This window comes from Typopeltis vanoorti, chromosome 16 (genome assembly GCF_054136105.1).
Source record: "Typopeltis vanoorti isolate ZY-2024b chromosome 16, IOZ_Tvanoo_1.0, whole genome shotgun sequence".
Taxonomy (NCBI): domain Eukaryota; kingdom Metazoa; phylum Arthropoda; class Arachnida; order Uropygi; family Thelyphonidae; genus Typopeltis; species Typopeltis vanoorti.
This window is the reverse complement of record NC_143564.1, coordinates 34,296,250-34,406,699: the sequence shown is the minus strand read 5'-3', so window position 1 is coordinate 34,406,699 and position 110,450 is coordinate 34,296,250. Positions and strand designations below refer to the sequence as shown.

The 110,450-nt window shown below is 36.0% G+C and overlaps 1 protein-coding gene and 1 pseudogene across 1 annotated transcript; one reads left to right on the top strand and one right to left on the bottom strand.

The window, feature by feature from the left end:
• Positions 1-10,121: 10,121 nt before the first annotated feature.
• ND-B14.5B (NADH dehydrogenase (ubiquinone) B14.5 B subunit) lies at positions 10,122-66,268 on the bottom strand. Its single transcript, XM_090406127.1, has 3 exons — positions 66,025-66,268; positions 24,661-24,804; positions 10,122-12,242 (listed from the first exon to the last, which is right to left on the bottom strand). Exons 1-3 carry the CDS (start codon positions 66,173-66,175, stop codon positions 12,193-12,195), a joined length of 345 nt encoding a protein of 114 aa, XP_090262253.1. The 5' UTR covers positions 66,176-66,268; the 3' UTR covers positions 10,122-12,192.
• A 14,763-nt stretch (positions 66,269-81,031) lies between these two features.
• On the top strand, positions 81,032-81,941 carry LOC150097942 (tubulin polymerization-promoting protein homolog pseudogene; annotated as a pseudogene).
• The last annotated feature ends 28,509 nt before the right edge of the window (positions 81,942-110,450 follow it).

The window sequence follows — 110,450 nt, the reverse complement described above, 5'->3', positions numbered from 1 at the left end:
AAGTGATACTTGAAAAAAGTGTCGTGAGTTAACCCCACTATTTATATATTTTTCACAAACGTTTTTTAATAATGGAAAAGTGGCTTAGAACTAAGACTTTGAAAAGAAGAGCAAATGAAACAGGTGATGCTAACCCTAATTGTGATACACCTGTTGTAACGGCAAGTAAATCTGATACTGTTAAAGTAGAAGAAACAAGCAGCTCAAAGAAAAAATACAGTCGGAAATATAACAGTTCGTATTTGGAATTCTGGTTTACTTGGTGTGTTGAGGAAAGTAAACAGAAACCTCAGTGTGTTTTGTGTTATGAAGTGTTGTCGAACGAGTGCATGAAAACTGCAAAACTCCGACATTTAGAAACTAAACATTGTGATGTGAAAAATAAGCAAATCAAAAAAGAAAAAAAAAGCCAATTTCAGCGACGCTTGGCGACATTAAATCATGGGAAAGACATAGTTTCGGCCATGGCTTCGATTAATAGCAAGGCACTGGAAGCATCTCTCTCTCTCAAGTTTGCATATAGCGAAAACAGGGAAACCTCATTCTATCTGGGAAAATTTACTACTTCCAGCTATAAAAGATGTGATAAAAACCATGTTTAGCAACAAGCTACTAAATGATGTTCATTTGACTCCTCTTTCAATGACACTGTAGGTTGTAGAATTAATGATGTTGCTATGTAAGATCGGTACTATCAACGTAAGAAGCCTGAATGGCAAAGAAATGGAGCTAGCTGAGGAATTAGATAAGTACCAGATCGACATAATAGGGGTGACTGAAACAAAAAAGACCAAAACTGGTGAGATCTTTCTGAGCAATAAATACAAAATGTTATATTCAGGCAATGACAATCAAGGAAAAGAAGGAGTAGCCATAGTATTCAACACAAAATACGAGGCTAATCTTCTTGAATGGCAGTCAGTCTCAAGTAGAGTAATGTGGGCAAATATGAGAATGGGGAACTGGACAATGAGACTTATTTGTGCCTATGGTCCCACAGAAGGTTCTGCTAAGGTAGAAGTGGAGGAATTTTTTGAGACTTTAGAAAAAGCAACTGACACAATGAAAAATGAAATGTTGGTCCTTGTTGGAGATCTAAATAGCAGAGAAGGAAATGATTGTCAGACATACAAAAATATTTTGGGAAAATTTAGAGAAAAGAGCAAAGCTAATAATAATGGCAAATATCTATTGGATTTCTGCTCAGGACATGGACTGGTTATTACTAACACCATGTTCCAACATAAAAATGTGCACAAATTCACATGGAGAGAAGAGGCTAGGAATAAGAAAAGTCTCATTGACTATGTTATTGTTGATAGTGATGTTTTCTCCCTGGTGCAGGACACTAGAGTGTACAGAGGATTTGAAATTGGAAGTGATCACTATTTAGTCTTGAGCAGGATAAAATTGAATTTCATATTGAAAAGAATAACATGTAAGAAAGTTTTAAAGCGAATAAAAGTTGAGCAGCTCTCAGATGTGAACTGTAGACTAAAATACACAAAGATTATTGAAGAAAAAATGAAAGAGTTTGAGAACAGGAATCAAACCTTGGAGATTCGGTGGCAAACTCTGAAGAAAACATTGATTGATTCTGCCAGAGAGGCATGTGGTGAGGTTATCTGTAAGGATAAAAAAATCAGAACTCCCTGGTGGACACAGGAAGTTAAAGAGGCAGTGAAGGAAAAGAAGAAAGCATACCAAAAGTTCCTGTCAAATAAGTCAGCTTGTGCTCTTAGAGAATATAGAGACAAATGCAAGAATGCTAAACACTGGGTAAAACTAGCTAAACAAAAGTCATGGGAGGACTTTGGCAAGAATATAGAAAATAAATATCAAGAAGGTGGCAAAATATTCTGGAGGTTGTTGAAGAAGCTTAAGAATGGAGGAAAGAGTGCTGTAAAAGGAATTAAAGATGATAAAGGTGACATGAAAACGGAAGAAAAAGATATCCTTGAAGTATGGAGTAATTACTTTGAAAAACTGCTAAATGAAACAAGCAGTGATGACAGCACAGTGGTAAAAAACACTGACCAGGCATGCAGTCAGGAATACATATCCATACTAGAAGTAGAAAAAGCCATCAAAGTCTTGAAATGTGGAAAGGCAGCAGGAGTAGATGATATTCGACCAGAAATGCTGAAGTATGGTGGTATAAGAGTCTTACAGTGGCTGCACTGCATAGTTCAGAAAGCCTGGACAGAGGGACGAATTCCCGATGATTGGAGTAGAGCTCTCATAGTACCCATATATAAAAAGGGAAATGTGAGAATTACAGAGGTATTTCCCTACTGAGTGTTCCTGGCAAGATCTATGCAAGTATACTTGAGAAACGATTGAGAAGAATTGTGGAAGAAAAGCTTGGTGAAGAACAAGCTGGATTCAGGCCAAATAGAGGCTGTCAGGATCAGATCTTCACTGTACGACAAATAGTCGAGAAAGCATGGGAATATAACAAAGATCTGTATTTAAGTTTTGTCGATCTGGAAAAGGCATATGACAAGGTGCCAAGAAAGAAGCTATTCAATACGCTTCAGTTATATGGTGTCAATGGGGCATTATATCAAGCAATACTTAGTCTTTATTTGAGTTGTAAGTCAGCAGTTAGAATTGAAGGAAGTACAGGAAGATGGTTTAATGTTAAATCTGGTGTGAGACAAGGATGTACATTATCCCCTCTGTTATTCATTATCTATATGGATCACATTATGAAGGAAAGTGGTATTAAACCTGATATCAAAATTGGAGATGTTAATGTCAGCTCTTTGCTTTATGCGGATGATGTTATACTTCTAAATAAATCTGCTACAAGTCTGCAAGATTCTCTGACTAAATTGAATAGCTGTTGTAATAGATATGGTATGAAGGTCAGCAATAAAAAGACAAAGACAATGAAAATAGGCAGAATCATTGAAAATGTCAACTATGTTGTGAATGGAGAACCTGTGGAACAAGTAAAACATTTCAGCTATTTAGGCACGATTTTTACTGAAGATGGTAAATTAAATATAGAAATAGACAACAGAATCAGCAAAGCTGGTATGGTGTGAAGTCAATTGAATAAATTCATATGGAATAAGAGAGAAATCAGTCGGAACACTAAATTAGCTGTGTACAAGACAGTGTTCAAACCAGTTTTAACTTATGGATCTGAGAGCTGGGTCAGAAGTAAAACACTTGACCAAAGACTAGAGACCATGGATATGAGAGTCCTGAGAAAGATTATAGGCATGAACAGATGGCATCAATGGCAATATCATATTAAAAACGAGGATATTAGGAAAGAACTTGACATTGTCAGCATCCAGGAATGCGTTAGCAGAGCTAATCTCAGGTGGTATGGTCACTTAAACAGAATGGGCGAGGAAAGATTAGCAAAACAAGTGTTCTCTGCCAGGTTGGCAGCAAAACGACCCAGAGGAAGACCAAGATATAGGTGGATTGATACGGTACAAAATGCTTTAGACGATAGAAATATAAGATCTGATAATGTTGGAGTCTTGACAAGTAACAGACTGATTTGGAGGAAAATTGTAGATAGGAAATTAAAAATGATGTAATTTTTTTCATGTAGTACTATCATATCCTGTACACCCCTTGAGGGTACATGGCAGGAATTTGATGATGATGCTATGTAAGATATGTGCATGATTACAACATTCGAGACGATATTCTGCTTTGTAGAACTTTGTCATTCCGAACAACTGGAGAAGGAATATATTTCACACTCTCAATAATTACATAATACACAAAGCGATCCAGCGGGAAAAATGCATGGCTTCTGTTCGGATGGAGCTCCTGCCCTTAAAGGCAGGCATAGTTGAGGATTGTCTCTATGGTCAAGGAAGTGGCTCCAGATATGAATCAGGTATCTTGTTTCATACATTGGGAAAGGTTGGTCTCCAAAGGAATGCCACTAGAATTTAGAATTGCTAAAAACAACACTGTAAAGCTAGTTAATTTTATTAAGGCTCGACTGCTAAATAAGGTTATTTTCAGTATTCTGCGATGAAATGGACAGTGAATATATATACAGCTTTTGCTTCATTCTGAAATTCGCTGGATTTCCAGGGGCAAGTACTAACAAGCTTATTTCGATTAAGGCGCAAAGTTTTGTTTGTAAATGAACGTAATTCTAATTTTGCATCACTTATTGTTGACGAAGCATGGTTATCAGCACTATCTTATCATTCAGAAATTTATTTTGAAATTAAATGAACTAATTCTCTCCCTTCAGCGAAATTCTTTAACTGTTCTTGATGCCTACAACAAAATAAAGGTATTCAAGAAGGAAAAAAAAACTGGTGTTGTGCATTAGTTTATGTAAAAGACAGATAATTTACACCTTTTCCAACATTGGAATCGTGTTTAGTAGAAAATGATCTCTTTGTTGATTCCGAGTTTCTGGAAGGATGACTACCTCAAAACTCCGAAACAGAATTTTGAAACATATTTTCTGAATAACTTTTATAAGAAATTGCTGTGGGTTCAAGTTCTATTTCAGGTTTATAGTAATGAGAACGACCTTTCGTTATCGCAAAAAAAAACATTTAATTAAGCTTTTAAGTGACAGTGGGCTTAAAATGCAATTCCGTGATCTTGGTTTGGCTCGATCCAGAATCGAGCCTCCAGTGAGAAGTGAATTTCTCGAATTATCTGAAGCAGTACTGAAAATAGTCATGCATACATAGTGTACAAAAATTTTCTACAATCTGCCTTTGTGAGAGAGGATTTTCATCACTCCTTCAAATAAAAACAAAATACAGAAATTCGTCTTGGTGTCTGTGCCGATCTTCAACTGAAGTTGATCATTATTGAGCCAGATATCCAGCAACTCTGCACAGGCTGAGAAGCTGAACCATCTCATTATCATTTATTTGAACTACAGTTTCCAATTATTCTCGTTACTCGTTTTGGAATTAATCCATTACCAACATCGGAGATGAAACGAAAGTTACGCAAGGTGACGTCATGGTGAGGCTCAGCTCCGCTGGCCGGGAGGATAGCTGCCAGCGTCCCGTTTAGCGAAGTTCCATATCTCGTATGGTTGCTTGCGGGAATATGTGGCTGAGCACACCGAATCCATTACATGCAGATAACATCCATTAGGTCATGGATTGTACAGAAACACACATCACAATGTAACAAATAAAAGCAGCACACAGGACGGATATAAAGAAAACCATTACAAGATTAATGAATCTGCCAGATTTTCGATGACCAATGTTGTACCTCTGGATAAAACAGGACGGATATAATAAAAACCACCATCATAATACGATTAGTACAAATCACATGCGTACGGCATACAGTCGACGGGAAAATGCACCTGACTACGTGGATGGCACTATGCGATTAACATCGTGGGTTGGACTGTTTATAGATATCGGGAATGACCTTGCATAACAGGATGTCTTCAATTTTTTTGCTAGTCATGGAAAACTCCTCCAGACAATAAGGTGATTCGTATCTGCCAGAAGTGTGTGTGGATGGAGGGGGGAGGGCATTAATAGCTTTGGGATGTTCTGAGTGAAATTTTTGGGTATATGCAGGGGATGGTTTGGACAGGACAAGGGATGTCATCCATGATGGAATCCATGGATATCAAGTTTGTATTCAGTATTAATGAATGGAATAAGATAAGAACATTTTTCCCTCGTCTCACAACGCACTTAGCAAATGGAACAGTTCACGTCTCAGGTCAAATCAGAGAATGCGTGAAGATAAATATAATAGCAAAACGTTTCATGACTATGGGCAGATGAAGGGGAATGAAAGATGACGGTATCAGCAGGACGTTGCTGACCTTCCCCATTCATTTTCCCATGGTACTAACGGTGCTAAGAATGTTGTTGTGGGGTGAGCTTAACCAGTGTGGGCAGAATAATTGGGATACCAGCAGGACAGCGCTGTCATACTCATTCATTTGCCCACAGCAAATCGGAAACTGATACCTTTTGTTTAATAAAAATTAAAACTTTCTTCTGTGATGAAACACTTTTAAACGATTAAAAGTGTTTCTTCTGTGATGAAACACTTTTAATCGTTTACTTCCAACTTATGTTTCCATATGTATTTGTAAATATTTATGTATATATTGGTAATTCCCACATACATTTAAAAAAAATTACATAACTTAATAGTCCATAAAATTATTTTAGGCATTTTACTGGTCCTTGGTCTTAGAAAGGGTGAGAAACGCTGTTCTAGATGATATCATGTGGGGAAGAATTATTGGAAAGCTTGAAGGCTGCAGAATTACTGATATTGACAGAGTTTGGAATCTTACATAATGTTGTACCCAGGCTCTGTGCAGTTTCAAACCAATATAATGTGTTCCATATATTTGCTAAGAGGTTGCCCTAGGCCTGCCATGGAGCATGAAAACAGATTTTTGGATTATAATAGCAATTCTTAATCATCGTACCATAGAAGGGCAGTTTGCAAGTCGGCTCCATTCATGGATATCTCAACAAACTGGCAAGACATCTGCAACCAATAGGCCTATATGCCCGAAGGCCAATGGTCTGCATTACTTTATCGACATCTCATTGTAGAGTACATTTTCAGTGTAGTCGTATCCATAAAAATTGGACAAGACACCAATGGGATAATGTACTCTTTACAGATGAGTCATTTTAGTCTTTCCTTTGATTCTCAACGACGCTTGATCTGGCAAGAAAGTGGTACTCCTTACCATTGCGAGAATGTTCTTGAAAGGAATAGACATGGCAGTGCTGGGGTCATGGTGTGTGGGGAGGCATTATGCTTAATGGACGGACCAAGCTACAGTGCTGGAAAAAGGACTATGACTAGTGAACAATATTGCAATAAGTTTTTCAACGTCATTTTTGATCGTTCTGTGGTGCTTAGGCAAAGAATTCATTTTTGCGGGTGACAATGCCACACCATATCATACACGAGCAGTGGAGATACTTCTGGAGACCAAGGATGTTAATCAAATCGAGTGGACCAGTACACTCCCCAGATCTCATCTCCCACAGAACACATTTGGAATGCAATAGGGAGATGCATTGCTGCTCAAAATTCCCCTCCAGAAAACAAACAAGGCCTTATCCTTTCTCTGCTGGAGAAGTGAGACAGTTTACCTCCTGAATCACTTGGTGCTAAGCATAGTATGACGTTGTGAGAGCTACATCACAATTCAAGGTGGACATATTCCATACTGAAATATCTTTCCACATAGTTTTCTGTAAGCACTATACATTAATTCCTTAACTATGTCCTTAGGAAATTTGTAACTTTTGCCAAAAACATAATGCAATTTAATTAATTTATACAAAATTTATAACACATTTTTTTGTGTGATATAATTTATTAGCATGCTGGCAATAAATTTATGTCCACATTTGGCTGCAGTCATGAAAATTTTTTCATATACAGTTGACACTTAAACAATGCAGGGGTTAAGGTTGTTGACCTCCCACGTTGTTCGAAAATCCACAATTTTTGACCCCCAAAAACTTAATTTACTAATAGCCTACTGTTGACCGGATGCCTTACCAATAACATAGACATTCGATTAACACATATTTTGTAGAGTGTGTACATATGTATTATATACTATATTCTTACAATAAAGCTAGAGAAAAGAAAATGTTATTAAAGAAATTAACAAAGTGAAAATATATACAAAATACTGTACTGAATCTTATGTCTGTCAGTACCTACATCAATAATGTCTTATATTATACAAAATACTGTAGATGTTATATGTATTACTAACACTAGACATCAAAAATGAAAAGATAATGCAAAAAAAGAAATTCATGTTTATTTACAGTAAAATGATTTAGATGGTAGGATTCATTTTAGGCTTTATGGTAGCCTAGTGCAATTGATACTACTGAATCGTAAAATTTTTATTTGATGCTAATGAATTTAACTAATAAATAACAGTTTTATGTAGTTATGATTTAATACTGTATCTTTACATTTGTTTACATTTCTCTCGACTGCGAATGGTGCTATGTATGGTCTGTAAGTGTTGATAAATTTTAACTTTTTGTAATAGATCTATGTATATTTTATGGTAGTAAATTATGAAGTAGACAAGTATCTACATATATTTTATGCATTCATGACAAGGGTCAACTGTATAGGTAAAAATGTAGTTTGTGCTTGGCTTTCGGACGCCAGTGTATGATGTGTTGAATAAATTAAAATACTGACTTTTGTGGTATACAGCAGCTCAGAATTATGAAATACATTTGATAATGATCTAGCTTTTTTTGTTTAAAAGAAAAGTTCTATGTCAGATACAGGCTGAAAGTTAATGTGGCTTATATGCTTAGATGATGAACTATTCATTCATAGACAACTGCATTTTTTTTGTATACATTCTTCTGAAGATAAAAACAATTCGATGCATAGTTGCTTTTAATTTTTTTTTTGGTTAATTAAAGTTCAAAAATTAAAACCAGCTTCATATCCTAATCAGCAACTAACTTGCACTAATTTAAATGGATAAACACAGCACCTCTAGTCCACTTACTGAAAAATTTCCATATCTTTCCTTCTAGACATAGTTAATTCTCACTATAGCCAACACCAGGGATCGGCAACCTTTTCAGACTCACAAGCCACGTTCAACTTTTATTTTTAATAATCGGAACGCAAGCGTTTAATTATGCGAAAATAGTAAGTGAAAAAAATATTTGAGTTATCAATTTTTATTAAGAAAAATTATCACGTAAAAACAATGTAATATATATTATGCATCACAATGTGTGTCTCCCTGCTTTTTTTGGCAAGCATTGATAAAATTTTTTGGATATTTTCTAACGAAAATGCATTCTTTAATGTGCGCTAAAATCTCGGTTGTCATCAGATGAAGTCGCCTTTGTTATCCCCACTCATGATGACCCACAAGGTTGACTCGCACCAAGTTGCACGGCAATATCAAGAAGTATAGGTATAAAATTATTTTTAATTTATTATTCATATTATAAAATGTATTATTTAAATAATTCAACATACGGGACACATGCCATGTAAGTATGGTCAACCTTTTATGGGCTACCAAAAATGTACATTTGGGCAGCATGCGGCCCGCCAGTTGCAGACCCCTGGCCAACACCATTAAAACATGCACAAACAGAAAACCACAAAAAGTCTATAGACACAATGCTGCAGTACAGTTTCTTTTAAATCTTATTCTATGGAATTTTTCAGAATTTATGTTATAATAAATAAAATTTTATCTATTCTGTTCAATACCATTATAAGTGGTACTGAAAGTGATTTCAATACCACTTATGAAAAGCCAAAATCTAATTTGAGTTAAAACATGGGTATACTAGAGTTAAAGCAAGATGAAACACCTGCAGAGTAAAAAGTCAAAATGCTAGAAGGTCACTACATCTGACTGGATCAAAAAGTTCAAGTATGGCATAATACTCTCACAGACCAATTTATGGACAGCCAAAATGCATTTTATCCATACAAAATACATTTGTATGGATAAAATGTTCCATATGCACTAGCACCAGAACAAGCTTCTGTAGCAGTGTTGCTGAGAGTTGTCTCCTAAACTGTGAAATGAATCTTTTCAAATACTGTTAACTGCTTATGAAAGTAATTCACAAATTGGATCAACCAAAGTGAAGAAGCAATTCTGGTTTCAATAAAGGGTTCAATTTGAGAATGAGATCATTATACATATGGATGGTGTAGTCCACTTCAAACTATTTGAAGGAGGTTGGTGTTGATGTTATTCTGCAAGAGGCATCCTAGCCCTGTCCAACTGAAAACAAGCAATACAAATAAGACAGTGTTGGAAATTCTCCTTCACCTTACATTGTGTTCAACCCTGGCACCATCACACTTGTCCTGTGCAAATAGTGCTTTGTACAATACTATGAAGGATGGATTAAGAAAAAAAAAAAAAAAAGACCATAACGGTGTATATTTTGTTAATTTTTTAATGTAATTTCATCAATTTAAAATTCTGAAATTTTGTAACAATTCCTGTCTTTTAATTCTTATTTTAGTTCAACTTAGTTTCTCCAGATATGTAAAGTATTGAGGCAGGTGGCTGATTTAGTCACTGATTTTCAACAGTAATCTGCTGAAAAGTATGACATTTAAACCTCCTAAAAGGTTATTACAAAATTTTAATGTCAGAATATACAAGAAATAAGTAAATCTTTTCTACCCAAATATTTGGTAGCTTCTTCAGAGTTACATCAAGAAACTGGTACCTAAACTAAACACAAATGTAAAGACCATAAACTACAGAAAATTTAAATTATGATGCAAACATTGTTTTCCTATCAGATTTCTTGCATTGCCTTCTGGTAACTGAAGTGAAATCAGATCTAAGAAACAACTTTCATAAATTATGCAGAATAAAGGCTCAGGTGCTAATTTAGGGTTCCTTGCGAATAAATAACTTCAACTAGATTCCCTAAAATGAAATAAATATTTTACAAATATGGCATAGCATTCCAATACTTGTGATTTGTAAATGTGACATGCACGACTAAATATGATTCTTCTTTACATGCAACATCACCATGATATACAACTAATCTCAATTTATTCAGCTTGATTAATGCACGACTTTCCACAGGAACAGTAAATTTTATACATGCCTTATTATTTATAGAAATAAATACTATCTAGAAAATTTCAGAAAACTATTGTTTTTGTTATGCAACCCAATCATTTAAATCTTTTAGTCAAGAAACAATATGAATAGACATTTCACTTAAGCAATGAGAGATATAGAAACGATCTAAAATTGTGTTTTCGGTGTGGCAATTTTTCTATATAAAAGAAATTGACAAATTGGTTTCTTAAATTTTTCATTACAATGACCTGATGTAATGTATTCAATTCAGAATTGACCTAAATCACAAGAAAGAATATAAAGGTAAAAGTAGACCTTATATAATCAAATATTTGTTAATAAAGCAGTTTATAAACCATTAAATATAGAGAAATCATAAAATTCAAATACAGATGTTAAATATAGAATGCTCTCACTACATATTTTCAGTGGAATTTTTATTCATATTGTTTTTTTTACAAAAAGATTTAAATGTTAAGGCTGCTTATATGCCATTTAAAAAACTATGAAGCCTCCTGTGGTCTTCTAAAGATAGCAATCATTTAGAGGTGCTTGCTTGACTGTAAATTTCCTGTTCCTGAGAAAAGCTTTACATTGGCCAGACTAAAAGAAATTCTTTGATTACTGATCCCCCCCCCCATTTATTTTTACATAGTCCAAAAACACTACAGACCATACATGGAACTTTTACAGGCCTCCAATAAGTGAGGTGGGTGGTTTCTCACCAGGTGATGAAATTCATCTCCTACCTAAAGATAATCGCAAACATCTATGCCCACAGCAGGATTTGAACCCACAGCCTGTTGGATGGAGAGTAAATACACTAACCACTCAGTCAGATGGTGAACACCATAATGAGAAAAGAAAATCAGGTTTAATCTCACACACACACACTTCTTCTGCAGACTACATCCTGGATTGAAACGGCTACTATAGAAAATTTATCATGTTATTTCAAATTGCATGTTTACGTGGAAACTTGAACAGAAAATCAGGGCTTGATTTTGCATGATGATTCGAAGTTTGCTTATCAAATCATATATTCCATATCTCAGTTATTCAATTTACCAAAAGACAGTGAGAAAGCTGACAGCAAACGTTGTTTGTAATGACTTGAACTTTCTGTATTTTATGTTGTTAATGGCTCTTTTACTGCATCTCAATGGACATCAATTTTCTTAGCTTTTTTTTTTAAATGCATTTGAACTAGATATGTTCTATTGTGTTTCATTATTCTATCTCCAGAAACTCATTTAATACTAAAGATTGCTAAGGAATTTGCTGAAAACTCCTCAAGTAATATTTTTAATAGTTTTTTTTTAATTAAGTGGATTAAGTTTAATCCACTTAATATCTTGTTTACAATGCCTGTAAACTTAAATATCAACGTATTCCTAAGTCCTAAAGTAATATTTCTGATAATATAAAAAAGTTACACAACTAAAAGAAACACTCAAAAATTCTTTGAGTAATTCGATACTATTTTTCCATTTTTCTTTTTTTTTAATCACAAAACAGAACAAAAATACTTTACTATTTATAATATATTTTGATAATCCTATCTACAAAAGTCTAATAACAGAACTAATCTTCAGCTAGCGAATTGGCAGCCATGGTTCAAACATTTCAGCATATATCTTCTTTTCTGAAAGGAGAAGATTATGAACATTACTTAATGTGACAACACACACAAATTCAGCAATGCTGAAATGAATTTTTTAAATATTCACCTTTGAGTTTTGTATAATATAGGAACTTATAATTTTGATCATTTAATATCACTTTGCATAATTCAGATAAGTCATCCAATCTAAAAATCTTGATATGGCATAACAAATTTTGGTGAATCCATACTACAAAATTGCTTACTATAGCAGAAAACAAGATATACATCATTACAATGAAATAATAGGTTTATTCACGAGATAATTTAGAAATATACAAGATATCCAACAAGATAAGTTAGATTTAGATAAGCCCAAATCAAAACTTGCTTTTTCATAAATGCAAATTCTCACAGTCCAAATACTTCATATTTTTATTTTTATGGCTATTTTTCTTTAGGAGTACCCCATTTTTAATAATGTCATTGGCTTTTCTTATCCCCCCTGATCTTATCCCATCTTCTCCTTGCCCAAAAAATTTCTATCTTTCATCCCAAAGAATTCTCTGCCCACCATTATAAAAAAAAGGGTTTAAAATTCACACAACTCTTGCCTCACTGATAATTCTCCCACATCTCTCTCTCTATTCCCACATTTCCAACCCCACTTCCTTTCAGTCATACTTTAACATCAGATAAATGTATAATGCCAGATGCCACTGAATAAGAAGACAACAATCCTACAAAGGTATGTCCAAATTATTATTCCTATATGTTCTTCTTTAAAATATCAGTAATGCCTTAAAATTTGAGTAAAAAGCCAATGACATTATAAAAAAGGGGTACTCCTAAACAAAAAATAGGCTAAATAGCCATAAAAATAATATTTACTTAGAGGAATAACATTGAAATTTTTCCAGAAATAATACCTTCATATTTATTATACAGGGTGATTATAAAATTACATTAAGTGTTCGAAGCCCTCTAGCGAGTAATGTATTGGACGAAACACACCAATATTCGGTATATATATATGTACACAGTGGAACATGGGGATTCGATTTAACGAAAAAAAATTAGTACCAAAAGTCACCAACAGGGGAAATTTTCGCACTGTCTACCAAGTAAAATGCATTCATTTACATTATCGCGTTTCTTGTGAGCGATCATACAATAAAAGGAAAGCCTGTGAGATTTCTTATCATTCGTACACAAACTGCTTTTCAATGCCTCTTACCTTATGCAAGCGTGCTTTGTTAGTCAAACTCTATTATCAGAAGAACAATAATGCCAGTGCTTGTCTTCGTGATTTTCGGCATATGAAAAATTTACGAAAAAGACCGATTAGCATAACTAACTTACGAAAACTGATTTGCCGATTTGAAACTACTGGAACTCTAGCAGTGCAGGTAGGCAGGGGACGCAAACCAATCAATCACCAACAAGTTGAATAAGTTGCAACTGCTATTTTGAAACAGGAGATGACGGATGTGCAGTGTACCAGTAGTGCACGAGCAATATCCCGGCAAACGGATATCGCATACACAACGGTGTGAAAAATCCTAAATCAGATGTTGAAGTTTTACCCCTGTAAAATTAGTCATGTTCAAGAATTGTGCCCTGGTGATGCGACCACACGAATCGACTTATCTTTGAGATTCTTAGCATGCATGGAAGTGGACGATGCATGGCCATGGCAGATTTTATGGAGTGACAAAGTGCACTTTTATTTGAATGGCGATATTAACACACGCAACTGTCGCATTTGTGCTGCAACTAATCAGCACGTGTCTGCAGATGCCTATCCACTCGCCCAGTCACAGTGTGGTGCGGATTTACGGCATCTTTTACGAGGAAAATGGCCAAAATGGACCAGTCACCAATCAATGCTAAACAGGTATGCCAATATGCTACAGAACTTTGTGGTTCCACAGCTGCAGCAAAGAGGATGTCTCGATTCGACCATCTTCATGCAGGATGGTGCACCACCCCACAGGTACAGCGTGTTTTGCGACATTTCTCTGACAGAAGAATCATTAGTCGTGCATTACCAACGGCATGGCCACTGAGATCGCCTGATCTCAATCCTTGCGACTTTTGGCTGTGGGGATTTCTTAAAAGCATTGTGTATCAAGAACATGTACCCGATATTCCAACTTTGAAAGATCGAATAACGTTACACATGAGACAAATCAATTCCGATATGTTGCGAGCCACTGTGGAAAATGTCGTGCACCGTATGCAGTTCCTAGAACATCAGAATGGTGATCATATTGAACCTCATTTGTAATTAACATTTGTGTGCTGTCTCTCATTTGCCATTTAGTCATTCATTAGTCACACCTACTAAAATTAATTTGGCATAGCCAAAATTTCCCCTGTTGGCGACTTTTGGTACTTTTTTTCCCGTTAAATCGAATCCCCATGTTCCACTCTGTACATCTACCGAATATCGGTGTGTTTTGTCCAATACGTTACTCGCTAGAGGGCTCTGAACACTTCACGTTATTTTATAATCATCCTGTATATTTCACTACAGTTGCTGCCTAAAAACCTGAAAAGATAAGAGCCGAAGTTCTAAATGATGATGTTCCAAATGATTCATTAATGCTGAATCCTGTGAGGTGAACTACTAAACTTATCCACTATCTTATACTCATCACAAGTAATTAGAGATTCTTCATTATTGTAACTGCAATTGTGGAAGGGTGAGAGAGAACAGGTGGGGGGAAATGTTGTTACTACAGTAATACCCACCTTATGACAATCTACTTATACGTCAATTATGACCAATGTCCATTTATATGATGCTTTTCATTTGACAAATGCCCGTTATGACACTGTATTAGTTCATACACATACAAAGTTTTAGCAACATTATGCTCTCTTCAATCAACTGATACATAGTTTTCTTAAACTGTTTGTTTACAACAGTGCTTCCCAAACTTATGGATGTAAGGGCCACTTTGGAAAAATTTAAATATTTCACGGCCCCCATCAAAAAAAAAAAATCGTAATACAGACATGTATTATTATAATATATATTGCATTTATATTCAATACAAAACACAACGAATACTGCAAAAATCAAATATTACATTTTTAGCATCTTACACACATTTGACAGGCAGGCTGCAGCCCACAGTTTGGGAAGCACTGGTTTACAACATCGTTGCTCACTGCATCTCTGCATTTTGATGTTTCACTGCAAAATATTTTATTGTTAATAATGGCAGATAAAATTTAAAGAGAGCTGCTGCTTCCAGTGAAAACAAGAAAATGCATAAACCTGTTAGATTACACAGCAAGATTAAAATTATGAAATTTAGTGCCGATAGTGTATCGAACACTGAGATAGGCTGCAGGCTCAACTTACCTCTGACTGCTGTTACAGTTGTTAAAAGCAAAGACAAAATGAAAAGAGCTACACTAGTTAATACTAGTTATCCATAGATATGGCAATCTTATTGCTGAACTGGAAAAACTTTTAATGGTATAGATTGCTGACCAACCTGGTTTGCTAAAGAATAATTATGGATATAATAATCTAAAATGAAGTTACAATAAATTTTTTTGTGACATAGAAAAAATAACTTTTTTAATACTGTAAATTTCTGAAAAATCATGATGCTCCAAAACATTTAAAGCAGGAAAGAAAACCCTTAAGCCGAGATTTTCAGAATAACTTTTACATTTGCAAAAATTACTCTAAATTTTTAAATTTGCATAGCCGATGTAAATTCATGCTTTGTCATTTATGCATATATATGACTGCTTAAAAAAATGTTATTACACCATTATGTGCACCTACAAGTTTGGAGGGGATGGGGGGGGGAATCACTATACCTTTGATATCCTTAATATCAAAACACAAGTATTTTGAATTAAGAGGCTCAAATCCTACAGTTCTTTGCTCGACAGATAGGGATCAGTTGTATAGGAACACTTATATTTGTCTTTCTTACTATGAGGATCTATACTAAATCAAGATCTTGCCTGAACTTAATGGAGAGTGAATCACTAAATGGCACTCTTCTGGTAATTTCAAAGCAGGGGAGAAGGCAAAGGATCTGAAGCATAAGAGATCGAAGAGATGATTAGATTAAGATAGAAATGGCCACGATTGTTAACATAACCAATGGAGAGAACAATCTGAAGAAGTCAAGCACTTCTCTATATATTATCCCTGATACACCAGCAAAGATCCACAGGATTTGCATGGTTTACTTCAAAATAAAGCCAGCCACACAAGTGTCCCCTCCTTGTCTCTCTCCCCATCCCACAAACAATGTCATTGCAATCTACAAATAATGAAGGCTTCAAATGATCTGTGATAAATGAAGGACTACAGAGCAGCTCTTCACTTCAGTACAGAAACATTAAAAAAATTATACTAGGACCAAAACCTTGGTGATTCAAGATGAAAGGTTATTATTATGCAACACCTCCAGGGAGTCCAAGGACTCATCAAGGGAGGGCACTTACTCTACATCTCTCAGTCATCATCATCTACACCAGCAGCATCTACTGCCTACCACCACCACCACTAGTATTTTCACAGACAATCACAAGCATCCATGCCCATGGTGGGATGGATTTGAACTCGCAGTCTTTTGGCTGTAGAGCGGATACACTCGGCCAACCCAGGCTGGCAAAAAAAACTTCACATATACAACATAAATTTCTTGTTTCATTCACCACACTTTGCAACCTCCTATCATTCTCTGTACTCAAAAAATTTTGAGTATCATTGTTTCAAAACCTTGCTTCCACTAGATTTCAATCTCTAAACTAGATTTTTCCTAGTGAAATGAAATTATTTTACATGATTTCATTTAGGTGATCAACACCTCCTCAAAATACATTGGAATGTATTTTGAGGAGGTGTTGGAATTTTCCTTACTTGGAATTTTTTGGATTTAGATTTACATTTTGGACACTTCCAAATACATTGGAATGTATTTGGAGGTGTCCAATGTAAATCTAAATCCAAAAAATTCCAAGTAAGGCTTTTATTTTTGCTAATAAGTATTAATAATAATACTCCTGATCCTGATTTACACTCATAGATCCACACTTCACTATGCAGGCATCTGAAACAGAAAATCCCACGGTACAAGTCGATCAATCCTTATTCCAGGAGTGTCCTTTGTCTGTAGATGTGTGAATTCGCAGGGCTGGTTATAATAATATTACAGTAATAGTTACAGTAATAATACTCCTGATCCTGACTTACACTCACCCTTCATCATGCAGGCATATGAAACAGAAAATCCCAAGGAATTTTTGGTCAATCCTAATTCCAGGAGTGTTCTTTGTCTTTCTCTTCTGAGGTACAAAAAACCCAAGCTGGGTGGAAAAAACCCTCCACCTCTGTATGACACTGACTAACTCACTTTAGTCAAAACAGAACAGATAAAGGTTCCTCATGTCACTGATGGAATTGAACCCAAGTCTTTCTGACCAAAGGGCTTCAACAATGCCGACTGAGCTACGGAGGCTCTAGTAATAATACTATAATTTTAAATTATTCTTATTTTACTACTCTTTTATTCTTTCTTTCAATGTTACACGGTGGTCAGCATTCATTGTGTACAATTTATGGAGGCAAAAAACACACGTGTTACAGTAATTACTTATAAGAAAATAACATTTGATGTTTCGGCCTCTATATCAGGAAAACATATATGTGAACAAGACATAAGCTACATGACACTACACAAAAGTAAGCTAAATCTGCTTTGTTCATTTATGCCAGACTGACCTCTGGTGAAAAAAAAAAAAAAACATCTAATTCTCAATTTACATGGTAGACTGGTTATAGAAAAAACTGTGTAAAAAAGAATACAGTTATAGAAGAAGGGTTCTAGATGTGAAAACCTGATATGAACAAGTTATTTTCAAACAAAACATATGAAAATTATTGAATAAAACCATTGAATTTTAATGAAATATTTCTTATTTTAGATACTTATTCAAAGTATATACATATGTATCTTAATGAAAATAGTGTGTCACTAATAAAACAGAAATTCAAAAAGACCCAAATACACCTGCGCATATAGTTATTAGTTAAATTTTATTCGCCGTCACTTTCTAACAGTAGCTACATTCTTTTGTGTGAGACTGGAATTAAATCACTTCCATCACTTTGGTCTTCCTGTTCATACTGCAATGCCAAAACATTTTCTAGTAAAAGAAACTAAATTAGCACTAATTTCCAATAATTCTGAAGGTTGATCTTTTTTCACCACAAACTCTGTAATTAATCGTTGAGATCCTGTTTTGACTAGATTTCTGTATAATTCTTCATATCACACCATACATGACTTCAGTTCACGTTTAAACTGTAGAGTTCGTTCAATATTCAGGAATTGCCTGATTCCCATAGTGCAGTAATTCAGTACTGGCGCTCTAAAATCAGCTGTCACTCACATTCAACTCACGCTAACAATAGCACACAGTCACCAATTCAAATATGACTGTTGCTATTCTTTTTATTAAGCTGAAAAGTCCATGTTTTTTTACCTTGTTAGTTTTATAAGTTTTGTGTTATTTCTTACTCACCTGAAGAAGTCGGGACACCGATGAAACTAGTCATGATTCATTAAAGTTTTTTATGCTATACTTTCTCGGGTTCTAGTCAGTTTAAATATTATTTTTCTAAAATATATATATATGAACACTGGCATACAAAAGAAACAATTACATTACATGGCTATAAGCTATCCTGAGAAGTTTAGGGCATATGGAACATTGGGGTCAAGTAGACAAGCCACAAGGTCCCTGAGACAGGGCAAGATGCTAGATGTAATATAAAATGAAATAACCACTAAACCCGGCAACACTGAGAATTAAAGTGAAATTCACTTAAGAGTTCAAGCTAAATAACTGCGAAACCACCATATAGCCTATAAGAGAATGCAGAAAAGCAAGTGGAGTTTCTGACCCAATTCCACTCTTTGCCTTCCTGCCATGCACACTGTTAACAGATGAGATGGGGAAGTTGTTTTGAATTACAGCTAAAGCAACCAACTATGAGGCCTGTGAATTATGTCTGTTAATATGCGTTTCTTCTAGAAGTTGGTAGTCTGAGTTGAAAAACTCAAGTTACCAGGAGGGAATTAGCTGATCTCTGCTGCTTCCATATGAGATCAGCTAATTCACCACTGATTAAAAGGCTCTTATTAAAGTTATATAAGGTCTTATAAAGGTGAAACCCAGGTGTTTCAAACCAAAAGGCATTGTGGAACCATTGCCAGATATTCATAGGATGCACATTACCAATTTTATTCACTTGGATGCTGAGTGCCTAATATAGGTAATTTGAAACCTGACCAAAAGAGTAATCTATAGCAACAAGCTATAGATGTGTAGCAATGTTTCAACATAATTAGATATCAATCCGGTTGGGATGTTCCCCAGCTTCCCCATTTTTATCCACGAATCAAATATGAACAATGAAAAGTCAGTTACTAGAACAAACTCAGCAGAACTGAAGACATTATCAAAATAAATAAAAATAAATAAATAAATAAAGGGGCAAAACTGGCACACAGAAACTACAGAAATTGAGGAGAGGGAGATAATGGATTCTGCTAAAAAGTACAATAAGTATTTCTTCGTGAATTTTTGGCAAAGTGACAATTATTCAGCCAACACCCTAAAAATACACTTCACAAGAAAAAAGAATCTAATAAGTGGTCTTTCTAAACAATACATATCAAAAGAGATAATGAATCTATAAATGGTTCATTATCTCTTTCAATTTATAGAAAGCCCACATCCAGCCCAACAACAAGATATGTTCATAAAATCATTGAAATTTGAAGGAATATTTAATAATTCCTGCTTAATGGTAAGGTTGGCTGATAGACATTTCCCCAAAACACTATATCATGTATATCTTCTCACCTGTAACCTTCAGATTTGTAATGTGCAGATTACTTCTGTCTGGCACGAAAAAGAAAGACATTTAAGAGTTTCTGGCATTTTTTTTTTCTTCTGTAATGTCCTCTCTACATATATTTTTTTCAGAGGTTACACACGGTGTTCCCTCTTCTTGCTGCTTATTTGGGGGTATTTTTGTGCAAAGTTTTAACCAATGGCTAAAAACCCTCTAAAATACTACATGTCCCTATCCCTCTCCTAAACATATGGCAAAAATAAATATCACATCCACACCATGATTAAGCCATGCATCAAAGCAACCTTCATCCATTCCAAAGGAGAAACTCTATCTTTTATCATATCCAAGAAGGTATGAAGTGTCCCATTCCTGTAACTAGGCTTACTATGAACAAACAATAAACCATGTTAGCATCTGCCTCAGAGAACAAGAAAAAAAATTTCACAACTATTATTATGGCAAGCTAGGACTAACAAAGCTTGGAACATTCCCTTTTACACAAAAGAAAACTATGGTGCTATATAAAGATGCTACAAATTGGAGACTATTTGTCAGTTAGCAGCAGCAATGAGCTTCTAACATTAATAAGTACCACTGCATTAATTACCTAAATCTGGGGGACAGCCATTTTAAGACCAACTTCAACCCAACAATAGTAAACTTTTTAATCCAACATTAGAGGTTGCTGAGGTCTTATCTATTAGAATTTCAATTGTTTCTAACATTGTTATTGCCTGTGTATTGTTTCTTCCCTGGAGATACTAGTTTGAAATTCACCAAAATATTAGCTTCTTAATATCTTTTTGTTCTTAGGTTGTTCAACTTCATTGAACATAAGATGAACCTCTGCTTTCCAACCAACAAGCTATGTATAGTCAAAAACCTCTTTAGGCATGAATGTTTGTGATACTTTTATGTAGCAGAAATACAAACTGTAAAGCATATGAATAAAATCGTGTTAAGATTTGCTTGCAACTCAATTTTTGCTTACTGAAGCCTGAAAGTGATTTGAAAAAACTACTTGGTCTCTAGAGACAGGTTTTCAAATTATCCAATCAGAAGCACTTAAATGACTAACATATCATACATCTACAAGAGGATAACCATTCAAGAGTGGAATTCATGTAAAAAAAACTTTCAAAAATAAAGTGCTGGAATAGTGCCGATTGAAAATCATAACAGTAAGGTAATCTTCTTTGGAGATTTCAATGTACCCAATTCTAACTGACTCCTCATTTCTAACTTTACAGACTAAGCTGGCAGAGAAGCTGCATTGTTTGTTGTCAATAATTCAAGAGTAATGCAATCTGGAGTACATTTCAATACTCACCATCAATTTCCTGATATGTACCTTCAAGAGATAAGCACTATATGATTAAGAATACTACTGAGCAAAGAAGACAAGAGGAAACCACCTTGTTCTATAATAATTCCCTATTGAAGCAGCACTGTTATGCTACCAACCACCAGGTTGAGGGAAAAATACACAAGAGAAAGCTATATACCAAATTTGTTTCTAAATTCCCACAAAAAAAAAAAAAAAAAATCAACTCTTAAAATTTCAGACTGAAACACCATAAACTTTACATGACTATTATCACAACCATCAGACCTCTACGGAGTTAGATAACATTGTGGAAGATCCAAACTATCAAACACAACACTCAAATTTGTTTCTCCATATACACATAAATAATGGATCCACTCTTTTCAAGCAAAAAGAAAACTTGCTCACAGATGAATTTTTGTGCTCCTTAGACAACTTCTAAGGAAAGATGTTTTTTCTGTTTTTTTCCCTCCATCTATTACGATGAATCTCCTTCGCATATGAACTTCTTAACAACTTACATCTCAATAATATCATCCTCCCAACCAATACACACTGCAAATGGAATTCTCTTAATTTGTCCTTAAACTCAACATACACACACACACCTGAGTCCTGCTACCAAATTCTCTTCCTAAAAACCAGGCCAATAATGTTGAACAATAACAGACCACAGATCCTTGTAGCACACTACTAGTGGCATCCTTCTTCTGGAATATACGTCTCACCTTTAAACTCAGTAGCAGATATTTGAAACTTGGTTGTACATGAAAAATGAACCAAAAGCTTAAAATCAATTTTACACTAAAAAAATAAATACATCTTCAAGGCCCACCTTTCTGAGTTGGGTTGTGGGGACAACAGCTGCAAGAGGAGCTTCCAATGGTCACAATCCTCTGCCACCAAGCTCAGGTGTTCTGGTGGGATTCCCAAACGTGTCCACCTAAGGTTTTGGATGTAATCTATCCAGTGAGTCCTTGGCCTTCCACGTGGCCTCCCACCCTCTGGCTTGGCAAAGGGGGCCTGCTGAGGGAGCCTCTCTTGTGGCATTCTGACCAGGTGCCCGTACCAACGTAACTGTGATCTCTCAACACGGAGAAGCAGCGGTTGAGTATTGAGGGTTTCCTGAATTGCAGAACTTCTGACTCTGTCGAGTCTTGTCAGCCCTGCAACACCTTGAAGGAACCTCATTTCAGCCGCTTGGATTCGTGTCCGCATTCTTTCGGTCATTACCCAACTCTCGTGACCATAGGTGAGGAATGGGGACATAGACTGTATTGAAGACAGCCAGCTTTGCCTTCTGGCTTAATTCCTGCTTCAATACTACCAAACAGCCAAACTCCCGCAATATTGAGCTTGCTAAGCCAATTCGAGTATCTAGCTCTACGTCCCATTTTCCATCATTCGTGAATATGGACCCAAGGTATTTAAACTTCTCCACCTGCCTCATTGCGACTCCACTTACATGTTGAGTGCACTGGGATGGTTGTCTTGAGACCACAAATGTTTCAGTTTTGGCCACACTGATCTTCATTCTGGTGTCTGCACAAACAACTACAAACTTATCCAGGGTCTGCTGGAGGTCATCTGTGGAACAGCTAAGCAGAACTAGGTCATCTGCAAAAAAGCAAAACGTCCAATGCTACATCTTCCAATTCTGACACATTCACTGCCTCGGCTGTGCCTATCAATCCAGTCCATAAATATTATAAAAAGGAGGGGTGACAGAACACACCCTTGGTGGAGGCCAACGGAAACTATGAAAGGTTCAGACTTTGTGCTGTTTACCCTGACACAAAACTCTGGGCACTCATAGAGGGACTTGATGGCAGCTAATAGTTGGCCATCCACACCATACTCCTGTACTACTTGCTAAAGTGTATCCCGAGGAACCCAGTCATATGCCTTCTCCAAGTCCACAAAACGTGTAGACATTCTTGGCATATTCCCAAGATTTCTCAAAGACTTGCCTTAAAGTGAAGATTTGGTCAGTTGTGCTTCTACCAGGATGAAAGCCACATTGTTCTTCCTGGAACTTTGACTCAACTATGCTCCTGCACCGTCTTTCCAAGCACCTAGCATACACTTTCCCAGGCAGGCTGAGCAGAGAGATGCCACGATAGTTACTGCAATCCTTCTAGTCTCCCTTCTTGAAGACTGGTATTATTATGCCTGTCTGCCATTGCTTTGGTGCTCACCCAGATATCCAAACAGCCTGACACTCGAGTCAGCCAGAGAACACCGTCTCGATTTAAGGCTTTAGCATTTCGGGCCGAATTTTGTCATCGCCAGCAGCCTCGCCCAATTTTAGCAATTATTGCTAAATGGACCTCCCTCTTCTGCTGTGAGACTAGTCATTGCCCCGATCTGCACCTCTTGGATGTCCACAACGGGTTAAGAAGGCTCTCAACGTATTCCCTCCATCTGTGGAGGATATCCTTCTCGGTTGTTAAAAGTGCACCATCAGAGGCCTTAATTTCCCTTGCTGTGCACGATTTCCTTCCTTGAAGGTGGCGGATGATCTTCCAGAATACTTTGTTTGCATTTGCATACAATGAGTCTAATCTTTTTCCAAAGGATTCCCAAGCCGTCTGCTTTGCTGTCTTTACTGCCTCAGCAGCAGCTTTTCGTGCTCAGCATACCGCAAACGCATCTCAGGTGACCTGACCCTAATCCATGTTAGGTAGGACTCCTTTTTTGCCCGGACAGTTTTTTGAACTTCTTGGTTCCACCAAGGTGTCCTTTTCTCACTGCCCGTTGCCACACCGAGCCGCTTTCTGCCACAGCATGAGAGTGCAGAGGCAGTGACAGCTGTTCTGAACAGCTTCCACTCCTCAACATCTGCAGTATGCTTGGGAATCTCTTTGAACCTGGAGGAAATGTCATCTGCAAAATTCTTCCTCACAGCCTCATTTTCCAATGTCTCCCATTTCACGCGGTCTAGCTACTTAGGCTTACCAGCGTTGATGGTAGCATCTGGTTTCTGAAGCCGTAGAGTGCACACAACAAGGCGGTGGTCAGTTGACAGTTCTGCTCCTCTTCTCACACAAACATCCAACACTGAGGAAAATAGGTCTGCTGAGACTATAAAGAAGTCAATCAGAGACCTTTGTTCTAGTGTATCCCAATAAGAATAAAAACACCAACAGTAGCTCTTAACCTTGAAATTTTAAAAATCCATTAAACTTTAAATAGCATATAAAAACAGAGGCAAAGTAAGTAACCTTCAGGTGGAAAATCCTCTGGGTGAAGTTGTAGATAGCGTTTGATTATTGCATCCCTTTCAGCATACTGTCTTTGTTTATAGTGGTAGAGTAATTCACCACAAATTATTCCAATCGAAACTGCTACAGGAAACTTCTGAATACCTGGTTTTAAAAATATAAATAAATGAACAAAAATTAAACACAGAAATTGCATTTTACTCATCACTTCAAAACAATATACAGTCCCAAAAGCATAATCAAGGATAGGGCGAGTACATTTTTAAATGTAAAATAAAACTCAGTCAAAGTAAAACTTTCACATCCACTTCACAAATATATTTAAACACATACATTACATACACCACCATAATCAATAATCAAAGCTATTATCTCTTATTCCTAACCTCAGGTGGTAGCAATGACAGTCATCACTACCCATCTTAACAACTTCAACTACATGATATACAGAATTCATGTGATAGCCTAAATGCAAACCTATTTTTTCAAACATGGATAAAGGATGATAAAAAAAACAAAAGATTATAATTCATTATTAAGTATAAATAACATAAGTGTTGCTCTCCTTAATTCATTCACTAAAACAACACTCACTATTAACAAGGCAATTAATTTCCACACAACCACCACATATCATGCGAAAAACCGACATTTAGAGTTGCTGAACCATATTCTTACTCGCCTTCCTCTTATTCTTTTTCCACCTGCAGTGAATCTAAAAACTGTCCCCATATCTGTACCAAAAATTCTCCTTACTAACTTCTCATATACTGTCTCCCTTTATTTCCCCAACTCTGAAGAAAACATTTCCTCAATTTTTCCACACAGCAAACACTCCAGGCATATTATCTTAGTCACGAACTTCTAAACATTTTCAACTCCCTTCTCATTCCCACAGAACTCATGAGATCAGATGCGATTTTGACTCAGTTCAAAACACATCACCCTAGACTTGGCAATATTTAATTGACATTAGTTTACTCACAGCATTAGCCTATTTAAATCATCTTGCAGATAATATATCAGAAATGCACATTATCACATTTCCCAACTTAGCATCATCAGCAAACAACTGGAGATGCTAAGTTGGGAAACTTAGGTAACAGTTCTGCCGAACCGGTGTGAACCGGCTGAATCCCAGTGGTGGGATTCAGCCAGTTCACACCGGTTCGGCAGAACCATTACCTAATTTTTTGTTGAGTTCGGCAAACTGGTTGTTAAAATGGCACTTGTAATCGGAGTTCTCTTTAAGGTGGGTGCCTTGGCAGCCACCCATTGTGGAAATCACAAATTTACATTCCTCCCTTTTTTTTAACGTTCATCTTCGCAACAGCATATTACTAAGCGCTCTTAGTAATGTTTATTCCGTCTATAGGTGAAAAAAATTAGACGGAACTATGCTTGTAATATTTATTTATTCATTTCATAAAACTCTTGGTAACTTTGATGAAATACTACATTTTTATTTTTATAAACCATCGCCTCCATCTTGTTTTAGATGATTCTATAAAGGAAATAAAGCAAGCAAATCATTTTAAAATATTTATTGATAAGATATATACTATTTTTCATCAATCCAATAAGAACCAAATTGAACTTTTCAAAATATCCGAACAACTTGGAATTGAAATTATAAAGATTGGTAGAGTTTTGGGGCCAAGATGGGCTGCCTGTAGTTTAAGGTCAACCCTAGCTATGTGGCACACTTATCCAGTGCTACATCACTATTTTTATTCAAATAAAAAAGTCTTAGGTATGGCTGCCGGTCTTGAAAATATATATTTTATAACTGATTTGGCATTGATGATTGATATTTTAAACGAAATTTCTCTTCTTTCAAATGCACTACAAGGAAGAAATATAGACATAATAAAGGCTGAAAAACTCATGATAAGATCTATTAAAGCATTTCAAATGCTTGGAAAGGAAAAGGGCCCATACAAAAAAAAAAGTTGATGAATTAATTACTTCAGAAACCTTCAAAAATATAAAATTTGTAGAAAATCAGATTTCTCTGGCTTCCTCTGGAATGACTTTTAGAAAACATCATAATAAATTTGAAAAAAAAAATAATAATAAACAATGGATTGTGAACATTTAAAAGTAAGTTGTAGCCAATTTCAAGATAGGAATAAATTACAATTTCTCAAATTTTTGGAGCCAGATTACTGGAATATTGAACAAGTACTAGTTCCATGAAAAGCAGCTGAAGAACAATTGCTCGTATTTAGTGACATTTTTAATTACCAAATTGATATTAATGATTATCAAGATTTCGTTGAAAACGTTTTAAGAAATTCCCAGAATTATGCAATTCCTGAAAGTGTTCAAAGAGCTAAAAATATTGTCAGAACAATTGCTGTAAGTTCAGCAGAAGCAGAAAGGGGTTTTTCAAAGATGGACATAATATGTTCAGAGAAGAAAAGTCACCTAACTGTTTCTAATATACCAAACACAAAGACTATTAGGCTAATCGGCCTACCTCTAAAGGAATGGGATCCTACTCCTACAGTGAAAATATGGTTAATGATAAATCACACAGCCGATGATGCTCGGATAAAAGCGAAGAAAATTGCAAGCGAGGACGCCAATCAAGAAGCAATATGGAAATATCTTAAATAACAGTTTTGTTTTTTGTCAGGTATTATTTAATATTTTTTCATTAATATTTTACAACTTTTTCTTATAACATAATCTAATTTTGTGTACCTCTTTAACTGTTCTTATTTAAGTATTAACTGTATGAAATAATAAACTACCTTTCGGTATATCGCTTTTTTATACTTAAAACCATCGTTAGGGCAGCAAACTGGTTGTTAAATTATTTGAATCCCACCACTGGGTGTCACTAATTAAGAGATGAGGGACATCAACTGTTGAGGGAGAGGGGTTGAGATTTACTCAAAACATTTAAATATCTGAAAATTCACTATTCTGCTATTTTAACATAAATTAAAATTAAATTGTATTTTAAAAAAGCTAATTAAGAGGAAAACTGGTAAATAATAAACTTTTTTTAATAATAGGAATATGAAATGTATAATAAAATACATAACAAGCAGCTAAAATTTATCTGCATGCTGCACCTGCATCTCAGGTTCTTGGAATTTTGCTGCAGTAACTAATGCAGTTGGCATATTCTTTTCCCTCATACTTTTCAGAAGAATGTACTTTTTTTTTTCTTTTATATCACACTTCCTTTCAAATATTTTTATAATTATCACTGACTTTACAGTGTTAATATACAGTGGTGGATAACAAAGATGGTTTCAGGACTGTACATTATCAGTTACAAGGATCGACTGAGGGAATATGGTCTGTAGAGTTTGGTGGATAGAAGAAAGGGAGGTGATATGATCAAGACTTAAACTGTTGACAGGCAGTTACAGAGTAGACATTGGGGAGTTCTTTTGCTTGGTAGAACAGCAGGAAGAAGCAATGACAAGGGGGGGGCCATCCCTGGAAGTTATGAAAGGAAGCTGTGAGCAAGAGGGTGAGGAGTGGTTTCTTTGATTGGAGGGTAGTTGAAACGTGGAATGCACTGCCTGAAAGAGTGGTTAGAGCAAGAACGGTCATTGAGTTCAAGGAGTGGTATGATAGACAGTGTTTTCTTAAGAAGGAAATGATGAGTCTTTTGACTCCATGGAGGCCTGAATAATAATAATAATATGCAATCTATTTTTCTCCCTGTCCCATAATAAATTAATTAAAGATAAAACCTGGTTGGCCGAGTGGTTAGCGTATCCACTCTCCAGCCAAAAGGCTGCAAGTTTGAATCCTGTGTGGCATGGACGTTTGTGGTTAATAATAGGAATATGAAATGTATAATAAAATATATAACACGCACCTAAAATTTACAGTGAAAGTACAAAAGCGGTTCACTGTAGTTGGTGGAGACAGAGTTGTAGAAAAGGTGCCCTGCCTCGATTAGTCTTTGGACTCCTCAGAGGTGTCAAATAATAATAATAATAAAACTCTTTCTGCTGAAGCAGTAGAAACAGGTAGCTTCAAAATAAATTCAACAGTTTTCAAAGGAATATTTTCATAATGAAAGGGCTGAAAAACTTTTTATTTATCACTAACAGATCTGATTATCATTCCAAAGTGCAATTTTTCCTTCAGTATAACTTTTCAGGTAGGTAGTAGAAGTCATTAAATAATCTAGATCCATGACTTGTGTTAATGTGGATACTGAATTTGGAGTTAAGCTAGAGATTGTTTTCCACTCTACAGTTTTTATTTTGGGAATGAAATTAAATTGTTCAAAACGATGAGTAAATGTTTTTGTTAGAACTTTTCACTGCTTGTGTTTCTTTGTTTTGATATGTTGCAAAACATTGGAATGTCCTCCATGTCCAACAGAAAATTGTGCATTACATATGGTGCATGAAACCTATTCAGTGTTATTATGTTTGTCACTTTTTCTAAAAAAAAAAAAAAAAAAGAAGCATTCTTACTTCACTGATCCTTTAAAATTTGCATTTTAAAAGATTCACTTTTCAATAAGAATATGTCTGAGTTATCTTGGGAGTATAACACCTCTCATTGAGTAGATAAAAGAAAATCCAATTTATTTTTTTTGTTTTACAAGTGATAATTCCTTCATGACAAGTAAAAAAAAAAAAAGTAAAATAATTAAAAATAATTTTAGTGTGGTATTCTCTAATGGTATCACATACAACAGGGACAGAAATATCTTGATTCCTGCCTAAATTTTTCATCTTTTGCATGTTTTTATATATATGCATATAACATACATTCTCATTGAATTGTTTTCTTTTCAGTAAAGGAACATCACCTAGAAAACTGTTCTATTGGACTGGTTCCTAGACAACCATGAGTATTCATAAATGACGTATTTTCAAATAAAGTATGTTCCTTTCTAAAATTAACGGGTTTCTTTGATTGGCTTGATTTTCCATGGAGAATGTGTAAATTCCATATAGCTACCTTCCCTTTCTTTTTTTTTATTGGCTATGTTGGTAGACTGATCAATGTGATCAATTTTCCCATTATGTTATTATAATCAACTACAATTGGAGGATAACAGCTTTGTTCTTACATTGACATTACTTCATTTGAGTTTAACTATAAAAGTAGTCATATCACATTTATCTTTCTATTTCATTACAATGCTAGAATGCTATTCTGTCACCTCTTTTCAGTTTTTTCTTCTTTAATTCTGGGAGGATTTCTTTTCTTGTTTGCTTGACTGTACCGTGTGTCTGGTCGATGCTTTATCAATAATCTGCTAGCTAGGGAGATGTAAAAAAATTGTCAGCAGCCAAGCAATGACACTTTCCTAATAAACGTTTCATCAAAGTCATAATTTGTATAATCACAAATTATTGATACAGGAATGTCTTTTCCTATATAAATTTTAGTAGACCAAACATGACTTGACTTTGATTCATATGGTATATACAATTTTATTCTGAATCTAGATATACTGCACTCAACCAAGATGACCTTTATAATATATGAGACTCATCACTGGTCACATCACAATGTAGATTACATAGCGATTTGAATTTTGAATGGAGATAAACATCACAGTAGTCATTATTTGAAAAATGAAAATACCTCTTCAAGAGTCTAAACCTTTTTTAGTAATTTGCAGTTTCAAAAGAATGTGGGTGTCTATGAGGGGGCTTCATCATCCAGTAAAGCCAGTAATTAGGTTTGCAAACAAGTCTTTGTGTTATTGCAAAAATTAGGATTGCACTGCAGTTAGGATTCCAATATCTGATTGTCTTCTAAGTATGCCTAATAATTTGTTGTTTCAACTTTAGTTATCAAAAAAATTAAAAACGTTGAAGGGATTTGAACTACAGATGTTGAAAGAGTTGGGAGTTTGCTACAAGGAGAATTCTCGGATGGGGATAAACTCTAGCTCCGTTACTTCATGCCATAAGGAGAAGTAACTTATTTCTTCAGATTCACTTTCTCACAACTTTCTGATAAGATGGAATGAGACCATTCATACTCTAAAGTACTTAAATTATATTCTTCATCTTCAGATGAAGGTGTTCTTCAAAGTCCATTTTATGGGTTATAAACTTAAAAAATCACAAAGAAATAACTATAACCACAAACTCTCTAAACAACAAAAACAGTGATACCTACATTCTGCACATCGTACCACCCATTAAGAATCTAAAGTCTGTTGTAGGTGCCATGACTGAATGAGTTCAAAGCAAATTATGATAGATACTGTGCAAATATTGGATAGTTCTTACGTGATGTTTAGGACCTCCCTCAATGAGTAAAGACTCCTTGAAGTTGCCTGTAATAATAATAAATCCCATCTAATGCCATGCTCAAAACACAAATGAACAGGAACAGCCATAAACAGCATTTTCATTTAAATTTTTAAAATCAGGAAAAATACAAGAATATCCTAATATAAAGGATTTGGGTTTGAGGTCGTATTGCAAATTGTCAGTGTATTTAGTGCTAATGTAAAATTGGTGAATTTTAGCTGTTTTATTGCGAGTTTTTCCTCCTTAAAAAATTGGTCTTGCATGGTATATTAGAGTAGATTTGTTTTTATAACATTTTTTGAGATATTAAATAGCTGTGAAATGGCACCAAAAATCACAAAAAACAGAATGCTAACAAGAAAAACGAAGTTGAGATAAACAAGACTTGAACTGCTAAAGAGGATATTGAAAATCATTTCTTCTTCCTTGGCACTACAGACCCATATAGGGTCATGGCCTTCCATTTTTGGGTTTCATAACTCACTATGAGGTGGGGTCGTTACCTCCATGCTCAACCATGTGTAATCATCTGTGAAGCGTTGTGCTCTTAAGACCAGTTTGCTTGCTTGCTTGCTGGAGGAAAAACCCTGCAGCCCACGCCCAGCTAAATTGGCTATGTCTGAGAAAGATCCTTAGCTCCTCATGTAAGCGACGAGAAACGAATGCAGGACACTCCTTTCCCAGGCATATCATTGCAGAGCACGTAACCACTCAGCTAACTGCGCGAACTGAAAATCATTTAAATTCTAAAATGAAAGGACGAAAGGACTTGTATATACTGGACGGACTGCATTTGAATAGTTTTGGAGTTAGATGTTTAGAGAAACTGTTGTTTAGTGAGTGTGATAATGCAAAACTAGGGAAACTAGAGACATTAGGGAGGATGAAATCTAGCATCCCGCTACCCTTGTGATAAATGAGCATGGGTACAGTAATGATTATGCAATGCCGAATGGGATTTCACAGGTCTCCAGTTTAAATGGGTTGGTAATGACATTACACAAGGGTAACTAAGGGTATAAAGGGAAATTGAAATGCATGTAAACAAATGCAAGAGGTATCAGGAATAAGGGTGAGGAGTTTCTGGCATTGGTAAACTCAACTTGGCCAAAAATTATAGGCATCACTGAGACCTGATTGACTGAAAATGATACAGTTACAGGGATAGAATGTAAAGGCTATTCTATTTTTATGGAGGATAGAAGGAACAGCACAGGAGGTGGGGTATTGCTGATGATAGCTGCAGAATTACAACCAACAAAATTAGCAGTTAACGAAGATATTAGGTCTGAGGGAGATGGTTCATTTGAGGCTGTTTGGTATGAGATACAGGCAAATAGGACAAAATACGTTGTTGGGTGCTGCTATAGACCACAGGATGCCATGTATTGGCAAATCAGCACAATGAGTGTAGGCCAAATAATTATTATGGGAGACTTTAAAACTATGAGGCATCGATTGGAGGGAGGAAAGGGGAGATAACAAGCAAGTGGGATGTATGCAGTTGCTAATGCTTAATTACATGAAACATGTTACAGAGTGGAATAGGGTTTGAGGGTGTTGGATCTGATAATAGCATCAGTAGATGTATCCATAACCAAGGTAAACACTCTGCCTCCAATTAGGATGAGTGATCATGTGGTCTTGTTCTGGAAAGTTCAGAGAGCATATTACAAAAGTTGGTAAAATTGCTCAACGAATTAATTGCATGTTGAAAACACACTAACAAGTAAAGATAAGTTATTATCCCTCTTTATAAGGGGATGATTTGGCCACATTTTGACTACAGCATACAGATTTGGTCACCTGAGTTTCTTGGGACCAGAAGTTGGTCGAAAAGATTCAGAACGAGTGATGAAGATGGTGACAGACTTGTCGCCAAAGATGTGATGACACCTATGGAATACTCCCTACAAGGATAGGTTGAAGGTTTGTGAGTTACAAAGTTTAGTTGATAAGCAGAAAAGAAGGGACATGATAGAATCTTTTAAGATATTAAAGGAGTTTTATAAAATTGATGCAAGTGAAATTTTTCAATATATGACAAATATGTGGAGAGTAGAATGGATTGCCAGAGTTGGTTGTGAGCTTCCTGAAAGTGAATGGATTCAAAACAGGATTTGTGTGTATGATGGTTGATTTGGGTCTCCTGTGATGAGTCCTTGGACACTATGGAGATGCCGTCAATAAGAATAATAAAGCTTATTAGATAGACGATGTGGAAATTACAGAAAGTTGAGCAGTGTTTAAAAGGAACACAGGAAGGATAAGAAAGTTAAGCAGTAAAATGAGAAACAACAAAAGCACAAAATCAGGTATGTTAGCACATAATGAAAATCTGATAAGCAAAATTGATTGTAAAAACAATATATATTTGGTATGGAAGACTATCATAAAACATGCCATTAACCCCCCCCCCCCCAACTGGCCAAGACATTTTTAGACGTAGAGATAAATCTGGATATGAAGCTCTAAAACCCATTGAATAACATGGACAAGAAGTGCAAATCTGTGTCACTATTTCATCCACATTTGCCAGTAGGGAGATTAATGAGCAGGTTATAAATACAAGTTCTCCCAGAGCAAAAATTAAAACTAAAAAACAAGCAATTGAGAAACAGAAAAGCAAAGCAAGAGAGTTCTTAATTCTAGTAGGTACAAATGACTTAACTAACAATAAGTATGAGAGAGAATATGAAAAGGATTGTTGGAAGAAGAGAGTGAAGAGTGAGAAAGTGAAAATTCTATATATATTACCTAGATGTAATAGAAATTAATTATGAAGAAGGGTTTTGATGGCAAACAATTCGATGTGTAGGCTATGTAAAAGAAATGGATGCGAGGTTTTGAATGTGCGGCAAAAGTATGAGGGAAAAATGGATTTGTATAAGAGAGAGAGAGATGGCCTACATTTGAATGTGTTTGGTATCAAAAGTCTTGAGACATTATTAATCAGCATGAGACCTGACAAACAGTCAGAGAAATGAAATTATGATGGGAGACATTGTGAGAATCTGTGTGTAAGAGTGACATACAGACAATGTTATGGGTTTTATCATGGAAATGATTATGAGGAGGGAACGATTTTATGTTCGTCCAGTTCATGAAGCATGCCCAAGAATGTCATAAGTAAGGCACTAAATAAAGACAGAGATCTGCAAATCCCAATTGTGTCATGTAGACTAAAGAGTTCACAAAAAAAAAAAAAGCATACAGGTAACTTATGTCTGTACATGACCGCTAGGAGTATAAGAAACAAAGTTTTCCTGATCCTTTCTAGCACTCATCCATTTGTCTGCCTTTCAGTATATGATATCCTCAATAGCCTTCTGTAATGCCACATCTCAAAAGCAGCTATCCTTTTCCTATCAGACTTCTTTATGTTCTAAGTCTCACATCCACAAGTTGCTGTCAAAAAAACAACGGCATCCAAAATCCTCAACTTGGTTCCTATATGACAGACACTAATATGGGAACAGAGGTGGATGAATTTGAGGTTCTTTGGATATTGCAGAATCTCAATGTAAATACAGCTGAGGGATGAGATAGGATATCAGCTAGGGTTTTGCAACAATGCACAAGAAAGGATAGGAGGTAAGTGAGAGGATGGCTATTCATTTGAAGCAATCTGGTGTAAGATTAAGGCCAATAAGACAAAATAGACAGTTCGTTGTTGCTAAAGACCAGGGAGTTCCACAGATGATCTGGAAGACATCCATAGCTATATTAGTAGAATGAGTACAGGTCGAGTGATTATTATGGGGGACTTCAACTATGCAGATAGACCAGAAAGAAATAAAATTTATACACCTGCTGACAGATAATTACTTGAGGCAGTGTGATGAAGGATCATAGGATCAGAAGAGCTATTCGTTCATAACCGAGGTGACAACACTGCCTCCAACTGATGAAAGTGACCATGTAGTCTTGACTTGGGAGATTGTACAACATGAGGAATATTCTATCAAGGAGGAGTATTTGTGGTACTACAAGGCAGGTGATTATGACATGCATAGGAAGAAGCTTAAATCTGTACAATGGTATAAAAAGCACTGCAGGTTAAGGATGTTAGTAGTGCATGGGATATAGTTAAGGATCATCTAGAGGAAGCAGTATTAAATTGTAACCTAGGGTGCTAATCAGGTAGGAGTTGGATGAGTAATATCATTAAGCACAAACTGCAGAAGAAGAAAATGCTGTGGAGGATATATAAAGAGAAAGGTGACCAGCAAACTCATGAACAGTACAAGGCTCAGGCAAGAATGGTGACCAGCATGGCAAAGAAGACAAAATCAGATTATGAGAAGAATCTAGCCAAGCAGGCCAAATGAAATCAAAAAGAGTTCTTTCGTTATGTGGCAAGCAAGAGGAAGAATGACTATGGAAGATTAACCTTAATAAGTGACAATGGTCACGAGGAGACAGAAATGGATAAAATAGTTGAGTTACTGAATGACCACTTTGCAAGGGTATATCATCCCAGTGAGGTTATTGCTTTAACATGTGACAGACACTAATGTGGGAACAGAGGCGGATGAATTGGAGGTTCTTTGGATATTGCAGAATCTTAATGTAAATACAGCTGAGGGATGAGATGGGATATCAGCTAGGGTTCTGTGAGAATGCACAAGGGAACTGGCAATGCCTTTGACTAGACTAAGTCTCAGCTCTGGTAGCATTCCAAGGGAGTGGAAAGAGGACAAATTAATTCTTTTGCATAAGGGAGGTTCTAAGATTGCAGCAGTAAATTATAGACCAATCACTATCTCAGGCATGGTGGTTAATGTACTAAAAAAATTATTAAAAAACAGAATTCAAGAATGGGTAGATAAAAATAGGATACTGTATGAGGATCAACATGGCTTTGTGAAGGGTCGGTCATGTCTTAGTAATTTACTAAGATTTTATAATAGAGTAACAGCTGAGTTGGATAAAGGAAATGCCTACAAGATGATTCTGCTGTATTTGGCAAAGGCATTTGACAGAATACCACAATGAACTGTTATGCAAATTAGAACAAATGGAGATGGATATGACACTGGTTATGTGGATAAGAGGGCAGCTTCTAGACAGTTATCAAAAAGATAACTGTCTAGAAGAGTAGAATACAAGTGAAAGCATGCAACTAGTGGTATGCACCAAGGATGGACACTAATGTGGGAACAGAGGTGGATGAATTGGAGGTTCTTTGGATATTGCAGAATCTCAATATAAATACAGCTGAGGGATGAGATGGGATATCAGCTAGGGTTCTGCGAGAATGTGCATTCTCACAGAACCCGGGACCATTGCTGTTTAATTTGTACATAAATGATATAGGAAATAACCTGAAAGGAAATATTCAGTTATTTTCTGAAGATGCAAAATTAAGTAGAGTAATAGTTAATCAAGACAATGTGGAGAGTTTGCAGAACGATTTAAACAGGCTGTCAGTATGGGCAAAGGTTAATGGTGTCCGTTTAATGTGGAGAAACGTAAAGTTATACATTTTGGGATGAATAGATTACAAGCTGTGTATCACATTGATGGCACTATACTCCAGGAAATAGATGAAGCTAGATATTTAGGGGTGGTGGCAGACAGAGAGTTAAAGTTTAGAGAACAATATTACTAAGGTTTTAAGGTAGCCGATAAGATTACTCGGCTATTGAAAAACATTAACAAGTAGAGATAAGGGAGTGTTATTCCTCTTTATAGGGCCTTGATATGCCCACATCTAGATTACTGTGCTCAAGTCTGGTCCCTGAGTTTCTTGAAGATAAGGATTGGGTGGAGAGGATTCAGGGGCAAATGACCAAAGTGGTGTTGAGTGGCCTATGGCATGTTCCCTATGAAGATAGATTGAAGGTGTGTGTGCATTGCAGAAGTTGGTTGATAGGAGAAAAAGAAGGGGATATGGTAGAAACATTCAATCTCCTTAAAGGGTTGTATAAGATAGATGCAGGGGAAATTTTTCAGCAGTTGACTACAGGGACTAGAACAAGAGGTCATCCCTGGAAATTGAATAAATGTGTGGTTAATAGGGATGTGAGGAGTAGATTTTTTTCTTGGTGAGTTGTGAATGAGTGGAATGGGTTACCAGAGTCAGTTGTGAGTGTTCTGTCTGTTAATGAGTTCAAGGAGAGGTATGATAGATTGGGTCTCCCGTGATGAGTGTTCGGACTTCGTGGAGGTACCCATATAATAATAATATTACAAAGGTTGGTAAAAAAGCTCAATAAATTACTTGGATGTTGAAAAACATGCTGACAAGTAAAGATAAGAAAGTTATTATCCCGCTTTATAAGGCTATGATTCAGCCACATCTTGACTACTGCACACAGATTTGGTCATCTGGGTTTCTTGGGACCAGGAGATGGCCAAAAAAAGATTCAGAGACAAGTGACCAAGATGGTGACAGGTCTGTGGGTTATAAAGTTTAGTTGTTGGCAGAAAAGAGAGAACATGACAGAAACTTGTAAGCTATTAAAGGGGATTTATAGAATTGATGGAAGTGAAATTTTTCAATATATGAAAAATAGTCAGAGAACTAGGGGCCATCTGTGGAAGTTGTGTAAGAGAGTGATTAGTAGGGGTGTGCTGACCAGATTTTTTGCATGTAGAGTGAATAGAACAGATTGCCAGAATTGGCTGCGAGTTCCCTGACGGTGAATGGATTAGGACAGGTTTGATAGGATTTGTGTTTATGATGGTTAATTTGGGTTTCCCATGATGATTCTCTGGACTCCATGGAGATACCATAAATAATAATAATAAAAAGGCTGTGGGTTTGATCCTGCCGTGGGCATAGATGTTTGCGATTGTCTGAAATACTACTTTTGATGGTGGGGGCTATTGTCATTTGTCCAACCTGGACAAATGAGAGATTAAACTGGTGAGAAATGGAAGACGGTCATATTTTCAAATGAGAGCCATTTGAGAGTCTGAAAATACTAGTGGTAGTAGGCGGGCGGCGTTGGTGTCGATGCAGTTCGTTGTAGTTAGGGAATTAAGTGGTGGACACAAGAAAATGTGAGCAAAAAGGGAAAACTAGAGGGTGTGCTGACCAGATTTTTTGCACGTAGAGTGAACAGAACAAATTGCCAGAATTGGCTGCGAGTTCCCTGACGGTGAATGGATTAGGACAGGTTTAATAGTTTGTATTTATGATGGTTAATTTGGGTTTTCCATGATGATTCTCTGGACTCCATGGAGATACCATAAATAATAATAATAAAAAGGCTGTGAGTTCGATCCTGCCGTGGGCTTAGATATTTGCGATTGTCTGTTAAATACTACTGATGCTGGTGGGGCTATTGTCATTTGTCCAACCTAGACAAATGAGAGATTAAACTGCTGAGAAAAAGGAAGACGGTCATATTTTCAAATGAGAGCCATTTGAGAGTCTGAAAATACTAGTGGTAGTAGGCAGCATTGGTGTCGATACAGTTCGTTGTAGATAGGGAATTGAGTGGTGGACACAGGAAAATGTGAGCGAAAAAGGAAAAATACACTAACTCAAGATCACTTACTATTTAAGAAAAGCAAAATGAAGATTGTCTGCTGTAGAGTTAAATAGAGACTTGGCAGAGAGTGGAATTAATGTTTCTGACATGACAGTCCATTGAAGATTGTTGGAAGCAGGGAGGACTGCCCACATACCAAAAATGAAACAACTGTTGACAAAGACTATGCAGAAAAAGAGGCTCCAGGTGGACAAATGAGAGATTAAGACTGCTGAGAAAAATGGAAGACGGTCATATTCTCAAATCAGAGCCATTTCTTTGTCCAAGGAGAGCTAGTACCCTATTTTTGCAAATCAGTGGATTTGCAAAAATTGAGAACTTCTCCCAACCACTTCAACTAACTGCTAAACCCAGCTAAAAAGATGTTCTGGGAATGTTTTACACATGATGGTCCAGGGTCATTTGTGCTTGGTTGATGGTATGATGAAATTGACCAATACATAAAAATATTGACGAAAAGAGTGGTCCCACAGGTCCAGAAAGACAAAGAACTAATCTTCCAACAGGATCTCGCTCCATGCCATACTTCAAAAAAAAGTTTCTCAGAAATCACAATATCCAATTGCTTCAGTGGCCAGGTAACTCACCTGACATTAAAGCACTAGAAAATTTGGGGGCCATAGTGAAAAAGAGACTTTGGAAAACTAAAAAATTGTGATACAAAGGATAACTTGATACAATCCATTATAGAAGTATGGCTTTGAGATGCAAAAATAAGAAAAATGTGTTCTACATTGGTAGAGTCCATGCCTAAGCGAATTAATGAACTCATTAGGAACAGAGGAGCATATATAAATTATTAGGTAAAGTTGGAGTTTAAATTTCGTACTTCATTTCTTACAAAATTAAGTTTTCTTTAAAATGCGAGTGTTCAGATTAATTTGTTCACTACTGTAGAAATGTTAAATCATATCAATTATTTCATCCTGGTGAAACAGCTTTTATTACTAGAGGGATGGGAAGGAATGGAGGTGTATGATATAGGTTTACTTAGAACACTAATAACTCTGGATTTCAACAAGGAGGAAATGGTAATGGATAAGATTTCACTATGTTTAAATGCCACTAACCCAGCTATCTAATGGAAGTCTTGGATATGAAAGAGACCCTAAGAAGGATAACATACTGCAATTGCATAAATATGATATAAAATAGAAGTAACTAACTACAGACTAGTTTGTATTTCTGTCTGTTTGTTAATATTTTGGAAAAACTTATAAGCTTTGTATGAGGGTCAGATGAAGGTAATTTTATTTGTGATAGGAGTCAGCATGGATTTGTTAAGAGCTCTTGTTTCTGCAATCTGAAACAAGAACATCACCTTTAATAATAAGTTAAAAAGGGCAGTTATAATGAGTGGGAATGCCAAGTGCCTCTATGATTGCAATTCGGAAAAATCAGGATAATGCATCTCTTTGATCGGAAAAGACCTTTGATTCTCATCTAACTTTACAAGAGTCAGGTTTTTCATCCTGCAAGTAGAAAAATCACCAGGAGAACACATGCAATTTATAGACATAAAATACTATTAGTGGGTGGTAGATGGCATACTGTTGTTGGTAGACAGTATCAGTGTGTAGATATGATCATCACTATCATCATCCTTTTCATGGATTTAGGCTACAATGGCCTGTTCCGGCCTCAGAAGTCATTGTTTTATCTCTTTAGAGGAAATCCTGATTTTCTTTTTCTTAATTGTTTGCAATTTAATATTTGTTTTGGTAATCTTTTTGTTTTCATTCCTTTAATGCGTTCCACCCATTTATGTTTATATGTCTTTATTTTTTCTATTACTGATTCCTGGTTTACTTCTTTCATAATTTCTTTTGTGATGGAATAGAGTATACTTTTGAAGTTTTTCTCATAAACTTCATTTCTGTTGTTAGTATGTAGATGTAAGTAGTGCAATCAGTGGGTTGTGTGGTGTATATCATCCTCCAGTGTTGAATCCTTGGAGGTGTCAATAATCTTTTAGGTGCAACAAATGGTTTTAAATATCAGGCTAGTGGATTGGATTGGCTATTAAATGTGATAGCTAAGAGTTATGTGGAAGCAGGAACAAGTAAAGCAAAACTTATGATCAAAGTTCCAAAGAAATTACCGTATTTTTCCGTGTATAAGAAGATACTTTTTTCTAAAATTTTTAGACCAAAAATCGGGTGTCGTCTTATACACGGGGATAACCGGTTAATAGACCTGCAGTTACCATCACGAAACTGCCTGTACCTTGTCTCCGCGAAGGCTTCCACCAATCACTAGCCTTTGTTAGCTCTGTTGACGTTAACAGCGTTAACGTCAGTAAAGTTCGATTCTGAATAAACCAATCAGAACTCTGAAAGCATTCATACGCCTGCAACTCATTGGTGGGGTAAGTTAATGCATTAACAATATTTTGAGCAGTAGCCCATAAAAATGTCCGTAAATAAAAAACGATTGTCATATTTTCCAAAATACAAGTTAAAAGTTGTCAATTACACAAAAGAGCATGGAAATAAAGCTTCAGAGAGACAGTTTGGACCTCCTCCCACTGAGCGTATGAATAGACAATGGAGAAAACAGGAAGAACTACTACTACTCAAGATGACAAAGAAGAAGACGGCCTTAAGAGGAAAACCAGCAAAATGGGCAAACTTGGAGCAGAGGCTTAAGACTTGGATTATAGAGCAGTGCCAGAGTGGGATGTGTGTGTTAACCAAGCTTATTCAATATGAGACAAAGATTTGCAAGAGAAATGAACATTGTTGATTTCACAGGAAAGACAAAATGGTGCTTCAACTTCATGAGGAGAGAAGGGTTGGCCATGAGAACACGAACCAAGTTAGCCCAGAAAATGCCACCAGCTTATGAGAATAAAATCCAACAGTTTTACTCCTATATCATAAAACTTTGGAAAAAAAAAAGATTTTGAACCAAGTCAGATTGCAAACATGGATGAGGTGCCTCTTAATTTTGATGTGCCTTCCAACAGAACTAATGTTTTGAAAGGGGTCAAAACAGTGGCAATCAAAACAAGTGGTCATGAAAAGACACACTATACTGCTGTCCTTTCATGCCATGCAGATGGTACCAAACTGCCTCCTATGCTCATTTTTAACAGGAAAACATACCCTAAAGAGAACATACCACCTGGCGTTCTTGTCCAAGTTCGTGAGAATGGCTGGATGAATGAAGAGATCATGGCTATTTTGTTTGCAAAGATTTGGTCAAGAAGACCTGGAGGGCTCACAAAGAGGCCAGTGCTTGTGTTTGATCAGCTCCAGGTACATTTAACAGAAAACAAAAAGGGTTGCAGCAGATTTGCAAACACAGCTAGAAGTTATTCCTGATGGACTTATAGGTCAGCTACAGCCACTAGATATTTCTATCAACAAGCCCTTCAAAGCTCTGATGAAAGAAGAATAGAATAAATGGATGCAAAAGAGTAAGTAATAACTTGACACTGACAGGAAAAGTGAAAAAACCAACCATTACTGAGGTATGGAAATGGATCCTAAACTCATGGAATGGAGTGAAGCAAGAGGTGGTTGTGAAGTCCTTCAAGAAATGCGGAATCAGCAATACCACGGATGGAAGTGAGAATGATCTCATATATATATATATATATATATATATATATATATATATATATATATATATATATATATATATATATAGCGACTCAGAAGATAGTAGTGATGCAGTAGAGGTTGAAGAAAATGATATGCCAGAACTGAGAGTGATGCATAATATCCTTAGTATGTATTTTAAAAATATTACCCAATTACTAAATATACTTTGAATATTTAAAAAAATATCAAATGCGTTGTGTTTTATATTTAAAATATTGATTTCTTAATTTTGGGTTCGAAAAAGTAGGGTTCATCTTATACAAGGAAAAATACGATATATATACATTATATGAATCCCACAAAACGTATCTATCATACACTAAACTTATCATACATGAGCTGAGGATCATTTAATTCAGAAACCTTGCTCTAGTAATTAAAAAAAAAAACTTTTTCTAACTGCTTCAGGCCTTCTCAGCAATGCGATTGTCTCACACGAAGCAATGAAATTCATCTACCATCTAATAAAGCATTAATTACTATTAGGAAACCATTCATAATCTTAGGTGTTGGTTATATATAATACTTGATAGTACAGCAATCCCTCGATTAATGCTCCTAATGGGTTCTTTAAAACATGCGCATTAATTGAAAACACACTAATCGAATATGATAACCTATGGAAAAAGTATAATTCGTTCCTCAAATTTCTTTTTTTGACCCTTAATTTTTTTTTATAAAAGAATTGGGATATATCTCACAGCCTAGTTAAAGGAAAACCATGAAGCTGAAAGACAATAAAACATTCAGAATATAAATTTATTATTCTACTTCCTAACAAAGAATGGAGCTAATGAAGTTTGGTGGGCATTCTGTTTCTTTTGTTCATACAACTGACAGTATGGCCCTATTACGTCTTGAATTTTCTTCTGCAAATTTTACAGCTTCTCCATTCATCAGGGTCAGCCTCTAAACACTGCTGCTTAAAAACTTCGATTGTACAAAAAATATTTTCAAACTGTTTCTGTGAAATCTCTTTGGGCTTGTCAGTGATTAAATTTTCTTCATATTCTTCAGGATCTTCCCAATGTGCATCTTAATTTAGCAGGTCAGAATTACTCAATTTCTCAGAATAAGATTTAATTAACTTAGATTCATTTGAAAAGCCTCTAAAATCATTTGCACAATGTGGAAGAATGTGCTTCCAAACAGCTCACATATTGCTAGCAACAATTTCATTTCACTTTGCGACTTTATTACCAGGCCGAGATTTCTCTGAATTGGCCAGACAAGTCTTGGACAGCATTCACTTCCAAAAAGGCAGGTTTCATTGACATTAAATATTTGGTGGTCACAACAGCCCCCTTCTTCCACAATTTTATTCAAAATCTCTGGATAATTTGAAGCCAACTCCTTATCTGTACTTGCAGCCCACCTGTGATTAGAACATTACATAGGCTATTTCTCTGTTTGAAACGCTCAAACCACCCAAGCACTAGCATGGAATTCTTTTTTCCCATCATTGATAGCGGCTTCATTCAAGGTTGCAAAGAGACTTAATGCTTTTAATTTAATAAGGTCAGTGCTTAGCAGGAATCAGTTTTTGTTTACATGGATCTTCGATCCACGTAGAAAGAAGTCTCTCTAATTCAATCATTATAATACTTTGATTCCGAGTGCATGCATGATGAACTTGAAGCAGCCTTACCTTTCTCTTTATATTCAGCAGCTTTGCTTAAAATTGCACTGATTCGCCCATTTTTGTGTTCTTGTCCTACTTTGATCTGGACTCGCCTTGTTCATTTTTCTTTAAATGAGATTACTTTTCAAATCATTTTCACACTTCCACTTTTTTGCTCACTAATTTTCTTTTACTCATGATGAAAGGTTTGGAAAATACTTTACAATAAAAAAAAAGAAAAGAAAACATTTGCAAAGGAAGTACGAGATATGATCAGCAAAATGCTATGTAATTAGCAGACGACAAATTTTGGCAATAAATTTGGAATAAAGTGTACATGGAAATAGTGTAGTATGCCATTAAAAATGACTGTAAAATCACTTATCATTTAAACCGGTAACTAAATTATTTCATTCTAGTGAGTAATTTTTTTTTTAAATAGTTAGCCATAAAAATGTATAGATAGAAAAATTTTTAAAATCTGTAATATTTATTTTTAAGATGTATATAATAAGCGCAATAATCGAAAAAGGACTAATCGGAGGCACATTAATCGAGGGAATGCTGTATAAACTCCACCAAAGGAAAATAAATTCACCAAACACTTGGTAACATTTTGCTGGATTTCCAACCACCATATGTAGAATACAAATTACAAAGGTGGTAAATACACAGACCTTAGTTGTAGAATAGAAACAATTCAAATACCAGCCTGGTTGGCCAAGTGATCAGCGTGTCCACTCTCCAATGCTGTGGATTCGAATCCCACTATGAGCATGGATGTTTGTGATAGTCTGAAAATACTGGTAGTGGGTGGTAGATGCCATTGGTGTACATGATAAGAGTAGTTGTGGTTTGTTGTAGTTGGTGCCCTCCCTCAATGAGTCTTTGGACTCCCTGGAGGTGTCACATAATAATAATAATTAATAAAATCTTAACTGAAAAGGAACTAAATTCCCAACTAGGTGTCCTCTAGAGGTTAAATTAAAGGAAATTTAATTCAGAGAAATCAGGCTAAATGTTGTCTTAGAATGATGATCACCCAGATCATTAGCAAATTAATGCAGCAATACTTGTTGAGGTTGAGCAAGTGCATAATAGCTTATGCTGATTCTAAAAATAAAATTTCAGACCTATAGCAACAATAAGCAATCACACTATCGTCTATTCCAACAGTATGGCATTCTCAAAACATTTACATTCAGAGCAAAGGTTATATGTTCAAACTATACAGCTCTTGCTCTATTGAACTTGGTAACTGCTCAACAATTATCCAGCCAATGGCTACTACACCTATAAAGCATGAAATACTGTATATCCTACCAATCCCTACTATAAAACACAAGATCATAGCAAAACTATTCCCATCTCTTATATTCAGGATATATTGAGGAAGAGAACCAATGCTCTCTGAAAATATAATCTCCATGTCACTTTCAAAACCAACTTGCAACCATCTTTTTTTGTTGTTGTTTGTTTTTTCTGTGCATGCAACTTAGTCTACTTTGGACAGATTTGTAAATCTGTAAATATCTGCATTGAAGAACAAAATGTAACCTGCGACATATGTCAAATCAGGACTAGAAGAAGACAACTGTGCTGTACCGAAGGCACAAATAGGTCTGAGATTTTTAGAATCAGCATCAGCTATAAAGCATTTCCATTGTTAACAAGTATAGCTGCATTAATTATCCAGAGATCTGGGAGACCATAATTTTAAGATATTTAGCCTGATCTCTCCAATCAGGGACACTTTGTTAGGACGAAGTTCCTTTTTGGTTATAATTTGAATTGTCTCCACAACTATCAAGTGCTATGTATTTACCACACTGCCAATTTGTGTTCTGAAGATATGGTTGAAAATCTGGTGAAATACAAGCAAGTTTAACAAATTATTTTCTTCTTGCATTATCCTTGCATATTACTAGCGGTGTGCCGCAGGGTTTTTTTCTTGGACAGCTACTGTTTAATTTGTTCATTAACGATATAGGAAAGGATCTGAGAGGAACTGTGCATCTGTTTGCAGATGATGCAAAGTTAGGTAGAGCACAGTGAATGCTCAGGATGTCAAAATTTTGCAGGATGATTTGGAGGACTGGGCTAAGGAGAATGGATGTCAATTTAATGTGGAAAAATGTAAGGTTTTGCATTTTGCAGTGAAAAGATTAGCAGCAGTATATCACATTGGTGGAACTGTACTCCAGGTGATTGACGAGGCCAAGGTTTTAGGAGTGTTGGTGGATAGGGAGTTGAAGTTTAGAGGACACATCGCAAAAGTGGCAAAATCAGCTCATCAAATCACTTGGTTGCTGAAAAACACTTCAACAAGCAGAGACAAACAGGTTATTGTTCCTCTGTATCAAGCCTTATTAAGACCCCATCTAGACTACTGTGCCCAGATATGGGCACCAGGGTTTCTTCTTGATGGGGAGGAGGTGGAGAGGATCCAGAGACGAGTGACCAAGATAATAGCAGGACTATGGAATGAACCTTATGAGAACAGGTTGAAGATTTGTGGGCTGCAGAAACATTCAAATTACTGAAGGGTTTCTATAAGATTAATTCAGAAGATTTTATGAGAATAGGACTGGTAGTGGGAGGACTAGGGGCCATCCATGGAAGCTTGGTAAGAGTGTGGTTAGCAAGGGTGTTAGAGCTAGGTTTTTTACTTGGAGAGTGGTAAATGAGTGGAATAAGCTGCCAGAATCTGTTGTGGGTGCCATGACTGTAAATGAGTTCAAGGAGAAGTATGACAGATACTATGTGAATGTTGAATAGTTGTTCTTGACATGATGGTGGGCCACCTCAATGAGGCTAAGGACTCCTTGGAGCTGCCCATAATAATAATAATTATTATTTATACCATGTAGCACTATAATAAGTTTTGAAACAAGACAGTAAGGTTTCGAAAAATAAAAAAAAAATTCAAGTTAAAAATATTTCTCAAAAATTTATCTTCATGGCACCAGAACATGTAATGCTAATAGCACATACATTATTGCTATGTTGGTATACTATGTTATATACAGTCAGGTGTCTTTTTATGCGGTAGATACGTTCCACAGAAAACCGCATATAAAAAATTGCACAAAAAAGACCTAACTTACATTGAAAAATTAGGGATACGTTCCATAATTTTCTAAAACTGCATAAAACTGAAGCAATGAATTAAAATAAACCTAAAATCGCATAAAAATGTTTATAAAAATTCAGGAAAATAAGAATGCCTAAGTTTATTTTAAAGCTCTATTCATTTAATTTTATTAAAAAGTAACTTTTTTTTACATTTTTTCATCAGAATTATCGTCGCTAATAGACAATATTCGGCAATGTTTGCGAACTTATGCAAAATCACTTTCATCACCAGAAGAGATAGTGAACACATGAGATTCTATGATAAAGGCAATGGTTCTTCACAAACAGAATTAGCTTCACCCTCGTTCTGTGCTGATTTTTTTTCTTCTGACAATGTAATCAGTGATTAAACTTTGCGATGATAATTTTGCTCATTTTTTATACAGCTCGCAATATCCAGACATACAGTTCTTCAGCTCACGTTGGAATTTAAAAGCTCGTTCAGAATTTGTGTCATTAACAAGAAAATGATTTTCCAATTTATTGCACAGTTCAAGACCTAGAATTATATTTACAGTAAGAGCGACAGGTTTTTCTTCCGCTTCACTATCGTTTTCTGGATCTTCGACAATATCTAAAGTTAATCGATATCCAATAACATCATTGTCACTTAAGGCATTATCCACAAGCAATTAGTCTACATCATTCTGGCTAAATGTATCAAAACCTTCTCCACCAATTTCATGTGCCAAAGTAATGATTTCAGCTGATAATGTAAAAATTTGAATGGTTGCACTGTTTGCAGCACATCCAGGCCAAGTTGATTTCTAGCAGGTATTTAAAGTTTGTGGTCTTATTTCAGCGATAGCAGATGCAACATGATTTAAGCAGTCCAAAACAGAAATTTTTTTCCAAATGTCAGTTACTGTTAATGATTCATTTTCTAGTTTATCCAATATAAATTGAAAAGTGTGTTTAACGTAATATTTTTTAAAAGTAGCAATTATGCATTGCTTGTTGTATTGCGTGGAAAAACACTACCTGCACACATTTGGATGTTCTAAATGCAGTGTATTGTCAGCAATTAATAAAATTTTAAAATCGTGAGCTTTTTGCTTCATATATGTTTCCACTTCTGGTACAAAGCAATTATTCAACCATTCAGTAAATACGGCAGTTGTTACCCAGGCCTTTGAATTAGCCATCCAATGTACCGGCAGGTACATTGGATGGCTATTTCAAAAGACAACAGGCTAATTCAACAGGTGAATTCATTTAACTACCTAGGATGTATGATCACATATGAAAATGAAAAAGATATAAACGTAAAAATTGCAAAATATTTAAAAATAACAGGTGTAATTAACTCTATATTTAAATCAAACCTAGTTCAAAAACAAACCAGGCTAAAAGTATACAATACATTAGCCCTACCGGTCTTAACGTATGGAAGCGAAATCTGGACAATAAAACAAAAAGACAAACAAAGATTAACAGCAGCAGAAATGAAGTTTATGAGAAAAACTGCAAGTATACCCTATTTGATCACAAAAGAAATGAAGATATCATGAAAGAATTAAACCAAGAACCAGTAATAGAAAAAATTAAAAAATATAAACATAAATGGATGGAACACGTTCAAAGAATGAAAACAGAAAGATTACCTAAACAAGCCTTAAAGTACAAGCCATTAGGAAAAAGAAAACCAGGACGTCCTCTTAAACGATTCAACGATGACTTCTAAGGCCGGAACAGGCCATGCTAGGCCTAAATCCTTGATATGCATTATGATGATGTACTGGCAGATGATTTAGATCTTTGCCTTTTAGAGCATGGGGTCTTAGAGATCGATTTACTAGGAGGGGTTTCAAAATTCGATCCCCTGATGCATTGCTACAAAGTAACAACGTTACTCAATCTTTGCTTGCTTTAAATTCACTTGCTTTTTTCTCAGACTTTGCGATGCAAGTTCAACTAGGCATTTTCTTCCAAAACAATCCTGGTTCGTCAGCATTAAACACCTAATCGGGACAATATCCACCATCTTCAATCATTTTGGCTAACTTCTCTTGAATATTTTTGGCTGCTTCATCTGTTGCTGCAACCTGTCTGTAATCTTCACGTTGTGAAGTGCATTCCTTTTTAAAAACCCAGTTAGCCATCCTTTGCTAGTGAAAATTCTTTATCAGCCTGGGAAGCAGAAATAGATGGCTCCAATTGCTTCATCTGTTCATAAAACTGAAGCGCTTTTTGTTTAATTAAATGAGTTAATTCCTCAATCCAAATTACGAGAGCTCGTTTCATTTTTTCTAATAAAGCATCTCTTGAGTACGATGATAATTTGGCACTTAGTTTTGTGCCAGAAATGACAGATTTTCTTATTGCGACTTCATTCTTTTTAATTGCTCTTATAGTAGATTCGCCTAAATTAAAATGTTTACCAATTGCGGTAGATCCCTCTCCATTTGCTAAGCGATCTAAAATTGCAATTTTCATTTCCAAAGAAATTGCTTTTCTTTGATTCTTTTCTCTATTGCGCCAAATTAAATCTTTAAAATTAAAATTAGCAAAATTTAGACTTACGATAATGAAAAACAAACACTCACATGCAAAATTAAACTTCATGAGCACTCGCTGTTTACACGTTACTTGCATTACACCAGAATGTGCTGCAACACACTGTTCATTATATACAACGGTACATAAGTTTTGAAGTTATGCACTGCATAACTTCAAACCGCATAAAAAAGATATGCATAAAAAGAGGCCCGAGTGTATTTGTTTACATAACTTGATAGGAGAAAACCTGAACACATTCTATATGCAATATTTAACTAATAAAGATTCACAGCAATTATAAAATGCATTTTACAATTGCTGTGATAATGAATATACGATTAAGATAATTTCCTTATTTATTATTGTTTTTTCTTCTAATTTTTCCATTAAAATGATTTGAAACAAAAATTGAATAGGATTCAATCAATTTTAATAAAGATACTCAATACAATTTCATTAAATTCCATTCAGTAAGCAAGGCCTTACACGTATTATCATTTTATATTGTTTTTAACTTATTAACTGTTTACACGTTACTTGCATTACACCAGAATGTGCTGCAACACACTGTTCATTATATACAACGGTACATAAGTTTTGAAGTTATGCACTGCATAACTTCAAACCGCATAAAAAAGATATGCATAAAAAGAGGCCCGAGTGTATTTGTTTACATAACTTGATAGGAGAAAACCTGAACACATTCTATATGCAATATTTAACTAATAAAGATTCACAGCAATTATAAAATGCATTTTACAATTGCTGTGATAATGAATATACGATTAAGATAATTTCCTTATTTATTATTGTTTTTTCTTCTAATTTTTCCATTAAAATGATTTGAAACAAAAATTGAATAGGATTCAATCAATTTTAATAAAGATACTCAATACAATTTCATTAAATTCCATTCAGTAAGCAAGGCCTTACACGTATTATCATTTTATATTGTTTTTGGAAATATAGAAACACTCCAATTATATAAAACATTCATCAGCAAGTCTTGAACCTTAGTCCAAAGCCAGGTCCAGAAAATTGCCTACCAACAAATCATTAACTACACACACACACACAGTGTGTGTGTGTTCATGATCAAATATATATCATGCCAGCAGACTCATACTATAAACAATAAAAATACCAGTTTGACTGTTTGGAGTTGAATTCTTGATTAATGATATTTCCATCATTATCACAAGAACTTTCATATCTGTGAAAAGTTTACTGTATTCAAAAAGGGCAATCAAATGGTGATATTTCTAATGGCAAAATTTTGCTTAGTATTGCCTAAAAATGACCTGACTTCAACTGAAACTACTTGTAAGATATCCCAAATATCAAATTTCATTAAATTCCGTCTATGTAGTAGAATTACAGCATTACTATAAGCATGAACTGTTGTGCCAATAAAAATAATCTGATTGAAAAGTGCCTGCATGCACTTATCATAGTTTTATGTTCCCATTGTTGGATCCTACTTCGTCTTAATTTATACCTTGGATCCGACTTGTTATTTACTATGATGTTCTTAAACAAAATAGAAGGTTGCTAGTTGATTTCTAATTCAAATATAAAGAAAATTTATATTTAAAGACTGCACCACTTTATATCTGAATTAGTTCAAGAATTGAAGATAAACCAACTCGCAACTATCTCTCCTTTTAGGTGTTAATATTATATATACTGGCCGAGTATATTTAACTTACTTATTTTACCAGCTATGGCTCGAATATTTTATGAATGGTGCAGTAAAAGAGATTCAGGCAAAATACAACTTTAGATTAACAAAAACAAATATTTAATTTTATAATCACAAATTATACACTCAAGATTAAATCACTAAGTTATTAGAAACACTTCAGCCTTTCCTATAATACTGTCTTACAAACTCTGACAATGGTAAATTTGTCATCTCCGATACAGTCTTCTCACAGTTCCTTAAGTTCCAAAATACAATAAAATCGCAGTAACACTGCTTTACAAGTAAACACCTTTAAATTTTCACTTCAGTTAATCTTTGCGATAGTTACTGTTAACATAAGGAAATTCTAGGAGGAAACTCACACACTTCTCTGTACAGAAATATTAAGGTTGGAATAATCTTACCAATAATCTTTTATCTTCATCTACTTATACACAAACACTTTTTATAACCGTAAACACTTTTAACAATAAGCAGCACTCATTAAAATAAATCTTCTAAGCATTAACTGAATTAATTCACGGGAACAATACATATAATCAGACGTTCTTGTATGAAGCACTACTGATTACTACTGAGCACAATAATTCTTAACTTGGGGTTTTATATGCGCAGTTGTTCATTCCTCCGGCATTCAATTAATTCTTTAGGCACTATAATTCTAAACACAATCAATTTTACGGCCTCTACTATCCTCTAGTAACTTCGTGTTTTACTTCAAGGTTCCATATGTCCTTGAAAGGTCAGTGCTGAAATTAAATCCCAATTCAAATATCGCTAGTCTATTTAGCAGTCGCTCAGCTGTCTTCCGTAGCTTTATTTGTTATTCCGAAACTTATAAGCTAACCGCTTCTCGACTAGTAGACTTTATTTAGCTGCTTGAGTGACTTGCCGACTCGCTATTATCGCACTGTGATTTTCGAATGCCCCGATTCCAACCTAATGCCAATCCCTCTCTAATGCTTTTTCTTTTCCAGCGTTCCTCGCTTTTTATATCAGTTTTTCCCGTGATCTCTTTAACTAATTCCTTTTTAGTAAACTTTCAGCTTTCTCCCCACGTGGTGTTCCAAAACGTGCTCACTCACTTATGTCTCCATGACAACCAAACAAAATATAATAAAATTGAGCTATTACATAACGTTAAACTTTACAAACAGGAATAAATAGAGAATATTTACATTTCAAATAATGCGCAGTTAAATTATCAAATACAAGTTCTTATAATATTAACATAGTAATAAATAAAATAGCTTAATATTTAATACAGTCTTTTCGTTATTAATACATATATCTTGATTAAATAATTAAATAAAGTTAAAAGGTAGTTATATGAATATTAAATTGTAAAATAAGTTGTTTACATTAAATAATATTTACAAGTCTAGCCTTTGTGATGGAAGATCATGTTGGATTCTGAAGCAAATAATAATTACTTAAATCTCTACATAATCAGAATCCAATACCACGAAGATGGCAATGCAACATTGTCAAAATATAGGAAGTATTGATTAAAGTTTTCTTTTAATTAATATTTAGTATACGTTGTAATTTCCTGAAATAATTTAACAGTCATGAAAACTAGCATGTGGGCAGTCCAGTATATACCCATTGCAATAATGCTATCAACTAAGAGTAGAATTATTACATTATGTAATTTTAACACATATTATATGCCTTTGTATATAGTACATTCATAGAAACAAAAACTGAGATTGTTTGATAATTTTTTTTAAATATTCCAAATTTCAAAATGCTGACACAACTGGGGGAAAAAAAAAGTGACCTCTTAAGTAAACATACTATGATTTATTCAGAGGTGAAGAATTCAAGTATTTAACACCAGTGTGAAGAATTAAAGAATGAAATTGGACATGGAACTGATTTGTGCTTGTGGTGAAGGAAGAAAAGATTCTTTGAATCATTAAAAATGTGAACTAGTCTGATAGAGTAGAGTAGGAAATGAATTGCAGACTGATATGAGAAAAGGCGAAGAGATATTCAATCATTTTGAAATATTGATTTTCTGGTCAGTTAAAGAGCAAAGTTAACTGAATTTATAGCTAAATGCTGTTCCAGGAGTAGCTCATATGCTAACCTATCGAGGAACCATTTAACGAAGGGTATAGTTATTTGAGGGTCATTAAACAGAAAGATTACTGTAATAGCAAGAGCAGTTAACTGTGTTACAGATATTATTAACAACATCAAGGTCCATTAAATTCACAGAGACAGCACACAACTACATGCTTAAGTTTTCATTATTACTAATCTCCTATCAACAATTGTCATATCTTATATTTCTGTCTCCTAGAGCAATCCACCTAGATCTTGGTCTTTCAATGGGTCTATCAAACACCTGTTTTGTTAACCCATCCTTTCCCATTATGTTTACGTGACCATGCCACCTCAGATTAGCTCTATTCGTGCATTCTTGAATGCTAACATGATTCTGCCACTGATGCCATATGTTCATTCCCCTTATTTTTGTCAGAACTCTCATATCTGTGTCTAAAGTCTGATTAACATATTTCTATCCTAAGTCTCAGATCTATAAATTAAAATTGGTTTAAATACCATCTTGCATACTGCTAGTTTTGTTTTTGGCTAATTTCTCTCTTATTGTAAATGTATTCAACTGACTCCCTACTATACTCAGGTTTGCTTATTCTACTGGCTATATTTAATTTCCATCTTTGTTAAAGAGCTGAAATGTTTTACTTGTTCTATAGATTCTTGATTAAGAATGCAGTTTAAGTTTTCCATGGTTGTGCCTATTTTCATAAATTTGATCTTTCACTGCAAATTTTCATGCCCAAGTCATTACAGCTGTTATTCAATTAGTTAAAGAATCCTGGTGACTTTCACTGGATTTGTTTAAGAATACTTTACCCGCATAAACCAAAGAGCTAAGATATTCATCATTTTATCATGAATGAAAGTGGCATAAGTGTAGGGATAGCGTGAACATCTACTTTACACATGTTCACATTGATGTTACATCAAACCATCACCCTGTACTTCCTTCAATGATAACTGCTGAATTACAATATAAATATTGGCAATGTATTACTCTTTATAATTATTATTATTGCATGAACACTTCCATGGAATCCTAAACCATCAACACAATATCTATTGTGCTTCTCCTTGAAATCCTTAACAGATAAAGCATCACAAACCATTTTGACTCAGGCAACCCATTCCATTCATTCACACTCTCCAAATGAAAAATACAGTCCTCGTGCCCTTGTTAACTATACTCTTACCCAACTTCCAGGGATGATTTCTTGTTCTGGAAATATTTGAGCACTTGCTCTAGCCAAGTGCTCAAATATTTTCTTTGTATTATAATCCTATAATATCCTTTAAATAACTTAAATGTTTCAATCGTATCCCCTTCCCCTCCTTGTGAATGGATGGCTGACTGATGGACATAAAAAAAAAAAAAGTGGCATACAAAGAATTTGAGTCTGCAAGATTAGGACTGATCCTTCTGGTAATAAAATATTACCAGAAGGATCAGTCCTAGAAGCGGAAAGAATGTATGGTAACCTGATTGCACAAGGGTGGTGTGAAGACTGTTGACCTATTGACCAATCAGTATCTCAGGAGTGGTGGTGGTTAAGATTTTGGAAAAATTGGTTAGGACTCGCATTCAGAAATGGGACGACAGTGAATCTCTACTTTGCAATGAACAACATGTAATTATAGACACGTTAACACAAAAATATTTTAATATTTGCCAAATACTTCAGTCTCAAACTAACAGACTATCTTCAGTCGCTACATAGGAACAGTTTTTAACAAGGTGGAATATCAACAATTGATCATTCAAAAGTAGAACGAGCCACGTGATGCTACATTGCTAAGCATTAAAGAGAGGAAAAATTTCAGAGTGATGACTGAATTATAGATATTAATTCCCAATTTCATATAATAATCTTAATTTATAAATAATATTAGACTAATGTAGGAATTAAAAGTCTCAATTTAAAAAAAATATATATATATATTTTAATGTTATCCGGATTAAACTTTCCCATATTTTTTATAAGGATATACAGTCATTTCGATTGAAGTTAGGGTGTTAAAGTAAGGCCTCAGCACTCTTTAAATAGGCATTCGAATTTATAGTGACATCTGTGTAGAAGGAGTGTCTTGGACCAGAGGATGTTGTGGCTTGTCTCTATCCCGTGCTGAGCCAATCCAGACCGATGACCTTGGGTTCTGCTACGTAGTAATCCCCTGGGTATTACGTTGTTCTACACCTGCCGCCTTTTTTTCGGTCATTGCATTAAGGTGTGAAACCCCCCCCCTTTGCAATGTTGAGGTTTGCAGTTGCCCCAGGTCATTGGTTAATACCTTAATCCATCAAAAATACTGTTCTTAAACTTATGTTCCTTTGTTCTTTTACAAAAATCCTTTGAGGTGACAATATTCAGTAATATACAAAAAATATTTCCAAATTAAAAAATATGAAAATGTCTCTATTAACCCACAAGTATTTTTAGTAAATTTTGTTTACCAATAAAATTGGTATATAAGGTATTTTTGTAAAATCATTCTATACATGATTTTACAACCTCACTTGGACAATTGTGCGCAAAGAAGAACGCAGGCAGTTAAAGACATAGCTAGCAATACAGATAGGATGAACTATCCTTATGCAGTAATCAAGTTTCTATGAAGCTAAAGTAGTTATTTTTGTTGATAAGCTTATACGTTGGTAACACATGACTATTAAATTATTTCAGGAAATTACAAAGTCCGTGTGGTTAGCCTAGTGGCTGTGCGCTTTGCAACCATATGCCTGGGGAAGGAGTATCCTAGGTTCGATTCCTGTCAGTGACATGAGGAGCTGAAGAATCTTTCTCAGCCATAGCCAAGTTAGCCGGTCTTGGAAGTGAAAAGTAGGGTTTTTTCCTCCAGTTTATCCTGGGGTTTTTCATCCCACAAAGCAGGCAAACCAGGTCCAGTTGCTGACAAAGAAGAGCCAAGCTCTAGTTGCTGGCAGAAAAGAGGCAAGGTCCAGTTGCTGAAGCGGGAGAGGTGAAGCGCTGTTACCGAAGAGAGCCAGAGGCAGTCGGTGGAGAACCAGAAGCAGTTGAACCCAGAGGACCAGACTTTACAGCGAAACCACACCAGAGGAAAAAATTAGGAGAACAGCCGATGCCAAGTGCTGGTCGGATGTCCTAGTGCTGCAGGAAGTCAACCGAAGCTAAAAGCCACAGAGCGATCTTCAAGCTTGTATGCTGAAACTTCTTGCCTGAGCTTGAGTACCAGGAAGATTGCAGTCCAAGACCCGCCAAATATTCCGACGAAGCACCCCCTGAAACAAGACTCTCCAGACAGAAACCTAAGGTCTGAGATGAAAGAAAAATCATAGAGACTTTGATGCAGGACTTTTGGAAGGTGTCATGACAAAGAGCCTTTGTAAGTGTGTTACATCCTTTTATGTACATTCCTTTTGTAATCTAGGAGATATGTCATAGATGGACTGATAAGAAATATCTATAAGAGAGTCCTCTGATTTGTTGCTAACTGGAATATAAATTGTAAGATAACTTGCCATAGCTAGCTAATCTCTTTATAAGAGAATTAGTCTCGGCAATTTGATTTTTTTTAAGCAGAGAAGTAACAGAGTAATTACATTTTATAGTCATTCAGTATTGAAAGGGGAAAGTTTGTTTCTTTATACCAAAAGTATATAAGGATAGGCAGAGAGAGTAACCTCTCTATTGCTTATTTAATGTACATTGTTTTTTTTTTTATGTAAAACAATGTGTTTTAATTAAATGTCAATAGAGTGTCGCCTGATTGTTTATTTTACAATGCACCATTCCTAAATAAACGCAAACTTAAGAGCGGGAAACCAAGTAAGATAGCTGAAGCGTATAGTACAGTTAAGTGCAATAGACCATGACTGTTTCTGTAAAGTTTTACTGAAGGAATTTGTGTTAGAGAAAGAAATCAACCAGCTGTATTACTGAATTTTATGCCAATTAAGAAGATACTGGTGGCGCAGTCTTATCAGATAAATTTTCTAGTATCCATAGGCATAAAACTCGTAGTGCGAAACATAGATAAACTAAGAACGCAATAGTGAGATGGAATAGTGAGAATAAGAAATAAATAAATAAATATATATATATATATATAATAATAATAATAATAATAATAATAATAATAACGGTATTACAAAGGTGCAGCAACCAAACAGGCCTATAAATAGCAATAAATAAATACCGTTTACCATTACCGTTTACATTGCCATCTCCATGGTAACAAAACTATGATAAGTGCATGCAGTCTGTGCGGTTAGCCTAGTGGCTGTGCACTTCGCAACCATATGACTGGGGAAGGAGTGTCCCAGGTTCGATTCCCGTCATATGGTTGTGAAGTGCAACCATATGACGGGAATTGAACACCCTGTTCCTACTGGGGGGAACCCCAGTTGGAACAGGGGAGAAAAAGGAAGGAAACTCCATACGAATAAATAAATAAAGTGCATGCAAGCACTAACAGCTAGCAAATGAGGCCGAAGAGAGTAGGATTCTAGGAACAAATTCCTAGAGTCCTAAAGGTGCTCCATAGTTGGCGAAATTGGGTTGTTTTGGCTGTTGGACTGATGTTCTCATGATGCAAGCTATCCAAATTTGGCGCAGTCTCATGCATCCAAATTTGTTGGGGTTTGGGAAGTTCTTTTTAGAGCTGAGGCTGATTCCATGAATAATCTTTCGTATTTATATTTGCTGCGATGTAGTAAAGTGGCTTTCTTCCAGCGTATTCTGTGACAGGTATCCAGAGTATAATTCGCAAGCCCAGATGTTTAGCCATAGTAGGACAGTTTACAGCTGCAAGGGACCTGGTATACTCCAGGTAGGTCTAGGGGAAGTGGCTGATCTTTGGAGCGGATAAGGGATGCCAATTTTTTATATGGTTTGTAACAGGTAGTCAGATCATATTTCTTTAGGATTTTGGTTAACTTTTCAGAGGTGCCCCAGATGTAAAGAATGGTGATAGATTTAGTATAATGTTTGTTATGAAGAGGTGGAGGGGGGGGAGGAGTTGTGGTTAACTGGTTTTAATGTTATCTGGATTTTTTTGGAGGATTGTAGCCATTGGCTAAGAACATGTTAAGGATATGATTTAGTTCAGTGATTAGAGCATTGTCATGTGAACAGATTAATTTTGCCCTGTCATATAGGGTTTTTATAAATCCATATTGTTGTGAGGGGAAGAAGGTTGCTGGTGAATGTATCTGCCTGTATGGATTAGTTATCTGTAAACTGAGAAAGCGAAGGATCCATCAGGCTGGCATGTAATCAGTGTCTAGGAAAGGAAGACTGTTGGTTTTTTCTTTTTCCAAGGGAATTACTGATGCTATTTCAGATGAACATTTACTGTGGAAATATTTATAGAATACACAAATTGCAGACACCAAATGTCTGTGTGAAAGTTGAGGAAGTGAGTTGGTAAGAAATGAAGCTTTTATCAATCTTTATTTATTGCTCTCCTCTGTATTCAGCCAAGCATTTTGAGGGAGCTTTTAGGAACCCCACTCCAAATGTGAGAGCAGTATTCAACAGCTGGGAAGATTTGTATAAGATTAACAGCTGTTGGGAGTCTTGAGCGAAAGAGAAATCCTAGTTTTTTAGAAGCTGAGAATGCAGTGGTTGTGATGTGTTTATGCCAAGAGAGGCCTGATATCAGGGTAATTCCAAGAAGAGAAATCTCATCTTGTCTGGAAATTTGGGTGTTATCAAAAATAATACTGGGGGAAAATGGCTTTTTTGTATGTGTGTGAGAAATAAAACAGAACTGGATTATCTGAATCCCATATGAGGATGACTTGGAGATCAGAAATGAGTACAGTGGTGGTTGATGTTCTGTAATTTGAAGTGAGTTGTGTAGAATAAGGTTTGTCAAATGAAAGAGAGAAGTGCAATATGTATTGGGTTGGAGGTCAACTTAAGTAGATCATTGATATACAGAGGGAAGAGTTGGTGAGAGAACAGAACCTTGTGGAATCCTACCATTAGTTGGATGGTGAGAGGATAAGGAATCTTCTACCATCACACATAGTGTGTGTGTGTCCAGACAGAAAACTGGCAATCCAACTGCAGAAGTCTTGAGATAGACCAAATGACAGTTTGCTTAGCAAGCCTTTGTTCCAGACCTGGTCAATGGCTTCAGAGATAAAGTGCAACCACTTGAGATTTTCCAAATTTCTCCATGGCATTTGTCCAGAGATGGGTGATATGAGAGTAAATCTCCTGTTGATTGGCAACAAAAAAAACCCATACTGGTGGTCACTTAATAGTGACCTTAATACCTTCAAGACAGTGTAGGAGTTGAGAACTGATGGTTTTCTCCATCATTTTAGATAGGACTGAGGGGAGTGAGAGGGCAGTAGTTAGATGGCAGTGTTTTGTTGCTGTTCTTAGGAAAATAGGTTGAAAGGCCAATTTCCAGGTTTTGGGACAGATACCAGTGGAGTAAGAGAATATGTACTGGTTGCATAGGTTAGGAGTCAGTTCTGGTGTACAACCCTTCAGGACAATTGGAGGAATACTATGAGGAGACTTGTGTCTAATTTTGACAATAGGTTTCTGATCTCTTTCTGGCTAAAGAATATAGAGCAGCTGGAATGAGTGGGGATATTTACCACTATCAATTATACATGCATTGGAGGCAAAGTGTGAAGCCAGGAGATTAGCTTTTTCTGTGGGTGATGATGCAATAGAGCCATCTGAGTATGAGAGGGGTGAGAATAGTGCTGGTCAAAAGTTCAACAATTGCTTTGGCAAGAGACCAAAAGGCAGAGCTGCCATTTAGGCAAGCTGCAAGTTTCCTGCTTTTTGCCAGTTCAAATTCTGTTTTGGAAGCACTAATAGCTTTCTTGCATCTATTTCAGGAATTCTGGTTGGCATGTGAACAACCTATGTAAGGTCATTAGTGATGGCAAATGTTTCAGCATCTCTGTCTGCATGATCTGTACAACTGGAAGAGGAAAGCCAGTTGGTGTTATGGACATTAAAATCTCCTAAGAGGATTATTTTGCTGTTAGGAGAGTAGTTCTTAAGAATCAATTCTTAAGGAGAGGAAATTAAAGATCTAAGAGTGGCTGGTGGCATTAGGAGTGTGATGGAGAGCAAATGAATTTACCTGAGAGGGGAAGGGTTATTTTATTATTATTTAGGCCTCCAAAGAGTCAAAAGGCTCAGTGTGGGAGGTCCTTCCTAGGAAAAACAAGTCTATCGAGACTCATTGTGGGAGGTCCCGCCCAGGAAACACAAAGTCTACCACACCACTCCCTAAACTCGTTGACCACTCTCACTACTCCATCTCACTCCATGGCTCAACCACCCTCCATGCAAAGAAACCACTCCTCACCCTCCTGCCCACAGCTTCCCCTCGTAACCTCCAGGGATGGCCCCTCGTCATCACTTCTTCCTGCTGTTCAACCAAGCAAAAGAACTCCCCAGTGTCAACCCTGTAACCACCTCTCAACAGTCCCAAAGGCTCAACCACATCACCTCTCCATCCACCAAACCCCACAGTCCACACCCTCTCAGCCGATCCTCATAACTAACATTGTACAGTCCTGAAACTGTCTTTGTTATCCACCTATGTACCCTTTCCACAGTTAATTTATCCCCTTCAAATCCTGGGGACCAAATATGTGAACAATAATCTAAGTGTGGTCTGATCAGGGTCTTACACAATGGAATGATGACTCTTATGATGAGAATTATTGATTGCTCAATAATTCTCATTATTGAGCAATCCTCTTTGTTACCTTCACCACTTTGCAATATGTCCCTTGAATTTCAGGTTTCTATCAATCATCAACCTCAGATCTCGTCTTCCCCTACTTCCTCCAGTATATCTCCTCCAATAGAGTATGCAGCGTTCTATCGATGTGTCCCTTCCCAGCTTCACATCATCCGCAAACAACTGAAGATCCCCCAGCAATCCAGTGACAATGTCATTGATATAAAGATTAAACAATATAGGTTCCAGTACTGAGCCCTGTGGGACCCCACTTGTAACCCTCTGCCTCCTTGAAACTGCCCCCTGTATACACAACTCTCTGATACCTATCAGACAGCCAATCCTGAATCCAGTTGACCAACCTGACATCCAAAGCCATGTGCTGCAACTTAAATATCGGCTTATCATGTGGCATTCAAATGCCTTCACTAAATCCAAGAAAATGGCAGTATATGCCTTTCCCTCATCTACTGCTCTTGTAACTTTATTATAAAAGGCTAGCATATTACTAAAACAAGAGCATCCCCTCACAAATAACATTACCCTTATCTGCCCAATGTTGTATATGGTCCCTAACTAATTTATCCAAGATCTTAACTACTGATGACACACAAACTGGCCTATAATTAGACATTTACAGTGTGCTACCGCCCTTATGCAATGGCACTATCTTACCTTCCTTCCATTCCTTGGGCACCTTTCCCGTAGCCAGACTTTCATTGAAAGCCAGGTCAAAGGAGCTGTTAGTTCCTTAGCACATTCTCTCAAAACTCATGGTGAAATACCGTCCAGTCCCACAGCTTTACTGACATCCAGAGTACGTAGTATTTGGAACATGTTCTCCCCCTGCATCTCTAAACTTCAAACCTGCCCTATCCCTCTAGTATTAAAATTTACTCCTCCAGTATGAAATACACCAATAAAGTGTTCATTGAATAATTCCACTATGTCCACTCTATTCCCATTTTTATCCTACAATGTCATTCTTCCACAATCATTTCTCCTCCTACTGGCCACATAGCTAAAAAATTCCGTAAGATTTTCTTTGGATCTTAGGGCTAATCTCTTCTCATATTCCAGTTTCGCCTTCCTTACCATACTAGTCACTCTCCTGGCCTGTGTCTTATATTCTTCATGCATCTGCTCTTCACCTGTCTACTTATATCTCTTCCATAGCCTCTTTTTCACATGCAGTTCCTGTTTAATATTTGTTTGTCATCCACTTTACACCAAATTGTGTCCTCTTCTTCACTTGTAGAATACAGCTTACTATTGCTGCTAACAAAAATATTCCTTCACAATTTCCCAAGCACTAATGATATCTCAGCCTTCCAATTCCTCCCTCCATAACACTTCCCCAAGTTGATGTCTAAGACTATTATAATCATCTGCCTTATAATTCCACATATGTTCCCGTCTCTTTGATGCTCCTACATGTCTATTCATCTTCCGAGTCAAAACCACATGGTCACTCTCTCTCCAACTGGTGGGAGAGATGTCATCTCAGTTATTATCAACTTCTGATGCTATAACCAAATCCAAAACTCTTGAACCTCTTGTTCCCTCTATTCAGGGCCGGCATTACCATTTAGGCAAACCAGGGAACCACCTAGGGTGCAAGCCATGAAGGGGGCACTTCTACACTAGATTTAAAGTAAATGGTAGAAAATTTTGCAAAGTTGAAGAAAAATTAAAATTTGATTTTCATATATTATACATATTGTATATTATTTTGTATATTATTAATAAAGCATGTCAAAATAATTTTTATTTTTTATATTTAAAATTTCATTTTAAAAAATATCCAACTTGTGAAATAAGGGGTGCACTTGTAAACTTTGCCTAGGGCACAAAATAACCTGGCACCGACAGTACCTATTACATGCCTAAGATATTTGTCCCTCGAGAATTTTAGAAATTCCATTCCCTTTTTTGCTACATGCATCTTCCTCTCCCCACTTTATACTGTTGTAGTTAAAATCTCCCATAACAATCATTCTTCTTGCACTTGCCAAGCTCAACTGTCTAAACATCTCCTGGTCCCCACCTTCTGTGCTCCTTGGTTTGTAGTAACACCCCACTAAATATCCCATCAATTTTCAACCAAAGAAGGTCAAAGTTGGGTGATTTTAGGTTAGGTGCTCTCTGGCAAGGTATGTCAGAGTGGATATATGTGCAGACACAACCCTTGGGTCGTGTCTGTGCATATATCCATATGTTTAACTCCTCGAAAGGAGTTAAACAGTGTGTAGTTTGAAAAGGATGAGATGGATGGTGCTAGAGAAAGGTGAGATTTGATTTTCTGCTGAAAAGAGTATGTGGGGTTTGGTGGATGGACACTATTAAGGTTGAAGTTACAGTAAAACCAGAGCTACGTGTGTAGAGGCTTAAGTGCTGTGAGGACATCATGTTGGAGGCTTAATGGATTTTTTACAACACTCAAAAAGAATTAAAATATAATTTAATACTTCCTATATTTTGTCCTAGTCACTAGGACATCTACGGGGATTACAAAAACAATTAATGTAACATATACACAAATAACAAACAATACTAAGCCCAACCACGTGGGTGACACTAAAGTCCTATCTAGGTAGAGCGCCCTCTAAGAGCAGTAGTACCAGAGTTCCCACCTTACATTCCAGGCCACCTACTACTGCCCTTAGAGGGTGCTCTACCTAGATAGGACTTTAGTGTCACCCACGTGGTTGGGCTTAGTATTGTTTGTTATTTGTGTATATGTTACATTAATTGTTTTTGTAATCCCCGTAGATGTCCTAGTGACTAGGACGAAATATAGGAAGTATTAAATTCTATTTTAATTCTTTTTGAGTGTTGTAAAAAATCCATTAAGCCTCCAACATGAAAACCAGAGCTATTCCATACATTAAAGGAATATCTAATAAAACAAAAAGAATGCTACACTATTACAATCTTAATTCTACTTTTAGAATAGCTATTAAAAAAAAAATATTCAACTACTACAAGGATTCCTCCCCCCACCAATCTCACCCTTCGATATACAGAATCCATTACAACTTAATGTAAACTGGTGAAACGGAACACAATTCCAATCCTTAAAAAAAAAATAAAAATAAAATAATAAAAAAAAAATAAATTAAAAAAAAATGACAACTTCAACACTTTCAGTAAATCAGGCCTTTCTGATAATGCTCTTAACACCCTACACCAAACTGATTGGAAAGGTACCTATTCCTTATATTATACAAAATCTTGGTATGAATGCAAATTTAAGAAAGCCTGTGAAATTCTAATCTACCCTAATCTAAACAATATGGATGACACACATTCGATCCACAAAACTTCCGTTTCAAGATCTCCAGCAAACCCTCACTTTAGGAGTAAGCAATCATTTCAGCACTTATTTCATATAATGGCTATCACCAATATTACTGTTTTGGTTCTAATTTATCAGTGAGTAACTTCTAGTATCACTTCTGCTAATTTATCTGTTAGTGATTCTTAACCAAACAGATATCAAGACTTTAGCTTTGATTTAGTAGTTTTTTTTTTTTTTTGTTTTTTTTTTTTAAAAACTTCCAAAAAATAAAGGCCAGTAGTGTTAAGTTGACTAACTTAGTGCGATATCAGTACAGTATGTGTATCGTAGCAAAGCTTGTTACTTTATATGTGTGTGTATGTATAATATATATATATATATATATATATATATATACTCCAGATGATGACTTTCATATAAAGGTCATCATTTGGAAATTATTTTGGTTTATATTAAATTGAAGGGATGTTCTCCAAGTTTTGGTGATTTGTGTACCTGAAGACCTATCAAACAAGAAAGAGAAGTCACACTGTCATCAACAAAACTATTGAATTTGAAGTCATACTGAAAAAGATCACTGATAAGAGAAATGAAGAGAGCAGAAAAGGGCAGACTTTTGTGAAATACCATCATTAGTTACAAATTGTGAAGATAAAGATCCATCCACTACATATGTATCTAAGCAGAAAGCTGGCAACAAAATTAAAAAAGTTTGAAGACCATATGATAGAAACTTACTTAACAAGCCTTTTTACCAAAGCCTTAGAAATACTATGATCAACCACTTAAGATAACCCCAACTTTTCTAGATGCTCCAAGTTAGTGTAAACATTTTTCTTCATTACTTTTAAAATACCTTAAAAAAAAAATTTAAAAAAAAAAACATTCAACTACTCCAAGGTTCCCTCCCCCCAATTACTGGATAATTTTTGGGCTGCAAAACATATACCAGCAAAAGAAAGAATAGGAGTCAATTCTGGAGCATAAATCTTCAGTACGTTGGAAAACTACCATCAAAATGTAATATTCCAATGTACAAGCAAAATGTCGGCATGCAGTTTGGAAAAATATTATTTTATTCTCCTCCTGATGCAAAATGAAAAGTAGCATAGAATGTTGAGTCTAAAATGGTAGGATATATACAAGAATGTCTGTACAAATATTAGAGGAAAAGGAGAAAACTAAGAGATTGCTTCTTACTTTTCATCTAAGATTTTTGCTAATTCAGGCTTTGAGATAAACAGTAAAAGCTGATTTCAATGAAAGTCTTTTCTTACGTTCAACTGGACAATCTTGGCACACTTCTTAGAGAAGTGAAGTTTATATAAAGGATGAGAATTTCTAGTGGAATGGAGAATAAATGTTTCTATACCAATAAGTTCTGCTTCAATGATATGCTCATTGCAATGGATCAGAAGACTGAAAACAATCCAATCACATAAAAAAAAAGTATTGCTCCACTTCATTAAGTTTCAAAATTTCTAATTATAAAACATTTAAACATAACTAGTTAAAAGTTATTGCAACACACTTGGTTGTGGTGTACATTCCTAACTTCCAGCAGCAGTAGTCTTGGGTTGCAAAAAGTCAAGCTTGATGAAATGAATGGTGCCCTGAGTACACTACCTTAATGGCAGTTCAATGTAAAAGCTACTATGATTTACTGACCTGAAAAAAAGTCATCTAAAAAGAAAAATAAAGGGAACGTCTCGCATGCTAAACCATTTCTTTAGAACATTTCTCTCTTTTTTTAATTAATTTTTTTTTGGTAACTGGACATTTTCAGTGCCCTGCAAATGTCCTAATTTTATATCAAAATATTTCTTCGATGGGTATTCATGTAATTCTAACAAAATTAGTTCGTGATTTCCAAACTGATTCTATAAAATAATACAAAAACTAATACACAAGAAATAACTAAACCCTTATTAAGGTTAAACACTCACTCACCGCTCTTTACAGGTCTACGAGTCAAGTAATTCTGAAATGAAACCAGTACGGCTCCAAAAGCAGCTCCTGCAAATGAATAAAAATACCTCTTCACAGCGAACTTCCCTTTACTTAAATCAATCTCATTACTTCCACTCTCGGACATTTCCATCTTAGTATACTAACCACCTTTATCTTTCATATAACCTCGACCAACTAAAAAAGCAACATATTAGTCACACAAAAAAATCTGAAGTTAACATATAACAATTTCAACCCCAAGTTTGTCACTAGATGGAACCATCTGTTTCTAGAAATTTAAAGACTTCAGCATAAACGCTCACAAAATAACATGAGATGTAATTAATGATTTGAATAACAAATAACTGATTTATTCTAATAGAGCAGGGGTGGGCTTGAAATTCAAGCTTTCTCTTGTTATCATTCAAGGAGTGAGAGGTGTGATTGAAGTCTGATTAGCGGAATAATGAATTACTGACCATTTAAAACAATATATTTAGAAATTTATGTACATTTAATCATACGAATACAACATTTATTTTACAAATGATATTCTATCTTTTTCAATTCAGCAACTTGAATACAAATTCTACCCTACGGTTCTTCTTTATGAACTGATCAATAACATCGTCATAAAAAGTTGATTGTAACTTAATTTTCCCAAGCAACACGCACACTTGTAATGGGCGGCTGAAGCTCACTGGTTAGAGCTATGTTGACTGCGTATGACCTGTGTTTAAGCAACAGAGTGAGACGACGTGAGATGGCTATGCGCACACATGAAATCACAGTGCTGCTGCGAGGACCTGGAAGCTCCAACAACCGAGCAACCCAAGGTAGCTTTGACTAGACGAGCAAGCATCGGCCTTCGATAACAACGCAAAACTCAATTATTGCCGAACAACCTTAATACATCTTCTGTCTACAAAAATAAAAGCCTAAATGGAACGCTTATAAATGCATGCATTAATTAACAAATATATATTACTCTTTCTCAATTAATGCGCTTGCACAGCAAGCATGGAGAATTCGCCCCTGTAATAGAGCACTGCACCCGGTTACTGAAAGTGCAGGCTAATCTATTCAGTTTTATAGCAAAAACTCTATAAGTTAATGATTCTACACTAATAAACGTAATCTCACAGTAAGGAAAATAAAACCACTTATTTAGGTGAAGAGTGCAATCAGTTAGCTATTGAACAGGACATAGTCCAGAAAAGAATGCGGATCATCACGGTAAGCTAGAATTAGATATGAGAGGAAATTGATCAAGCAGGAATAGCAAAAGCTAGCTTTCTTCGCTATTTAGCGAGTAAAAGGGAAGATGATCATGCAAGATTAGGTTTAATAATGGTCTGAGTAGGCTTGTAGCAACATTTCTTCTTCTTCTTTATCACTTGCCCAACAGAAATTCTCAGAGCAGATCAAACCCCTATTTCTTTCTATCCTTCCAGGTTTCTTTTTCTAGATCTTCTCTTCTATGCTCTTTCCATTGCATGGCCTTGCTCTCAGTCTCTTCCTCAACAATTTCATTTCATACATTCTTCTTGGCATAATTTCAAAATTCATTCTCATCATGTGTTCAAACCACTTCAAGAGATAATCACAAGTATTACTTCAACACTTTCTAGTCACAAACAGTTCCTAATATTAATATTTCTTATTTATATTAGTGTTAATATCAATTAACAGAAAATTTCGTAAAGGCCAGAATTCAGCAATAGGTAGATAGGATTAGTATTTTATTGCGGAGGGAAATGGGACTTTGTGCAGGAGAGCAATCTTGCCTTAAAAATTTACTCGCCTTCTATATAAAGTGACATTCAAGAGGTGGCTATATTATGTTGGCCTTTGCAGAAGCATTTGACAAAATAATGCATGATAACTGTTAAGTAAACTGGAGCTTATAAGAATGAATGCAAAGCAAGTCATCCGGATAAGTGGATGGCTCACAGATATCAAAGAATAGTGTATGGCAGAGCAGAATGTAAGGGGGGGAGAGAGAGAGAGAGAGAGTTCAGGTGACTACATGTATACTGTATGACTGTAATGCATTCACTCAGCTTAATATGTACATTAATGATACTGTGCTGCGTATGATTTGAAGGGTAATATCCAGATTTTGTTGATGATCCCAAATTAGGAAAGACAATACTAAATAAAAGTGATATACGCACTCAACAGGACGACTTCTAGAAACAGACACTACGATCAATGGCTAACAGTTACCAGTTCAACGTGACAGAATGTGAAAGTTATTCACTTTTTACTTTGTCACAGCTTTATGGAATGATTGACAATTCTATATTATTTTAATGTACTTTGAGCAATTGATAAGCCACAGATTTGGGAGAGACAGTGCACAGAAGATTTGGAGTTCAGGAGCATGCTGCTAAAGTTGTCAAAGGATTTAATTTATTTACATCCAAGTAATCTGATGAGTTATTTGACAACTTTTGCAATATGTCAACTTTGGAAAAATAGAAAGAAAGAGCAGAAAACTAGTAAATATTCCATTCGTTGTTATCAACAGCCGAATTCATAAAGTCTTTCTTCTGCTGTATTTCCTAGTTTCCTGGAATGAAAGATATAATTAAATGCTGTGATAAGTTTCCTTTACTGTTTCCTATAACCGATATGAAAATGTGTGGAAACAAAGCACCACGCTTTTAGTGTTTCAATATAGAATTTTGGAAATGTGCGGATTGCAAATTAATATGCATATGAAAATTAACAGATCCAATAAGACAAAGAAACAGTGAGTAAACTCAATAAAAAACAAATTATGACCGAACGATTTGTGAAGGGATTTGACAAATCATTAGAAATTAAAAACTTAAAGAAACACTTCTTTTATTTTACAGTAGTCGTTCCCACCATTCATCATTTTAAGGAGCAAGCCCCTACTAGTCATTAAAAAGATACAGTAGCACGTTAAACTGAATTTCTTCTTTTTTTTTTCAGATTTTTCGGATATCAATTCACATACGAGAAAATGCAAAACCACATCAGTGCCACTGTGTGGGCAAATAGGAAAGAAGAAATAATGAACTAGTCAATGTGTTTTTTGAACAACTTGAAGCTGTGCTGTGTTTCTTGGGAATACAGGATAACAAATCTAATTCCTTTAGGAAGCAGCTCATCTTCCACCTCTGCTTTACGGCAGAGGTGGAAGTATAACTAGTTTTACTCTTTGTTTATCATGAATAATACAATGCAAATTATAACATAAAATTTCTGTATACAGTACTGTATATATTGAAACATGGGTGTACAGCGCTTTTGTGTTATTACAAGAAATAATCACCTGGAAAAAACATTAGGCAAGAATAATTCTTCTGATTTATTTGGACAATTCACGATAATAGGTAGGAGAGACTGGTAATCAACAACAAATTCTTCAAATTCAGGAAATGTAACAAAGAACTCTGAGAAAGGTTTACCAACTACACTGTGGAAGGTCTAGGCTCATATTTGAATGGGTGTGGTGACAGCAAGGTTTGCCTTATTTTCAAAATTGTACAGTACATCCAATGTAGTTTATACAGCAGTTTCCTTTTCTACTTAAATTTAGATGTAGCAAGCAATTGCAATATTTCTACTTTGCTAAATCTCTCCATGTTGGCATTCACTTCCTCAAAACAACTGAAGTGCTTTATTAATAGAGGCAAATGCCTCTCCCGATTTTTTTGCTGTACATTTTTGGGGAATGCTTTCACTTCTTGTTCCGCTAATTTTTTTCGCTTTTATTCTCTTTTTCTTCTAAAACTATCTGTGCTTTTAGTCGTATAAGGTTTTCGTTCGAGAGCTCTTCTATCACAGCTTCTAACAAGTGCTTTATGTCTTCATTGTCAACTACCAAAACTCTAATTCTTTAGCTAGCAGCACTACTTTGACAAAACCTCTTGCCAGGTCTTGTTTTTGTGGAATCCTGTGAATGTATGAATATGCATTTTCTGAGCGGTTTCCAAACATCATTCATACACTCTGCTGTCACCTCACTCCATGCTGCTTTTCTTTTGCAAGTATTATATTCCTCCCTAAGCCGACATATTTTTTTAAATATGCCCTGAAGACAGTTCGGTTAACGTGTTAATGGGATGGCCATCGTAAGTATCAGTGGTCGTAAGTCGCATACGTCGTAAGTCAAGGAATGAAAATAAACTGTAAATAAACTAACGAAGGGGTGTCTCGAATTAGGGCCGAAGCATTTATGGCTGCGAGGCTAATTTCGGGTAGGAAAATCTCTGCCATCAAAGAATTATGGACTGTAACAGCTATGGATAAATTGACCATCCATACATCTAATTCAGACAATATGTATGGATGAGATAATATTAGATGGGCTGAGGTCTCTAATTAGTTTTAGGAAACTTAATGTAGCCGGCTTGCCATTCCTCTGATAGATCCCTTTATGGAAAGTATTTTATGTTTGTAGCTTTGTGTTCACGAAACCGGTTTGCCTCTTTTACAGAGTGGGAAACCCGAGTTTCCGATCGAGGGGAGGTAACTCTACACTTCTGTATGAGACCAGCTAACTCACCCTCAACTAAAAATCCGCTACAAAACTTCCTTGCGTCATAAATGGGATTCGAACCCAGATCATTCTAACCCCAGAGAGCTACAGAAGCTCTGAATAAGCTAGCAGTTATCCTATATACAGATAACAATACAGTGATGTAGGATACAGATTTTTGCATTGATATACGGCAATATATCTTTCTGATAATAACCTGTAAGACGTAGAAATGCGAAAAATAAGATAGAGATGATCTGCTAATATTCTGATCCGTTTCAGAAGAGACGTTGAAAAACTACGCATCTACGAATTTACCTCATCATTGCTGGAAGCAGTTTGATGCTGATCGCAAGTACACTTGAAATACTCACTGTCCAGAGTTACTGTGAACAGAAAACAGAAAACGCAGAGGTAACTAAGGTTATGTATCTCATTTGTTATGTCTCTTAATTGCATGTGTTCTTCCGGCCGGTTTGACGGTTTTAAGAGACCTTCAAATGGGGACATTCAGAGTGTTACTGAGTAGGACACGCAAACCACAATGTAGGTTTTTTTGTTTTTTTTTTAAGATTATGGTGCACAATAAATTTTAGCGAAATAGAAAAACTGCACCAAAGTAGTTTTCATTAGAATCTTAATGTACAAGCCAAATGCAGAAAACACATAATGAAAGTACTATAGTTTTTTTTTAATTAATATGTATTACTGAACAATAATAATTCACGATTTCTAAACATGTCTTTGTAAAGATAACTTTGCTCGTAGGAGAAAACACTCATTAATCTCACAATCTTGAATTTGGTTCTATTACATTGTTGCCCCGATCAAAGATCGACTAACTTTGGAACCAGCAGAAAAAAATCCTATATAAAGATTTCTTAAAATCTCCGACTGGAATCGAACTTCGAATAGTATTTCTAGTAGCAGCCTAGCGCTATGGTAGCAAATGACATTTCTACAAGGCTTCACAGACCCTTTTAATTGTAATATAAATAAAAAATGAAGTAAATGTTATCAGCGACAACAGAAGTAAATTATTAATAAAAACAAATTTTAATAAACCAAATAATTATTTCTCATTTTCTACTTCTAATATTTGTGAAAAGCTCCTTCTGATACTATTCTGGATTCATTGTTGGCAGTAAAACAATGCAAGAACTTATTATTATGTGACACAGTCTTTGAACTCCTTTGAACCAAGGAGTTCAAAGACTCATCGAGGGAGAGTGTGCCGGCAGCATCGAACGATTGGAACTACTAACTACTTCCAACCTTCCCACCCCTTCCAACTACTAAACGCGCTCAAACTTGCTTAACTTTTTTCGTGAGCCATTAGTAACAGAGGCTCTACCAAACGACCAGCCGCATTTCTTTTCAGAGGCGGGATAGAAACTCAGAATAATGAGGATTCTTCTTAATCCTTAAAGAGACAAGAGCAAACAGACCTCATTCAAGTCTAGAAAACCATTAAAAAAAAGAAAAAAAACACTTATAAAAAACTAAAATCTGGTGATTCGAATCATGATGTGTAACTAGTGTAATACTATTGCGAGGCGTAGCAAAAGACGAGCAAGTTCTATAAATCACTATAATGCTACTATTGTATTTGCACTAGGAAGTTACAGTTCCTTAACAGCATTCTAGATTTCCTGCATGACTGGAAAATAATTATGTTTTAACCATTTTTTCAATAGTTAGACTTCATTCAAATTGGAATTTGTAAATCTTTCTTTTGCTGCCATCTGTTGACAACTATGTTAACTATGCAATCTTAAAAGAAACTTATATGAAGAGAAATGTATTCTATATGGTTATTCATTACTATATTGTGCCTTTTTGTTTAACGGTGGTCTAAATGGAGTATTTAATTGAAATATGTAAAACTAATCAGGAAAATGTATAAAATTTTATGCAATGTGAAATACGACTGTGTCCTTTATGATGGTCCATTTGTTGTAAATAATGGCTTAAGTGTTATACGTGAAATAGAAAACAGAATCCGTACCTGTGACTAGTTGAGTGGAGGAATCTATCTTCATTAATCTTCCTCATCAATCCCGGGAATGCTACTTTTTTAATGCATTAATGAATTCAACCGAATGCTATGAACTACATTTAGAAAATATCCAGTATGATATTTAGAAAATATGAATAATATAGGGATATTTGGAATAATGTGCAATAATTTCTGCCACATGTTCTCGAAATTTTAGATGTCCCTCCTTTTCTTCTATCCCTCCCCTCCTAGCAATGGGACTTCCATTTTACTGTCTGTGACTCAGAAATGGACGAAGAAATGAGAAGATATCGTCCTCTGATTAAAATGCAAAATTTGAGGAGGACAATTTCAAATGTCTATATACATTTCATTATGAAAGTTATAATAATAAATCGAGCCTGTGTAGCTCAGTGGATGTGGCGTTTGCACACCACCGCGCTAGGCCGCACGAAGGAAGTCTTGGTTTCGAGTCTAGTCGGCGACTAGAGGAAATTTTTCTAAGCCTTTTTTCGACCGGTTCCCGAGTTAGTCGATCTCTGGCACGGGCAAGCAGGTTTTTCCTCCCGGAAACTCGGGTTTTTCGTCCTGTAAACTCAAGAAAATCGACCGTAGAACCTATATTATTTCAGACATTAAATATATTGTGTTAGGGTTAGAGACCACGAGATGGCGGCACATTTGAGCCGTCTCTCTTCACTGCGTACCGCTTAATTAGTGATAGCCTTGGGCCATCTGTCTCTGATTGGGTACCAGTGGAGATTGAACTGCCCACTCAGTCTCCAAAAGTTAGATAGGGCTAAATGGCCTCGCCTACTCCCGTATATACGGGAATAAAAAGGCGTTAGCTGATTTTTTTTTTTTTTTTTTTTTTTTTTTTTTTAATAATAAATGTATTTCACACTAATATTAAATACACTTGGTTTCTAGTGTGCCTACTGATCTCTGTATAATTATTGCGAGAGAAATGGATTGAACAAATCATATCTCAACAAAATTTGCAAGCGGCTTTAACTTACGAATACATAAGTGGTAAAAGTAAGAATAAATGAAAAGAGGTGACATGAGACTGGCTGATACTTAGTCTCAGTGCAGATTCTAGGTTAGATTATTTTGGATTTACGGCCGAAGAAACTCAGGCTATGATGCCAATTGCATTATGTCTATTAATTGCGTGTGTTCTTATGATTGATTTATCTGTTTTGCGGGATACAGAGAGTGTTCTAGAACACCACGCGCGCACGCACGCACACACACACACACACACACACACACACACACACACACACACACACACACACACACACACACACACACACACACACACACACACACACACACACACACATTTCTCGGGATATATATATATATATATATATATATTTTAACATGATATTTTTAAAATCATTCCCCCTCGCTACCAATAGAAACATTTATACAGGCTTATATGAAGTTTATTTACTCTAATTTATGTATTGTTTGGAATCATTTTGGCTAAGGTTGACACTAAACACAAACGATTTAAACCAAAATTTAGACAACGCGACAAACATTATATATAAAACACAGGTGATTATTTTAATTTGCATAAAAAGTTACTTCCCGGACATAGTTTTTTTTTTAAATTATTTATCCGCTCATGTATAATGTCGAAGAGGGCAACTTCAGTTTCGAAACACTTGACTAAAGTGTAATATAAAGGAATATTTAACTTGCTGTTGAAATATTTCTCTTGTTTGACATATTTACACTTCAGAAACCAAGTGAGCCACTTAAGAATCGCAACTAAATAACTCAAAAGAGATTTCCACCAAGCCAAAGGAAATGTGGGGAACCAACCACAACTTCTCATCTAACGTCCAATCTTCATTTTCGTACATCCGTTAATAGAAATCCGCTTGGATACTAAACGAACAGGGATGTGCTAGCAATTCAGAAATGGTTGGAATTACGGAAAAGGTAACTAAAACCACGAGGCTATGAATTCTATCTGTTAATGCCTGTGTTCTCTGGTCAGTTTATCTGCTAAAGAGTGAAAATTCGGGTTTTCAGGACAAGGCTATGCTATTGAGACGAATAGCCTCATTTGAAAGGCAGTTGAACGGCATTGGCTGAAACCGCGTATGCATTATGGCGATAAATCATAACCAGGTATTAAACATGGAAATGATCTCAGCATTTCATGGAATGAGAAAATACACTCGTTAGCTAAAACATTCGCTGGAGAAGACGAGTAGTGGCGGTATCCTAGTATTATGATTGTTCTCGTGGACATCACTTGGTCCTCTCATCCTCAGTGAACACACCTTGACCGTTAATTCTTAACTAGAGATTGTTTCAGACCAGGTATTGCACTATACTGTAACCCGATGGATCCGGACTCTTCCAGCAAAACAACTTCACGCGGCACCAAGCTGCCGTTGTGTAAGTATGGTTCGAAGAGTACATCCTATCATTCCGTGTGCTCCCCTGACTGAATAATTTTTCTGATTTAATTCCCAGCGAATATTTCTGAGAACGCAGCATCAACCGGTGAAGTTATATATTCCGTATTCCATTGGAGTCAATGCCAAGACGGATGTAAGCAATCATCTCAGCCAAAGGATGCCCAACACGCTATTGGTAGCCAAAAACATTATGAAAAACATGATTGGCCAATAACTGTATTAAGTACATCCAAACAGTGCAGTCGCAATCAAGATAAAGAGATACACTGCTTGATAAGAAGTCAACGGATATCCCCCATGGGCAAACGTTCATCGTGCTATGTAACGAGTCACGTGTTTGTAGCCGGTATAAATTGGATGAATATGATGCTCCCAAGTCAGTGCAACTATGTCCGGATTAAATGGCTGCGAGAAGGGACTGACGGAGTTTGAAAGAGACGTTGTGATAGGATGCCATGTTGCAGTCTTATCTGATCGGCAAACTGTTAAAAATTGAGCCACTCCAGGTCAACAAATAGCGATACCATACTGAATGGAAGCGCAAGGAGTCAACTGCATGTGCTACCCACAGTGGACGACCTACCACACTCACCAAACGTGATCGTAGGGTGTTACGAAGGATAATATGTAAAAACTGCCATTCGTCGCCAGACACATTGAATGCGGAGTTCCGCACATCAGCTAGAAGACGAATCTGCACAAAAGCATACAGAACAAAATTCACAAAATGGGTTTCCACATTATGCAAGCCCCCACATTACCCGAACCCAACGTCTTCTTCAGCGGTGCAAAGAGCATGTACAGTAGGACATTGGAGCTTAGAAAGCTGTGTTATGAAGCGACGAATCCCACTACCCCTTTACCGAGCAGATGGATGGGTGTGGAGGATGTCCGGTGAACTTCTCTTATCCGAGTGCTTAACCCCAACTATAAAATCCGGAAGTGGCAATATGATGGTATGGTCTTTTTTTTTGGTTTGGCCTCGGACTTCTGTTTGTGATGCCACAAACACTGAACTCCGGGATGTATCTGAACATTCTGGACAATACAATACTGTCTACTTTGTGGCATTTCTACGAAACTGACGATTGTCCTTTTCAGCAAGACAATGCACCGTGTCATAAGGCTGCTGCTGTCACTGCGTGGTTTGTGGACATGAATGTCACCATACTTGAATGGCCTCCACAGAGCCCTGATCTCAACCCTAGTGAACATATGTCGAATGAACTGAAGCGTCGGGTGAGATCAAGACACGTATGTTCCCGCAACCTTACATGCCTACAGGAAGAATGGTCCAAAATTCTCTTTGATCGCTATCGTACGCTTGCGGAAAATATGCCCCATAAGATTACCTAACAGAAATGGCAGCAAACAGTCCTACATCTTATTAAGGTTGGCCCCCATGGTTGTTTGTTTCATGGTGTCAGTTAACTTCTTTCCAAGTAATGTATATTTACTCAGTGAATGTTACTTAATAAGCAAAAGTCAAGAATTTTCTATGATAGAAGTGCGCGATTTCCAATGGACTCGATTAATATCCTAAGGAAGAGATTAAAATCGCTCATGGTCAAGGATAACTTACACTGCGTGCGTCATTCTCACATTAAATAAATAAAGTAGTGAAATGTGTATTTAGGCTTTTATGTAAAGACACAGTTGTTATTGTCGTATTTTAACATAAAATACATCTGCCTGACAAATTTCCCTCTGAATCGCAAAATATAATTTTTTATCGAAATGGATTCTGCCGTTGTTTCGTGTGGAACAGCAATAGCAAATTTCTCACAGTATTTGAACTCAGAGCCATTATTAGCTTATGTGCTGTATGCAGTTTATTTGTGGTTTGTAATATACAATAATGTATCGAGTAGTTTTGGCTACGTTCAACACTAAGTACGAACCAATTTAAACCAAAATTTAAATTTGGGATCCCACATATCAAATTTCATTAAAATCCAGCCAGCCAGAGCTGAGTTATTATTCATAGATTTTAGTGTAAAATCAGAGCAAAAATGTTATGCACGTGTTGATAGGCACAAACAGTGTCGACTCGAGAGTATGTGGTGTCCCTAGGCCAGTTTTATCAACGCATTGTAAGACAAGGCAGGCATCATGAAATTCTTTATTGTTAAAAAGCAGTTTATAGTTAATGCCAAAAAAAGTATGTATAGGGCATTTTGGAGGGCAGTGTCGTACCACCAACGCTTCGACTATTACTATTACTTCTTTTACGATGTTGACGCCATTACGCCCCTAGGCCGGTTCCTCTTATGCCTAAGCCTAGAGTCGGCCCTGGGCGCAAAGGATTTAATAAGTGCTCATGTACTTTGCGCAGCATACCCACTGGAAATAACTATTTCAATTTAAATATTTCACCAATTTTCAAAAGTAGTTAGGGCTAAAGAAGCACGCACTACTTTCTTTAGGGAATAAAAAAGCCATTCGAATATTTAATATAATTTTAGAAATACACAAGTTACGTTACGCGCTTGGAATTACATATCGCGCAACTTGTAAAATAACGTTTTCATAAGATTACCAATCAGACAGATCATGATTTCCTTTTCGATTTCGATTTCGAGTTGTGTGATCATGTGCACATGATAACGCAACTGCTTATTGTCTTTAATACACAAAACAATACAAACGAAATTCTGGGCCAGAGATTCACTTACAGAAAGAGTCCCAACTTACTATTTGAACAGCTAACTAAAAATAGCCAAATTGCCATATAGAACAAACTAACCAATATTCAGTTTATTTAGTAGCACCATGTATATATATGTAGATTCGAAAGTTGCAGTTTCACAGAATATTATCGAATAAAACTAAGCAGTTATTTTATTATTTTTTTTAAATCAATTTATTGATAAGATTTAGCAGATATATCATACTGATAAACTTCACAAATTCAAGTTCAAAAGACAAATGTTAATTTTGGTAGATAAGCCTCCCCAGCGCAATTGGAAGAACGACGGTACATTGCTCCCGTCGATTGGAATTGGCCTAATTTCGATTCTCATCGCGATGGGAGGAATCTTGCAGGTTTTTCATCCCGCATACAGACAAACTGGCCCTTCAGAACACACGCATTTACAGACAAAAAATACTAGTTGTGGTGGTGGTTAATGGAGATGATTCGTAGTAGAGGTTCGGTGGAGACAGTTGTATAGTAGGTGTCCTCCTGCGATGAGTCTTCAGACTCCTTGGAGGTGTCACGAATAATAATAATAATAATAATAAATTTGAAAATTAGCATAACTATGCGTTTTGCCTCTTCCTCCCAGCAAACTATCAATGTCCAGGGCGAGAATTTTTCTTGAATTTTTCAATCCAGTCGTAAAAGCTCCCTGAGTGGACTTAGAGGACTAAGATTATGAAAAATGTTTTATAAAAATTCTTAGCATTTTTATGAGCAATCCAGATTTTGGAGAACTGTTACGACACAGGTTTGCAATCCTCATTCATCATAATAGTAAGCGACAATTCATCATAATATAGATACACTTTAGAGAAAAAGTAACAGAGCGTAGCCATGCATGTTCACAATGCTCTTCCATCGGTGTGAATTATTTCCAATGGTAGTTTTCCATTAATGAATTTACTCATTCCTAAACGAGGAGAAACAATTTCCCAGTCTAGCAGAAATAGATGGAATAAAAGGGAAAGAGAAAGAGAAGAAGAGTTCAATCAGTTAGCAGTTGGGCTGTAAATGGATGTTGAGTTGGATATGCTGCTAATTTTATTATAGATTTAACAGAAAGAGGTGGAACGATTGACATCAGATTAGTGGAAAATGCGTGCGTGAAGTACCTGTAAAAAAATGCAGGTCAAGAAGCTGATTAAAAAAAAAAAACATAAAAACATAAAATAAGAAGTCGATCTGTGAAACAACGGTTGAAGCAAGTCTTTAAAAGAAGGATTACCGATAAGACGAACTGTTCCCTTTTTGGATAGCATAAAGAATTTTAGTTACACCTAAGGTGTTTGGTGTATTATCAACAACTGCATAATAATTCTTAATGTGTTTCCAAATATGAGAACAGCATTCTAAATTGGGCGGATTTGGAATTTGTAAAAAATTAGTGGCCTGGCAGGTGAAAAGTGCCATCTTGAGCAAAAAAAAGGACACAACTTATTTATTCCACTTCTTTATCTATTTATACATCTGATGACAGGCAAAAAATAGAGAATAAATTATTTTATATTTGATAAAGGAAGACAATTATAGTTTCAATTCTAGTCATGGACTAGCTTTTTTTTTTTTTTTTTTTTTTTTTTTTTTTTTTTTTTTTTTTTCCACCCAGTCAATCTTTAGAGTAGACAAGTAGTGTTGTTTTCCCCATAGTATCAAACTAGGAAACTAAGAAAAGATGTAAATAAATGAAGACAATACAGTCACTAGTATCAAATGACTACATCTAAGATTAATTTTTATATGACATATAATTTTGTTTAATTTGAGTCTCGGGTATGGGTTAGTTCTGAGGGGGGGGGTGGAAAGAGGGGAAAATAGTTCCACTGCATAAAGGAGGTTCCATGACTGTTGTTGCAAATTACCGACTGATCAGCATATCAGGAGCCATTTTCAAGGTTTTGGAGAAAGTAGTCAAGAGAAAAATACAGGAATGGACAGATAAAAATGGGATGCTGTATGGGGGACAGCATGGTTTTGTGAAGGGAAGATCATGCCTCACTAACTTGCTTACATTTTATAACACAGTGACGGCTGAAGTGGATAAGGATAATGGGCATACAGTGATACTGCTGGACCTTGCTAAGGCCTTTGACATGATACCACATGGAATTCTAATCAGTAAACTGCAGCATATGGGGATGGATATAGAGTTAGTGAGATGGATAGGAGGATGGTTGATGGAGAGATATCAGAGAGTAGTTTATTCAGGGGTAAACTCCAAAAGACAACCTGTGACTAGTGGTGTGCCGCAGGGTTCTGTTCTTGTACCACTACTATTTAATTTGTTCATTAACGATATAGGAAAGGATCTCATAGGAACTGTTCATTTGTTTGCTGATGATGCAAAGTTGAGTAGAGCAATAGTGAATGCACATGATGTCAAAATTTTGCAGGATGATTTGGATAGATTGGAGGTCTAGGCTAAGGAGAATGGATGTCAATTTAATGTGGCAAAGTGCAAGGTTATGCATTTTGGGATGAAAAGATTAGCAGCACTATACCACATTGGTGGAACTGTACTCCAGGAGATTGACAAGGCCAGGAATTTGGGAGTGTTGGTGGATTGGAAGTTGAAGTTTAGGGGACACATTGCAAAAGTGGCTAAATCAGCTCATCAAATCACTTGGTTACTGAAGAATACTTTGAGAGCAGAGACAAGCAAGTTATTGTTCCTCTGTATCGAGCCTTGATAAGACCCCATCTTGACTACTGTGCCCAAATCTGGGCACCAGGGTTTCTTCTTGATGGAGAGGAGGTGGAGAGAATCCAGAGGTGAGTGACCAAGATGATAGCAAGTCTATGAAATGAACCTTATGAGAACAGGTTAAAGATTTATGGGTTGCAGAAATTGGTTGATAGGCAGAAAAGGGGTGATATGATTGAGACATTCAAATTACTGAAGGGTTTCTATAAGATTAATTCAGAGGATATTTTTCAGAACAGGATTGGTGAATGGGAGGACTAGGGGCCTTCCATGGAAACTGGGCAAGAGTTTGGTTAGCAAGGGTATTAGAACTAGGTTTTTTACTTGGAGAGTGGTGAATGAGAGTGTAATAAGTTGCCAGAGTCTGTTGTGGGTGCCATGACTGTGAATGAGTTCAAGGAAAAGTATGATAGATACTGTTCATGTTAAATAGTTGTTCTTGACATGATGTTTAGGGCCTCCCTCGATGAGTCTAAGGACTCGTTGGAGTTGCCTGTAATAATAATAATAATATACAATATAGCATAACACAGAGCGTATAACAATTATTATAACAACTAAACTCATGCTTTCTGACTTTTAGAAAACAAGTAGGATAGTTACACTTTACAGTTTGAAATTAAAACAGTTTTGAGCTCTCATTATGGCTGATGTAGAAGTGGTGAAAATAATAGAATATCAAGATGAAGAGCATAAGGATAAGGAAGAAGAAGAAGATGATGAAGAAAAAGAAGAAGAACCTGCAAGATACTACCGCCATGGTTGCCATGTGCCATTCGAGGAGGACCAAAGACATGAATTTAAAGCACATAGGGAAATCAGTTGGGAGGGTTTGACTAAGAAAGAATTTGAAGCTGTTGGAGGAAATCAAACTCATGAGCCAATATCTAGAAATCTTTGTGGCTTCTTAAACACTGGTGTTGGTGGAACAGTCTACATTGGCATTCAAGATACTGGTATAGTGAGAGGTGTTAATCTGACTCAATATCAGATGACAACGTCATCTAGCAACTCCAACAGTCCCAACTCATCATCTCCCAGCACGGCAACTTCTCATCCAGCAACCTTTGACGGCCAATTTAAACTGTTTGCTAAATTTGATGATACTAAAAGCACAGGAGAAGCAACAAACTTGGCTAACAGCGACAAGTGGTTTAAACAAGCAAAAGTAATTGATGGCAAAAAGATCACCACAGCTGATACTGGAATTTATTTCAAGTAGGTATCTAAGAACAAGAAAACATTGGTGATAAAAGATTACAAGCAATTTCTAGATGTTATTGCCAAGAACAAGAAAGTTGATGTTGAAGAGATTCAAATGAAACTTACCAATTGTGGACCTCCTGCAACTACACAAACCACAGCTGACAGCTGTTGATACTGCTGGTGCATTGAGTCGACTGACAGACCATACAAAATTCACAGGAACTCATAAGCAAAGGTTTGATGATACAGATAAAGGCAAAGGCAAAGAGGGTCGTGTGGATATGCCAAATGAAAGTGGTTATGTGTGTGGATATAAAGCTCAGGGAACTTATGACAAGAGTCACTGAAGAAGATCATAGAGTGCTGTTCAAAACACCTGTACAGATTTAATTAGGATTTATGTTTGTTATGATGTTTCAGCATGCTTTTTTTTTTCTTTCAGCATTTCAATTCCTACAGTTAATTTTTCTGACTGTGTGGCATTTTGTGATATATTCTGATGTGATCTGTACAAGTTTGGAGCTACTCTGTTGGTTTTCCCTTTTTTTAATGCTTGTTCTTCAGATTATCTATTTTTAGGTATTGTTAGATTGCTTAGATAACTGTTTCGATTGTGTATACATTTTGCTTGTGAAATAACAGCTGTTCTGCATGCTTATATTTGTGAAACTGTATATAGCATACAAATAAGACAATTTGAAATAGTGCTCAGTCAAAAAAACAAATCCATTTCTTTATTTCATCTATTCTAAATGAAATAATTATTGGAATTTCATCAGCATTAAAATATTTAACTGTATACCTACCATTCAATCTTCACTGTTTTGGCATTTCAAGATGTATGTGTGTGTTCTTTTTGAGATATCATTTACTCTGATGAGGATAATTCTTATTATTATTAAATAAGCAAGGCACATTGTATTTAGAAATCTAGCAGTTGTTGTTCACATTCATAGCAGATTATAAGTCATTCTTATAGTGTTTCATATATTGAATTATACAGTGAGTTAGCCTAGCTGTGAATATAGAGGATGAAATTCTGAGTGCTCACATTTTCCAGCATCCTTGCTTAGCTGTTTTGGCAGACCGATCTCATGTAATATTTCATCTGACCCACTAAATATTCCCCTTCCATGTCTCTAAAGCTATGGCCTTTCAGAAACTTAAGTATTAAATGTGAATTAAGTGATTAAATGAAAAACATTAATATAAATGATACAGTACAAGTTTTCTTAATACTGTTTGGTAATAAATACACAAACATTTTCTCTTACACAAGAATTCAATTCTTGGAGTGAGCTGAACAGTTGTTCAGAATGAGAAGAATTTTTGATCTTCTGGGAGGGCTACAGACATTCAGTGTGCTTAGATTTCAGGCATAAAAACCTAACCAAGCCATTCTAGTAATCTTTGTGTTATTATTATTATTATTATTATTGTGTAAGGTGCTTCCATAGAGTCAAAAGACTCATCGTGGGAGACCCAACATTGACATACTAATCGTTATTCGCACAATACCTGTCATACTTCCCCTTAAACTCATTCACAACCACCTCTGGCAACGCATTCCACCCATTTACAACCCTCCAAGCAAAAAATCGAGTCCTAACACCCTTGTTAACCACACTCTTACACAATCTCCAGGGATGACCCCCTCGTTCTCTCCCTTCCTTCACTGGTCTTAAAAAGGTTATCAGTATCAATCCTATAAAACCCTTTTAATAATTTATATGCCTCTATCATATCTCATCTCATACGTCTATCGACTAGTTTTTGAAGCCCACAGACCTTCAATCTATCCTCGTAGGAGACATCCCACAGGCCTGCAACAATTTTTGTAACCCACCTCTGAATCCTCTCCACTATTTCCACATTACCAAGAAATCCAGGTAGTCCAAATGAGGTCTTATTAATGCTTTATAAAGTGGGACAATCACTTCCTTATCCCTGCTTGTCAGTGTGTTCCCTCAATAACCATGTAATCTGATGTGAAGTTTTGGCAACCTTTGCAATATGCCCTCGAAACTTAATGTTAATCCAACAATTTTTATTTGTGTGGTATATTATAAGGTAAATTTTAATGCCTTTCAAGGCTTTAGAACATTTAATTTCCAGCAATCATGTACATCTGTACATGATTTCTGCATTTCAGTACTCTATCCTTAGATTGTCTGAATCTCATTGGCCGTTCTTTGCCATTTGTGGTGTGCACTGCCAATATAATTGCAGAGTTTGGTTGCTAGAAGAAGGAGAGGTATGATTGAGACTTTTAAACTGTTGAGAGGTGGTTACAGGGTTGACACTGGGGAGTTCTTTTGCTTGGTTGAACAGCAGGAAGAAATCATGACAAGGGGCCATCCCTAGAAGTTACGAAAGGAAACTGAGAACAAGAGAGTGAGGAATGGTTTCTTTGCATGGAGGATGGTTGAACCGTGGAATGCATTGCCTGATAGAGTGGTGAGAGCGAGAACGGTCAATGAGTTTAAGGAGTGGTATGATAGACTGTGTTTCCTAGAAGGGACCTCCCACAATGAGTCTTGATATTGTGTTTCCTAGGTCCTCCCGCGATGAGTCTTGATAGTGTGTTTCCTAGGACCGCCCGCGATGAGTCTTTTGACTCCTTGGAGGCCTAAATAATAATAACAATAATAATAATAATACAAATTAACATAGTTTAATCTCATGAGATGGCCTCCCAATATTTTTCTGAACGTGTAATTGTGAAATTACACATTTTATTTCATTGGACTTTATTGTAGTTACTTATGGTTAAATATTCATGTTTATGATGTCTTTATTAGCCTTAGGAACTACCTGAATATTTTTGCCACACTGCAAACCTATAAACGACATCACATTCAGAATGGTACAACGTTGTTTCTTACAAACAGCATACAACTATCAAAATGGTCTGTATTTGCAAAACATCAAGAATGGTGTACAGATCGCCAGCAGAATATTCAAGTAGATTAGAAATTACTATAATTATGTAACAGCTTTATGTTGGCCTCTTATCAAGGGAAACTAGATTATTATAGCAATTCTTATCACAAGGCATACTATATTGAAGAATTTACCCATAAATAGTAAAAGCATCTCAAAAATGCTACACAAATGCTTTTTAAACATCATATATGTTATTTTTAATAACCCTCATCTTGTTTTGTATTTTTATAATGAATCTAACAATATAATTATTATTATATAACGTAACTACAGTATATGAAAAGGGCTAAGGGAATAGAACTAACAAAGTTGGTAATCATCCCGTTTTTCCTACAAAAATTTAAATAAACAAATAAATAAATAAGTTCAATATGTCATATGTTGCAAATTACCGACTGATCAGCATATCAGGAGTCGTTGTCAAGGTCTTGGAGAAAGTAGTCAAGGGAAAAATACAGGAATGGATTGATGAAAATGAGATACTGTATGGGGGACAGCATGGTTTTGTGAAGGGTTGATCATGCCTCAGTAACTTGCTCAGGTTTTATAACACAGTGACGGCTGAACTGGATAAGGGTAAAGGGTTTACAGTGATACTGCGAGACCTGGTGAAGGCCTTTGACAGGATACCACATGGAATTCTAATCTATAAACTGCAACATATGGGAATGGATATAGGGTTGGTGAGATGGATAGGAGGGTGGTTGATGGAGAGATACCAGAGAGTAGTTTACTCAGGAGTAGAGTCCAAAAGACAGCCTGTGACTAGTGGTGTGCTGCAGGGTTCTGTTCTTGGACCACTGCTGTTTGATTTGTTCATTAACGATATAGGGAAGAAACTGAGAGGAACGGTTCATTTGTTCACCGATGATGCAAAGTTGGGTAGGGCAATAGCGAATGCAGATGTCAAAATTTTGCAGGATGATTTGGATAGATTGGAGGTCTGGGCTAAGGAGAATGGATGTCAATTTAATGTAGCAAAATGTAAGGTTATGCATTTTGGGGTGAAAAGATTAGAAGCAGTATATCACATTGGTGGAACTGTACTCCAGGAGATTGATGAGGCTAGGGACTTGGGAGTGTTGGTGGATAGGAAGTTGAAGTTTAGGGGGTCACATTGCAAAAGTGGCTAAATCAGCTCATCAAATCACTTGGATGCTGAAGAATACTTTGATGAGCAGAGATAAGCAAGTTATTGTTCCTCTGTATCGAGCCTTGATAAGACCCCATCTCGACTACTGTGCCCAGATCTGGTCACCTAGGTTTCTTCTTCATGGGGAGGAAGTTGAGAGGATCCAGAGGCGAGTGACCAAGATGATAGCAGGTCTATGGAATGAACCTTATGAAAACAGGTTAAAGATTTGTGGGTTGCAGAAATTGGTTGACAGGCGGAAAAGAAAAGGGGAGATATGATTGAGACATTAAAATTGCTGAAGGGTTCTATAGGATTAATTCAGAGGATATTTTTGAGAACAGGACTGGTGGTGGGAGGACTAGGGGACATTCATGGAATCTGGGCAAGAGTGTGGTTAGTAAGGGTGTTAGAGCTGGGTTTTTTACTTGGAGAGTGGTGAATGAGTGGAATAAGCTGCCAGAGTCTGTTGTGGGTGCTATGACAGTGAATGAGTTCAAGGCAAAGTATGATAGTATGATACTGTTTGAATGTCGAATAGTTGTGATGGACATGATGTTTAGGGCCTCCCTCGGTGAGTCTAAGGACTCCTTGGAGTCGCCTGTAATAATAATAATAATAATAATATACGACATGCGCCAACAATTAGTTTCTTCATGACCATATTAGAAAAAAATATCTTATCATGGTTAGCATGCTGGAAATTAAAGTAAAATTAATAAATCACAGCGTCAAATGGAGCTAATTCCACGATTGCAGGGAAAATACGTAATATGTGATGTGCTCATCATGTAACCTACACCTCTACTCTATACTAAGTGTGGTGTAGAATGCTGAAGTAAACTATTTAGAATAAGGAGGAATTAGAATAATTTTTATTAGTTTGCTTATATTTATCCATTCTTCAGACATAAATGAAGAATGGATAAATATGAGCAATTAATATAGCAAAGAGCAGAAGTTCTTGAGGCAAAAACAAAGACTAGATGAAAAAAAAAAGGATTGAAAATTTGGAATGATGAAATAGCAACAGCTATAGAAATTACAGAATCACTAGAAGCTTATAGAAATAAAAGTAATATTGCAAAAAAAAAAAAAAAAAAGTGGAAGAAAAGCTCACCCAAATTCTTGGGATGGATTTATTAGTAATGTTGAAAATGATCTACATGGCAACCAAAACATTGCTTATGAATTAATGAAATATTTGACCAAATCAGAAAAACATGTAGCAGAAATTTCAGGTATTTCAAAAGAAGGATACAACATTACAAAAACAACTATAGCACAATCCATTGCTTTGTAATGAGAAAATGAATAATAAAAGTGTAAGTAATACAGGAATAGACTTATTGGAGATGATGGAATTGGAAGAAGCTTTATCAACAACAAAAAAAATAGAAAAGCAGCAGGAACAGATGGAATTACCTTGGGGTTAAGTATAGTGATATCTCTTTTAAAATAGGATTCCCTTAACCTGTTAAATAGTTGTTCGATTTGCTGTCATTGTGATCGGACATATTCCTTTAGACTCTGCCTAGTTGATTTTTATATAAGGTTTTTCGGGAAGCTCGCATTGCACTGGAACTAACACAGTTCGTGATCTACTATCTTCCCCTCTGTATGAAATATGCAGAGGTCTAATGGCCGGCAGGCCCACCCGCAATGATGAGGACCAGTGGTGGTTGAATGGTTTTTTAGGGAGGTAGATCGTTGCACTGTGTCCAAGTAAGCTCCTGAAACTCCTTTTTCCTAGTTTTTAGGATAGTCTCCTATAACAGACTAACTTTTTGCTGGTAGACGCTTATTCTAAGCTGTCTATGGGATTTGCTAGTAGACTCTCAGTCTACAGGATTACCCGGGAAACTGCTAGTTTCTCTCAAGCCAAACTATGGACTCTCCATATGATGAGCTTGATTTCAAACAGCTTTTTGCTGTCTTTAAGCATATAGGAGGCCTACCACAAAGGAAATGGCCAGGTAAGGTGGCAATCCACCAAGTAGAAGAGGTGGAAACAGAGGACTGTCAATCCCCTGACCCTCTCCCCAGCACTTCTCAAGATAACACCAGAGAGATTATGTCACCAGTTAACGACCAGCCCCTAGTGGACTCAGATAACTCTACAGACTATCAGGTTGTTAGCAGAAGAAAAGCGTAAGAAGAGTTCACCAGCAGCAGAGCCTGAAATAGTATGTCAACCCTTGGAAAAAACAACTCCAATGGACTTAACAGCACAACCTGATGAAAGAACAAAGACTAACTCCAGGGTACAACCCAAAGAGAGGATTCCACCTGTAATCTTAAGAACAAAAGAAAAATGGTCTACTATCACAGCAACGATGAGGAATACAAACATCAAATTTACATGAGCCAAAAGCACAGGTGAAGGAATCCGGATCCAACCAGAAGGAATTTCGGACTACTGCCAACTCACCAGACTTATGGATGAACTAAAAGTCCCATATCACACATTTCAGCTCAAAAGCGAAAAAAACTTAAAAGTAGTAATTAGAGGGCTGGCTGAGACCATTCCAGTGGAAGAAATAGCTACTGACCTCAGATCACAGGGCCTAGAGCCGATCAAAATTTTACGAATGTATCGAGCTGACAAGCGTCCTATGCCTCTGGTCTTGGTCAAGATCAGTAAAGAGCATAGAGAAATTTACGACTTTAAAATAGTATGCAGTTTGGTCATCTAGACTGAGCCTCTCAGAAGAAAGGCTTCAGCTGGTCAATGCCATCGCTGTCAAAAGTATGGGCATGCACAAAAACTATGCAAAGCGGAACACAAGTTTGTCAAATGTGGTAACAACCATCCCTCACACACTTGCGTCAAACCACGAACCACACCTGCTAAGTGTGTAAACTGTGGCGGCCCACACCCAGCAAATTACAAGGGATGCCCACTCCACCCATTCAACCTGCAGAAGGCTAGATTGGCACTACCCCTGCCCAATCAGAAGTGAATTACACCAGAAATCAAAATACAGGTCGTTACTCCTGAAAAGTCATATGCATCTGCGGTCTCTACAAATAGCAAACCAGCATCTTGCAACCAAACCACCGCAGCAACCCTAATTGCTACTTTAGGAGAGATGTTAACAGCCTTTAGCAAAACAAATCCCAATCAGGCTGACACCAACAAATTCCTCAAAAACACACAAGTCATCTTCTCTATGATTAATGGATAACACAGTCAACTAATTCATTACAGATTGCTTATTGGAATGCCAACGGGCTAAACAACAATCTCCTAGAAGTAAAAGAATTTGCTGAAAGTTATAAGATAGACATCCTTTTAGTCAACGAGACGCATCTTCGGCCTTGCGACAACCCCAAAATAAGGCACTACACGCTACTAAGATCAGATAGACTCAACGCCAGAGGGAGCGGAACTGCTATATTTGTTAAAAAAAGCATTAGATACAACGAGATCAAGAAATCAGCAACCATAAACCTGGAAGAAACTGGAATTGAAACACATACAAAAAACACAGGCAGTCTAAAACTATATTCAGTCTACAATCCTCCAGGCAAACCACTTCTAGCCTCAGACCTCTCCCAGCTCCTTGACACAAACGAAGCAACAATAGTGGCAGGAGATCTAAACGCAAAACACCCTGCATGGAACAGCAGGAACACCAATAATAATGGGAAGAACCTACACAAATTTGCTATAACAAGAAACATCACCATAGCAGGTCGTGTTGAACCAACACACTACGGACCACTCGGCAAACCTGACGTGCTGGATATCGCCATTTTCAGGAACACCCCACATCAATTCCAGTTGCAGGTTATTAATAATCTTAGCTCCGACCACAATCCAGTTCTGCTTAGCCTAGGCGGAGAAGCAGAAACCATCCCCGAACAATCCTACACAAATCTGAAGAAGCTCAACTCAACTCTCAATAATATCACAGGCCCTGTCCCATCTATCTCCTCACCCAAAGAAGTAGACATAGCGATCAATAAACGGGAAAGCACAATCCAAACTGCCTTGCAACAGCCTCCACAGTTACCGTTCCAGCCCAAACTAACCTGCTCCCAGAAGAGATTCTAAAGCTTATCTGCAGCAAAAACAGAATTAAACGTCAGTACCATACAATACTATCACCCCAGGATAAGCAAGAGCTTAACAGAGCAACAAACCTAGTCCGATATGCAATTAAAGACCATAAGAATCAGCAATGGGAGAGGAAACTAAGCTCCTTAAAAACTGAAGATAACTCACTATGGAAAATGACTAAAGCCCTCCGCAGCGATCACCCTAACATAAAACTAATACACGGAGAAAAAGGTATAGTCTACCGAGATGATGAAAAAGCAGAAGCTTTTGCAGACTCTCTGGAGCTGCAATTTCAACCAGACTACACTCATGCGGACTTGCGCTTCATTGAAAAAATCCACAAGCAAGTACGCTATGCACTTCATCATTCCACCACCCATGATAACACAAACTATACCACGCAAAATCAAATATACCAAATTATCAAGAACCTCAATAACAGAAAAGCACCAGGTCCTGACCAGATTTCAAACAAAATTATAAAAGCACTCCCTCACAAAACAATAATGCATCTAGTGGTTATCATTAATGAGATGCTAAGACTCAACTACTTCCCCACTCGCTGGAAGCAGGCAGATGTAATCCTTATACGCAAATCAGGGAAAGCACCTCAGTTCCCTCAGAATTACAGACCTATCAGCCTCTTGTCAGGCCTGGGGAAAATAGCAGAAAAAGTAATTCTAAAACGCCTACAAAGTGCAACGGACAATCTAGGTCTAATCCCAAAAGAACAATTTGGTTTTCGAACTGGATACTGTACAAATCTACAGACTTATAGAGTACATAACTATTGGATTTAACTAGAGACAGCATACAGGTGCAATTTTCCTAGATGTGGCGAAGGCCTTCGATAAAGTGTGGCACAAAGGCCTCATCCACAAATTAATTACTGCAAAATACTCACTAAACCTCGTCCAAATCATAGATTCTTACCTAAAAGACCGAAAATTTCAAGTGAAACTTCGTGGGCCCAGATCAACCACAAGAAGTATCACAGCAGGTGTCTCCCTATTATCGCCGTTACTCTTTAACATTTTTATCTCAGATGTCCCAAACGCAACATCAACCACCATGGCATTTTATGCGGATGACATGGCGATACTGACCAGATTGCTCAGACCATACCTGGCCACACAAAGATTACAAAATGCAGCAAAGAATCTTGAAAAATGGTTTCGGTTATGGAGGATTGATGTTAATGCAGATAAAAGCACGGCCATTCTATTTACAAGGAAGAAAGCAGATCATCATGAAGCAATCACGATGTTCAATACTGTTATTCCATGGCAAAAAGAAGTAAAATACCTAGGAATCAAAATAATCATCTCAGCTTCAACTCCCACATCGCTCATGCTTGCAACAAAGCAAACTCTGCAACAGCTCAGCTCTACCCTCTACTCAACCGTAGAAGCAAAGTCAGCCCAGAAAACAAATTAAGAATATACAAAGCAATCATCAGACCTATTCTGACTTATGGTTCGCCAGCGTGGAGCCACACCTCTCCAAGCAACATCAAACGACTACAATTAATCCAAACCAAGTGCCTCCGAATGATCTTTGATGCCCCATGGTTTGTAAGGAACACTATTCTCCATCAAGACGGAAACCTGCAAGACATACCTACATTTCTCCTCCAGATAGCAACCAAGTACTTTGCTCAGGCATCACTCCATCCCAACCTACTCATTCGTGAGTCATCAGATTATGATGAAAAAGACAGATGGAAACATAAACGCCCAAAGGCGGCCCTGATCACAAATTGAAATCTTTCAACACAGCCCTAATTAGGGTGAGCCAAGTGCTCAAAAATCTCTTCCATTAAACCGGGAATTATTCATAGCGATGAAGGGATTAGAGTCCACGGGACTGATATCCATCAAGCCACAGAAGTTATCAGTTATTAGCAAATATACCCCAAGAATGGAGAGGGAAAAAAAAGCTAAAATAATGTATTTTTTTAAGAAGGGAAATAGAAGTTTATGTGAAAATTACAGAAGTATTAGCTTATTAAATACAGCATAAAAATATATGAATATATGAATTATATAGTATAATTTTAAATAAAAGACTTGCCACTATTGTTGATAGTTTGTTATTGGAGGAACACACGGGATTTAGAAAGGGTAGAAGTTGCATTGATATATATATATATATATATATATATATATGATCTAATAAGGAAGTGGAAACGTGTAGTAAATCCAGAAATAAGCATGATTGAACATAACATCAGTAAACACAAAGACGTTTTATAGATGATCAAGTAATTATACAAAATCAGAAGACGAGCGACAGATATTCGTTCACTATCTACAGCAATTAACTATTGAATGCAGTTTATGAATCTCGTTATCTCATTAAAGAAAATAAAACTATGGTATTCTGGAGCAAATATCCCATACGAACTAAAATGGCAATTGAAAACTAAACCCTAGACATATTTTCAATATTTAGGATGGGACATTTGATATAGACAATAAGTTGCACCATTTTCAAGCCATCTTCAGTATTGTAAGACGACCAACAAAAGGCAAAACAAAAAAGGAAACACATTTAAAATTTTATAAGTCATGGCAGTGCTAACAATATTATATGAGTCAGAAAGTTGGATAGAGAAAAAAAAAAAAGATGTAAGTACAGTACAAACAACTGAAATGAAATTTCTTCGAACAATTAAAGGAGGTACAAGAATGGATAGAATACGGAATGATGAAAGTAGGAAGGAATTACAAATACAAACAACCAAAAGAAGTAAGCATAAACCGAAAAGAAAAGATGGGAAAAATAGACATAGGAAGGCCTGGAAAGAGAATAAAAACATAGTCCTTAGGATGCCGAAGCAAGCTTTCAGCTTATATCTTGAAAGAAGAAGAGAAAGAATAACAAGGAGTGAGCGCGAGCAGTTGCCGAGCTGCCTATAGAATAATATATTGCCGCAGTGCTACTGTGCGTTTGTGCTTCGGTAGCGCTTTGTTTGTATACTGTGCTATACAAGAAAGAAGCTATACCCAGAAGTTTTCTCGGTGTTTCACTTTGAACCCCCCCCCCCCCATTAATGGGCTATAAGTTTTCCAACATTAATATAAAATATCTTATCACGTGTTACAGTTAAACAAGATGAGTTTTCACAACAGAGCTCACAGACTGTTGTATAACATTATTTGTAATGGCATGACTAATCCGACTACGCACTGTAAGGTGTTTATTATTATTATTATTATTATTATTATTATTATTATTATTATTATCATCATCTGACACCTCCAGGGAGTCCAAAGACTCATCGAGGGAGAGTGTGCCAACAGCATCGAACGATTGGGCCCCTTCCAACTACTAACCGCGCTCAAACTTACTTAACTGAGCCATTAGTAGCAGAGGCTCTACCAATCGACCAACCTTTGCCGGCAAATGAAATCTATAATTAAAAAAAGAAAAAAAAAAAGTGGTCAAAAAGCTTCATCTGGCAATAGAAAGCTATGAAGAGGCAGATAAAAATCAGTTATTGTGACGTCAAGTAAACGTAGCTTGTCCTTGAAACTAGTAAAGGTTTCGAAGTTTCGGCCATTTTCATGAACAAAGTTCGTTTACCTATTTGGCATATACAACGACAGATGTCTTTCTTTTTTTTATCTGCCTTTTCATATGAAATCTAGGAAACAAGTCTTCCATGCGCACAGAACAACTAAAATTAGGATAGAAATAAAATTAAGTCTTATCCAGTGAAGTAAATGACATGACTTGAAATGTAGTGTGCAGGAGTGATATATATATATATATATACAGTATATACACACAAGGGCGGCTCGTGCATAGGCACTGCAGCACCCCCAATTTTTCTTGATATATAAATATATTTATTAATTTATTTATATTTGCTTGTAATATTTAATTTTATCATCAACAATCCTATACAATTCTCTTATTTTGTATAAAAAATAATAAAAATCCATCTTGTAACACTTAGGAGGGCGAAGGACGCTAGCAGCACTTTGTTTACTACAGTGTCATATTGCTACGCGCGCAAGCTTATGCACGTCATAGTGAGATGCGAGCTATTAGCGTAATGCGGCACTGTCCGTCGCGCAGTTCCACTGTTGTTTATATGCAGTTTGCGCCAGTAGTAGAGTGTTCGTAGGGCTTATTGTGTTTACTCCATCTCTTTAAATATTTCGACATTATAATTAAAGGATTTAATTGTAATGTCCAAAAATTGTAAATCCATTCCCTTAATTACAATTAAAGGAATGGATTTTATTTTTAAGTAATTTTGAATTATACTAAACTGTATAATTTTATCGATAATAAACAATATTTTTTCATGAAACAAAACAAGAAGAATATATTTTATTTTTATTTTGAATTATACCAAACTGAATAATTTTATCGATAATAAACAATATTTTTTCATGTTTATTTGTTTTTTAATTTTTACCATAATTTTGATATTTTATCCAAACACGTATACACTGTATTTACAGTTTGTATGTATATTACGAAAGTTGCCCCCCCCCCCCCACGATTTCAAGCCACGAGCCACCACTGGGAGTGATTAATATCAAAGGTAGCTCCAATGGATGAGGTTTGGGGTTACTGGCGTCACTGGTGCAGTGAACAATGCATTCTGGTCTTCATGAAGTGTTAGCTGTCCGATTTAAACAGAAATAAAAAATTTTCGACGTTTTCTCAATGATGACTGCTAATTTTCATCGAAATTGATTACACGCTCACATCACGCAGATACTGTTTTAACAGATAGATATAACATTTATTGGTTAATAACCAGTTAAGCTTATATTTTACTTATGCATACTTGCTAACTTCTACTTATACAGGAATACAAAAATTATCATACGTCATTATACTCTGAATACTTGCAAGCAACCTTTGGAAAGACAGCTAATGCAACTAAGCAACGAGGACAAACATGCTGTCTGTTACCGCGTAGGTAACAGACAGCATGTTTGTTACCTACAGCCAGTCGGTTTGCCTGTTTGAGCTAGAGGAGAAAACGTAGTGAGCTCCGTATCGAACACATCCTCATTTACAAACATAATTGTTTCGCTCGTCATAGACGGGATTCAGATGCAGGCAGATCTTTCCAACCGAAGAGTAAATGTCGCGTATTCCTTGCGCGTGTGAGAAGGAGACGTGCGAAATTAGGCAGATAAGCGAAAACAATTTGTAGTCACATAACGAATGGCTGGTGTGGAGGTTAGCGAGTTTCAGTTAACAAAGAGTGAATCCACCGTAGTTTAGAGATAAATAAACTACACTGAAATTTGAAAGAATGTTTTACAAGTGGAAGAGTACCAAGGGGAGGGTGCATTGTTGTCGACCGATTTACCTTGGGGTGGTTGGCGTACCTGGTTTCCAACCAACAGGCCGCGTTTCGAATACCGCCGCGGGCATGACTGTTTGTGACTGTCTTAAGGTAGCGGATGAATTTCGTCGTCCCATGTGAGGTCATAACCCCCGCTTATTGGAGGCATGAAGTGGTTTAAAAAAAGTTCCATGTATAGGGTTTCCGGATTGATGGAATCAAACCTGCAAACAGAACAAAATATGTAAAAAATAAAATAATAAAAAAAACGCTAAAATAAAAATACCAAAAATTATATAAAATTAATTAAAAAAAAGAAAAAAAATCATCAGACCATTCACGGTATTAATGTACTTTACAACCTTTCTCGGGTGGAAGTCACATAAAAAACTACCTGGAAAGAAATACAGGTTAGTCATCATCATGTTATCAGCAAACCTCTTCAATAAGACGACCTGGTCTTTTTTTTTTTTTTTTTTTTTGATGGTTTATAATGAAGAACTTACTTGAGTAGTGAATTTGCATTCTTTTAACATACTCCATACAACTATATTTATATTTATTTTCTCTATTGGTTTCTAGATTAATTATTTCATTATATTTCCGTTTCTTTTGTGATCAAATAGAGTATATTTTGCTCTTTTCCTAATAAATTGCATTTCACTGTTATTGATCATTGCTTATATTTTGATTTTATTGTCCAAATTTCGCTTCCATATAGTAGCATTGGTAAAGCTAGTAGTATACGATAAATTTTAGCCGAGTCTGGTTTATACCGGCTAGGTTTAGGCCAAGAATTTATTACGCCTGTTATTTTTAGGTATTTTGCAATTAATTTCATGTTTATATCTTCATCTTTCATCTTCATATGAAATTATATGAAGATGAAAAGGATATTAATATGTGTTAAAATTTCGAGGAAGGCTAGTCCATTGGCTTTAAGATAACAGCAGCCTTACCTGAACTATTCGTAGCCCGGATAGTAACTCGACACAGGAAATTTTACTTCACTTTCAATTCACAGATTAGTTTATTTGTATAAATCAGTATAAATACTGTTTTATACAAATCAGTTATCAATTTTGAAAAAAAGGCATTTCTCTCTTTCGGGAATAATAAGTGTTTGCTTATTGTTTCCAGGAAATTAATTCTCCGTAGTTTATTTTTGCTAAATATTATTAATAAAAAAACTTCTCATATGTAACAAAGTAAATCAAGGTTCCCAAAAAAACTCAGAATAATCGGACTAAATGAAAGGTAAATTTGGGGTGAGAGGAAGCAAGAGGCTGGCTGGATGCAATTTAGAACCGGGCTACTTATATTATTTTAGTGGTGTTGTTGTTCCTGTTGTTATCATTGACCGAATTTCAGATGGGAATTCATCAAAATAAAAAAAATAATAATAATGTCAGCTAAAGTGCAACCACTTCTAAATTGCAGTCAATCTTCTGCTTCAGCGGTCCTTGGATTACTATTTTACATATAAGATTTTTTTTTAATGATATACCACTTAATTTTTGATGAAGTAAAACGCTCAAAGAGTAAATTGTCAAAATCGGTTGAATGATGCGAATTTACGACCCTAACCTCCATTCTGATTCAACCATGTAAGAAATAACTATATTCTAAATTTGGCCGAAAATAGTTGACTATTGAGACCTGTACCGGTGTCTGAGAAGAACAATCCCCTCTCCCGCATTCATTTTAGTCTCAGTTGAACTAAATTTCCCAAAGAACTTTAATCGATGAAAAAAAAAAAAAAAAAAATGCAGATATGATCAAAAATGGTTGAACATGATTTATATCTGCAAAAAACATAATTTACCCCCTCCAACGCCCCCTACACCCTTCGTTTTATTCCAATTACGATTATTTTTTTGAGAAGAACTTAAAGCGTTTTAGAAATAGCAATATTCCAAATTTGGTTGAACTACAACTCTTTTTCTTTTGTCCAATTTGCATGAAATCTTCTTGGGAACATATAGTCTTATTTAATCTTAAGTCAGTTGAACAATGCATCAAATGCATCGTTGCTCCAAATCCCCCCCTTCATTTCAGTTCAATTATTCTGAGCTTTTTCAGGAACCTTCAGCAATATAAGAAACAATTATATTCCAAATTTGGTCGAAGTTGGCTAAAAGATGCAACTTGCTGAGCTGTCTGCGGAGGAGGGGAAAGAGAAAAGAAGTTTGTTGAAAAAGAAGAATTGGGGATGATTTTCGCTATTTTCCAAGTGATCGACTTATTATTATTATTAACTGAATTTAAGGCTTGAATTTTAGCAAAATGTGTCTCTTAGAACCTGAGTTATAGCAGGTCAACTTTTGGCTGGTTCTTTCTTGTAATAGGAACATCAGCGACTTGCTACAGTACTTGATATTGATATCCTTTTTAACTTTTATTTTGTTTGTTTATTTATTTTTAGTGTGTGTGTGTGTGTGTGCGTGCGCGCGCGCATGTATTAGTCCCACTCAAGAATAATTTCATCGTCACCACTCTACTAACGAAATTCTATCACCTGACACACAGCTTCAAGTAAAGATCGCCACAAATACACGCAACATTACAAGTTGCATTACCTCACGATGTTGGCTGCCAGTTTTCTCCCCCCACCCCTCTCTCTCTCTCTCTCTCTCTCTCCTTCACCCACGCGAGCGAGTTTCGCTGTATACAACTCGATTAGTAGGCAGCCCAAGCCGAAAGATTGTAGCAAACAGGAGATGAGTGCGAAAAAAGTGAATAATGTTTAATAGACATAATGGTGATAAGCGAAAACATTGACTAACGTGGGGTGGATACCCAAGCGCTGATTGGCACTCACGTGTTGGTTTAATCGGGGGAAAAACAGACTACTAAAGATAACAATTAACTAAATTTGTTATTGACTTATTAAACCAATATTCTGTCTTGGTCACAAAGGCATCTTCGTGAGTATAAATTTGTCTTTGTTTTATGTTATGTTACAATCTTTCTGCGTGCAAAAGCATATTCTTATTTTCATGCCATTGAACAAGACGATATTTTGGTTAATAATTAAACATTTAGTTAACCAAATGTTTAATTTAGTTAACTAAATAAATTCTGAGATCGGTAAGGATCCAGTTTCTCAAAAGAGGGGTACGCGTACCTAAATATCTTACGTAATGGTTGACATTATCATATTTGGATTCCAAATCACTATCATTGCCTTGAACTAAGGCGCCAGCGATATTTTGTTTACTTTCATGAAGACAAAATAAGAATTTCGAAAGAAATCTACGGTATTCTACTAAGACAAAATATTATTTTATAGGATTTCAAAGCAGGTACGCAGCCAGAAAAATTACAAAAACCTTAACTAAGAGCGATAGATGATGCATGAAGAGCAACGGTGCGTTTCATAAAGGGTTTCAACAAAGTGAGTTCGTTTCGTAATACATTCTTGTATAGTAATATCATTCAGTACCACAGTAAGAGCTTCCGTAGCTCAGAAGGTATTGATGATATAACTTGTGCTTGGAAATTCAGTTTAGGACGCGAATAACCTTTTTATGGGCTTTTCGATTGAAAATGAGTTAGCCCGTTGCAATACATATATAGAACACTTCAGGGAATAAGGATTAACCAATCTATTCCTCTAAATTTGGTTTCGAATACCTGGGCGGTGAAGTATGGATCTACGCGTTACCGTAAATCAGGAAGGATATTGACAGGGATCATCCGTACCTCAGTCGCTATAAACGATGCGCTTTGTTGGCAAGACATGGATTCGAATCCCATCTAGGACGTGAAGAACCTTTATCAGGGCTTTTCAAGTGAAGGTGAGTTAGCCTGTCTCTTAAGGAGGTGGCAGTTTTTTACTCCCGGAAACTCAGGTTTTTCATCCCCAAAAAAAGGTAAAACGGCACCGTGAACACACACATAGCTACACACACATAAAACAGTTACCATTATTGAGAGAGAGATGCAACACAGTAATGGTAGCTCAGCTGCATTAAATTGTCTAAAATCTTATTATGGTGTCGGAAGCAAAGGATGCTTGAGGGGTGTTTCACGGGAAAACATTTTTTTGCTTACTTGGGATAAGGATTAAAATCAAGTATAAAACTTCTTGGTATCTTTAACGTATAATACACCCAAGGCAAAAAAAATTTCCACATCTTTGTCTCATCCAGAGATTTTTATTAATAAGATCAAGCACCGTTTGTCTACTTGCATATGAGATATATATGAACTTCTGCATTACTTCAACCTTGGTATCTTTCCCGGGTCTGGCTCCCACTGATGAGACCTCAATAAAGGTCGAAACCGGTCTGGGTAGTGGCCCTTCCCATTATCCATTTCATTATACACGCCCGAAAGGTGGGATACACACTAAAGCAAGTGATGACTTCGTATCGTATAGTAATACAAGTAGCTCAGACGTGAATATATTTCACGCGCAAAACATTGTTTTGCTTACTTGGGAAAAGGATTAAAACAAGTATAAAATTTCTTGGTATCTTTAACGTATAATACACCCAAGGTAAAAAAATTTTCCACACACACACACACACTCATATATATATAACAATAGAACGGTGTAACATATAGCGCCTCCGTAACGCAATTGGAAGAACGACGGTATGTTGCGCCCTTCGATTAGAAAAGGCCTAAGTTCGATTCTCGTCATGACGGGAGGAATCTTTATATGGACTTTTTCAATTGAAGGTGAGTTAACCGATCTCATACGGAGGTAGCAGGGTTTTTTCTCCCGGAAACTCGGGTTTTTCATCCCGCATACAGATAAATCGGCCCTTCAGAACACACGCAATTTACAGACAAAAAATACTAGCTGTGGTGGTGGTAGGCAGTAGATGGCGTTGATGTAGGTGATTGGTAGTAGAGGTTCTGTGGAGACGGAGAGTTGTACAGTAGGTGTCCTCTCGCGATGAGTATTTGGACTTCTTGGAGGTGTCACGAATAATGATAATAATAACTCGTATTACAGATTATTAACACTTAGTAAAATATTTAAATACGCGTCGACAGCATTAGAGAAATTGCTAATTTTATTCCATTCAAATACGGTTGTTACCTAGTTGACAATGAGCGCTACAGCTCACTGTACTCATTGCAGTGTTAATGTAATGCGCAATAGCAATCTTATTATTATTATCATACACCACTAAGAAGTCTAAGGACTCATCGAAGGAGGATATTCTACTCTAGTACATATAATTCGCTATCTCCACTACTTAATCCACCAACTACACAGAACATCATCTACCGCCCACCACCAATGGCACTGTTTGCCTATAAATTGCGCGTATTCTTTGGTTGATTTGCCTGTATGCGGGATGAAAAAACAAAGTTTCCGGAAGGGGGGGAAAAACATGCTACTTTCCTATGAGATCGGCTAACTCGCCTTAAACTGAAAAAGCAAATATGAAGATTGCTTCTGTCACAACGAGAATCAAACTTGGGTCCGTTTCCAATCGAAGGACGAAATATATTGTCTTTTTTTTTTAATAATAGGTGCTTACAAAGTTAGCGTTGATACTTGACAAATTACCTCTAATACTTAAAAGGAAAAAAAAAGTTTTAATATTTTGATAACAGAAACAAATCCATACACGACTTACAAGTAACTAGAATATAACAATAGTCGTCATTTCTGCAATAGTTGTTTGTTTTACGAATGTTGCGTGAAAGCATTTCATCGTGGAAATCGAATATTAAAAAAACCGACATAATGGCGTCTTTAATTACGGTATATCTGAAAACACTGTTTTTTTTTTTTTTTGAAAACGAAACTGTTTCGTTCAAAACAGGACGAACAGACATCCTGTGCAAAATATACAAATCGGCCTAAAAATACGTGCAATTAACACATATTACAGACTATTATGCATATATACAAAATACGCGCAATTAACACATATATACATAAAGGCTTAACTGTCTCATTACAGTAGACCTGGGTCCGAATCCGAGTCGTCTAAGACGCAAGAACCTTTATAAAGGTTTTCGATCCAAGGTAAGTGTTCTCATGGGTTTGCCTTAGAAAAACAGACAAATCGGCCAGAAAAACACCCTCATTTAACTGACATAATAAATCCGTTTTATAAATACTCTCCGATAAACAGCAATAACCATAAATTTTGCCTCGCAACTCATAGCGAACAACTGAGCAAATTGACTGAAGTATAACAAAAGGTAGCTTTGTGGCGTGAACCAAAAATCCATGGAGAATACTGCTATTCCGTCTAAAAACGTCCAAAGCTATACCACTAGAAACAGAAAGGGCTTTTCTTATGCAAATCTTCTGTCTGCAGTTAGGTCTGTGGTTCGTGGGCATAACCATCTCGCTAATAGAATTACTTAATACAACTCTTTCATGCGATTCAGAATGTCATTTCAATACAAGAGATGAAAGTTACTTTATTCTTCCAGCTTGAAACTGGGATTGAACCACAACTGTTCACATAAAGCAAATTAAATAAAGCAAGAGTTTTAAACCTACCAAAGTATTCTACCCGATCCTGGGAACAAAACACAAAACTACAAACCTGCTTGTTCCAAGGACTTCATTCTCTCTCTCTCTCTCTCTAGAGAGAGAGAGAGAGAGAGAGAGAATGAATTATTCACTGACGTTTTGCGTTTGCTGTGTATGATTGTTTTTGAATTACGAAGAAGCAACTAAGACGGAAGCCAGTATAGTACGCCAGTTAATTACATGTATTCTAGCCGGTTTTTTTGCTTAATTTACAGAACAAAAACCCCGAGTTTCAGAGAGAGAAAAAAAAAAAAAAACTTACCACTTATATGTAGCGTTTTATTTTATAGTGACATTTCTAGATTTTATCTAGCTTAGTCGCTTAGAATATAACCAAAACCAACCAATATTATTTACTAATTCATCTAAAACAGCTCGATAGGCGTTCTGCGTCTCCAAGATGAACAATAGCTTTGTTCGTCTTTGCTTTGGTTCAAAAGTCGCTGATTTTTTTTACTCAAAAGATATGAAGATGTTGAACTTCTTGATAAAGGGAAATACAAAGAATACGAAAGATTAATTTGTGCAGATTTGAAGTTCTCATTGTAAGCCTGGAACACAATCCGGTTAATTATTATTATTATTATTTTCATTTAATGACTCGGATTGTACAGCCAGTAACCGGCACTTAAAAAAAAAAAAAAAGTGAACAAAAGTAACCAGGGTAAATTTGTAAGCTCAAACGATGTTCCAGTAATAATTTCCGCGATTCAAATGAAAGTCTTTTATACAATAAATATAAAATTCGAGTTAATAAAGTAATTTTTTAAAGTATTAAACAAAGAATAGTGAACATTGCTATAATGTTCCAAGTATTTTAGAGGTTATTAGAGGAAATCCGTATTAGGTATTTTCGTGAAGCCAAAACATAGGAAAATAACATGAGATAAACGGTTTGAAAGATCAATGATCATAGAATGGTGATTTGGAAAGCACAATCGAAAACATTGCAAGAAATTTGAAATATTCATTTCTGCACTGTCATTTTTACTTGATAATGCTGATGCAGCGAGCGGAAAGAAGGTAGAGAAACTTCCATCCCCCCTCCAACACACACACACACACACACACACACACGCATGCACGATATCTATCATTTGCGAAATCCAGCATCGGCATATTAGTTAATCTCATGTAGATAAGCAATATACCTAACAACTCACTTCAAAAACCATAAATATTACAAAAGAAGGAATCTTTTCTTTTCATTTGAAGATGTAATAGAGAATATGTACATCAAAAATTCCTAAAGTTAATATTATAATAACTGTTGGAGCAAATGTAAAATACCATTACACTGACGAAAGTCTAAGATTCAACTGTAGGTGGAAATGTACTATCAGATTGGTTAAAAGAATTAAGCTTATTAAATATATATTAAAATAGGAAATTTCTCAGAAAAAGAGTCGAGGAAAGATTACAAAGAATTTACTCTTAGTAATAATAGTTTACTTAGTAATTAAGAGTTTACTCTTAATTACTAAGATTTTCTGTCTTCTACCAAGAGACATCTTGGTAGAAGACAGAATTCCAAGATGTCTTCTTGGAAGAAGACATCTTGGCAATGGCATGGACTTCACGAACTCGTATTTATGCCTGAATATAAATGCAAATACAGGAAAGGTATTCAAGGTAAGTTTTATATCTTTGTGAGGGGAAAATCGGAGCACTCAGAGGAAAACCAACCCTGTAGACTTAGACCGACGAACTAACTCATTGCTGGAATAAAAATAAATAAATAAAATACGAACAACAGGTGAACCAACTAAGGTGAGTCGTATACTGACTAATGCCGGCCTGGTTGGGCGTAAAAATTACCAACTCTTTCCAGAGCGTAGACCGGAGGTTTAAATCTCAGACCGATAATTTACTCCCGGAAACAAAACACATACAAACTAAATAAATATTATGCATAAATTATATATTATTATTATTATTATTATTATACGGCTCTCCGTGTAGTCAGTAGACTCATTGCAGAAAACCCAAAATATCCACACAATATCTATCACACTTCTTGAACTCACTGATAGACGAAGCACTGAGTTAGACAACACATTACATTCATTCACCACTCTCCAAGCGAAAAATCTAGTTCTCACGCCCTTGTTAACCACACTCTTACTTAATTTCCAGAGATGATCTCTTGTTCTTCCAGCCACTATCTCACTGCTGAAATATTTCCCTTGGATCAATCTTATAAAAGCCTTTTAGCAACTTAAATGTTTCTGTCATATCCTCATATTCTGCGCCTATCAACCAACCTCCAATCCACAAACTCTCAGTCTATTAATGTGGGGAACATTCCTTACACCACTCACCAACTTGGTCACTCGCCTCTGAATCTTTTCTACCACTTCCTCATCTCCAAGGAATCCAGATAACCAGACCTGAGCACAGTAATCCACATGTGTACGTATCAACGCCTTAAAAGAGGAATAATAACTTCTTTATCTCTGTATGTTAGTGTGTTCTTCAATAACTAAGTAATCCTATGAGCTATCTTGGACACCTTAGCAATATGTCCTCTGAACTTCAACTCCCTATCCACTAACACTTCCAAGTCCCTAGCCTCATCAATCTCTTAGAATACAGTTCCATCAAAGTGTATATAGCTTGTAATCTTTTAATCTCAAAATGTATAACTTTTCACTTTTCAATACTGAACTGATATCCATTATCTTTTACTATTACTATTATTATTACTACGTGACACCTCCAGGAGTCCAAGGGCTCATCATGGGAGAGCACACTACTCTACTTCGCTAGATACATCTCATCCTCTCCACTACTACGTAATTCTCCAACTACGGCACTACTACCATCAACGCCATCTATCGCCCATCCCCAACACCACCAACAATAATATTTTTTGTCTGTAAATTGCGTGTGTTCTGGAGGCCGATTTGTCTGTATTTTACCCATATTGCCATCTTATTTAAATCATCCTGCAAGCTTGATTAATTATTGAGCTACCCAACTTTGCATCATCAGCAAACAACTGAATATCTCCCTTCATGTCGTACAAATTAAACAATAACGGCCCAAGCAAGTGAGCCTTGTGGCACACCACTGGTCATCTGCTTCATCCTGGGTTATAAAATACTGTAAATACTGAATTATTTTTATTTCAATAAACAAAAATAAATAAATAATCTATATACCACAATATTTATATTAAGTTATAGTAAAATATTATTAAAAATTCAATAAAAATTAATTAAATTAAAAATATTATATTACGAAGAAAATGTTACTGTTGATAATATATATTGATATATGTAACATGTACATATAATTAAACTTAAATTATTTTAAATCACACAGGAAAATAAAAATTATAATATAAATTCCCACTAAATAAGTCGTTTTTTCTCTGTAAATTTAGAATGAATTCACCAAGCTATTTTACTAAAGACACGATTTTTTATACTCGTATGAAATCAAATTATATTAAACAATACCAATTCCACTTTCATTATAATATAATTTTTTAACTCAGCCTAACTAGCTACTTCATGTAACTAGTTTATATGAAGATATAATAGGCCTAAGTTCGATTCTCGTCGCGACGGGAGGAATCTTTATCTGGTCGATTTCAATCGAAGGTGAGTTAGCCGATCTCATATGGAGGTAGCAGGGTTTTTTCTCCCGGAAACTCGGGTTTTTCATCCCGCATACATACAAATCGGCCCATCAGAACACACGCAATTTACAGACAAAAATTACTAGTTGTGGTGGTGTTGGAAGTGGGCGGTAGATGGCGTTGATTCGTAGTAGAGGTTAGGTGTAGAGAGAATTGTAGATGTCCTCCCACGATGAGTCTTCGGACTCCTTGGAGGTATCAGGAATAATAATAATAATAATAATAATATTTTTATTATTATGATAATTTGACATACCATACATGTGATCAAATATATGACTATCAGCATAGCACTGCTATACGGCAGTTTCGATGAAATGCGAATAAAAAAGCTGATCTTTTAAAAAATGCCATTTCTATATTCTCCGTGATATTTAAAATGAATTTCTTATTTTATGTAATATATATACAGACACATCAGTTTTCAGAAAATCTGTAAACATAGTTTTCCATTTCGTCAATAAAACTATAATTAAAATATACATGCAAATTTCTTCTTTCAGTTAAATCAAGTGTTTTGCCTCAGTTAAAAAACAAACAAAAAAAAACTTACAACTAGGCGAAATAACGGCAATCTTTCATTAACATAATATTCCCATACATTCACGCATCTCAACTATGCTCTTTTTTAACTTGGTACCATGGGAAAATCACTTCAGCATTTCTATCTCAACGATATGCCACGTGATCAACAGTTACGGAAATTGCTTCTCAAAAATTAGGTCTAAAACCGTGCTAACAGAATACAATCACATGCATTGCGCTTTTGCGATCTTTTCAACTAAAGTGCATCAGAACGACGCCTCCGTAGAATGAATCTTTCTATATTTTATTGTAAATATTTTAGATAAAATATATTCACATCATTAGTAGCAATAGATTGTGGCAGCACAATTACAAGAACTTTTTTTGAAATCTCCAATACGCATTGTAGTTTTGTAATTGTCATTATTATTATTATTATTATTATCCTCATTGACTAATCACTATAATTAACTTCCAAGTCACAATACCTTACCCGATAATAATAATAATGATTATTATCATTGTGTACTAACCGAAAATATAAAATATTAAGTCTAAATATAAATAGCTGTATGACAACGATAACACTTTGTCAAATTAAAAAAAAAGGGGGGGATAAATAAATAAATATACAGTATATATAAAATTAAAATGCATCATGTAATGATATTTAACTACCTCGTGTAACTGTGAACTATATTTGCAAATGAAGTGATCGTTATTATTCTGTTATATGAATTCCACATTATGCAAATTTTAAAGATATTAAGAGTGAAAAGTGTAACGTAAAAAATTATAGCACTGTTGCCTAAATATTATAAAATATATGTCACTCTCTGAGAGGTAATGAAAAGTAAAGTGATACAAAATTTACCGAACTGTACACATGATTAGTACAGAATTGCAAAGTTGTAAAATTGTAAAGTTTCATTGTTTATTGTTGCTGTTGATTTTTTTTTTTTAATTTTAATTATTACTGTGAATGTGAATTAAATAAATTGTAAAATTAAAATATAAATGACAAAAAAAGCTGTTTAACTGTTTTAATGTAAAACTGTAACTGTAAATTGTTTTTGTTAGGATTACTATTAATTTTAACATTAATGCCGGCCTGGTTGCACGAGTGGTTAGCGTATCCGCTCACCAGCCTTTTGGCTGGAGAGTGGATACGCTAACTGGGAGAGAATTTCATAATCCACTGTCTCCATTACTTAATCCTCCATCTGCATTCAACGTCCAATCGTATTTTTGTCTGAAACTTGCCTGCGTTCTCTTAGCCTATTTGCTGTATACCAGTTGAAGAACTGTAGCTTCAGGGGGAAGGGAGGACCCTGCTTTACCCCGTATGAAATCGGCCAAGTTATGACAAGACTAGTGAAAGACTTTTTCTCACAATTTCTCACAATTGAACACTTTTTGGCATGGCCACCATGTCAAAAAGTGTTAACTTACAAATATTTCGGCATGGTTGCCGTGAGAAATTGTGGAATATTTACTGAAATCCAAAAATTTATTTTTTTTAAATAAATCGCATTTTCCTTCTTTTTTTTCTTTTCTTTTTCTTTTTCTTTCCTTTTTTTTTTTTTTTGTTGGTACATTTCGAAAAGTTCCTGTGCTACTTGACGAAACAAGCCCAGTATTTATTTCTAAATCACGTTGATGCCATTAAATGTAATTTTCATCTAGTACCAACTTCAGTTTTGGACAAAGTTGCACGTTGTCATTTGTGGAAAGTGCTGAACAACGGGAGTACCATCGTTATTAACCACAAATTACTGCACAAACAGAGAAAGTAAAGTGAAGAGGAATTTCATTCTCAGGACAGGAGAGTTTTGGAAAAAGTTGCGGAGTGTGAACTATCCTCTAATTTCATACAAAAAGCACTCGTTCGTACATAACAAATTAAACACCTCAACAAAGAAAATATTCACTGTTTATAATAGTTGCGCATCCTTGTGGGAATGTTTATGACTCTAGATGAAAAATAAGTTTGTTACAGATTCGATTCTAGTCACTGACTAAAGCAAATTTAGAGCTTCTTACTTCTCCTTTCGAAATAGTCGATCTTTTAGCATGGGCAAGTACATTTTTAATTCCGTAAACCCAGAAAAATCGACCATAGAACACTCAATCTTGTAGAATATTACCATTTAGCATCAGAACCACGATATGGTCGCAGTGATACCACTTATGTGTGTGATATTCTTATGTCGTTTATGCACGCTGGCTAGAAATCGCACAATCTTCCTTCTGGTGTGTGACGATTTTGAGACCCGTTGCCAACCACTTTCCAAAAAAGTATGAAAAAAAAAATGTTAACTCCGTTTGAGAATAAAATGGCGCAAAGGATTTATTTTTTAGTGAACAAAAAAACAAGAAATGAAGTTGGAGGTACTGTGTGGAGTATTTACGGGATGGGGGCATCCCTCGTGATTACTCTAAGGATTTCTTGATGGTATGCAGAAATAGGTGTGCTTCCCTACCACAGTGGTGAAGACGAACCGACACTTGCCCTTCGACTGGAGAGACTGGGTTCGAGTTCCGCTTAGGAAGCGTGAAACTTTTATAACAGCTTTCAGCAATCGATGACTAAGCTGGTCTCATATGAGGGTGAAAGGAATTTTCCTCTATAAAATTGGCTAGATTGAATTGCAGATTTTTCATATCGTAAAAAACGATCAAATGCCTGCTATTTACAACACATACGCAGCTGATAGATTGATCTTGAGAGTTATTTATTTGAATTGTTATTACGACCAAAGCAAAAAAAAAATAAAAATAGAAATAACATAAAATAAAATAATAATAAGAAGATTAATGTAATTCACCTTTTCAGAAAACATTTAAATATTTTTAAAATAAATATATTAATAAAGTATTATGACGTTCTATGTCTTTCATAAACAGGCGCTTCCGTAACTTCAGTGATGATTACCTTTGTTGAAAAACCTGGGTCCGAATCCCATCTTGGATGGAATTCGGACCCAGATGATGGCATTACCATACCTTACATCCGTGGTACATCAGAAAAAATAGCGAGATCATTAAAAAAATGCAACCTCCATACAGCTTTTAAACCCCACCGTAAACTTGCTACCCTTATCCGTTCCACCAAAGACCAGCTCCCTCCTCTCTCAGTGCCTGGAGTATTGGCTTACTTCAGACAGACAAGTAGATCAGCAACCATCCGGTTAGAAGAACACAAGTCATACATCTACAATCACGATTATGGTCAATCTGGCCTTGCAGACCATGTTTTGGATACAACCAGTGCTTTTTTTCTGGTGGTACGCAGTACCAGTACCTTTTTCTTAAAATTTTAAAAATTTGCGATTTATGGACAGCAAAATGTATTAGAAATATTCCAATAGGTTTATACTCATAAGATGGTACCCTGCTTTTCTGTTTCAGAGGTTGGTACATAACCGGAAATAGGAAGTTGTGTTCACTTCCGATTGCTTCCAATATCGGTTTATCAATTCTATATTCACTCTGCAACAGGCAGATGTGCATGTGAGTTTTGAATTAATCTAAGTTAAATCAGTGCAATCATTGTTCAAAATGAGTAAAATAAGTAGTGACTTTATGCCAATGAGAAAAAAAGTAAGGCTGAAGAAGCAGAAATTGTTGAATCTACTTGTGATCCTGTAAAACAGAAAACTAGCACCGAAAATACACTTGGTGAACAGGATCACGAAACCAAGACGAAGATCCACATGGTCAAAAGAAAGCAGCTTCTGATAATGATTGGCCCGAATGGTGGACATTTTTGCAGAAAAATGACTTCTGCGAGAGAAACGAGTGGCTGTATGTCAGGAATAAAATGTTGGGCTGCAAAGCGTGTTGTGATGTCGGAAGTCTTGTCTTCGGTAAACAAATGGGAACGAAAATTTCAGCAGAGTGGTCAAATGGTAAAATCACTCATTTTGGAGAATCTCGCAAACAACAGTTAATGTCATTAAGAAAAAAGATTTATGATCATAAGGAGAGTGAACCGCACAAAGCATGCCAACAAAGCGAGACGACGAGGGTATATCGGAGGATATGTTAAAAGTGTGGAAGTTGCTGTAATAACATCTTCATGGTGAGTAGCAGCACCTTTTTTTCAAGAAAAAAAGCACTAGATGCAACCCACAGGTTCTCCTGGGAAAAAACCACCATGCTCCACCATAGTAAATTCAAAAAAGAAAGACCATTCTTTGAATCTGCACTCAGGAATCAACCGAATTAAAACAAATACGGTTGCATTAAACTTCCCAAAATTTGGGAAACAATAATTATCAGAGATCTCTCTTTACATCCTGGGCCACCTGCAAATGCCCATAGAGGAGAGGGCGCACCACCTAGATAGGACTTTAGTTTCACTCACTATTATATTATTTTATGTGTGTTGTTACAAAAAGTTTTTTTGTAATCCCTGAAGATGTCTCTGTGACGGAGAAGAAATATTGGAAGTATTAAAATTAATTTTAATCCTTTCTCAGTGCTGACAATATTCCATTAAACCTCCAACATGAAGATAGAAGTCGGCTGCCTGCCGACTCCAAAAATTTCTTAAGCATAACTGGAATGCCCCTTACTTTCTTTGAAAACTAAAAGTTTTAGGAGATTTTTAAAGGAAAAAATTATAATTCTGTGAATAAAAATAAACCATACAACTCATTTTCAATCACCAAAGGGAGCAGCAAGTACTGTTGTAGTCCT

What these genes read in the sequence shown, in the direction of transcription:
- ND-B14.5B (XM_090406127.1), bottom strand. Translation starts at nt 66,175, where the DNA reads ATGGAAATGTCCGAGAGTGGAAGTAATGAGATTGATTTAAGTAAAGGG. An exon ending in TCGTAGACCTGTAAAGAGCG is followed by an intron (nt 24,805 to 66,024) that starts GTGAGTGAGTGT and finishes TTTTAAAACCAG; the next exon opens with GTATTCAGAAGTTTCCTGTA. An exon ending in AGAGGATTTTCCACCTGAAG is followed by an intron (nt 12,243 to 24,660) that starts GTTACTTACTTT and finishes TTCTCCTTTCAG; the next exon opens with AAAAGAAGATATATGCTGAA.